The sequence below is a fragment of the Dendropsophus ebraccatus genome, chromosome 12 (assembly GCF_027789765.1).
Source record: "Dendropsophus ebraccatus isolate aDenEbr1 chromosome 12, aDenEbr1.pat, whole genome shotgun sequence".
NCBI classification, from domain to species: Eukaryota; Metazoa; Chordata; class Amphibia; order Anura; family Hylidae; genus Dendropsophus; species Dendropsophus ebraccatus.
In genome coordinates, this window is record NC_091465.1 from 69,942,227 (window position 1) to 70,086,405 (window position 144,179).

The 144,179-nt window shown below is 43.1% G+C and overlaps 4 protein-coding genes, 1 long non-coding RNA gene and 7 other non-coding genes across 13 annotated transcripts; 3 read left to right on the forward strand and 9 right to left on the reverse strand.

The window, feature by feature from the left end:
- Positions 1–442: 442 nt before the first annotated feature.
- On the reverse strand, positions 443–18,303 carry NUCB1 (nucleobindin 1). The gene is made up of 13 exons (XM_069947529.1): positions 18,190–18,303; positions 14,971–15,088; positions 13,129–13,236; positions 12,431–12,563; positions 11,950–12,053; positions 10,472–10,657; positions 9,588–9,678; positions 9,374–9,432; positions 7,910–8,002; positions 7,294–7,383; positions 3,890–4,060; positions 2,585–2,684; positions 443–2,193 (listed from the first exon to the last, which is right to left on the reverse strand). The coding sequence occupies exons 2-13, from the start codon at positions 15,076–15,078 to the stop codon at positions 2,051–2,053; spliced, it is 1,386 nt and encodes a 461-aa protein (XP_069803630.1). The 5' UTR covers positions 15,079–15,088; positions 18,190–18,303; the 3' UTR covers positions 443–2,050.
- A 1,857-nt stretch (positions 18,304–20,160) lies between these two features.
- On the forward strand, positions 20,161–42,101 carry LOC138769309 (tubby protein-like). 2 transcript variants are annotated; one of them, XM_069947703.1, is made up of 14 exons: positions 24,281–24,330; positions 28,913–28,964; positions 30,880–31,033; positions 31,151–31,270; positions 31,357–31,467; positions 33,319–33,432; positions 35,772–35,933; positions 36,435–36,562; positions 36,654–36,830; positions 37,462–37,574; positions 38,311–38,425; positions 39,400–39,498; positions 40,500–40,671; positions 41,494–42,101. In XM_069947703.1, exons 2-14 carry the CDS (start codon positions 28,959–28,961, stop codon positions 41,625–41,627), a joined length of 1,605 nt encoding a protein of 534 aa, XP_069803804.1. In that variant the 5' UTR covers positions 24,281–24,330; positions 28,913–28,958; the 3' UTR covers positions 41,628–42,101. The 2 variants fall into 2 exon arrangements, with proteins under 2 accessions (XP_069803805.1, XP_069803804.1); XM_069947704.1 differs by lacking the exons at positions 24,281–24,330; positions 28,913–28,964 and adding an exon at positions 20,161–20,465.
- A 2,335-nt stretch (positions 42,102–44,436) lies between these two features.
- Positions 44,437–48,621, forward strand: LOC138769247 (trans-1,2-dihydrobenzene-1,2-diol dehydrogenase-like). The gene is made up of 7 exons (XM_069947589.1): positions 44,437–44,613; positions 45,084–45,195; positions 46,070–46,233; positions 46,538–46,790; positions 46,860–46,984; positions 48,288–48,438; positions 48,512–48,621. The coding sequence occupies exons 1-7, from the start codon at positions 44,524–44,526 to the stop codon at positions 48,619–48,621; spliced, it is 1,005 nt and encodes a 334-aa protein (XP_069803690.1). The 5' UTR covers positions 44,437–44,523.
- Positions 48,622–51,412: 2,791 nt separating this feature from the next.
- Positions 51,413–58,280, forward strand: LOC138769310 (trans-1,2-dihydrobenzene-1,2-diol dehydrogenase-like). Its single transcript, XM_069947705.1, has 7 exons — positions 51,413–51,548; positions 53,471–53,582; positions 54,419–54,582; positions 54,992–55,244; positions 56,627–56,751; positions 57,616–57,766; positions 58,177–58,280. The coding sequence occupies exons 1-7, from the start codon at positions 51,459–51,461 to the stop codon at positions 58,278–58,280; spliced, it is 999 nt and encodes a 332-aa protein (XP_069803806.1). The 5' UTR covers positions 51,413–51,458.
- Positions 58,281–63,836: 5,556 nt separating this feature from the next.
- On the reverse strand, positions 63,837–69,716 carry LOC138769061 (uncharacterized). The gene is made up of 9 exons (XR_011359206.1): positions 69,623–69,716; positions 67,966–68,011; positions 67,715–67,774; positions 66,063–66,098; positions 65,820–65,877; positions 64,863–64,904; positions 64,585–64,659; positions 64,147–64,190; positions 63,837–63,968 (listed from the first exon to the last, which is right to left on the reverse strand). It is a non-coding gene; the product is annotated as an uncharacterized lncRNA (long non-coding RNA).
- Positions 64,033–64,107, reverse strand: LOC138770197 (small nucleolar RNA SNORD34). Its single transcript, XR_011359434.1, has one exon. It is a non-coding gene; the product is annotated as a small nucleolar RNA SNORD34 (small nucleolar RNA).
- Positions 64,719–64,810, reverse strand: LOC138770201 (small nucleolar RNA SNORD35). Its single transcript, XR_011359438.1, has one exon. It is a non-coding gene; the product is annotated as a small nucleolar RNA SNORD35 (small nucleolar RNA).
- LOC138770205 (small nucleolar RNA SNORD50) lies at positions 65,396–65,463 on the reverse strand. Its single transcript, XR_011359442.1, has one exon. It is a non-coding gene; the product is annotated as a small nucleolar RNA SNORD50 (small nucleolar RNA).
- Positions 65,939–66,025, reverse strand: LOC138770198 (small nucleolar RNA SNORD35). The gene has a single exon (XR_011359435.1). It is a non-coding gene; the product is annotated as a small nucleolar RNA SNORD35 (small nucleolar RNA).
- On the reverse strand, positions 66,796–66,867 carry LOC138770206 (small nucleolar RNA SNORD50). Its single transcript, XR_011359443.1, has one exon. It is a non-coding gene; the product is annotated as a small nucleolar RNA SNORD50 (small nucleolar RNA).
- LOC138770200 (small nucleolar RNA SNORD35) lies at positions 67,835–67,921 on the reverse strand. Its single transcript, XR_011359437.1, has one exon. It is a non-coding gene; the product is annotated as a small nucleolar RNA SNORD35 (small nucleolar RNA).
- Positions 68,240–68,309, reverse strand: LOC138770207 (small nucleolar RNA SNORD50). The gene has a single exon (XR_011359444.1). It is a non-coding gene; the product is annotated as a small nucleolar RNA SNORD50 (small nucleolar RNA).
- Positions 69,717–144,179: the final 74,463 nt, after the last annotated feature.

Sequence of the window (144,179 nt, forward strand, 5' to 3'; positions counted from 1 at the left end):
ACACCACACAGCGCACTGTATTCTCTACCTGTAACACCACACAGAGCACTGTATTCTCTACCTGTAACACCACACAGTATTATCTACCTGTAACACCACACAGCACACTGTATTCTCTACCTGTAACACCACACAGAGCACTGTATTCTCTACCTGTAACGCTGATATTGTTTTTTCTTCCCTTCCTGGATTTCTATCAGCTACCAGTGTGGCAGAACCGTACAGATCTGTTAATACATTATATAGACACATCTATATAACTTTTAATAGAAAACAAATTTTCCTTATGTAGAGTTCCCCTTTAAACATAACTTTTTTTTAAAATAAAAGTGATTGTTGACAGTAATGAGAGTAAGTCACTTACCAAGTATGGCCTCCTGCCACCTCTTAAGCTCAGCCACCACACAAAGTAATGTATGTAACATCATAAAACAGACCAGACTTTTCCAACATGATTTTTATTGAGTGAAAAAAAAAATCCTTAAAATTATTGGAGATAAAAGCTGAATTACATATATTATAAGCTCCACCCTCCCAGCGCTTGTAAGTTACTGCTGGCCCCGCACCTAGAGGGAAGATCCGGTAATCTCTATTCATTTGTCTCTATGGTGTTCAATGGGGCAGATTCATCAACATGGTGGGCAACACATACATCAAATTAGGGGAGATTTAGATGTCAGAATCAATGCCAGTGCCAATGGTTGTAACCAAGAAGCAGAGAATGGGTGTGGATTACCCACTTGATACAGGTTGTCTGAAATTAGAAGTGGTGTGATTTTCTTTTCCACCCCAGAACAGCGCCACTCTTGTAAGGGGTTGTGTCTGGTATTGCAGCTTAGCCTCATGTACATTAAAGCTGGCCGTATGGTTTAGATAACAGTCGTCTGAATGTTTGTTCAGCCAACAGCTCTCTCTGACATTCCCTTTATACACATGTATGCTTAACTTGGCCAACGTAGGTGTTCAAATTTAACATGCTGAGTGCAGTCTGTCAGAAGCCCCCATACACATACACCCACCCACCGAGGCTATGTGCATGTCTGGCTTCTGTAAGACCGCTATTGCTAGAACCTTTACACTAGACCTGTGTAGAACCAATCCCCAGCCAGATCAGGGATCTCTGCTTAAAAAAAAAAAAAAAAAAAAAAAAGATATACTGGTTCTGGCTATGTCTGTAGAAAAAAGGCAACCCAAGGATGGGGCTGAAGGCTTCTTCTTGGCAATGTGTTTCAGGCTGAACCAGCCTCTTCCCTATGGAATAAATTGATTTTATATTGCAGTCTGAGGAAGGGCCCAGTGCAGGTCTGAAACACGTTGTAACAGAGAAGGCTATAGCTATTTACACTACTGAGATATCTGCAGCAACGTACTACAGAAAGCAGGAGGGATTCTGGACCTCACTATATCAGAGGGCAAGCACATGGATATGGCTTCCCTGGTCACTATACTACATACTCCACTGCAAGCATTAGCTATTACCATAGGGTCAAATCTAAAAACGCTCCATTGGCTTTAGTACACTGAGGGTCATGGGGGAGGATGGGGCAATTATTGTGTATTGACTCCACAATGTCTGGTGGTTCTGGCACTTTCATGACACAGGATAATAAATGAAGTCGCACAATGACATGACTAGCTAAGGATTCCTACATCTCCGCTAGAGGAAATGTGTATACATTATATACTTCTGACTAGCAGAGGACACAATGTGACTACAAAACCGATCCAATATATATAGACATATATGGATGGCACTCTCTGCCATGATGAAAACAGAAAAGGTGCTTCTCCCGGGTAAGACCTACTTAAACTTCCCACAGTCTCTTTATTTTAGCATCATTTTTTTTGTTTGTTTCTTTTTAAGTTTGTTTTTTGAAAACAAGAAGCCCGATTCCCAATGTGAGAGATTTACCCAGCGGTCGATTGCACATCCCTTGACTTTGAAAATTCAGGAGAACAGGGAGATACAGAGCGGAGACGCCAAGATGGAGGTGACCAATCCTTGTTTCCCTGCCGCGTTCTCCTCCCTTGGGTCTCTAACTCTCTGCTGTTAGACGTGCTGAGCCGGATGCTCCTGGGGAGGTGCGGAATCTTTCTTTTCTTGATGGGCTGCGTCTCCTGGAGGTGCTGCATGAACTTCTCCTGGGGGTCCTGGATGAACATCTGATGCCTGGTGGGCTTCCTCATGTTTCCCTGTTGGACAGATTGCACATTGATGACACCAGACACGCAGACTATCTATTACAGGTCAGGCTGAGGCTGTACAAGTCTATATGTATGGGGAACCTAGGATTCCTATCATGCCTGGACAGCCAAAGCTTTAGCCTTGGCTGTCCAGGCACCATGGGAATCCTAGGGTGCAGGTTCCCTATCCCTGGTCTATAGTATCTGTAATGGAGTGTTTCCCTGCACGGCATGATGTATCAATCATTACAGGGCTTCCCCATCCGCAGCCTCCATAATATACAGGATGTGGAAATAAGACTAAACAGGCAGATCACGAAGGAACTGCTGATCACTATCACTATCATAAATCACAATTTATGGTGGCTTCTATGTCATGTAGCTATATAAAAGGTCCTACCTTGTTCTGGTGCATGAGCCTGAAACTTCAGTTCGCCGTTGGGACCTGCAGCATGAACTTCAGCCTGTTGGGATTTCTTTTGCTCCATCTGATATACAGCCTAGAAAGTAAAAGAATGTTTCATGGAAGTCTTAAAGGGGTTATCCAGCGATAGAAAAACATGGCTACTTTCTTCCATAGACAGCACCACTCTTGTCTCCAGTTTGGGTGGGATTTTGCTACTCAGTTCCATTGAAGTGAATGGAGCTTAATTGCAAACTGCACCTGACCTGGAGACAAGAGTGGGGCTGTCTCTGAAAGAAAGTGTCCATGTTTATGTAGCGCTGGATAACCCCTTTAACAATACAAAATGTACACCACCATGTACATTGTTAGATGCAATATAATAAAAGGCGGATTCTGCTTGTACAGTAACGCTGGGAAGCTGGACTTTATTACACTCACCCCCTTCAACATTTATAATTTACTATTCACGTAAATAGACTATATGAATTCATATTTTCCCAGTTCAAAATGTGTTCTACACACTTTCTATGACATTGACATAATAAACTAGTAAAGCGCCTCTGTACACAGCAACCAGGGATGTGGATTAGGCACTTGCACAGGTCATATAAGAGGATTACACAGCTTTCTGCCCAATGTTCCTTTTTAATCTAATGACTCTGCATTTAAAGAAGATCTAGCATAGTGCCTTGGCATTGTGCAGGTCATAAATTAGAGCTGTCCCGCAGAGCTCAGCTACATCCATCTGCTTCCCCTAGAAGGAAATACAGAAGGTTATCTGCCAATTTACTGCAGATCTGACATATGCCACTATGAGGCATACTGGGTATACAATGACCATCTCCCTATGTTTAAAAAGAACATAGGTATATGGTAAGGGTGTCTTTGGTGGTCTCTGTATAAAACAGCAGTCAAATTGCTATTCTATACAGCCAAATATACAGGCCCAAAAAAACCTCAGCAGAATGGGCGTCATTGGATACATGAACTTTTCCATCACACATGCAAACTGTACAAGGCAAACACGGTGTGAATGCATCCTAAGGGTATCAAGTTAAAGTCCACAGTGCACCAACCATGACCCCCTTATCATCCAGTTCATCTGTGCTGCATGTAAGTGAGCGCTCCTGGGTCACCTACGCAACCAAGATGCAGCAGTGCCTTCATTTCTGAGTCAATGCAGGTAGAATTCACCACCAAAATGCTACAGGAGACCAGAGATGAATCCATGTATGTCATCTTGATAGACATCTGTCTGGTGATGGATGCCCTATACCACTGGTCCACCATGGTGCTTACCTGATGATATTCCTTCTTCTGAGCATCAAGCTCTATCTGCCTCTGCTGAAGGTCTTCATGCTCTTTCCGTAGCTCCTCCGCTCGCTGATTTAAGGCGGCTTCCTGGGCAGACAGTTCCTGCTCAAATTTGCGCAGTTCCTCTTCTGTGTAAATCTGGGATTCATCCACAGTCTGAAAGACAAAGAGCACGGTCAATCCATCCTGGGTATTGTAAGGACTCTCTAATCTGAATATGTGTGAGAAAACCCCATATAGGATAACATGAATATTATAGACCAGGATTTCTGCAATTAGTGTATATGGGTAACTACTCCCTTCTGTAACCCCCGCTCTAGTCACATGGACACATTTTTAGCACTTAAAAAAGACTTTTAAAATCATATTTAAAGGTTTGAGCAGTCCAAAATTTTGTTCAATTTATTTCCTGGGGTTTAGCTGCTTATTTCTCCAATGTATGGTACTGGAGTCATACCCCTGTGCGATCACTAGCTGGAAGCACGGCCAGTACAGCAGGGTAAAGGACTCCTCTAGTCACACCTGAGAAAGGAAGGGATTTCTACACTCTCATCAATAGTGAAACGCATGAATATGAAATGCACTTCTCAGTTCTGCTTTTTTTCAATAATTTTTTCATCTCAGTTCCTCTTTCTATACTAGAGACTAGTCAATGAGAACAGTCACCACTTCCCATGTGTTCTGGATCATTCTTATTCTTCTGTAATAGTGTATGATCCTGGATGTGGCCAAGCTCAAGGCCCTATTCCACGGAACGATTATCGTTCGTATTCGGCCGATATCGGCCGCTATGGACGATAATCGTCCGGTGGAATAGAGTGCAACGATCAGCCGACATCTTTCATGTCGGCTGATCGTTGCAGTCGCTTGTTTTTCAACATGTTGAAAAACAAGCGACTGATATAGCAGCGATCTGCTGCCGTCGCTCCGTTGAATAGGAGCATCGGCAGCAGACGCTGCTATATCCTATGGGCTGCCCGGACGATCAACGATCCCCCGGGCAGCCCCCCCGCCGCCCCCTCCCGCACTCACCCGCTTGCTGCAGCCGCGCAGAATAGCGGCGGCAGCGAGCGGGGAACGAGGAGCAAACGAGCGCTGAGAGCGCTCGTTTGCTCCTCTAAACAACCTGTGGAATAGGGGCATTAGGGCCCTATTCCACCGGACGATTACCGTTCAGATTATCGTTAAATCGTTCCAATCTAAACGATAATCGTTCGGTTGAAATGCAGTTAACGATTAACGACCGAACGAGAAATCGTTGATCGCTTTATAAGACCTGGATCTATTTTTATCGCTGCTCGTTTGCAAAACGTTCGCATTGAATAAGACATCGTTCGGTCGTTCGCAATAGATACGAACGCAATAGCGAATAAATAGCGAAGAAAAAACTATCGCAATTACGATCATAAGTAACGATTATCGTTCCATGGAAATGAGTGAACGTTTTCAGGTCTTTCGCAATAGCGGTCGTTTTAGATTGTTAATCATTAACGATTTTGCAAATGATATTCGTCTGGTGGAATAGGGCCCTAAGTCTGAAGTCCCTTTATATAACAATATCAAAGAGGTAATATTTTCTCCTTGCCTCCTTGAGTAATCTGTAGAAAAAGGAGGCGCCTGCTCCAATGACGTGCCAAGCTGCAGCCCTTCAGCTGTGGCAAAACTACAATTCCCATAATGCTTCGACAGCCAAAGCTACCTTAAAGGAGAAGTCCGGCAAATATTTTTATTTAAGTATTGTATTACCCCCCCCAAAAGTTATACAAATCACCAATATACACTTATTACGGGAAATGCTTATAAAGTGCTTTTTTTCACTGCACTTACTACTGCATCAAGGCTTCACTTCCTGGATAACATGGTGATGTCACTTCCTGGATAACATGGTGATGTCACTTCCTGGATAACATGGTGATGTCACTTCCTGGATAAAATGGTGAGGTCACGACCCGACTCCCAGAGCTGTGCGGGCTGTGGCTGCTGGAGAGGATGATGGCAGGGGGGTGCTCAGTGTCCCTCCAGTGCCCTGTGTCCCTCAATTTCCCCCGGCCATCATCCTCTCCAGCAGCCACAGCCCCCACAGCCCTGGGACATCACCGTGTTATCCAGGAAGTGACATTACCATGTTATCCAGGAAGTGAAGCCTTGATGCTGTAGTAAGTGCAGGGATAAAAGCAATTTATAAGCATTTCATGTAATAAGTTTATATTGGTGATTTTTATAACTTTTGGGGGGCAATACAATACTTTAATAAAAATTTTTGCCAAACTTCACCTTTAAAGTGAACCTAACCACCTCAGCTGGCAGCACTGCTAACTATACCTGTGTGCCGTCCCCCTTTTGTTCCCCCACGTTAAACTCTCTTCTTTTCCCCCTGTTCTCTCATTCTTTTTTGTTAGCTCCGGTCCTGGTTGTTTTTTTTCTTGTCTCGCATTCTGTTTTTAATTTTAAACTTAATTATTGATAACCTTGCTGTTACCCATTTCATGTGATGTAACGTCGGTTGTACTTTGCCGCACCTCTGTTGGAGCATGTTGTATTTTTCTTTTATATAAAAAATGTAAAGTTCAGAATTAAAAAAAAAAAAAGAATATCTCTGTGTTACCTGTGTCCGGGCCCTAAATATTAAAACTGTGTCTGGGTCATGAATAGCGTCAAGAGGTGAGGTGGGATCCCAGCACCGTTACACCTCACTGTGCTGTATGCCTACCCCTGTCCCATCCTAACCTGCTAATAGCGCCTAACAAAGAACCTTAAGGCCCTATTCCACCAACAGATCTGACGACAGATTATCTGCCAAAGATTTGAAGCCAAACCCAGAAACAGACTATAATCAGAAAACAGGTCATAAAGGAAAGACTGGATTTCTCCTCTTTTCAAATCCACTCCTGGGTTTGGCTTCAAATGTTTGGCAGATAATCTGTCGTCAGATCTGTTGGTGGAATAGGGCCTTTACAGGGAGGCACCTGGGGTCTTTAGTATGGATGCATAGGGGTGGCCTTGGAATTCATTAGAGGTGCAGGTGGGCAGCTAGGGGTAAAGTACCGACACTGAGCAGCCTCATTAGCATATCAATATATCAGTTATTTTACAGTTACCCTACTCTATACCCTACTCTATACTCTAACCTGCTGATATATTCCCTTTAAGCACTAATGGCGTATTCCAGGTACAGGCATTAAAAACCTGTAACCACTTGGGGTGTTATTGGACTCATCACCACTATCTTCTGCATGCTATGTCTGGTCTTGCAACTCAGGACTATTTCTGTAATCCACAGGGGTCCTGGTGGTGAGACCCTCAAAAGGACACTTTGTTTGGTTATCCTATGGATTCACCCTCAATGTTAAGATGACAGAACATTAACAATAAAGCATTAGACTCCTCACCTCCCATCCACCGGCCTCATTATACTCCTTCCTCTCTGTAGACCTCAAGAATTCTTCCAGCGTCACCAGGCGATCATGATTGGTGTCCACCTAAAAATGAAGAGCTCGGTCTTACAATTGTAGTTTGTTGGAATAATTCTCTTAGAATCTAGATTAGATACAGATCGCTTCACTTGGCTGACATCATATGAAAGCAAGACTTATCCTGGACATGAAGCGGTATTAAAATAAGACACTCTGTCCCATTACACAACGCATAAGATGAGACGCTCACATTTTTTTAAAGAGATTTCTAATTATTACTGTAAATGATTAAATGAATCATTCTACAACGTCCTAATATATTTATATACTATGTTTCAATTTCTTAAGATATGCGTTTACTGCCAGTGAATGCCATTGCTGTACATCAGCTGAGAAGAGGATACACTTATATGTAGCCTAGGCAATGTTCAGTGAGTTAAATGTACACAGCAGCACAAGTCACTCTGCTATGTTTCAGCCTGGAATCTCGGCAGCTCAGCTCACAGAGCATTGTCTAAGCTGAGGGACGGGCAGGACAATATACTCATGTCTCTTCCCTATTCCTTTATTGGCATATACAAAGCCTCCGTACATTTTTCATGACATGTTCCCTCATACGCAGCCTCTCTTCCTCCATCTCCATCATGTCATCTTCTTCATTCTTTGGGTCATAGACTTTCTCCAGCTAAAACCAAAAAGAACAATAAATTATTCATATATAATGGTAAAACATATAGAACAGAAACCCATGAGGATGCTTCCAAGGATCATGGTCTGGTTCAGTACTGGTAGATAGTTATCAGCTTTAGCATTAACACCCCTAAGAGCTGACAATGCCTCCTGTTATAGGGTAAGACAGTATGTGGACAGTCAGTTCTTGAAATGTAATATGTTGAAAGCAGGAAAAATTGACAAGTGCAGGGATCTTGGGGATATTTTTATGGCTTGCAACTAGATCAGAACATGTGGGGTGTTTCCAAGGAAGGAACTGTGACAAGGTTATAGATCATTTTCTTGCCTTCGTCCTCAGCGATACTGTAGTTATAGCTTCTGCTGTATTACTATGTAAATTAGGCTGTTTGGTGCACTTATCTGCCCCATACCACTCATGAATATTCATGTGGTGCGCTGCAGTGATGAGTGGATGGAGTGACGTCGCTCTACAGCGCCGTCTGAATATCCATGAGGATCCAGCGGACAGGGCAGACAAGGTTAAAAAAAAAAATCATATGCCCTATGAAAACATAACAGCAGCTTAGAGTCTTCTAACCTGCTACCAGTTAACCTTAAGGCTATGTTCACACAACGTATATTTTCGTAAAATTTGGCCGTTGTACAACGGCCGTGATTATTACGAAAATATACGTTATCTTTCCTTTTATGGGATCCTGGCCGGAGCGTATACACATAGTATACGCTCCAGCCGGGATCTCTTGCGGCGCCATTTTTCTGCGGCCGCTATTCAGTAAATAGCGGCTGTAGAAAACCCTGTCAGTGTACACCTCTATAGTGTCCTATAGAGAGTTATGATGCCGGCGCGCACGGATGCGCTCGCATCAGAACCCTGTGGCCAAAAAGATCATCCGGCCGGTACTGCAGGGCCGGCTTGGATGATCTTTTCAGAGACCGGCTGGGTCACGGAACGGCTGGTCTCTTACTGTGTGTGACCATAGCCTAAAAGTGTAAGTGCTGTATTTAATATCTTAAAATAGGATCTCTTACTGACTTGGTGACAGACCCCTTTAGGAGATCTTTAGAGGTCTTGGAGGTTTATCTGTTTTGGCATAAGGGACAGGGCAAGTGCTTAGAATATTACGGTTGAACATTGTATACTGGTAGCAGTCTACTAGAATTGCATTGTGAATGTATTATATGAGATTAGAAATAAGGGTCTGCCTTTTCTCTCTCAGAAATAATGCCCATCTGTGTCCATGGGCTGTGACTGGTATTGCAAGTAATGCCATGTGCCTTGAATCTGTATATGTAGATTGGCCTGTATACAATTCAGAATAATATTTATGGATTGATTTCAGTAAGAATATTTCAGTCAGTTTACCTCCTTAGTAAACAGCGCTTCCAGCTCTTGCTCATCCAGTACTCCATCTCCATTGGTATCTGAAAGACAGATTATAAGACTAAGGAATCTGACACACTCTTAAGGAATCTGCCATGTATATAGTTGGTACACTACACACCATGGGCTAGAAGTAGTTGCATAAGCATATACACCCTGCTTCATACATGAATAACCAGTGAGAAGACATATTTACCATGTAATTTGAAGAATGTTTTTGGGTTGAAGTCGTTGGGGTCAAGTCCGTCTGTCTCCTCCCAGACTTCTTTTAGTTGATCTTTACTTCCCTAGTGAAGAAACAGAACCAGATTATATAGGGAATCTGACTACTTATCATTTTACTATGATACTGTTTATAAAGACTAAACAAAGAACAGCCAAGCCCATGGATTTCGGCAGGACTAGCTGACTATGTTAGGTGTATGGGATTGTACCTGAAAGCAGATGTTTATGGAAAGAAGAATTTGCATCCTTAGGGTCCATTTCCACAGAAAGATTATCTGACAGATTATTTGCCAAAGATTTGAAGCCAAAGCCAGAAATAGACTATAAACAGAGATCGGGTCATAAAGGAAAGCCTGAGATTTCTCCTCTTTTCAAATCCATTCCTGGCTTTGGCTTCAAATCGTTGGCAGATAATCTTTTTGTGTAAATGGACCCTTAGGCAGATAACCTATGGCCAGAGGAGTCAGGAGGAATAGCTGTAGACTGAATGCCATCTAGTGTGTTTTAGCTTCAGACTATGAGGAGCTCTGAATAATTACATAAAACATACAGATCCTCTATTTGTGTCAGAGAGAGACAAGAAATCCTGTATCTGGGTCACCCCCTTTCAGTAACATCACCGCCACATAATCCGTTTTAGAGAACAAAGGTGCCTCCAGGGGATGACTAGTATTATAGCTGACACCTAGTAAAGCAAATGGGACTGAGCAGTGATACAGTGCAAGTCACATTTTCGGAGAGGGGAGGCTGCATTTATTTACTAAACCCCTTAATAAATATCCTCGTCCGACTTCTTCCATAAACCAGATACACAGGTCAGATGGTAATGATAACCTACACACAGAGGGCACTTACTGGGACGTTAACTTTCGGGTGCTCCCTGTGCTTTTTCTTCATCTCTTCATAGTGTGCTTCCTCCATTCTCCGTTTATCCTCATCCAGAGACTTGAGATATTCCCGTCTTTCGTGTTCCTTCAGCATCTCGTAACGCTTGAACTCTTCATGGCGAGCAGCATCGTAATTCTCCAGATCCTTGGTGGCCTAAGCAAAACAGGAAAGGTTTGCATCATAATCTCTCTATGGTGTTACAGGATTTAGTGCTCTCCTGTAATGAGGTTACTGCAATCCTTCTGCCATTGGTCCTCAGACTGCTCCTGTTACAAGATGCACAGGCGTTTCTCCAACTTTTACAATACTGCTTTTAGATTTGCCACTGTGTGCCATTCCTTTAAAAGGGTTACTAAGATATTTAAAAAGGATATGTAGCTGGGGTCCAGTAAAGAACCAATACTCACCTGCCCTTATCCCCTGCAGCTCTCACACTGACGCACCTGGTGCCCAATCCTCTCAGCTACTTCCTGCCCCACTGAGCCAATCACTGACTGAGGTGGGACACCACTGTGGCCACCATCAACAAAGAAGCTGAGAAAAGTCTGCAGCTGCAGGGTGATCGGGACAGGTAAGTATAGACACCAGCCTCTTGTAAAGTCTTAGCAGTCTTATCTTTCACATGTCTTTATCTAATATATGAAGTTAGTTGAAATAAAAGTGAAACCATTAAGAAAAAGCAGCTATGTTTTTCCAGTCCTGGTTAACCATTTTAAATTAGTCGGTGCCCCAGGACGGCTCTGTCTGCAGCAGCTCTGGGCTTAGCATTAGATTACCTGAGAACCATTCACTTGATAGTGCTCCTTGGCAAGGTGTAAGAAGAAATACAGCTCAAATGTGCCTAGACTTTTCATGGAGAGCACGGAAGGTAAAGGTGTTATCCAGTGCAACAGAGCAACACCTGTTCAGGTTTTGTGAAGCATTGCAGTTAAGCTCTATTCACTGCGATGAACTAGACATAACCCATTGGCATGTGTAACTTAAGGTACTGTTACATAGGCCAATGAAGACCCGATCAATATTGTAAACAAGTGCCGATCTGCTAGATCGGCGCTCATTTACTGGGCCTATTACACGTTTAGCAAACAGTTGACCAAACAGTTAATACATTACCTGTCCACGCTACCAGTCTTCTCCTGCACTCTGCATGCTACCCGGTGCGGCCTGTCTGAGCTGCTGTTACATATAGCAATGTGCGGTCGATGATTTTAGGCTTGGATTTACAGAAATGATCAGCCAATGATAGTTTCATCAGCTGATCGTTGTCTCTATTACAAAGAGCGATAATCAGCTGAATTGGGCCCTTAGTTTCTAGAAGAAACCATCAATGTTGTTCCATTCCTATACAGCCCCTTTAAGACACTGCCCCCATTTAGTGAGACAAATGTTCACAGCTTACCGGACATGGACCAATACGTCTTCTTCAAACCAAACATCTTACTTACAGCATGAATGAGGAGCTCTAAATCCCGGGCCTCAAATGTTTGTTGGTTCTGAGGGTCCAAATGCTCAAACTGTTTCAGCAAAGCAAGGTGATCAATCTGTACATCTAAGAAAAGATAAATTATGTTAAATGCTAAAAAGTACAAAAAATAAATATTACATTGACTTCCCAATGCATCTACAAAAAAATATCTAGAGCTCCTATGTAGAACTGTGTTTTTTCCATGGTAACAGACTACAATCAAACAGTGTAGTCTGCTCCTATAGTCAGGTTCCCTTTATTTTCCACAGTTGGTTAAGACATAAGATAGGTTAGCAAAACATGGGGGCAGAAAGAGGAGACCATAACTGAAGGATCAGACTACTTAGTGTTCCTTTTTAAGTCTACAAACCTTTATACTTTTTCTATATAGGAGCTGCAGACAGAAATTTTTAATCAGGACAGGTCATAAATTTTTCTCATTCACAGTTCGCTTTACTCACTTTCCTCCATGGTCGCGTCCATCTTGGCCTTGATCAGCATTCGCAGCCTGGACACCTCCTGCCTCTTCAGCTCATCTAGCTTTGTCCTTACATGGTGGCTCACAAAATCGAGCTCCTTGCTGAGCTTACCACTCTAAAGACAGGAAAAAGCACAATGATTAACGCTATATACATAGGTATACAGCCAATTCCTTGGATATTTGGATGTCTGGTTCTTTTGACCAGGAGAGATTGGCCATTCCAACATCTTTCAGCTAAAGATGGCTATATAATTCAGATGCTTATATGGTTGATAGTCATCTATTTGGACACTCATCCGAGCATTGTGAATAGGGAGAGGGAGTAAGCAGCTGCCAGACGCCTCTCTGGTGGCAGCTTATCTGTTCCAGAAGAGTTGGGATCCCCGCATACACATTAGATGCCAGCCTAACATCTGTATAAGATAACATGCACACAGTTTGCTTACCTACAGCACACAAGCAAATATTTCTGGCACCAATTATCTTTACTACACTGATAGGGTTCTATAACAGACTGGGCAAAAGTCCCTTATCTCTAGAAAACGATTATGTTTCTATGTAAAAAGAGATGTACTTTGCTCTTCCATGTATTTAAAAACCAACATAGAGAAAAGCAAACACAGATAAGCTGTAGGCACACACACCTGACAGGTCCATCACTCAGTTATATCGAATTACCTTGATGTCTTCTGCGTTGGCGGCCTGAAGCTTCTCGCGGAAATGGTTGTCCGTTTCCAACACGTCAATCACCTCTCGCAGGTAGCGATCGTAGTACAGGCCAGTGTCCTATAATAGGAATTTAACAGGAGATGATCAAGGACCGGAAGCTGTAAATATTACTTTAATGCAAACGCCAGGAGAAACAGACTGCAAGTTAAAGGGAACCTATCTGCAGGTTAGACAAATCTACCCTTCTGATATGTCCCTATAGCGTACGGGGTGCTGGGGAAGTTTTTTACCTTCATCTTCGGTGCAGTTTCCATGCAATTTGTAGTTAAATCCCTAGGATAATAAGGTGGTTTGGTGCATTGGGGGCGGGACTACTGCCCCCAGTGCAGAGATCCATCCGCTCTTCTGATATTTATTAGAAGGGGCGGGGGTGGGGCCGTGCACCAAACCTCCTTATTAGCCTAGGGATTTAACTACAAACTGCACAGAAACAGCGCTGGGGATAAAGGTAAGAAACTTACCTTCATCCTCAGTGCACAATAGGGAGATACCAGCAAGTGAAATTCCTATAACCTGCTAATAGTTTCCCTTTAAATATATGAAATCACTAATTAGCACTGACACATTAGGCAGAACATAGAGGATGCTAAGAGTTTGTGAGCAGAATGTTCATTAGATAAGAACAGACGGCTCACAAGTTCTTTCCAGCTGGAAGCAGACACCGAATTCAGTGTTTGAGAGATGCAGATATAGGTACAGGGCCCGTCATATAAGACAAAAGTTTCACGGAGTGGGAAATTAAAACAAAGTTGAAGGGAGGATCTAAGTCCATTTCCTTTTAAAGGGAAAGTCCAGGCACTGACTTATTTTTTTTTTCCAAAACAGCAGGGGAGGAGGTGGCTGAACATGACAACATGCACTTACCTTCCTGGCTCCATCGCACCACTGTCTTCCACCCGTCCCGACCTGGGACATGACGTGTCAGGCCATTCAGCGACCGTAGTGGGGTCCCACCTCGGCCACTGATGTGTCAGTCCCGCTTAGCATATCAGTGGCCGAGGTGGGACCCCACTACGGTCTCTGACTGGCCTGACACGTCACGTCCCAGGTCGGGGACGGGTGGAAGACAGCGGTGCGCTGGAGCCAGGGAGGTAAGTGCATGTTGTTATGTTCAGCCACCTCCTCCCGGGCTGTTTTGAAATAAAATGTCCGTGCCCGGACTTCTCCTTAATAAACCACAAAGAATTTCACAATTCTCCTATTCGGTGGTGTTACCCTTCAGTATCCTCTACAAGCACTTCTGCAATATAGTGGGTGACTAGTAAGGTCTTTTACAGCAGCACAAAGACAAAGCATATAGTTTAGGTCTAGTAGAAGTTTACACTGTCTAGATAGGTTTAGTAAATCTGAAATGGTAGTGACCACATGAAGCGTATATATATGCCCACCACCTCATTCTTATAGAGGACCCAAGTCCCAGTTCTTGGGATCAATAGAGGTCCTGTTGGTCACACATTTACCTATGGTGAATAGGCAATAAATGTTGTTTGTGGATACAAACCCACACACCGTATACGCAGCGTATTTACTGCTGCGATACGCAGCAGATACGCAGCAGATTAGATCTAAATAACTGAACACAGCATCAAATCTGCACCATCAAATCTGCTGCAGATCTGCTGCGTATCTGCTGTGTGTGTTTGTACCCTGTGTCTAAGCCCTTGGGATCACCCTGTTCAGACACTAGAATAAACTGGTTAGACCACAGCACAGAACAAATGGATTTTATGCCTATTTTCAGGACCATGAAGAAACCTGGACCTAATGCATGAGGCGTGCCGTAACACTCACCGCCGGTTCTGCCGGAGGCTCGGCTTCTTTCTGCGGAGGGGCCCTGTCTATTGGTACAGCCAGGCTAAGCCCCAGGACGGAGCATAGCAGAAGAAACCGGATCTTCATTATCACCACCCTGCAAGACAATAAGAGAAAATCCTTTACAGCTTACCCGACATTTACAAAGATTTTTATAAACCTGTGTACAATAACCCTTCAGAGTGGTGACAAAGGGTTATTGGGTTCTCATTGCTGTTAGTGAGCCCCTCCATGGTCCACAGCTATTTCTTCTTCTCTCCATGTCGGGGTGGGGCACCACCAGAACTTGACTACATAGGTACACAGCCCAGGCTTTCTTGCCTTCACAAAGCATCTGCTAAGCCCGCCCCAACTTCCTGTGTTCTGTCTTCATCTAGGTGTTACTAGAGACTGTTCGTGCGCACACCTAGAACAGAATTTATCCGGCGGTACCGTTGACTGTTTACACTTCCGGATGAATTCCGCCCTCAGCATGTGGCCAGACAGACATGTCCTGGCGGCAGGATTTTAAGTGTATCAGTGCCAGCAAGAAATTATAGTTACCATGCATCACTATAAAGACACATGATGGGTATCATTGTACTTAAATTACAGGACATCACCATGTACATTTCAACAGCAGAACTCCAGATGGAATTCAAGGGAAGACGTCTCAAAAATTTAGATTTTGCTCCCTTTTCCAGCCATGTCTGGATTGGGCACCACAAGTAACTATTCCATTTTAAATTTATGCCATCCCTCACTGGGATACACGTAATGCAGACCTGGGGGGACAGAGCATGCCACAATGAGAACACAGGTTTATATGTATCTGTACAGGAACATCTAGATCAATGGTCTTTAATCAGTGGATTTCCAGCTGTTATGGAACTGCATGCATGTTAAGGGTTGTAGTTTTGCAGCAGCTCTAAAGTTGCAGCTGGGAGACCACTGATCTAGAGGATTTCCAGAAAGCAGAGAAGGCACACAGTCTGCTCTTTGGCCATGTAGTATCTGGCACTGGACGTGTTCTGTCGATCCTGAGCCGGCACCCTAGGGCTCTATGTGACTATCCGCAGCATTATAAGACATTCCAGTACTTGAAGAGATCATTCCAGACGATTGTTCTTTATGGATCCTGACTGTGTGTGCGCTGTGTGTAGGACCTCAGTGGTTGTGTAATGCTCTATGGGGTAGACAAGTCCTGCCACGTTTCTGTCCTATAATTTGGTTTCAGTGTGTTCTGGAGATAGACTGTGTGAGTCATAAGGCAAATACAGATTATAGCAATGGAAATGCTGCTTACCTCATCTGTTCCAGCGTTTTATTATAAAATAGTCTAATAGCAGGAGAAGTCAGCAAATAACAAATAACTATTGGGGTGTGTTCACACGCAGCATTTTATGGAAATTAACAATGCCGTTTGTTCAGCAAGGTTCTACATTCAGAACAATTCTCCATCCTGCTGGAGCCACTTCTGGCTTTGGCTAAAGTGAATATATCACAGGACCTAACCCTTTAAGTGATTTGCATGATGCCTTTTTGTTTATAAGGTCCCCCAAAAATATGAAGATCACAGTCTTTCCTGCTGCTGGGTCTGCTAGCAGTCAGCTGTAATCTGCTGGGGGATCTTCTGTAATCTGGCAGCACCTCTTACCCTGCAGCGCCCCCTGCAGGTGAAAGGAAACATTAGATGGTGGTTATGTAATTCCTGTATCATGTAAAGTATAGGAGGTCTAGTCCTGTAGACAGAGAGGAGGCGCTCATTGATGATGTTTCGCATAATTGATTGAGCTTGGGCGGGGTTTTGCTGCTCAGTTCCATTGAAGTGAATGGAGCTTAAATGCAAACCGCACCTGAACTGGAGACAAGAGTCGTGTTGTCTCTGAAAGAAAGTGGCCATGTTTTTGTAGCACTGGATAACCCCTTTAAGTGGTAGCTTAGATCCATGTGACTAACCTAATTATTACAAATTTGATTCGCCACCGCCTTTCTTCAGGCAGAACTGACCTGGAGGGGGCGATGTCATGGTATGATCTTTGCCTCTAATCATATAGTCCTGGAAATGCTCTTTAGAGGCAGAAGTAACCCTGCTGTGCACTATAATACAGGTTATAAAAGTCCCAGAGAAGAGAGGTGGTCGGGGTGGGACCCCACCAAGTTATTATTAACGGGAACTTGTCACCATAAAAAAGGAAAGCAGAGCAATGTGCAGGCAGCATGTTATAGGCGGGCGGGCAGGCAGGCGGGTGGCGGTATTCCCTGTCTTAACGCCTATCCTTTATCCAGAGAAGAAGTGGCAGATCATAGGGGTCCGCCAGCTGGGATGCCACTGACCCCCAACACTATCGTGTCCACCGACAGCAAGAAGAGGTGTTAAAATAGTATACAAAGTATAGAAGAAAGCGTCTTCAAGACGTGACCAAATAAACAGCACCCTCTGAGGTTCCATTTACATAGAAAGATTATCTGACAGATTATCTGCCAAAGATTTGAAGCCAAAGCCAGGAATGGATTTGAAAAGAGGAGAAATCTCAGTCTTTCCTTTATGACCTGATCTCTGTTTATAGTCTGTTTCTGGCTTTGGCTTCAAATCTTTGGCAGATAATCTGTCAGATAACCTTTCTGTGTAAATGGACCCTTGGCCTGTGTTTCCCCAATTCATGGATTAAAACTCCACCTGTGAGAGCATGATGGGGGTTGTAGTTGGGAGAATACTGCTATAAGCCAAGGAGAAGGCCAATAAGGCAATGCACCATGTACCAGGATGTGGGCCGCAGTCAGTCAGGATCTCATCCGTCACATCACTACGTGTAACACATAGTCGGCCATTCTTCATGTTTCTCCTCATGGACAGACGCCAGGGAGACAATGCGTCTAGTAAGTGATGGCGTGTAACTTATACTGGTCTATTGTCTATCTATGGGCTCAGCTGGCAGACATTGCATTAGTCAGTGCCCAACTATAATAGGGATTGCCCTCCATGACGTCATTCTTTGTGAGATGACATCACACTGCCCATCTTACCAGCACACTAGGTCACCCATGATCACCCATGGATATCATGATGCCCCCTGTCACCATCCCCTCCCCCTCCACATCACATCCCATTCAAACACTGACAAGTGACATGTTATGTGACACCTCCCCAGCACAGAGGAGACCACTAGTCCCTCCATCTTCCTACCATCATAGACAATACCCTCACAGGAGTCATACCTCTCACGGACCGTGCTGCTCGCTGTCCTAGCAGGTGAAACGCAGTCCCCGCCTGTGATGAGATCTGTATAGGTTCCACGACACCCTTCCGGCTAGTGACGTACCAACCAGCCCACCAAAAACATGGCGCGCCGTCGCAGCTCTATGACACTGTCGCATACAGGACACCAGCCCACCAGAAACATGGCGCGGTATCGCAGCTCCATGATATTGTCGGCTATGGGACAGTAATTCCACCAAAGACATGGCGCGGTGTCGCGCATCTATGACGTCTCAGCCCCCAACGTGAGCGTTACCATAGGAACCACTCACTGTAGGACGGGAAATCGGATAGGACAAATGTATTATATAAGCGTTCTATTCCCATTTTACGATTTATGTTATGATAGCCTTAGTTATTTGCTTTTAAAATGAATACAAATGTTCCAATAAACAAAGTCTGCCATATTGTCTTTTCTTAGTAGTGTTATTTAATGATACCCTGCCTAAGAATTGGTGGTACAATTGTATTGAAAGTTGCTGTTATAAGGTGGCTTTGCTTCCACTTAAAGGGGCTATTCCAGGGCTAAAAGGTGTCACCTTATCCACAGAATATGGGACCACTAGCTATTTGGTGGGGGTCCACCACCAATATCCCCACTGATCATGAGAACCGGGATCAATTGCACATACTTGGCCTCCATTCGGCCCACTTTTAATGGTAGTTTAGCTCATAGGTCGCATAGACAGTGAATGTAGTGCGGCCGGGCATGTGCGCTGCCCCTCTATTCACTCAGAGGAAAATTGAGCTTTGTTTTCAGAATGGGGGGGCTCAGGCCCCCACTAATAAGCTACCTGATCTGGCAATGGGCCATGCTGAGCAGGACAGTTGCTGAAGCAACCATATGATGCCCATTGTTTATTGTGCAATGAGGTATCTGAATTAAATGATACTCACAAGTTGTCTCAGCGTCAACCTCCTAGTATTCAGCAGTGTCTCTCCACACCAATTGTCAGATCTAGCAGCAAAGCTTAAAGTGGACCTTTCTTAAAACCATGTGAAAATCAACAAAGGTCTGTGCTGGGCAGTACAGCTGCTGAGAGAACCATACAACACCCAGCAAGTTTAATGCACTAGTCCATTTTTAGTTGGGTGTCATGTGGTTACCTAAGCAACCATACCTCTAAGTACGACCTGAAGAACGGACACACGATCCACACCTGATCTGTTGACGCTTCCTGAGAATCTACAAGCAGTAGGTTTTTTGTCCACTAAAATCCTGAAAAATAGACATCAGATGGAAACCTGACAGACCCCACTGAAGTCAATGGAATCTCTTGGGTATCAGTTAGTGTCTGTTCTTGAATGGACTATCCGGCTCAGTTCTGTGGCGCTAATGGGAATCCTGAATGTCAGGTGTGTCAGGCTGCTGGTGTTCTGACTAATGGGACCAGTGCAATCTCGAGAATGGGGACTCAAGTGTTTTCTTTTAAATGAGCAGTGTGTCACGCTCTAAATTCAATGTCCATAACCAAGTACTTTACTCAACTATCTCTGGCAGCTCCATAGACAATGAATGTAGCAGCGAGGAGGATGAGCAACTCAATACTCTGTACACAACAAACACTCAGGTCCTTGTCCTTGAGATTGTGGGGGTTCCTGAGGTCAGTATGAATGGGCCCATTTCCTAAGTCAGCTCCAGACATCCTTAACGCCACCATGTAGATCTACAGTATGTCCAAGAATAGGGACCATACTAAATTAAATCCAGATGTATAGTGATTATTCACTAGTGATTACAACAGCGCCCAGATCCTTGTAAGGTTTATTGGAGGTGTGCTATCATGGTGTTTTCCCTCAATCCAGTTGTAATATTTGTACAGTATTTCCCAAGGTAGGGCTAAGATAAGCTGGAGAAATTTTACGCCGATAGCTGTAAAGCCATATTCTTTCCCTGTCTTTTACAATCCAGGTTTTTGCCATGTCATAGAAGTCTGTTGTGTGACCAGGCTAATAAGCCAAGCTAACAAAGCTGATTATGAGAATCCCAATTTACCGATGTCCATGCGTATAGGGAGATTATACATGCACCGTGTCCCTCCCTCTATGCCAGTCTTTAGGAAGACTAATTCAAGCATTGCGTTCTTCAAGCTGCTGCCTCTGTCCTGCTGCCAGGATACATATATACACCCTGACCCGAGTGGTCTCATGTATATCTCATCTCAGACTATCAGTGGTTATTGTTTGCAGATGTCTTAGAATACTGGAGGTCCTAATTCATCGTGGGGATGGAAATGTAAGTAATATTTTATCTTTCCATTAACACTAATTATTATTGCATGATGTCTTAAGATCGGTGCTTCTTATTCCCCTCCTAAAGGAATCCCACTAAGTCAGGCCTTGAGCATGGTCCATAGTGAAAGCACAAGGTAACTGATGATGAGTTTAGTCACACATTGTAGTCATGTCTTCTTCCTTTTATGATTTTCTTAAACTTTTTGCTGCAAGAACAAAGTGGTTTGACTGTGATTTTGGAAAATTGCAGCACAAAATGCAACATACCCACAATGTTTGGGTAGAGCTACATAGTAATCATGGCTGCAACACATGCCACATGCCCGAAGATACTGTATCCCAGCACCACAACCACATTCACTGTCAAGCAGATGTGTTGCCATGTAGCCCAAAAATAAACCCACCTAATCAGTGCAGTATCAAGAAATCTTTAAGGCATGAGCTGTTGGGGCTGAAAAACAGAGATTTAGATGAAGAAAGAGATCACATCCTTCCAAAATCCTTCATACCATATATATATATATATATATATATATATATATATATATATATATATATATATATATATGCCAGTATATATACCAAAGGAATCATATGCATACATTCATCTTTTCATTAAATGTGCCAGTTATGATTTTCATATATCTTCCACCCTGCCTATTTTACTCAGTGTGAACCAGCCCTGAAGGGTGGAAACCTCAATGTCTTCAACAGGACATGCTGGTGGTTTCCATAACTTATATGATGAAAATCTTGATTTTTCTTTCCTTCTGGAAATATTATCCAAAAATCCTGAACAGCCAACATATCTTTTATTGAAAAATAATGGCTCATAAAGATTATAAGTGATGTATGTCTATAGCCCCCCTAGATTACTGATATGAACACTTCCCCAGCAATTACTATGATGAACTGTAAAATGTTTATAATTACAAAATTACTGATACAACCATATACTTTTTTTTTCATATACCGGAGGTTGCCAACAAACCACACTTCCTTGACTTAAGGCCCTTTTACATGGAGCAATTATTGTTTAAAAATTCGCTATAATGATCAAAAATTAGTGGTTATCTGTCCTTGTAATAACACCCAACGATCAAACGACAAACGAAAAATCTTTCATTTTTGTCCTTTAACATGTTGAAAAATTATTGTTGGCAGTTCGCCGATCGTTAGTATACCTGTTTGTATAATAAGTCATTAGCCGATAAAACATGTTGTGTAGGCTGTCCTAAGGAAAGTTTAGCGACCATATAACGACGTAAGAACGATTGTTCATAACAGTAATCAGTGATCACTAGCGATCGATTGTTATAGCGAATCTTTAAACAATAATCGCTACGCATAATAGGGGCTTTAGGGTTTGGGCAAAGGGTTAAAGATATCCCCCGGGGATAGGACGGAAACTGAGATATTCCTGCGGGAAGCCTGGTGCGCCGCTGAGATGAGTCCGACGCTCATAGAGAATGAATGGTGAGTCCCACGCTCAATTCATTCTCTATGAGCGTCGGACTCATCTCAGCAGCGGCGCGATCAAGTAAGTATGAGGGGCTCTAGCGGGGGGGTGACAGGTCCTCTTTAAGCCCCTACACAAAACAATTATCGGCAGTATTCGGCCCATATGGGCCATTACTGCCGATAATCGTCTTGTGTAATAGAAGGCAACGATCAGCCGAACAATGTAGGCTAATATAGCAACGATATGCTGCCGTCCCTCCGTTGAATAGGAGCGGCGGCAGCCCACGCCCCCCTCTGTACTCATCCACTCGCTGCACGCGTAATAGCAGCGGCAGCGAGCAGGGAACGAGGAGCAAACGAGCGCTGACAGCACTCGTTTGCTCCTCTCAGTCACCCCGTGTAATAGGGTCTTTAGGACAGCGATCTATATGTTTGTCCTGGATAAAGATTAGTCATTATATGTTTTCATGGGAATCTCAGATAAGTGTAGTATTGTTCAGAATGTCAGTTCCTGAGCGTTTCATTGATATCCCATAATTTCTTGCCTGCAACCCACTTGTAAACAGGCCTGCCACCCTACATCACATGCAGCAGGTACCTCTGGCGCTACATGTGGTCACTGCTACGCTCTGCTCACTTCCTCCTCTATATATACCCACCTATTTTTTCCTCCCTACATAATCTATATGATCTATTTTAAAATCTTTCTGTTCTTGCTGTTCATGCAAACATCTACAATAATACATGGGATCCTGTGCAATCTCTTTTAGGTATTTATTCCTGTACATGATATCTGAAGTTAGGGTAGGTTCACACTGAGGAATCCGTGCGGAGAAATTCCAGCGGATTTCAACGCTCATCCCCCTCATGGCCGCGCGCATCTCCGCCCGTCCTATAGACTTAATTCTTTGAGCAGGCAGATTCCGCCGTCCGCCGAAAGAATTGACATGTCCACACATTCCTCAATGTGAACCCACCCTTAGGAAGTAGACTGCTGTCTTCCAGCAATATGATGCATCTTTTACAAGAAGCTCCACTAAGTCCACAGGGGCTGAGCTGTCCTCAGCTAATAGATAAGCAGCTTTGGTGTCCATCCTAATCCGGGCGTCTGAGCAGGTGCTGCAGCAATACATATTGACATGGCTGTGTTCAGGTGAAATGAATGGCGATATCTGTAGCAATGAGTGGATGATGGATCATCTGCTGCAATAAATTATCTATTCCCAGAGGAAATTACTGTGTGACTATTACTCATTATCTGAATAAACAGGAAAGCGTTCACACAGCAAACACATGGCCAAAAGGATATGCAAATTATTAGGGTTAATAGATGTTTCTGCTCTACTGAGATATTACTAGTAGAATTACCTGGCTTTGCATGGGTATATGTAGTCTTAGTCTGCTGGGATGGGGGGTTACAGAAGCTCGCTGATGGCTGTGACACATCTGGTCAGCCTGGAGATGGGATTGGGTTTCAGCTTTGCAGTTGGGGTCTTCAGTCCATGAGGCATGACTGATCTGAAAGGGTTACAGTTTTTTAAGAATGCTCAATATAATGTACATTCTGTTCCCGGTGACTAAAGAGAAATGTCCGGGTTGTTATGCGCAGAAATGTGACATCTCACCAGGGGTGTCCCAAAGAGATTTTAGCTAAAGGGGTTGCCCAGGCAGCAAGGTTTTTATGCAATTCCTAAGAGAATGGTAATTTTTTAAGGATTAGTATTTTTAGCCATCATTAGTGCAAATGATACAGAGAAAAACTATAATAGCAAGATTTGCACCTTTTTCTGTGTTTTGGACCCATTCCTGGGTTTGGCTGAAAATACTGACCTAATGGGGAGCAAATACCGTACTAAATAAAATACTATGTTTGAACCATCCTTAAAGGGATATTACAAGAATTTAGTCAGATAACCTATACCTAGTTTCTGGTTGGGGTCATTCAATACATGGGACCTCCCATCTTATCAGCAAAATGAAAGGACAGTGGCATGCACTGGAACATGAAGGCCTCTTTATTGTTGTGTATGACATAGAGCGATGCCCATACTGATACTGTTCTTGTGTGGCTGTTTTATACTATGGCTCTTCCCGCTCACTCTGCCAAGTACCAGATATAGCCACACATGTATGTCACTGTGTCAGGTCCTTCCTTAATAGCGGCATAGGTCTATGGCCTAGCCTTGCTGTCTCTATGTTTTACACTGTTCAATGTAATGTGTAAAACCGATTGTGACACCCCTCACCTTCTGTGGGCCCATATGGGGCCTAAAGACATGCTTTCTGTAGCTCCTCTCTGCTTTGGCTAATACTTGCTAACCCTTTAGCTATACCTATTACCATAACATATATGTTCTTTTTTAATATAGGTCACAAAATAATTCAGGCGACGATCCATCAAGAAGGTAATGTGTCTTATTCCTCACATAATCCTTCCTGTCTGTACATTTACCTTACAGCTTTTATATATATATATATATATATATATATATATATATATATATATATATAGTAAAATGAAGAAGGTAGACGGCACTCCAATAAAGTAAATAAGTGCAGGTTTATTCACCCGTATACGTACAGCGACGTTTCGACTCACCAGTTGAGTCTTTCTCAAGCAAGTACAAAGTGTCATACATGTGATATTTATACAAAAGGTAACACCCAGAGGGGTATGTCTCTCAATCAATGATGTCATACATAAACAATGGAAAATTATATACATAAATACACTCATCTAGTGCAGTCACGTGAAAAATATATGCATAACTATACATTATGTTACATAACGATCCTAGTGAGAAATCCATTGTGCATAAAAATCCCTTCAAAGTCCTCAGATATATAAAAATAACAATTGTCCATCATAGTAATGGTTAATCCGGAGGTCGGACTAAACTCACCACCCTCCTGTGCCGCCAATCCTATTCAGCCGTGGCCATGCTTCATTCAGCGTGTAAACAAGCGAAGTGCGCAGAACAGGATGTACGCAATGTTACGGCTCCACGTGACCATTTGCGATCCCGTGACATACTGCGCGCATGCGCTATAACATCATCCCCTGCCGGAGCGCCATCTTGGAGTAGGGAAAAACTCTCCGGTGCCCGAACTGGGTGAAGGTGAATAATGCAAAAGACTAGAGGGAATGAGAGATAAAGCAGGACGTGCCTCCCAGTTTCTGAGATTGTCACACGTAGCGTACACAGCAGCATAGACGTAGTCCCACTCTTATTTGGTGAACTTTCACTCTTCATGAGCATCGGACTCCGTCCTTGTCATCTTAGCTGCCAGACGCCTAATATGACCATTCTCTGGGGCACATCTGTCTCTCTTCCCGTCAGATTAGCATCGATTGCTTCACCAAAAGATTGCATAACGGTTGTATCAGGATAGAATATTGAGTAGGATTAAGCGGAATTAGACAGGGTTCAACGGGTTAGGTGAGTATCAGTCCTTGCTCCATCTAAAATAATAGAGAAAAAAGGGACAAATTAGATATTGGTGAAGTGTGATAAATTTATATACAATAAAACTTAGTACTCTTTTCTAACAGCAGCAACAAGTAGGTAGCACAGTGGTAATGCTCATAAGAAGGCTTTCAGTGAAAAATCCACATTAAGCCCTAATGGCTGTAAGGCATTAAGGCGAGTGATCCATTGTGCTTCTCTTTGTTTTAACATTTTCTGTCTGTTACCACCTCGGCGTGGTACTGGTATATGATCAATAACCATAAATCTCAATTGTTGGACAGTGTGCCCCGCCTCTACAAAATGTCTGGAGACAGGGAGATCTAATCTACCAGTACGAATGGAGGACTTGTGGTTATTAAGCCGTATACGGCACTCATTAGTGGTCTCGCCAACATAAATATAAGGACAGGGACACTGCAAGACATAAATTACATGGTCAGTCTTGCAAGTCGCATAATACCTCAGTTTATATCTGCGATCAGTAGTTGGATGGCAAAATACATCACCCTTTATCATTAGACCACAACTCTCGCAACCTAGACATGGGTAACTGCCTGGTTTAAGTGATGAGGGAAGATCAAGCTTCTTTTTTTGACACTCTGCACGTACTAGTTTATCTCTGATACTAGTTGACCTCCTATATGAAAAGAGAGGTAAAGTGTTTAATACAGGAACATTGTTATGGAAGTCAGCTACAATATTCCAATGGCGACGGATTATCTGAGCTATATGTTGGCTCTGCTCATTAAAAGTTGTAATGAATGGAATTCTTTCAAGTGTTTTTTTCTTTACTACCATGGGGGAATCCCATTGTGATCGAACCTCAGTGATGCTTTTAAAGACAAGTTTCTTGGGGTATCCCCGTTGCACAAAACGGTGTCCCATTTCTTGCAATCTGTGATCAAGTTTGGACACATCGTCTACAATTCTGTGGACCCTCAATAATTGACTACGGGGGAGTGACTCAACCATCCTCCTGGGATGCATACTATTGAACCTTAACAAATTGTTTCGGTCAGTTGGCTTAAGGTAAATGTCAGTCCGGAGCACATCTCCCTCTGCATAGACCCATGTATCCAAAAATTGGACACCTACAGTCGAGCTGACCATTGTGAATTTGATATCTGAATCAATGGAATTAATGTAGTTAAAAAATTCCCCCAGCTCCTCCTGAGAACCCGTCCAGATCAAGAAGATATCGTCTATGTATCTCCACCACCCGAGCAAATTGCTCCGGTGGTGGGACACATAGACATAAGACTCCTCAAGCTCGGCCATAACAATGTTGGCATAGGTCGGAGCCATATTTGACCCCATGGCCGTTCCCTTGATTTGAACATAAAACCTGTCATGAAATGAAAAATAGTTACAAGTGAGCAGAATTTCCAACAGGCTCAGAACGAACTCCTTGCCCTCATTCGTGTATGTAGATCCTTCTAGCACCTTTCTAACACAATGCAGGCCCCTTTCATGATTAATACACGTGTACAAACTTGTAACATCAAATGAAGCAAGGATGTAGTGTGATGGTAGAGTGATGTTCTTGATTTTTTCAATATTCTATCCTGATACAACCGTTATGCAATCTTTTGGTGAAGCAATCGATGCTAATCTGACGGGAAGAGAGACAGATGTGCCCCAGAGAATGGTCATATTAGGCGTCTGGCAGCTAAGATAACAAGGACGGAGTCCGATGCTCATGAAGAGTGAAAGTTCACCAAATAAGAGTGGGACTACGTCTATGCTGCTGTGTACGCTACGTGTGACAATCTCAGAAACTGGGAGGCACGTCCTGCTTTATCTCTCATTCCCTCTAGTCTTTTGCATTATTCACCTTCACCCAGTTCGGGCACCGGAGAGTTTTTCCCTACTCCAAGATGGCGCTCCGGCAGGGGATGATGTTATAGCGCATGCGCGCAGTATGTCACGGGATCGCAAATGGTCACGTGGAGCCGTAACATTGCGTACATCCTGTTCTGCGCACTTCGCTTGTTTACACGCTGAATGAAGCATGGCCACGGCTGAATAGGATTGGCGGCACAGGAGGGTGGTGAGTTTAGTCCGACCTCCGGATTAACCATTACTATGATGGACAATTGTTATTTTTATATATCTGAGGACTTTGAAGGGATTTTTTATGCACAATGGATTTCTCACTAGGATCGTTATGTAACATAATGTATAGTTATGCATATATTTTTCACGTGACTGCACTAGATGAGTGTATTTATGTATATAATTTTCCATTGTTTATGTATGACATCATTGATTGAGAGACATACCCCTCTGGGTGTTACCTTTTGTATAAATATCACATGTATGACACTTTGTACTTGCTTGAGAAAGACTCAACTGGTGAGTCGAAACGTCGCTGTACGTATACGGGTGAATAAACCTGCACTTATTTACTTTATTGGAGTGCCGTCTACCTTCTTCATTTTACTGCATTATCTGTGGAGTCGGGGGTCGACTGCCAAGGACGTGCACCCATCGGCTGGAAGCCATTTGACTTTAAGTCTCCACAGTGCCGTTCAACCCAATCATTTTTCTATATATATATATATATATATATATATATATATATATATATATATATACACATAATATAGTTCTATAAGGATCAAAGCCCAGCTTTAAGCACATGGCTGTATTTTAAACCTCTGTTCTACGGACCCATTATAAAGTGTGCATGGGCTGTTATGGATCTATGCTCTACCTTAGGCTTCAGGTTTCATGCAGAAGTCTTTTAAGGGTTTTTTTTCCTCATAGATTACATATGAATCATGTGTCATTGCATACTGGAGGCATTCTACTTTACATGGTCCTTATATAAAGCAATATGCATAAAACCTAAGGGTAGAGCCACCAAAAAAATCCAGGATATGAAATAAGGCTAGGTTCACACTGCGTTTTTAGCATCCGTTTAACGGATCAGTTTTTTGCAAAAAACGGATTGCAAAAAACGGATGCATTTGTGTGCATCTGTTTTTGATCCGTTTTTTCATTGACTTCCATTATAAAAAAAAAAACGGATCAAAACGGATGCGTTTTTTTTGGCGCACAATAAAGTACTGTTGACACTACTTTTTTGACCGCTAAAAAAACCGGATCAGTTAAACGGATGCTGAAAACGCAGTGTGAACCTACTCTTACATGGCTGTTTTTCTCCAAATATTATATTATATATATTGTATTATAACTCTGCTCTATTCATTTCAATGGAACAGAGCAGCAATGACACAAATAAACTAAGGAGAAGAGTGGTAATATTTCTCGAAAAAAGAAGTTGTCTTCCTAATCTTGGATAACCCTTTAATGGTGCGTTCACACCTACAGGATCTGCAGCTGATTTTCTGCATCAGATTTCATTTAAATAACTGAACACAGCATCAAATCAGCTGCAGATCTGCTGCAGATCCTGTAGGTGTGAACGCACCCTTAATGTCCCTTACAAATATGGAGACGGGTGGGGGTAGGCCATGTTATATTTATTCTGAACAATATCTTCTCTCTGCAGTAGATTACAAGACGATGGACATGACGTACGTCAACAAAAGCTGGAGATGCAGGTAATATATAAGTCATATACACTCACCGGCCACTTTATTAGGTACACCTGTCCAACTGCACGTTACCACTTAATTTCTAATCAGCCAATCACATGGCGGCAACTCAGTGCATTTAGGCATGTAGACATGGTCAAGACAATCTCCTGCAGTTCAAACCGAGCATCAGTATGGGGAAGAAAGGTGATTTGAGGGCCTTTGAACGTGGCATGGTTGTTGGTGACAGAAGGGCTGGTCTGAGTATTTCAGAAACTGCTGATCTACTGGGATTTTCACGCACAACCATCTCTAGGGTTTACAGAGAATGGTCCGAAAAAGAAAAAACATCCAGTGAGCGGCAGTTCTGTGGGCGGAAATGCCTTGTTGATGCCAGAGGTCAGAGGAGAATGGGCAGACTGGTTCGAGCTGAGAGAAAGGCAACAGTGACTCAAATAGCCAACCGTTACAACCAAGGTAGGCAGAAGAGCATCTCTGAACGCACAGTACCTCGAACTTTGAGGCAGATGAGCTACAGCAGCAGAAGACCACCCGTTACTAGTATGGTGTACCTAATAAAGTGGCCGGTGAGTGTATGTGTATCTGGAGCAGCATAGGATTGAGCTCTGGGACCTGCAGAATCTGGGCAAACCAAAGGATACTATGGTCTTAGGCTGAGCCATTGAACCATGGTTAGGGTAGTTACTTATATTATTACCACTTCCTACTGTCCACATCTGCAGCACGTAATGTAAGAAGTCACATGTGGTCAGCAGCTTGGTGTTGGATAGGTTGTCTGCACACATATCCCTCCTGCTGTCATGGGAAAAAGGGGTGATTCATTTCATTGTGGTTTTCGTAGTTAGGTTGAGAATAGACACATCTGTCAGGTTCAACAAAGGGAAGGGAGAAGATGGATGTCGGAAATGTGTATAGTCAGGGATACAAACAAAGGGATAATTATTGGTTTCGGGCCAAGGGTGGCGATATTCCTGAAACTTCATGGTTTGTGTACTGTTCACATGCTGCTGTGGTGAAAGCGTATGGTGAATGGACAAATGGCACCAATGAAAAATGGCAAAATGGAAACTACAGATGTGCTATAGATGGGAGGGGTAAATTTTGGCTATGAAGGTATGTGATGGTGGACCGAGATTCTACAGCGTAGCAGGCAGCCTATTGTGTATCGCGCATAAAAAGCTTAAAATTTTATGTCAGTGTCAGAACTGCAATGGAGTGGCAGAGTTATGGTCTGAGAAATGTTTTCATGACTGTCTGAGCCCACTCATTTATGTGGAGGCGCTTGGAACTGATGGGTATAAATCCATTCTTGCTGGTCATGTACACCCATAAATGCTGATTGTTTTCCCTGGGGTGGATGGGATATACCAGCAAGACAATGCAACATGTCAAACAGCTAGAAATGTCTGGCAATGGTTGGAAGACCAAGGCCAAGACATCCAAGTCTGTCCAAGTACTAATTCCCCACACTTGAACTGAATTGATCATCTGTATGAACACCTCAATCTTTGGGTTTGCTCTATGGAACCACAGCAGTTGTGGGATGTCAGCATGGCTCCTGATATCTGATGCCTATCAGGACCTTACTAAGCCCGTCTAGCTGCTGTCCATGCTGCACACAGCGGATAGTCTGGATATTAGCCAGTGTCATAATATTGTGACTCCACTATGTATATTGATATGTGTATTCATTAGATAGGTAATTCAGATTGTAATGTAGAAGTGCCTTAGAAAGTCATCCATGTACATGTACGGTATGACTTACTTGAATACACTATGTAAATTAGCTTTTCTCCGACAAGACCTAAGTTATATACCCTGACACTCTTCATAGACATTTTATTCCATAGATATCTTAATATCAGATTGACATATTTTCACAGTCATAAAATTAAGTTGACATTGAGTTTTTTTTTGCAAGAGAAATATTCATGAGAAGAAACAGAGGAGGAAGCGACTGGATCCTCTAATGCTTCAAGCCAATCCAGATATGAAGGTAAAGCCACGGAGGTCCCCAAAGCCTGAGGAACAAGTACTGTTGGTGGAGTCATGCACTGTGTCCAGCATATATTCAGGTATGGGAGGTGAAATACAATATAATAGATAATGGCAGGACTGAGGTCATAGGACCTTCCTTCTTCCTCTGAAGTCCTAATGTAAGATTTTTTTTTTCTTATCACAAAAACTCCCAGGGATTACCAACCCCACCATGTCAGGAGATATGAATGCAAGTCCTTGTCACAGTCCTAAGGTCCTGTCAAGAAATATGAAGGCTGATTCCAAGACAGAGAAGAAGGAGATGGAGTACCATGGTATACTATGCAACTAACACTATATTGGTTTTGATAAATCTCACTTTTATTCCAGTACTTTCAGTACCGTCTTGTTCTTCCAATAGAGATATCTGATGAAGATTTGGAGGAGACGATACTTGAAGATACCCGACCCCTAACTAGTAAGAAAGAACAGGTCCAAACCAAACCAAAGCAGAAAACGAAGACAAAGGCAGGTTTGTAGAACTAGTGACTCTATAATCCTACGATGTAGCAGGTTATGTGTTTAGCTTTCTTTATATGTATTCCACTTTGCTATACAGCATTTGTTTCTAATGTTGAAAGACAATAGTTGGCCGTTTGGTGTGTTTCCATGGAAGTGCTGACCTGTCCATGTTAGAAATAGTTCCAATACTGTTTCTAGTAGTTAAAGAGAGTCTTTGTAGTACAAAATTATTATAAAGAAGTAGACGATTGTGTGCTGGGTCCCCACTTCTTTCTTGAGACCCTACAGTAGATATATGGGCTGCCTCCATGGTATGTACACAATTTGAAACATCTAGAGATGAGTACAGCTCAAGCATGCTCCAGTTGGATCGCTCAGCATTCGTTTACCGGTGTTTGACGAAGTTGGATGCAGCCTTAGGGAGTCTTAGAAAACATGGATACAGCCTATGGCTGGGTTCACACTATGTATATTTCAGTCAGTATTGTGGTCCTCATATTGCAACCAAAACCAGGAGTGGATTAAAAACACAGAAAGGCTCTGTCCACACAATGTTGAAATTGAGTGGATGGCCGCCATATAACGGTAAATAACTGCCATTATTTTAACAGCCGTTGTTTTAAAATAACAGCAAATATTTGCCATTAAATGGCGGCCATCCACTCAATTTCAACATTGTGTGAACAGATCCTTTCTGTGTTTTTAATCCACTCCTGGTTTTGGTTGCAATATGAGGACCACAATACTGACTGAAATATATGTAGTGTGAACCCAGCCTATGGCTGTATCAACTTCTTCAGCCACCGATAATCAAATGCTGAATGCTTAAGTTCACTCATCTCTATCTGAGTAATACAAAAAAAACTGCTTGACATTGAAAACAATACAGAATTTAGGTAGACATTACATGTAGCGATGCATGCCCAGCACCCAATGATTTTAGGTCTGGGTGTAAAGAAACAATCATCGGCTGATTGTTATCTCTACTACTGTACACAGAGTAAATTGGCCGGATTTGGACGATTATTGCTCTGAGTAATAGGGCCCTTAGACTAAGGGTGGTATTACACGGACCGAGCAGGGCCCGATAATACCTGTAAACGAGCAGCTATCTGCTAGATCGTTGCTCGTTTACTGGGCCTATTACACGGCCCGATAATCGTTTGACAAGAGCTGCAAGGACATCATTACCGATGTCCTTGCAGCCCTTGCTAAACTGGCATAGATTACCCATCCACGTTCCAGGGCTGCTCCTGCCGTCCGCTTCTCCCGGGGTCCCGTGCGCGCTCTAGCTTCACAACGGCCTGTCAGCTGGTAGGCCGCTCAGCCAATCACAGGCCGCGGCGGACCCGGCCTGTGATTGGCTGAGTGGCCTACCAGCTGACAGGCCTCTGTTAAGCTATAGTGCGCGCGGGACCCCGGGAGAAGCGGACGGCAGGAGCAGCCCTGGAACGTGGATGGGTAATGTATATCGTTAGTCGCCGGCCACGCACCGCTATTACACGCAGTGGTGCGCGGTCGGCGCCCGACAAAGATAGGGTCTAACCTATATCAACGATCAGCCGATGATCCTTGTCATCGGCAGATCGTTGCATTTATTACACGGAGTGATAATCGGCCGAATCAGGCCAATTCGGCCGATTATCGTTCCGTGTAATAGTACCCTAAGTTTGTAAAATGAGCCAATAATCTTTAAAATTTTATAATGTTAAAATGTGTATAGCTTGGCCTATTCTGCACCAAGAATTGCTAGATCCTTGGACAATGTATGAAAACAACTACAATTATTACTGACATCTTTTTATTTTTGAAACTATGTCTATGTATTATAAAGATGATGTTTTTTTTTTAATTCCTCCAGGGAAGCATGAAGTGAAAGAAAGCAAGAAAATATCTCCCAAGACGTCAAAGACTCGTAAAGCTTCAGCTTCCCTCACTCATGAATGTGAAAAGGAGAACACGCCGCAGTATAAAGGTTGTAACCTTACATATCAGTTTAGACTCTTGGGGTCCTATTGCACAGAGCGATAATCTGCCAAATCAGGGAATTCAGCAGATTATCGCTCTGTATAATATGGACAATGATCAGCCAATGAAAGATCGTCGGTTGAACGTTGTCGTTTATTCTAGCCAAAAATCATTGGCCGCCGGGTGTAAAGCTACATTTAACAGCAATGCGCAGCTGTCGACTGATGACAGTCCCAACTCCCTGGTGTCCTTGTCGCTTCTGTCTTCTGCCCGCAGCCGCCACTGGTACTTCTGAACCAGAAGTGAACTTACAGGCTGCTCTGCCAATCACTGTCAGCGGCTCTGTCCTGTCTCGGCCAGTGGCTGGCAGAGCAGTGTGTCACTGCAGAGACTGGCTTTAGAAGTTCCTTTGGTGCCTGTGGGTAGAGGGCAGAAGTGAGAAGGACACCAGAGAGTGTGGAGAGGTATGTATAAGGTTTATTATTTTATACTAGGGCAAAGGCTGCATGATCATCACTTATCATATATAAGATTGGCGCTTGTTTACATTAGTGAATTCTCCCTAAGGGCTCATGCACACTGAGCAAAAGACGAGGAATTTCTGCTTGAAGATTTCTGCTTGAAATTCCTCTTCTAGGGCCAGTTCACACTGAGCAAGATTGTCAGAATTCCGCCGTGCTCAGTGTGCTGCTGTAAGTGAATGGAGAGCGTGCGCGCTCGTCCGCTCCCTCTCCACTCAAAGAATGAACATGTTAGTTCTATGAGCGGAGAGCGGCGGCAGCGGACAGGCGCGCGCTCTCCCATTACTCAAAGCAGGACACAGAGCGTGGCGGGATTCCGCGGCGGAGAGCTCCGCTGCGGAATTGCTCCATGTTTCCTCAGTGTGAACTGGCCCGAAGGGTATGTGCACACTGCGGAAAAGGCGAGGAATTCAGCTTGAAATTCCTCCCGTAAAATACAGAGCAAAGTCCCATTGTGTTCAATGGGTTTTCTGCTCTGTTGTTCACACTGCAGAATTTCCGAGCAGAATTTTCTGCTGTAGATCTGCTAGAGGAATACTATAGTAGTCAATGGGGGCTTAAATTCTGCTTGAATTCTTCCTGAAAACTTTCAGCTACAATTCCTCGAGAATTGCTCAGTGTGCACATACCCTTTGAGTGGAATTCGGGTGGGTTCACACTACGGAATTCTAGCGGATAATCTCCGCGGAATTCCGTCGTCTGTCTGCCTGCACGGCCACGCGCTTTTCTGCCAGCCCATAGAATGGTGTCTATGGAGCCGATGGAAAGGCACGCGGCCATGCACGTGGACAGACAGCGGAATTCCGCGGATATTATCCGTGAGAATTCCTCAGTATGAACCCACCCTTCGGCTATGTGCACACTGAGGAAAAGGCGAGGAATTAGGTGAGGAATTGAAGAGGAATTTCAGCTTGAAATTCCTCCCGTAAAATATGTACAGAGCAAAGTCCCATTGTGTTCAATGGGTTTTCTACTCTGTTGTTCACACTGCAGAATTTCCGAGCAGAATTTTCTGCTGTAGATCTGCTAGAGGAATCCTATAGAAGTCAATGGGGGGCTTAAATTGTGCTTGAATTCTTCCTGAAAACTTTCTGCTTCAATTCCTCGAGAATTGCTCAGTGTGCACATACCCTTCGTGTGCATGAGCCCTCCGGGTATGTGCACACTGAGGAAAAAGTGAGGAATTAGGTGAGGAATTGAAGAGGAATCCAAGGGCTCATGCACACTGAGCAAAAGGTGAGGAATGTCTCCTTGAAGATTTCTGCTTGAAATTCCTCCCATAAAATATGTACAGAGCAATGTCCTATTGTGTTCAATGGGATTTCTGCTGTGTTGTTCACACTGCAGAATTTCCAAGCAGAATTTTCTGCCGCTGATCTGATTTCTGCCCAAAAAATTGACATGTCAATTTCTGCTAGAGGAATCCTATAGAAGTCAAAGAGGGCTTATATTCTAGTTGCATTCTGCTTGAATTCTGCTTGCATTCCCCTTGTACTCTGCTTGTATTCTGCCAGATATGAAAAGACGAGGAATTTTAAGCAAAAAACTTTCTGCTTCAATTTACTCGAGAATTGCAGTGTGCACATACCCAAAGCTAAGCATACACATTACTTATTTTTGGCCAACAATCTTTAGCCAGAATTTGCTCTGGGGAAAGAGAGAATAAGCCTCTTGGATTTCAAAAGAGGAATGGCAGATGCATACCCCCCTCCCTGAAATAAACATCCATGTTTGTCTAAGTCATGCACCTATATAATCTATAAGGCCAGGATGAGAAAAAGATATTGTAATGTTGTGACACCTTCCCATTGGAATTCTTGTGCAGATGTTGATATACAACCCCATGATGCCATTCAAGAAATTACGTCAGATAAGATGGTTGCCTTTAAGAATTCAAGTGATGAAGAGAATTCAATGAGTGTTGGGGATAGAACGGTTCCTCCTGCTCCTGTCAAACAACGTCATAAAAAGAAGCAGCAGAAACCAGGTATATGTTTGTATGTACATATATTACTTTGACTCTATTATGATAAATTAACTAGATAAAATGTCTCTAGATAGATTTGGAAATGTCCATGGTGGAGTCAATTTAGAAAGACATGAGAATTGTCATTGTGGAATCAATTTAGGTACACATAGGAATGTCTATGGTGAAATCAATTTAAATAGATATGGTAATACCCATGGTGGAGTCAATTTAGGTAGACATGAAAATATCAATGATGAAGTCCATTTCGATAGACATGGGAATGTCCATGTTGGAGTAAAGTTTTGGTCACTCTTGCATTTTGTTGAACATTTGGCTACCCTTTTATACTAGTTCCCTGTACGATGATCACCTTCTTTGCTTATAGAAAAGAGGTAGCCTCTCCCTTAAGGTCCAACTTCATGCGTAAAATGAGACCTCAACAATATAAGGACTTCCATCAAATTGTCCTTTAAATCCAGCCTCATACTATTTTCTCTATCTTCTTAATAATGTTCTTAGTGAAATCTAGAAGAAGACAGGATTCCAATGATGGAGATACCAATGGAACAGAAGAAAATGAATTTGATGAAGATTCAGACATCCTTAGCAGTGTTGTATATACAAGACCAATGTCTTCTTCGAGTAAGGTAAGTTTTAAAGTTAGATCCATCCACTGCACAAAAAATCATAGTATGGTGGCCTACCCTGAAGCTGAGTTCCTTCTTCTTGCTATACTAGGAAGAAGACTCCCAGATTGCTGCTCCCCTCGAAATCGATGACCTGAAAGACTTTGCTTTACGACCAGCTTCCAATAATATGACTTTCCAATGCCGCATTACTAGGGACAAGAAAGGAGTAGACAGAGGTCTCTACCCGACCTACTACCTTCATCTAGAGAGAGATGATGGGAAAAGAGTAAGTTATAAAATTACTAGGGTCTTTACACATTCTTCTTATTTGTATGAGTACCTAATCAAAGTTTCATTAAATAAAATGTTTTTATTCATTCATGTTGGTTATATGGCATTACCATAGTTCACAGTGTTCTACAGTAGCACTTTAATTTGTATGTTTTGGGACTGGAAACTGTAGCACCTGAAAGTATCATATGCATAGTGGTGGAGAACATACAAACACCATGCACATGGTGTCCTGAATTTCTTATGCAGTAGCTAAAGATATAGGACCATATTTTAGATACAACTATATATAAATTCATGAACTGTGTATATAGGTCACAGAGGCACTCGTATACAATAGGGTGTTTGCTGTTCATAGTCATAGTCTATATGAAGGTTGAGTTGTGTCCAGTGAGGGAAAGCTGATTGGCCATACTGGTACCATTTGCAGGTGAGGAAGGGAACAATCATAAGAAGTAAGCACATTTCATTACATAGACTGCCAGGATCAGAACTGGGTTGCAGCCCCAATATGGTTGCTAGTTTGGGTGTATAGAAAACTACTGGCCAGTCCTCACTTGGAATAAAGTGATTTTTAGTCAGGCCTCAGACTATAGTGACATGCCCCTGCCATCTGCTTTTAACAGCTTTTTCTCATGGCTGGAAGAAAGCGAAAGAAAAGCAAAACGTCAAACTATCTCATCTCAGTGGATCCAACAGATCTCTCACGAGGAGGCGAAAGTGTCATTGGGAAAGTCAGGTAAGGGAGTAAGCATAGAACATCAGCAGAGCATTCCCGGTGCAGCGCATGGCTCACGGGAATGTCGGAGGATCCTCTGGTGGGCTCCTGAGTCGTGTGCAAGGCCGCCTTGAGCAGCTGCCCAGACTGCACCATGTTATAATCAGCTTCTGAATACAAGATAAAGAACTGTGTACCTACAGCAGCAGCACATGAAGAGAGGAATTACTCTAAGCTCTAAACTGCTGCTGAGATAAGTGGGAAGCCTTGATTTTTCTTTAAGGGACAGTGAGGACCCATAGTCTTTCTCTATTCCCATCTCCTGCCCTGACCCTACTTCCTTTGTTCCCTATTGCTTTGTCTTTGACTAGAGAAGAAATTCTCCTAACAACAGGCACTGGAAGCAAATGACAGGGAAGAGAGACACCGAGGGGGAGATTTATCAAACATGGTGTAAAGTGAAACTGGCCCAGTTGCCCCTAGCAACCAATCAGATTCCACCTTTCATTTTCCGAAGAGTCTGTGAGGAATGAAAGGTGGAATCTGATTGGTTGCTAGGGGCAACTGGGACACTTTCACTTTACACCATGTTTGGTAAATCTTTAGACCTTTTTTTTTGTAAGGGGGGGGGGCAAGGAGTAATTTTTCTAATTTAGTGATATACATATGTGTTAGAAATTACATAGGCTATTACATAGCGGTAAGTTTTTTGCCTGTATTGCAGATGAATCCAGATCCAACATTCTGATTTTCATAGGTCAAACATGCTTGGAACCAAATTTACAGTATTTGACGGTGGGGTAAACCCTGACAAGCAGCCCTTCGTGCAGGAAAGGGAATCCCTCCGGCAGGAGTTGGTGTCTGTATCTTATGTAAGTGCCCATAATTTACAGATAATTTACACATTATTTGCACTAATTAACCGACATCAGATACAAATAAAATGGCCTAATGTCCAAATGCTAAGGTGAACAGGGGTTGTCCCATAAGCATTTAATGCATCATATATAGTAATGTTTTGATAACCAATACTTAGCGATATTGGCCGTGGATTATACATATGGCAATATGGCTATATTGTATCGATATTAGCTATATTAGTCAGCAATGCCTTACATCCAACATGCTTAGGCACTTCTATAAAGGGGTTATTCATTGAAAATCTTTTTATTTCAAATCAACTGGTGTCAGTAAGTTATATAGATTAGTAATTTACTTCTATTTAAAAATCTTCAGTCTTCTAGTACTTATAAGCTGCTGTATGTTCTGCAGGAAGTGCTTTATTCTTTCCAGTCTGACACAGCGCTCTCTGCTGCCACCTCTGTCCATGTCAGGAACTGTCCAGAGCAGGAGAGGGTTTCTATGAGAATTTACTACTGCTCTGGGCAGTTCCTGGTAGAGACAGAGGTGGCAGCAGAGAGCGCTGTGCCATACTGGAGAGAATACACCACTTCCTGCAGGATATACAGCAGCTGATAAGTACTGGAAGACTAAAGATTTTTAAATAGAAGTAATTAACAAACCAATATAACTTTCTGAAACCAGTTGATTTGAAAGAAAAAAGATTTCGCTGTATAACCCCTTTAATGCATGCGGTTTATAGATCGTTCTCTTAATATCTGCTCTATTAACCTGTTTATAACATAATTGTCAGCATTTGTTAAATCAACCTCAAAATGCCCTTTACACCGTGCCCATTACAGATTGTGGCTTCATATCAAAGGTTGAGTATTAGTGTGGAGAAAACACTTTAAAATGTGCTGATCACATATCAGGCTGGTGAAATATTACACATGGACACCATTGATGTCTGGCGTTTACTGATTCCTCTTTATCTTTCAAATAGGAAACCAATGTTTTAGGGTTCAGAGGACCCCGGAAAATGTCTGTCATTATCCCTGGGATGAACCAGGACGGGGAGAGAGTATGCATGAGACCGCGCAATGTGAGTTGGACAAGAGGACACTAACTAGATCAGTGAAGGATATGACTTGGGTTGAGAAAGTGTAAGGTCGGGTTTAATAAACTTTTGGTTTTACGATTTTGACTTTTACTACTATACGTGCCAATGGAGTATAAATCTAGAACCTTTATTCTTCCAGTACAACAACCTCTGTAACACACTTGGCCAACACAGATGCAGAAGAAATGCGTACAGTGTAGATGGATTTGGACCAGCGCATTTCAAACTTTCTTGTGCTCTAGCTCAGGCATGAGGAACCTTTGTCCCTCCAGCTGTTGTAAAACTACAATTCCCATCATGCCTGGACAGCCAAAGCTTTAACTACAATTCCCATCGTGCCTAGACAGCCAAAGCTTTAGCTTTGGCTGTCTAGGCACAATGGGAATTGTAGTTTTGCAACAGCTGGAGGGACAAAGGTTCCCCATTAGGGATGGTCCAAACCTGCCGAGGTTCGGGTTCGTATGAACCCGAACGCTCGACAGCAGATTCCCGCTGTCTGTCCACTCCATGGAGCGGTTGGATACAGCGGGAGGACAGCCTGGAAAACTGGGATACAGCCTATGGCTATGGCTGTATACCAGTTTTCCAGGCGGTCCTCCCGCTGGATCCGCCCACTGCACGGAGCGAGCAGACAGCGTGAATCATTATCGAGGGTTCGGGTTCGTACGAACCCGAACCGAACTCGTTTCAGACCATCCCTATTCCCCATCCCTGCTCTAGCCCAAAGCCACCTGTGTCCCATGTGCAAGACAGTGCCGGTATCCACTTTTCTACATTGGCGAGATATTAAGTCAGTGAGGAGAGCTGGCGTTTCTCTCATTATATGCAATAGTCATCCCTGGTCACTTGACAGGAAAGCTATAGAAAAACTTGTCACCCCCACTTCAGGTTTAACTAAAGATCTTAGATGCTTTGTTTCCTATTTAGCTACATATTAGTAGCCACGCTCTGGTATACTGTTGTGTTCTCTTTTCTATGTGAAGGAACATGAGACCCTTTTAGCTCGATTTCAAAATGGAAATATGGAGAATATTTCCGTTCTCTACAACAAAGCACCATCATGGAACGAGGAAACTCAGTCTTATGTTCTGAACTTCCATGGACGTGTCACACAGGCCTCTGTGAAGAACTTCCAGATAATAAATGCTGATGACAGTAAGTTCCTGCTTAGACAAGTGGGTAGTCTCTGTTCCCATTAGAGGTGCATTTCTGATTCCACAATGCTTGAGACAGGACCTACAAAAACACATATACAATTCAGTTATATATAGCGCAGTCATGGTCTATCATCGGAACTGTGGATTCCATCGTCTAATGCAGGGATGGAGAACCTGTGACTCTCTGTTTGTTCCAAAACTATGATTCCCGCCATGCCTGGTCCAGGCAAGATGGGAGTTATCTCCAGCTCTTTGCAATAGCTGGAGGGCCGCAGTTTCCCCTTCCCTGCATTAGAATGGAAACCAATAGACAGTCCTTTTAGCCTCTGTCTAGCCAGTAGACCACCTACTTTACAACATGAGGGTCATCCTATGAGGGAAGGAATCTGACCATAATTTGGGACATGTAGATGCGGCTCACATGGGAAGGTGGTGCCATAGAGGAAACAGCTCTGGAATAGAATCCGTTGTTGGAACAAATTGTAGCAGTCATTACATAGAGGACACTTTCCATTATGTAGATGAGAACTGAGCATTAAAGGGGTTACCCAGCGCTACAAAAACATGGCCACTTTCTTCCAGAGACAGCCCCACTCTTGTTTTCAGCTTGGGCGGGGTTTTGCTGCTTAGTTCCATTGAACTGAATGGAGCTTAATTGCAAACCGCACCTGACCTGGAGACAAGAGTCGTGTTGTCTCTGAAAGAAAGTGGCCATGTTTTTTGTAGCACTGGATAACCTGTTTAATGATGACCAGGGACAAATACTATCTGAGCAGTTGTTTTTTTTTATTATTATTATTCTTTATCTTCTCTGATGCAGCTGAGAACATTGTCATGCAGTTTGGCCGGGTTGCGGAGGATGTTTTCACCATGGATTACGGATATCCTCTGTGCGCTCTACAAGCTTTCTCCATCTGCCTGTCCAGCTTTGACAGCAAGCTTGCCTGCGAATAGAGTCCGGATAGTACAGGAAACTAAAGCTGTCACATGGGGAGCCACGTTCTCTCCTGACATGCCTGTTTTACTGAATACTTGGATTCTCTACAATGCTGCAACATGTTCTCTTATAATTTTGTGTAAAAATAAATGGGGTATTCCTATCTAGGGTAGTTATCCATAGGATAGGGCGAGATTGTGGGGGTCTCTCACAATCTCAGAAACAGGGACCCCATAATTCACAGCTCTTCTCATTCTCTATGTAGCTACCAAAGCTGAGAGCTGAATGCAGCTTTCGTCTTTCTATAGAGAATTAATGGAGTTGTGTCCCGCAGCTCCATTGGCGAGGTTTTTATGGGTCTGTGGATACTCTGGCAGGCCATAACTATGCCAGATGGGAATACCCCTTTAAATTGACAACACATCAAAAGGGGTTGCCCTTACACTCTATAGTCTGTCCTAAGAGCAGCGTGAAACGGCAGACACACTCCCAATTGAAAAGAAAATGGTAACGGCCACTTCTTTAGAGGGGTACTCCAGTGAAAAAAAAATTCTTTCAAATCAATTGGTGCCAGAAAGTGAGATTTGTAATTTACTTCTACTAAAAAATCTCAAGTCTTCCAGTACTTATCAGTTGCTGTATGTCATAGACATAGATATGTAGAACATACAGCAGCTGATAAGTACTGGAAGACTTAAGATTGTTTAATAGAAGTAAATTGCAAATCTCTGGCACCAGTTATTTTGGAAGAAATTTTTTTTTCCGCTATAGAATCCCTTTAAGTTTTTCTACATTCCCAGGAGGAATAACACATGAATGGCAAAATGCAAAGACTTCTTCTTGTTGTGACTGCATTGTGACGTCTTTGCTGTGTAATAAGGACACTATGGAGCTACCACAATGGTGGTCAGTATTTGCCTGCCACAGTCACACTCTTCAGTATCTACAGGAGGCAGCAGGGGGCGCTGGTGACTCCCAGGTTTGTGAGTTCGTAAAAAATTCAATTGTCTTTTTAACCAGAGCCCAGAGTGTTATAATGTGTATGGACAATACTTTGACAACAAGAATGTGAACTTTGTAAATAAATGATTGACGTTCATCCTATTTTAGTACTTGTGTTTTATGTCTAAATGGATATATGGGCAAAGTGGGAATAAATTAGAACATCTTTGGGGTATAAGATCACAGTGTAATATTAAAATGTTAGGCTGTGTTCACATTACGCGTGTGCCAGCTAAGGTGCTTATACAACGACAAGCCTTCAAAATGGAATGGTAATGAAAAAGGGCACAGACAGGCATAGGACCCATTGACTTTAATGGTCAGTGACTACATATGGGTTATTTCCCAAACACATACATTCAGGACATAACCATGTACATAACAGTGTAGTCACTGGGGCCCATCACTACAGGGATCTTACCAAGTCTATGATGGATCTCACACTCAGGACCCGCTGTATGGGAGGCCGCAGGCTGCACTCTCGTCTATGAGAGGATTTTTTTTTTTTTTGCAGAAAAAGTTGATTTGAAAAAAGGAGTACAATAAAGATAACCCCAGCCCGGAGTACCCCTTTAACTATGTGTTTCTCTGTTCACTGTTCCAACCAATCACAGGTGCAGGTACCACACACACACTTCCCACCTAGTTCACTTCTTTCCTCTCATCTCTTCACACTGTCTCCACCAATGAGAGGTTAGACCCGGTCACCCCTATAAAAGCGTAGTTAGTTCCTGGTGGGAGGTCTTAGCTAGATAGTTGTTAGTGGATAGTGAAACACAACTAGAGATTCCTACTATAAGGGAGACTTTGCTTAAGATGCACTGTTTAACCCATAGGTGGGGTAACCGTCCTCTAGGGAAAAGCTTGTCTACGCCAGGTATCCTTTCTCCAAGATTCTTAGTGCAGTCTTCAACAACTTAGTGTAGGCCCCCTGCTGGCAGCACTCAGTGTAGGCCCCCTGCTGGCAGCACTCAGTGTAGGCTCCCTGCTGGCAGCACTCAGTGTAGGCCCCCTGCTGGCCACACTCAGTGTAGGCCCCCTGCTGGCAGCACTCAGTGTAGGCCCCCTGCTGGCAGCCTTCTGTGTAGGCCACCTGCTGGCAGCACTCAGTGTAGGCCGCCTGCTGGCAGCACTCAGTGTAGGCCCCTCCTGGCAGCACTCAGTGTAGGCCCCCTGCTGGCAGCACTCAGTGTAGGCCCCCTGCTGGCCGCACTCAGTGTAGGCCCCCTGCTGGCAGCACTCAGTGTAGGCCCCCTGCTGGCAGCACTCAGTGTAGGCCCCCTGCTGGCAGCACTCAGTGTAGGCCCCCTGCTGGCAGCACTCAGTGTAGGCTCCCTGCTGGCAGCACTCAGTGTAGGCTCCCTGCTGGCAGCACTCAGTGTAGGCTCCCTGCTGGCAGCACTCAGTGTAGGCCCCCTGCTGGCAACACTCAGTGTAGGCCCCCTGCTGGCAGCACTCAGTGTAGGCTCCCTGCTGGCAGCACTCAGTGTAGGCCCCCTGCTGGCCGCACTCAGTGTAGGCCCCCTGCTGGCAGCACTCAGTGTAGGCCCCCTGCTGGCCGCACTCAGTGTAGGCCCGCTGCTGGCAGCTTTCAGTGTAGGCCCCCTGCTGGCAGCACTCAGTGTAGGCCCCCTGCTGGCAGCCCTCAGTGTAGGCCCCCTGCTGGAAGCACTCAGTGTAGGCCCCCTGCTGGAAGCACTCAGTGTAGGCCCCCTGCTGGCAGCTTTCAGTGTAGGCCCCCTGCTGGCAGCACTCAGTGTAGGTTGTGAGGGGTCTTGTATTAAGTTGTCAGAAAAGTACAAACTGTGACAAACCAGCCCCTCCCCTCTTACAATATAAACCCTGGTTATCCAGGTGAATAGATCAGACAATCCTTGCAGGATCTGAAGAGCTGAGGTTTCTTCTGCTACAATGGCCACAAAATGGGGCATCTGTGCTGCGGGGAAGATAAGCAATGATTTCATGGTGGCTCTGCAGACCCTGCCCGCTCAGGACCACCAGGTGAGTTCTGCTGACATACTGGATACTTTCTAGAGAAGTTATGACTTTACTTGTTTAGTACATAGAATGTTCTGGTATCACATATCATATGATTCCCAGTGCTAATGTAACTAATGTACTCATATACACTTTCATATACATCCACCCGCTACTTACTAACTTCTAATAGGGATCAACTGTGTAATGTGTTATTGTGGTTAAAGGGGTTCTACAATTGCACATATTGATGGTCTGTCCCCAGGATTGGCCACCAACATCATACCCTCAGTATTTTAATCTGACAGCCTCTGTATATATGGTGGACATCATAAAGGGAGTCCCCCACTTGGAGAGTTGCTCTTCATGCAGCAGGGTATAGTGACTCCTATACAGGAGACTGTTCTATGTATTTTGCTTTTTTTTGCATTTGGTGTTGATTTCTGTCTACAGACTAATGAGACTAAAACTTCTAGTTTCTCTGTTCCCGTCAGGCAGTGGCTGTTGCAGCTAAAGATCTGAAACGGGGTAAAGAATTTGCCCGAACTCATAATATCCCCAAGGTGTACGGCTCATATGAGGAACTTGCCAAAGACCCAAATATTGGTAAGGAATTACACCACCATAGAAGTAATCGAATACACAGATAGTGGACACTACTAGGGGGCAGAACGGTGTGCAACATAAAACAATGAATATAAAAAAGTTATGTGCAGGAAAGCAACCCTCTTGATCCAAACAGTCCTTTTTACTTACCGTAAAGAACATACAAAAAGCACAGTGTTTTGGTGCTCTCTCACGTGGCTTCCTCAGGTTACATGGTTGTGCTCTGTACTAGTCATTGAATATGGGCACTGATTGTGGTTTTACAGATGCCCAAGCAAATGTTTGGAAAATTGTATTGTGCTGAAAGCCATACTTAACGTATCTGGTTTCAGACATGGTTTCTAGCAATAAGTTACAGGGTAGACACTAGTTTTCACTAGTTTCCCTATGAGTTGATCTTTAGCAGCAAAACTCAACAGTGTGGTGTCTCTAGTGGGATCACTAAGGCCCTTCAAGATCTAGATAGTCCTGTTCCAGAGAAGAGTAGGGCCATCTTGCCATTTTCTTTGCTTTGGACAGGGTTTTAGTGTCACACAAGAGCAACATGGATGCGTTTTTTTGCATCCTTATTATTATCCCTATTATTAGGTCCTGGACTGGCCATGGATATACCTGAGAGCTGTCAGTTTGGGTCACCAGACCCTCAGCCAGGCTGGGACTTGTAGCTGTAATATTGGCAGAAAATGTATTACCTTTATGTGAAACCGACCTTTGGTTTTGGGGCTCCCCAATGCACAGGTACATTGGAAAATGCTATTTTTTTTGCTGGAGTTTTCCATTAAATTTAAACAGTTTAGAGCCACTCTAGAGCCTAAATGCGATCATACACAGAACACAAGAGTTGCATAGTCCCTATAACTGTTATATGTTGCAGATATCGTCTATGTTGGTGTATTGCACACAGTACATCGAGAAGTAGTGTTGATGTTTCTGCAGAACAAGAAAAATGTCATGTGTGAAAAACCACTGGCCATGAACTCAGCTGAGGTTAAAGAGATGACTGCGTCTGCAAGGGAACACAATCTCTTTTTCATGGAGGTACAGTCCTTTCATGTTTTGTCACTTCTAACAGGAGGTGCTAGCTTATCTCGCTTAAGTACCAAAGGATCGGGCATGTTAAAAACTGCCTAGTCTTTCTGTGTCTTGACATTTTCCATTGAAAAGTCAGGGCCCTATATGGATCAGTTGAAATCAGCAGGTTAATCTAATGTGTTTGGTGAGCCTAAGAAATCGGGTTGTATCATGCCAAAGTAAAATGTTAAACTGGACAGGTCTACTTTGATGTGAGAGAAATACAGTCTCCTGCGCTTACTAACTCTGAGGATTTCTCATTGAACTACAGGCCATGTGGAGTCGCTTCTTTCCTGTATATGATCAGATCCGCACTCTTCTATCCCAGAAGGCCATAGGAGATATCAAAGTGGTGCGGGCAGAATTTGGTTCCAACCAATATCATGTTCCTCGGGCAGTGGGGAAAGAGTTGGGTGGTGGAGCTCTGCTGGACATTGGTTGTTACTGTCTCCAGTTTGCATTAATGGTATTTAATGGTGAAAAGCCAGAATCGGTAACGGCTAAAGGTTTTCTATACGAGACTGGTACGTTTGGACAGATCAAGAATTGATCAAAAAAATGCCATAAATCACTCATTACTCCTTATTTTCTAGGGGTTGATGAGACCGTGACCATTATACTTCAATACCCTGGTAAAAGGCAAGCCATCCTCACCTGCACTATGATGGTGGGGATGCCAAACCAGGCTGCTATTTGTGGTTCTACTGGTATGATTCAGGTAATGGCAATTGAGTTATGTACTATAATTATTGATAGAAGGCCTATGTCAGACTTCAAAAAATTTTAAGCCAATGTGCCATGGGGTACATCACTGCTATTTTTTACCTTAATAGGTTGGCACCAGTGCAGGGATGCCGGTGCTGCCATCCTTTCTTGAATTGCCACCCTGTTCCTGTGCTAAGTACTGGTCTTTTACGAAGCACTGGCTTGCCCTGAAACACATGGGGCAGGCCAACTGCCCCCAGTGTGGCGGTATCCCCTCCCTTCTGTGACACAGCTCCTTTGATTCTAATGGAGCTGTGTCACAGAGGGGAGGGGGTTTTATCACACTGGGGGCTGTCCTGAAAATACTCTTTTTGTACTTTAAAGGCCATAAATATATGATAGGTGAGGCCCATTTTCTAAGAACCCTACTATAAGGCTATGTTCACACTACGTGAAGAGACCGGCCGTTCCGTGACCCGGCCGGGTCATGGAACGGTCGGTCTCTGCACGGATCATCCCGGCCGTTGATGCCGATGGCAGCTTTTACGTATGGTGAACATAGCCTTGTAGTGAACAAGGAGCTGTCAGAGTCCCAACCACTTTTATGTAGAATGGTTAAACAAACATTGGCAACTGACAGGAAGAGAGAGTCAAAAAGTTCAGATGCCGATGTATCATACATTTTTTATATTCTGCTATCCGGTTGCATAGCTATAAGGATCGCAGGGGGGGCAGCTGCGACTGGGCCTATAAGTCACCTCTTTAAGTTGATTGCTTATGCCTGACCTGCTAAAATTCAGCTTCAGTCCTATGCAGTATATGGAGGTCTGTGCAGAAGGACTGAGGGGGCAGAGGGATTATACAGATTAGCGGTCAGAGGAAAAAAGCCATAAAAAGAGAGATTGCACTGGCAGGAGCAGTTTTAAAAAAGGGAACACACCACTAGAATCTTCTGGGTGGTGTAAAAAAAATACACTAAGTGAATTGGTACATTAGCTTTAACAATAAATCAATTATAGCTATGGCCAGGGTAAGATTAGCATTACAGCTCCAGGCCCGCACCGGTACATAAGGCTACAAAGGGTTCGTACTTCGATCCCTGCTTATTTTGCTTGAGCCTGACTGGTTACATTTCCTCTATGGCTTCTGTTTATAGCAGGACCCATATTGTTACGCCAAATCCATTGAATGAAGGGTCTAAAATGATGATTCGTTGGATCTCTGCAGTTTTCAGCAAGAACGCTGAATGCTTTGTGATTATTATCGTCAAAAATTAAGTAAACCCTATTTGTGCCACTGTCATTGTGTCCCCTCAGGTTCCCTCATGCATGTGGTGTCCAACTTCAGTCATCTTGAATGGGAAAGAAACCAAATATCCATTGCCCCAGTCATCAAAAGCCATGCATTTCACGAACAGCACCGGACTAAGCTATGAAGCTGAACATGTACGCCAGTGTTTGCTTAAAGGTAACAATGTTCATGTGTCCTTATATTCTATCAATCTTGGACTCTGCTTTAATGGCGTCTCCTGGTGTTACAGGATTAAAGGAGAGTCCATTAATGACCTGGGCTGATAGTGAACTATTGGCCACCATTATGGAGGAGGTTCGAAAACAGCTTGGTGTTACATTTCCTCAGGACAAAGCCTAAACCTTCCACGTTTAAAAGCTGCAAATGATACAAAAAAAAATGTAACTGAAAATAAAATGGTGGAATTATTATAAAGTATACTGAGTTTTTATTCTTTACATATTCACTATTATTCATGGTATTCCTGGTTATGGTGTGAACATTAGATGACTTGGAACCATCTTATTAAGGATCAATGGATATTGTTACCCAGTATTCAATTTGGAAGACATAGATTTCCATAGATTCAAAGACATTAAAAAAATGTCAAACCCCGATAAATATAATTATTTTGGTGTAATATAATACACCAAAAGTAATGAAAACCACCACAAATAAAAATGATTGCTTCTTTTTTCAACACAGTGCTCCTCATTGCCATCTTTAACAGCAAAGAGCACCATGTCAGATTGGAAAGAATACACCACTTCCTGCAGGACATACAACAGCTGATAAGTACTCAAATAATTTTTAGGAGTAATTTATAAGTCTGTATAAAGGTGGGCCAATGGGATCCAGAAAGTGAGTGCTGATCTTGTGATCTCATCTGCAGTGCTTTCATAAGACTGTGTTCCCACACTGCAGTTTCATTGCGGTAGTGCATCATTTCTGTGAAGATGCTGCAGTCCCGCCACAGTACTGCAATAAATCTACAATGCGTGTAACCATAGCCTTAGGCACCATTAATTGTGCAGCTAATGTAATGCATCATTGTCGGCAGCACATCACCTGTTTACATAGGGCTGTGTGTGGCCAACATGGATGTATTAAATGGGATGCACAAAAGATCCAATCAGAAACAAGAACAAGCGCTTTCTCCTTCAAAGGCCGATCAACATGTGACCCTGATCAACCCCTTTAAAAAGACAGTGTATCCCCCCCCCCTTATACATTCTAGACTCTCATTTATTAATGTAATAATAATAGCTCAAAAAAGTAATGGATTCTACATGATAAAACTGCAATCAGGGTGTCCTTTTTATCTGGCATTTTTTAGGCAAAAAAACCCCCACTAATGTGGTTCATGGCTGGTTTAGGTGTTTTTGTGTGCTGAACTTTTTTTTCCCTCTGCCTTCACGTGACCTAGCTGCTGGACCGCAAAAGGTGACGCCATACACTTAGCAGGGGCGTTTTTGGGACAACCAGCGCAAACCTATTGAAGTCTATGGGAGAAAAATGTCACCATTTTAAGGATTTTAAGGCAGAGTGAAGCTTTGGAAAGTTTTATAACTTTTCATTAGGGTAACATAGAAGAGATTGAATGGATTAAAGTGACTTTGTACTGGCACCTTGCTACCCTGACCATCCAGCACTGTGTTGTAGAAGTACTCATGCCGTTCCAGGTTCATGGGTCGACCTGTCTCCTGGTGCCGGTATTTAGAAGAAAAATGACTTTTACCAATGCAGCAAGGCGGGCAGTCAAAATGGCGTGGCCTAAAACATCAGTGCCCTAGGCATGAGGCACCTCTCTCCGGCTTCCATCTAGCCCAGGGGCATTCTAAAAGTGAAGGGAGGCGCCGCAGGCCTAGGACACGAATGCTCTAGGCCTGTGCTTCTCAATTCCAGTCCTCAGGCCTCACCAACAGGTCATGTTTTCAGGATATCCGATACAAAGATCACCTGTGAGAATACCTGATGCACTGAGTATAAATATATCACCTGTGCAATACTAAGGAAATCCTCAAAACATGGCCTGTTAGTGAGGCCTGAGGACTGGAATTGAGAAGCACTGCTCTAGGCCACACCAGTTTGACTGCCCACCCGCCGCCTACAATTCGGTTCCAGCCGTTCGGTACAGAGTCGCTTTAAAAACAATTCTAGTAAACCCTCAACTGAGAGGCCTGTTGACAGATTAACGAACCTGCCGAAAGTTAGGGCATGTTCACACTGAGCAAATACGGCAGAATCCCGCCGTGCTCAGTGTCCTGCTGTAAGTGAATTAGAGGGCGCTTGCTCCTCCACTCCAAGAAGTGAAGTTACTTCTTTAAACGGAGAGCGGCGGCTGCGGAGGAGTGCGCGCTCTCCCATTGAGATGCTATGACACACTGAGGCAGGTGTAATTCAGTGGCGGAGAGTTTCGCAGCGGAATTATGCCTATTTTATTCAGTGTGAACATACCCTAAGGGTTTGTGTGAACCCAAACTTTCACCAGGTTTCATCTGTACTTTTGATGAGCAAGAACTCATTGACGGCAACTGAAATAGACAGATATAGAAAGAAATTATACAAGTTATTGAAAATAGTGAGAAACTCCTACACGGGTTTCAGAACTTTTTATCACACAATGTTTCAGCTTTAGCCTATGTTCCCAAACTATTTTTGCTCAGTATTTTTCAACTAAAAACTGGAGTGGATTGAAAACACAGAAAGGCTATGTATACACACTGTTGAAATTGAGTGGATGTCCGTTATGTCCGGAAAAGAATTACAGTTATTTTAAAGCAATGGTCGTTATTTGCCATTAAATGACGGCCATCCACTCAATTTCAGCAGTGTGTGAACATAGCCTATCTGTGTTTTTAATCCACTCCTGGTTTTGGTGGAAAAATTCTGACCAAAATACTGAGCAAAAATACTGTGTGGGAACATAGCCTTATGATGGAAGGACACGTTTTCGGGTACAATGCAGAAACAAAGAGCATAATGGAAAGAGTAATGGAAAAAAGCAGCCCTCCAGTAGTGATTCTGTACACAAGCGGCTCAGCAGCACTGCACACGTGCCAGTAGGAGTAGGATTTTGGCTGGATTTCAGCAGTGATCAGCAGATCATGTGACATTCCCCCCTCTGACCCCCCCTATAAACTGCACACACAGGCTTTTTCCTTCCTCTGACGGAACTCGGATTTAGTCAGTCAACCATGGCCACAAGATGGGGTATCTGCTCTGCTGGCAAGATAAGCAATGATTTTGTGGTCGCTTTGCAGACCCTGCCAGCTCAGGATCACCAGGTGGGTGCAGATCTGCAGCTCCATGCTGAGCACTCCATGCACTGAGCACAATGTAGTGAGCACTCACCTGAGTGTCAACAAAAACCAACATAGATAAGAACTACAAGATATAACATGCCAGCATTGGTGTAACTACTCCCACCCAAATCCATAGATCACACCCTGCATAATATTGTGTAATAAATAATATAATAGTGCACGCTCTGTATATAAGATCGCGTGTTTCAGTACATATATGAAGCAGCTGCAATAGATGTATAATACTATTAGCCTTCCGTATAGTACAAAGCCGTATTATATGTCTAGTATAAAGTCGTATAACTGCAAAAATAATGCCTACTACATACTCTACCTCCACATGCCTCCAATTTTAGTCAGATAAAAACCAAACTTTAATGCTTACAAAAATAGAACTTTAAAAAGTACCTGCCACTTTAAATCTTTTTTAACATGTGGTAAAAAATGTAACGTTCCCATAGACTTGCACTGGGAGTCCATGTTGGTCACATGTCAAAGTGCTGGAAGAGAACACACTAGCGCACACTTCTGGCTGGTTCTAGTGAAAACCCAGACCCTGACCCATCCAAACTTTTGACCTGCCTCTAAAACAGGTTAAAACTCTTAAAGTGACAGGACCCATTTAAGAGTGGCAGGACTCCTATGCCTCAGTGAAAAGCCTGTAACACAGCTTCATTTGCCAGGTGACATATAATACTGGTGTTAGGCATCAGAGTGCAGAGTGCAGGGTTGATGCATCAAAGGAGCCAGCAATCAGTGCTGAGCAACGGCCATTGGGAGCCATAACAATGGCAGCTGCTGGGGATTGAGGCAGGTGAGTATGTTGTGTTTTTAATTTTTATATTACCTAAAAAAAAAATTCTACACAATTCCTTTAAGGTTTGTTTGTAAATCCTCTTAGGGTACGTTTACACTGAGCAAAAGTGGCGGAATTCCGTGCGGAGCACCCGCCTGCCTCTCTTTGAGTGAAGAGCAGCGGAGGCCTGCGTGGCACCACATTGACACACTGGGACAGGTGGGATTCTGGGAGGAGAACACGGCAGGGGCTCTGCGTGTAGTTCCGCCTGTTTGAGGCTAGGTTCACACTACGTATATTTCAGTCAGTATTGTGGTCCTCATATTGCAACCAAAACCAGGAGTGGATTAAAAACACAGAAAAGATCTGTTCACACAATGTTGCAATTGAGTGGATGGCCGCCATTTAATGGCAAATATTTGCTGTTATTTTAAAACAACGGCCGTTATATGGCGGCCATCCACTCAATTTCAACATTGTGTGAACAGATCCTTTCTGTGTTTTTAATCCACTCCTGGTTTTGGTTGAAATATGAGGACCACAATACTGACTGAAATATACGTAGTGTGAACCCAGCCTTAGGCTGCGTTCACACTACGTATATTTCAGTTAGTATTGCAACCAAAACCAGGAGTGGATTAAAAACACAGAAAGGATCTGTTCACACAATGTTGAAATTGAGTGGATGGCCGCCATATAACGGTAAATAACTGCCATTATTTTAATATAACAGCCGTTGTTCTAAAATAACAGCAAATATTTGCCATTAAATGGCAGCCATCCACTCAATTTCAACATTGTGTGAACAGATCCTTTCTGTGTTTTTAATCCACTCCTAGTTTTGGTTGCAATACTGACTGAAATATACGTAGTGTGAACGCAGCCTTACTGAGTATGAAGGGGCTCTTACATTGGTTTCATCTCGTCTCAATGGTGTCATAGGTGGACATCTCTATTAGTGACCCTGCAGACCGGCTAAAAAAGAGTGAATCTTGCTCTGGCTGACGCGGCCTGTCCATGTGTTACATGGATGGTCATTCATTTGTATGGTTGGTTTGTAGCATTTTTACATCTATATTGTTGATAATTTTGTTACAAACTTTTCCAGGCGGTTGCGGTGGCTGCCAGAGATCTGAGCCGTGCCAAGGAATTTGCTCAGAACCATAGTATTCCTAAAGCTTATGGAACCTATGAAGAACTCGCCCAAGATCCAGACATTGGTAAGTGAGGAAATTTGCGGAATCAGTTTAATTAATAGAAATGATTTGGATTAGAAAGAATCTATGTTCTTTGGGGGAGATTTATCAAACTGGTGTAAAGTGAAACTGGCTCAGTTGCCCCTAGCAACCAATCAGATTCCACTTTTCCAAAGAATCTGTGAGGAAAGAAAAGTGGAATCTGGTTGCTAGGGGCAACTGAGCCACTCCAATGGTTTCCACTGCGGCCCTCTTAGAACTTCTTGCCCAGTCCAGGGATTGCCATCTCCGGCCAAACAAAACATCATAGAAAAAAAAGAGGACAACAGCAGAGTTAACATCTGGCAGAGGCAGTGGAGGGGAAGAGGTGAGTATGCTATGCACAGGGAGGCATATATAAATATATAATATAATAGTGATATTTTTGTCCAGAAAACCAGTTTAGGGTGCGTTCACACCTACAGGATCTGCAGCAGATTTGATGCTGTGTTCAGTTATTTAAATGAAATCTGCTGCAGATCCTGTAGGTGTGAACGCACCATTAACAGGATATATTGGGATTTCTGCCCAATATATCCAATATATATGATCAGCTTATAAGGTGACAACCAATATGGTTGTACTTACTGTTATAACTCTTGCTAACTTATGCCGTGGTCTGGTATTGCAGTTAATGAAAGTGATATACCTTATACAATTTGTGGCCAGGTGTGACAATAGTAGGCAGACATTTTTCTTTATAACCCTTTATACTTCCTCATAGATCTACTTGCACTTGATAGACCTCAGAGCATAATTCACATGTTAAAATGATCAAATTGAACCACATGCTCTCACCCGTTTTTGGTTTGCACATTTAGATATTGTCTATGTTGGAGCCATCCATCCCGCACATAGGGATTTGGTACTACTGTTTTTTAACCATGGAAAAAATGTCTTATGTGAAAAACCTATGACCATGAATGTTAAAGAAGTTAAGGAGCTCATCTCAGCTGCCCGGAAACACAACACCTTCCTGATGGAGGTAAGTTCACCTCTCACCATGGGTCATTTTCTACTCTGGACGCAATTCAGCCTTAAAGGAGAACTCTGGCGAAAATTTTTATTAAAGTATATATTGGTAATTTGTATAACTTTTGGGGGGCAGTACAATACTTTTTAATTTTTTTTTGCCAGACTTCTCCTTTAATTTTGATGTACTGTATAGTAAGTGGATTTAAAGGGGCCTCTTTCACATGTAGTATTTTAGATGAAACTAGAAATGAGTAAAAAAAACACAGAAAAAGAAGCAAATCTTTCCACTGAAGATAGATTTAAAAATCTTTCTTTCATTAGTATGACAGAGACACATAGCGACTGTCACCCAGCAGCCCACAAGATCCATGTCGTTTTTCAATAAAATCTGACATTTATCCTCTCTCTTTGGTGAATAGGCTTTCTGGAGCCGCTTTTTCCCAGTCTATGAAGAAATCCGTTCTCTGCTGGATCGAAAAGTTATTGGGGAAGTCAAGCTTGTAAGGGCAGAATTTTGTGCAAGTCTTCTTGGAGTCCCCCGGGCAGTAGAAAAGGAGCTTGGCGGAGGGGCACTTCTGGACGTTGGTTGTTATTGCGTCCAGTTTGCCTCAATGGTATTTAATGGAGAAAAACCAGAGTCTGTGACTGCAAAAGGATTTCTGCACGACACTGGTACGGTTTTTGTCCCAATGTCATATGTTAGAATAAGGCTCTGTTCACACCGCAGTTAAACCTTCTGTCAAGGGATTATGTCAGCAGGGTTTCTATGTCACTTTTTGTGTATAGACCTACATTTTGTTGTCTATACTGTAAGCATCCAAGTAAAAAAGTATAGATTTTTTTTTTTTCTTTTGGGGGGGATACATCTGCATAGAAAAGCAAGGTCAACACTGCTTTTTATACAGTAGGAAAAAAATTGAGCAGAAGGGCACCCTTTTGATCTTCATCTGAAATCCTTTCTTTGTCTGGACATGTGATCTCATGCTGACCCCCTGAAAATGACATGTGTTTCTGTGAACTCAATAAGGGTCAACATCTCAGCCAACAGAACTTCCTTTAGGACGAAGCTGCATGAACTGTCCCACAGAAGCCCTTCGGGAAGATAGTACTGGTTATAGAGGCCAATGTGATGGTGTGCCAATGCATCATGGGATTGATAGCAGATTTGAAAGGCAGAGAATGCAGTTTGATTGCTTAAAGTCAAGATGGTGGCTGATCAGAGGTCACATGATGCTACTACAGTGATCAAATGAATGCAGCAGAGCTAGAATGAAACAGATGACACTGCAGGAATAGTTACTGTGGTGCAGTATAGAGGCAAAAAAATTATACATATTTAATTTAAAAGTGCTTCTTTAAAGGGAACCTGTCACCCCCCCCCCCCTTAGAGCCCCCTATACTCACCTAATCCCGCCGGGTCCCGCTTCTGGACATGGTCGGGTCACGGAGATCTCAGCCGCTGCAGCCCGGCGCGCGCGCTGAGAGATGAGTCCAACGCTCATAGAGAATGACGGATCGCTGGACTCTCCTGTCATTCTCTACGAGTGTTGGACTCATCTGAGGAGCGCGCGCCGCGCTTCAGGCGCCGATATCTCCGTGACCCGACCATCTCCAGAAGCGGGACCCGGCGGGATTAGGTGAGTATAGGGGGCTCTAACGGGGGTCAGGAGCCTGTCACCCCGTCACCGGGGGTGACAGGTCCTCTTTAACACACATAATTTTTTTTTTCTGGTTTCACAGCATATTTTAGGCAAAAATTAAATCTGCCATTGCAAAGTACAAATAGTGGCGCAAAAAATAAAGGCTCATCTGGGTCTCTAGGTGGAAAAATGCAAGTGCTATGGCCTTATATACACAAGGAGGAAAAAAAATGAAAACTGTCTGTGTCCCCCTAAGAGGGTGTTTGGCAAATATTTTGGATTGTACTTTTCAGAATCTTCTTGACTCTTATATAAAATATATTTTTGCGTGGAGAATGCTGCTACAAGGCATTTCTATATAAATGAAGACATATTCAGATGGAGCTTAATATTTTTTTTCCGTAAAATGTTTAGGTGTTGATGAGACGGTGACTATTATTCTGCAGTACTCTGGGAAACGTCAGGCCATTATCACCTGTTCTTTGGCGACTGAAATGCCAAATCAAGCTGTTATCTCTGGTACCAAGGGAATGATTCAGGTAACCACCACCACAGTAGAAAAGAACAAGAGTAAATGTAAATGATCATTCTTGCATTGACTGTTTACTTTATAACATTAGGGCTTTGGAGCTTCTGCTCTTGTGAGTTATATTGGTAGTTACCATTCGTTATTATTACAGAATGTCTTTTTTAGTTTAGAAAGCAAATTTTAAAAATACTAAGTGAATCCTAATGCAATGGAGGGGAGCCTTAAAGGGGTAGTCTGTTCCAATATTACTTTTCATATGTTCTCCAAGGTGAGAGTAACAATTCCTTCCATACTTATTAGCTATTCAGTCTCCTTCGCCTAGTTCTGAGCAGCTGCTTTCTGCTGAAGACATAAAAAATTTGTGTTTAAGCTTTTCTCTCCCTCTTGCCTCCTCCTCGCTAATTTCTGAGACAGCTGACGTTAACAAGTTCCTATCTGTAACTTTGTAATGCAAGAGGGATAATCAGTGAGTTCAGCAACTTGACCTCAGATTAACCCTCCCAGCATTACAAAGAACCTAAAAAGTTGAAGATACAGCCAGCCAGGGACTTGTTTACATTAGCGGTCTCAGATGTGAGGGGGAAGAGGGGGAGACAGAGAAAAAAGCTCACACAGCTTTTGTGTCTTCAGCAGAAAGCAGAAGCTCAGAACTGGGGGAAGGAGACGGAATAGATAACAAACAAGTATGGGATTAACTATTAGTCTCACCATGTGCAGCAACATATCAAAAGTTATGTCTGAGAGGAATACCCCTTTAATGAGACCTGCCATATAAAATGGCTCTCGTTCTGGAGGACTGCATGTCCATTGTTATGAAGAGGAACTCTAATTCTTCATTTGTGATTTTTATTTTATTTTTTTTCCATCTTGGCAGATTCCTTCCTATATGTGGTCTCCAACGTCCTTAATAGTTAATGGGAAGGAAACAAAATACTCTCTTCCTCCAACTACAAAACACTTGTACTTCCATAACAGCACAGGACTGAGCTATGAAGCAGAACATGTGCGGCAGTGTCTGCTGAAAGGTAACGGGAATTGCCTAGAAGCCATTTATATGTTGGTGTGAATATGGTTCTATAAAGAGCCTTCTGATGCCTGAGCTGTGTAAAGGGTCAGACCATGTACATGGGCCATCAGTGCAGAAGTAATAAAGTTGAGGGAAACGTACTAGCACAACACATTTCAAATTTATCTTCAAATACAAACACATGGTATACTTGAAGACAGTATAAATATCACATACTTCACGTATTCAACATTCAAGCCTACGTTCCAGTTGTAAGGTACTGGGGAAGGAAAGGAGGATTACAGGACTAAAGACAGACATTGGGGAGATTTCACTAGAACAGAGACCGAAATGCAAAAGTCGTATTGGAGGGAAACCACAAATGAATTATTTGCTTCTTAAAATCTATGTATAATTTTTTCGTTTCAGGGTTGAAGGAAAGCCCAGTGATGAGTTTAGTGGAGAGTGAACTCTTGGCCACCATCCTTGAAGAGGTCCATGTACTACTTGGCATCTGTATTAATGCGGAATGAATGACTGCACCAGTCCTAGCGGCATCAATAAAAGTTTATTTCAGAAGACAAATACTGTGGGGACTTTACTGAGTATGAAACAGTTGAGTTTATCAAATCACTTCTTCTAAAAATGTGACTTTACAAATCCCAAAAGGATACAACCACTGCCCTGCAAGTAGTTATTCTTAGAGTCATTTACATATATATAAGTGCAATTTAACCCAGTGCACAGCCAGGGAAACTATAGCTTGACGCCTAGTTAAAGTGTCACTGTCTTTTTCTTCTTTTCAGAAATCAATAGTACAAGATTTTAAGAAACTTTATAATTGGGTTAATTAGGCAAATATGCCCGGTGATGTAGCTGTAAATTAACTCTTTTTTGATGCCTCATCTCCCTCCATGGCTCCTCATAAAGACAGGGGAAAGCTTCAAACTGCTTTGTCATGATAAAAATGCATTTTTTGGCTAAGGCTATGTTCACATCAGCGTTTGACCATCCGACACCATTCCGTCTACCTTTTCCGTTTTGGAGTAAGCAAAACGGAAACTGGAGGATACGTTAAAATCCCCATAGATTCCCATGATATTTCAGGGTGCTCCGTTTGCATGCAATCCGTTCAAGATCTGTTTTTTTTTGAACGGAGGAAAAAAATAGTGTTTTGCAGTATTTTTCTTTCCGTTTAAAATAACGGATCACGAACGGAAACTATACTTCCGTTTTTTTTTTACATTGTAGTCAATGAGGACGGATTTAAAACGGAAGGTATTTCCGCTCACATTCGTTTTTGCACTGAGCATGCGCAGAAGCAGCAAGAAACCAAAGAAGAAAAATAAACGGATAAAAAACGGATGCTGACTGATGCAAATGGATGTACAAAAGTTTGTTTTTTTTAAGTCAAAATACAAACGGACCATTAAAAAAAGATGAACATTTTGCAATCAGTCTGCTCATCAGTTTATGCTCATCCGTTTAATTAAAATGGACGGATCCATTAGAAAAAAAGAAAAACACTAGTGTGGCCGATCCCTAATAAACCCAATTAGTTTCTTAATTGCCTGGACTATTGATTTCTGCAAAAAATTTTTTAAAAAACGACAGTGATACTTTAAGTATATACTTAAAGGGAACCATTCACCTATATAACGCCTGTTAGGCTATGGAAATGTGCTGTAGCAGCACCCTTAGCACTTAGGTGGTATTGCACGGGACGATTTTCGTTTGAAAAATCGTTCGTGTCTGGATTTGAATGATAATCTTTCCGTGTAATAGGCAACAATTAAATGACTGAGAAATCGTTGATCGTTTGATGGAATCTGGACCGAGCGTCACTGTTGATCACAAATCATTCGAACATGGTTTGGTGTAATAACACGTCAGTCCCTGGTCTATCAGCCAGGAAAACACAAGCGCACAAACGACCCGAAGTAACAATCGTCTTGTGTAATAGGGCAAACAATTAAGTTCATTCGTCATAGTGGTTGTTTGAGATCGTTAATCGCTAAAAAATCAACCTGTGTAATACCACCCTTAGTGTAATAAGGCCTTTACATTCTGTTCAGCCATTCACCTGATATTCAGGACAACGTGCCACACCACTCCCCACCCTCCTGCTGCTAGCTATATACAGCATGGATAGATTTTACCAGCACTGAGTGCCAGACTTCAGAAGGCAGCCAACTGATAAGCCATTTGCTTTATTACTGTAAATTTGCTCTAGAACTGCAATACATCATTGTTCAGCTTCTGTCACTAGTTTAGGTTACCTCTAAATAGGGCAGCATAAACCTACTCAGTCACGGCCAAAAGTTGAGAATGATACAAATATTATTTTTTACAAAGTCTACTGCTTCAGTTATTAAAATAGCAATTTGCATATACTCCAGAATGTTATAAAGAGTGATCAGCTTAACAGCAATTACTTGCAAAGTCAATATTTGCCTAGAAAATAAACTTTATTCCCCAAAACAGATTTCAACATCATTGCAGCCCTGCCTTAAAAGGACCAGCTAACATTTTTTCAGTGATTGCTCCATTAACACGGGTGTGGGTGTTGATGAAGACAGGGCTGGAGATCAATCTGTCATGATAAAGTAACAACAATGCCTTTTCCAGCATGATGGAGCACCTTGCCATAAAGCAAAGGTGATAACTAAATGGCTCAGGGAACAAAACATAGAGATTTTGGGTCCATGGCCTGGAAACTCCCCAGATCTTAATCTCATTGAGAACTTGTGGTCAATCATCAAGAGACAGGTGGACAAAAGTACACTCTTTGGACCAGCCCCAGTGTATTTTCAGATATATCGAAACAGATCTTGCGGGAACCACATTGGCACGAGGGTGACATGGCCCTATTTCATCACATTGATATAGATTTCTCTTGTTTCCTCTGACAAAGTCACAGGTATCTGCGCCTGTCTGCAGGTTTAAGCAGCCCTATCTAAGGGTGTGTTTACACAAATGACAGATTTTTGAAGCCAGAGCCAGGAAAGGATTTGAGAAATCTGTCTTTCCTTTATCAGCCATTCCTTGTTTATAGTCTGTTCCTAGCTTTGGCTTCAAAAATGCCAGAAAAATCTGTCTAAGCACACCATAAAGGTTGGCATGAACTTGTAATAGAAGCTGAACAGAATGATGGATCACTTACACTGATCTGTGCAGCTCATTTAATGCAGCATAAACCTAGTGACAGATTCCCAATTAAAGGGGTTATCCAGCACTACAACCATGGTGACTTTCTTCCAGAGACAGCACCACTGTCCAGTTAGGGTACAGCTCAGTTCCATTGAAGTTAACAAAGCTTATTTGCAAACCACACCTGAACTGGAGACAAAAGCGGTGCGGTCTCTGGAAGAGAGTGGCCATGTTTTTGTAGCACTGGATAACCCATTTAACCCCAAGCCTATTTGGGCCTTAATGACCAGGCTCATTTTTCAAAATCTGACCTGTCTCACTTTATGCGCTTATAGTGATGCTTTAACGTATGCTAGCGATTCTGTTTTTTCTTAACATATGGTACTTTATGTTAGTGGCAAAATTTGGTCACTTTTTTTTTGTGAAAAACATCAAAATATCAATTAGCATTTTGACCCCACAGGGGCTTGAGGAAAGTATTCACAATTAGGCTGTAAAAAATGGAAAATAGAAATTTTCCAATATATTCACTTACATTAAATTCTCATTTTCACAAGCAACATGAGAGAAAATGCACCCCAAAATCTGTAACGCAGGTTCTCCTGAGTAGAATGGTACCCCATACGTGGGCATAACTGTATGGGCACACAGTGGGGCTCAGAAGGAAGGGAACACCAATTAGCATTGTCAGAAGATTTTTCTGAAGAGGTTTCTGAGCGCCAGGTGCGTTTGCAGTGTCCCTGTAGTGTCAGAATACAACCCCCCCCCCCCCCCCCCCCCCAAAGTCAATTTTGGAAAGTACACCCTTCAAAGAATTCATCTTGGGGTGTGGTGACCATTTTGACCCCACAGGTATTAGAGGAAAATATTCAAAATTAAACCGTAAGAATGAAAAAATTAGAATTTTTCCAATATTATGTTTGTTTAGTTTGAAATTTCTCAATTTCACTAGGAACAGGGGAGAAGACTCAGCCCAAAATTTGTAACGCAGGTTCTTCTGAGTACAACAGTACCCCATATGTGGGCATAAACCACTGTGTGGGCACACAAGGGAAGGAGTCATTTTGCTGGAACAAAACCGCAGCTAGTATCAATTATTAGAATAGCAAAATTGCTAAAAAAAATAAAATAACTTAGATTACAGGTAATCTGGGGATATTAACTGGCTATCTGGGGTGTGATGGGCAGTCTTTGGCAATCTGGGGGTGTTTACTGGCTATCTGGGGTGGTAATGGACAATAGAGGGGGTTATGGGCAGTCTGTGGCAATCTGATGTGGTTATGGGTTATCTGAGATGGTTACAGGTAAACTGGTGTGGTTATGAGTAATCTGGAGTGGTTACGGGTAGCTACAGGTAATCTGGGGCATCTGATTTTTTTTATCCCATTACCAATGATTTACAGTGATGGGGGGGGGGGGGGGGGGGGGAGTGTCAGCAGCATTTGGAACAAGCGATCACCATGATCATTGCCCCATGCTCTGTCACCTCTGGTGGTGGGGAGAATGGGACTTTGATAGTGTTTAGGAATCCAACCCTGTGAACAGAGTGTTCACAGTAATGCAGCTATCTTCCTAACAAACGTTGCCACATTGCAAGATCCATAGTGTTCTCTTTTGCACGACAGCTGTTTTTGGGCTCAATTTTTGGCAGGAAGATCTGTAGTTTCTATTAATACCAAGTCATATATATGACTGATCTCTTTTGATGTATTTTCTAAAGCGGATTGATAATACAGCAATTGTTTTTAAAAAAATTTGTCATGCGATTTATTTAGTTTTATAGATTGGGTTGTTACGGACACCAAACATGCATAGTTTGTTTTTGATTTTTTATGTAACAGTTTATAGGGAATATAAGGCATTTTTATTATTGGGGGATGTTTTGGTGCACTTTTACACTAGCATACATTAGTGTAATACTGTAAAGTGATCTTTGATTACCAATACAATACATTGCACTACTATGGTAGTGCATTGTATTATGCATCATGCTAACAGGCAATCTGCATAGCCATGCCTGTCAGCATATCTGTGGTAATCCTTGGGCCCATTAGACCCCTGGGATTACCATGGAGGCCATCAAGGGATTGGACAGCGCCACAGGACCTCCAATCACACAAGTACCCGTGGCAGCCACCGGAACCCATTACATGCCACTCATATGATGGCATTTAATGGGTTAAACTACCCAGAGCAGGGGGGGGATCCTCTTCTCCAGGTAGTTTCAGGTAAAGATCAGCTGTCATTGACAGCTGATCCCTGCTCTGCCGGTACAAGGGGCGGCAGAGCTTTCCAATATGTACACCATTAAAGGCATACATATCAGAATAAAGCCCATTAGTGACTGCCGTGAAAATACTCATTGGCAGTGACAAGTTAATGTAATATTTGTATTGCCACGCAGCAATACCAGATGGGTGTACTTTATTGTATTGGGGCTATGGGAATTATGTATACATTTTATTTTAAGTGTCTTTACACTTTGTGTTTTAGTCCCACCATGGGGACTTTATTACCTGATTACAGGCATATTGCATTGCTCATCAGCACTGCAATATGCCTATAATTGGCAAAGCTGATCAGACTCAGCCTATGCCTGATCAGCCACCGTAGCTATGACAGGCTGCTCTGGGAAGCCTCCTGACGTCACAGCTCCCGTCAGGACTGTGCGATCTTACCGCACAGCCCCGATGGAGGAGGAAGGTAGGATTCTCCCTTCCTGTAGCACTATAGGTGCTGCGATCACACAGATCGCAGCACCTTTAGGGTTAACTGCAGAGATTCAGGCTCACCCCTGTCATCCCTGGGATGTGCTGGCATGTCCTTATGCGGGAAAGGGTTAATGGTAATGTCTAGATGTCCCCCCACATTAAGAGACCAACAGGCCTCAAAGGCCTGCACATCTCTCACTTGCTTGTGTTTTAGAGAAGAGTCACAACTGAAGTTTCAGAATGATTTTATTTTATTCAGAACAGGACTGCATACACAAATCCAAATGCATTATTCACACAACAGGGTACTGGTGTATACATCAGGTTACATGGCTGGGCAGTGTACTTCAATCCAAATCCCTGCAAAAGACAGATAACAGTTCAGACCATAGCACTGGTAGGATGACTCTAGAAGAGCAACCTGATCTGTCTCAGTATAAAACAATGTTCTCACAGGAAATCAAACAATGTAGGTAAAAAGGAAACATCACTGACAGACCATACACAAAGCAGTGTGGGAGTCAAGGTAGAAACTTACCAGATGGACTATGGAGCTCTCCATAAGCACTTGTCTAGGATGCCCTGGAATAGAGAAAACATTAGTGACTGAGATTAGGAAACTTAGAAGCACAGAACTCTACTATGGACCTGCAAAGTAGAGGTTAATACCCAGATTTAGCTAGGATATGTAGATTCTAGAAGACATTCAGGACACCAGTCTAGGTATACCCAGGGTAGTGCTGCACACTTAAATATGAGGCTGTAAAACCCAGCTCAAAAATGACCATAACAATGTAGATATAGAGCAGTCACTTCATTACAGTAAGGCCTACCTAGTTGTTGTGCACCAGACATGGCATTTAGTAACTTCCCAATGGAACAGCTTGTAGAGCGCTCATGTCATTTAAGGGGGGAGGGGAGAAGATAAACATGGCCCTAAGTTGTGGTACAGCCCAGGGTCATTATACTAACATACCTGATAAGGGACCACCAGCCTCCTATTCACCCAAAAGCACCATGTCTGCCTCTGATGGGCTTCATTCTTCAAGACCTGAAAGGCAAGTCAAGAGTCAGTAACCAAACTAAGTTTTTCTAATACCCTACTGTATAGAATAGGCATCAGCTAAGCCAATTGGCACTATCGTCAGAGCCTCTTCACCAGTGAGACTTGGAAGACCATCGTGAGTAAGACATCATTTGCACTGAGAAGTTCTCTACCCCACCCATTCATCTCTAAATGGAAGTGGCCATTACCTTTTAACAGTCCCTCCATGTTTTCCAGCTTCCTTGACGAGCCTAGGAGATTTAAACAGTAATTAGAAGTTAAAATTTAATGCAGAAAACTCAGTCTCACACTATAGAAGTGGTCCTAACTAAAGATTGGCAAACCTCAAGCACTTAGGCATGTCAAAACCTGAGCATGCAGCACCAATTACCCTAGGGTTGCAGCCACTGGAGTCCTATAAAACCATGGATACAGCCTATGGGCTAATACACGTTGTCCCACTCCCTAGGGTCGCTTGCAACTTCAGCCACCAGTAATCAAATACTGCACGCTCTGGTTCAGATGGATCCAAATGTGTTCAAGATTGGCTCATCTCTAGCACTAACAAAAGGAACACGTTACATCCCTGGAGGTATCTAACCGACCAGAGGTAATATGGGATGATTCTTGCAGAAACTCCACAAGTTGTGTCATTAAATTAAGTGGAGCAGAACTGCAAAGGGACTGGTCTGCAACTACCTATTACTAAGGTCATGCTTTCCTGTGGAATAGCTTTAAGGTGAACTCAGCAGTCAGATCCATAAAGTTGTGTCATCACAATTCAGGTTCGGGATAGACTCATCATTGGTTCACCCATCTGTTACAATGTGTTTAATTCTTGTATGGGATACAGCAGAATCATTTCCATACATTATATATACACCTGGATTCATATCTTCATGTGAAGAATCCCTACAAGTAGTTGGGTTGACCCTCTAATAATTCATCTGCTATGCCAGAGGTAAGGAACCTGGGCCCTCCAGCTATTGCAAAACTACAACTATCACACCTGGACAGCCAAAGCTTTGGCTGTCCAGGCATGATAGGAGTTGTAGTTTTGCAACAGCTTGAGAGCCAAGGTTCCCTACCCCTGTACTATGTCCTCAGGCCAAGTGCTACATTCTAGATCCCTCTGAGGTAAAGTTGTGAATCAAATGCCTTCATACCTGTGAGCAATCCAGGTCGATGACATAGAATTCATCTTTTCCGTCGTCTCCTCACAACCTACAACATTAAAGTTATGGTTACAAGTGGGATTTCACATCCATAGGGGTGTTTAGAGTCATGCACAGCATCAGTAAAGCCATAAGGCATTGTCGTCAGAACCTCCATGAGGCTTGGAAGACCATCGTGAGAAAGAACATCACTTGCGTTTAAAGACTAGCAGCCTTCAGCGCAGAAAATCTTACCTCAGATGCTTCCATGTCCTACACCCATGGTTTCACCTAAAAAAGAAAAAAAATATGAATGCCAAAACTAAAGACCAAAAGATCACATGCTTCTGCCTCCATCTTGCAAACAGTATGAGGAATAGGACTCTAGAGATCTGAAATAAGATGTTTAGGGGCAGGAAAAGTGTTAAAGGAAACCAATCAGCCCAATTGGGCTGATATGGTTCTCTGGAGCAATGTATAAAGCTCCTGCAGCAGCCATGGCACATACCAGCCGCAGGAGCTTTATATCAGGGAAAAATTATTCCCTAGCTTGTGACAGGCAGGCGGGGGAAGTAGTCATCTGGGCAGCTCCCCACCAGTGTCTAGTCACAGCACTGCCTGTCAGCATGCTCAGCAGGATGACTGAAAGGCAGAGGTCTGTTACTGGCCTCTCTGCCTGTCATTCATCCCGCTGAGCGTGCTGACAGGAGCTTTACACATTGCTCCAGGGAACCATATCAGCCCAATTGGGCTGATTTGTTCCCTTTAACATCATTGTAATAGCTGGGAGAAGTGTCTCAGTAGAAGTCTCTGTACAGAGACCCCAATAAAACTATACTGTCATGTTAAAGATGACAGCACACATAGGGATATGCTAAAGGAACTCTTATAGGGGTTGGAGTGCTTCCTCAGTGTAAAATTGTAATTCTTACATTGAATGAACCAGGTAGAGCAGTACAAGCCTTGGCCAGAGTCCTCAGTACTGTCACACTCAGCAGTCAGATCCATAGTAAAGTGTGTCATCAGACAGGTCAGGTTCGGGATAGACTCATCATAGTTAATGCAGTACTGACTTGCTTGCACACAAAGCATCTAGTGTAGAATCAGTGAAGGGACTTCATGTAATACATTTTAGTTATCATGGAAGACACGGCACTTCCTGTTTTCTGACTCAAAACAGGAAACAGAAGACAGGAAGTCCTATGTATCCCAGGCCATCTGAGCGCTCACAGAGAGAAGGCAGTCATGTGATTGACGGACACATTGAGCCGTGACTCTGTACTGGCTGGGATCCTTGTGTTTAGTTTGTTTTTTCCAATCAGCACAAGTCAGATAATCTTCCTTCTGGAGACTGGACCTTAATTTCTGGCAAGTTCCGTTTTACAGCATATTATAATGAATGTAAGTTGCAAACTTGCTTCATTACTAGAGATGAGCGAACCGGGTTTGGGACCATCCGAACAATCGGCATTTGATTAACGGGGGCTGCTGAAGTTGGATAAAGCTCTAAGGTTGTCTGGAAAATATATATACAGCCAATGACTATATCCATGTTTTACACATGTTGGATAAAGCCCTTAAGGCTATGTGTAAAACATGGATATAGTCATTGGCTGTATATATATTTTCCAGACAACCTTAGAGCTTTATCCAACTTCAGCAGCCCCCACTAATCAAATGCCGATAGTTCGGGTTTGGAGCGACTCGAGGTTCACTCATCTCTATTCATTACACATCTGTAGATTTAGATTTTAAAAGTTATTATGACAGTGACACTTTAAGGTGGACAGTTCTAGCACTGGCACCACATGACCCATCACATTGCAGGATTATACATACTGCAGCATACAGACTATGGGAGTTTTGCAAATGCTGCTTCAACTGATTGCAATAGTGTCCCTTCATACCTGTGACTGATCCAGCTCCGAGGACATCTCATCTGGGTTCTCAGGTCTCCCTGTGACAACCTATATAACAAAGCTATGGTTACAACTGGGATTTCATGTCCATAGGGGTGTTCAGCATCATGCACAGCATCAGTAAAGCCATAAGGCATTGTCGTCAGAACCTCCATGAGGCTTGGAAGACCATCGTGAGAATAAGCATCACTTGCATGGTAACAGACTAGCAATTCCATCTCCATTGCTGATTATCTTACCTCAGACACCATTGTGATGTTGTAGGGGATACACCCATAGTTCTTCCTATAAAAAGGAAATAAAGCTGAACTCAAGGACAACAGGCTTATGCCACCATTACATACAAAAGTCAAGACAAAGTAAGCCATACTGAGCTGCTAACATGCCCCCAGTGCTACCGACCTTACACTAGTCCACTACCACTAGAGGTGCACTGCAGCCTATGAAGGGCGGCACATGGCAGGAGCTTCATGTATTAGGCATGGAGACCCTTACCCAGACTGAACCACCATGAACTCAGCAGTCAGATCCGTAGTAGAGTATCATCAGACAGGTCAGGTTCGGGATAGACTCATCCTAGTCCAGGCAAGTTCAGTATATAGTGACTGGCATCCAGTTTACAGGAGTATTCGGTGGTCTGATGCTTAAAAGTGTAGTCACCACTCATTCAGGATATTTCCACAGCATTAAACTATAAGTTTACTAACTCCCATAGAATAGAGAGACCTCTCCACCCACTGCCATAAACACATGATGAGGTAATTCTTTAGACTGTACCACCAGGCCCAGACAGAAGCACTGGAGATGGGCCAACCCACCCTTAGTGGGAGGAAACCCTAGCCCCTCTATGATAGGGTTCGATCGATTCTAATGGAGTCACATCATGAAGGGGCTGGGGTTTCTTCCCACTAAGGGTGAGTCAGCCCGCCTCCAGTGCTTCAGCCTGGGCCTAGTGGTACAGTCACTTTGGCCTGCTAGAAGCATAAAACCATGAAGGAACAGTTACTACTATAACTACTAACAAGGTATCCAGACATCTCCCACTATTCAGCATTTGTGCATGGACACTTCTGTATCTTCTGTGCACCCCTAGCATATAACAGTAAGCAGCAAGAGATAATAGCTCATGTCACCATGCTGCACTCACAGAAAATCCCTGCAACCAGACCTGCCCCCTACTTGGAATACCCCACCCTGAGGATATTGGTCTGTAATTAAAGGGGTACTCTGGCAACACTATTACAAACCAAGTGGTGTCATAAAGTACCAGAGATTTGTAAGTTACTTGTATTAAAAAAAAATCTGCAGTCTTCCAGTTCTTATCAGCTACTGTATGCCCTGCAAGAGGTGGTTTATTCTTTCCAGTATGACAGTTCTGCCACCTCTGTCCATGTGAGGAACTGTCCAGAGCAGGAGAGGTTTTCTATGGGAATTTGCTACAGCTCCTAACACAGACAGAGGTGGAAGCAGAGAGCACTGTCAGGCTGAAAAGAATACACCACTCACTGCAGGGCATACAGCAGCTGATAAGTACTGGAATACTGAAGATTTTTGATTGAAGTAAAGCAGCAACAGATGATTTACACGGAGTGTTCTTTTACCAATCCCTTTAACAGTACAGAAATCTACTAGTGATGTAAGCTGCCCCCTGCCGGCAGAGCCAGGGATAGCTCTCCGCTAACCACTCGGGCTCATGTCTAGGTGCACTGACCCCCATGTACTACAGCTGCTCGGCCTTCTCACTGCCTCCCTGCTGAACAGCCACAAAATACTAAGCAGCAAACTGTATAAGCGTGAGAAACCAAGACCTCGCGTAACTAACACAGCTCTGCTACTCCACCTTAGCACACAGAGAGGAAACTATCGTACAGAGACAGGAGCCCGCACCCCGCTCACCTTCCTGAAAGCACGCCGCCAGGAAAGAGACCCTCCTCCAGCTATGGGGCCGTATAAAAGCGTCCACGGGGCGGAAGTGACCTCAACATCCTGGCAGGGGGCGGGTCTTCCTCGCGTTATAGCGGTAGGGGTGAAGCTCGGACCAGCGGGGCCATTATTGGAAGTTGTGGGCGGTGCCTCGGCAGTGACGTCACGCAGGGCGCGAGAGTAGTGGAAGCGTACGGTGCAGCATACTAAACATTCCCATACAACTTGGAAAACGTGAATAGGTTCCGGGTCAGAATAAACCCCCTCATAGCGCCTCAGGGGGTTGTTGGAATATGTGGGGGTAAATTGGAGGGGTACAGGAGAGGGCGCACTCATCTACAGTATATAGCCCATGGTATACAGGCTCAGTGCATGTTTACTGCTCAGCAGCTGGGAAAAGCTGGGTGGTAGACTACAAGTGCTGTAACCAGCTTTAGGGTGCCTTCACACCTACTGGATCCACAGCGGATCTCACTTCTGCGGATTCGAAGCGAGAACCGCTGCAGATCCGGTATCAATTCACCCCTATGATAGCACATATTCGCAGCGGGATTAACATCCCGCTGTGAATATGTGCTTTAACTCCCTGGTGCCCGCAGCCCCACCGTCGCATCCCCGGCTCATCCCCCCATCCCGGCCACATCAGCCCACCGCCACTTGCATCCCGCCGCCGAGAGCATACAGTACCTGCTCGGCGGCGCGGCTGCAGTGAGGCTACCGGGAGCCTCACCGGGAGCCTCACTGCAGCCGCGCCGCCGAGCAGGTAATGTATGCTCTCGGCGGCGGGCCGGAGATGGGCTGATGGGGGGATGCGACGGCGGGGCTGCAGGCACCAGGGAGTTAAAGCACATATTCACAGCGGGATGTTAATCCCGCTGCGAATATGTGCTATCATAGGGGTGAATTGATACCGGATCCGCAGCGGTTCTCGCTTCGAATCCGCAGAAGTGAGATCCGCTGTGGATCCGGTAGGTGTGAAGGCACCCTTATAAGAAACAGATATAACTAACATAAAACCTGAATGGAAGTCTTAAAGGGGCAAACCCAAGTTTGCATAATGACTGTATTTACAAAAATGTTAAGCTTGACAAGCCCTACATGTAGAAGTATGTTAGGGTGCCCTCACACACACTGGATCCGCAGCGGAATCTTTCAGTTCTTTTCTATGAGAATACAAACTCCTCACTGTGAGTGTGTAAGTTAACTGGGTGGAAGGTTCCTGGTCCCTGGTCATATCTGACCCTCTCTTTACCTTTGTTAGACTGCATATGGTGAACTTTTTCCTATGTTTTTTCACTTGATTTCATTATCATCTTTGTTGTATTGTGTTATATTGGTCTTTTGTTGGGTAGGGTTAGGCTGCGTTCACACTGCGTTTTTGCAATCTGTTTTTTACCCGTTTTTTTGCAAAAAAACGGATGCATTAGTGTGCATCCGTTTTTTCCATTGACTTTCATTGTAAAAAAAACGGATCAAAACGGATCCGTTTTTTTTAACGGACACAAAAGTAGTGTCAGCTACGGATCAAAACGGATAGACACAAATGCAACCGTTTTTTCAACCGTTTTTTAAACAAAAGTGATTGCAAAAATGGAGTGTAAACCCAGCCTTACTCATCTATTTCTATTGCATATGCAGTCCTGGTCAGTTTGGTTCAGTAGTCCTGGCTGGAATACCAGCAGGATTATGGCTGACATTTGAAATGATTTTAATGTAGAGTAGTATTTGGGGTTTTGTCTCCCTGAGTGTACTGCCCCTCTACCTTTTTACTTGTGCGTGATCTTTTTGTATTTATATTTGATAATGCCAGTATTGTGCATATGCTTTTTTCTCTAGAGGATTTTGTACTTTTTCTAGCACTCTATTTGTATATATAGTTTCATGGATACACTCCACTTTCTAAAGCTTGAGAAAGTGGAGTGTATCCATGAAACGTTGCAGATATCGGCGTCGGTTCCTTCAACGCCGTTCACCTTCATGGAGATGACAGCGCTCTCATCGAGCTGTGAAACAGGACTTTGTTCTCTCTCATCTTTTCTTAGACCGGCCATTCCGTGACCCGGTCGGTCTCATACTACGTGTGACCATAGCCTAATTGTGTTTATAGTAGCTGTTGCTCCCCCTCCTTTCAGGCAGACTAAGGCCGTTTTCACGTTTGGTGTTTCACGGACGACCCACCTGTGGACCCACACGGCAGCATCTATAAAATGATGCTGAGAGTGGGAAAATGTATGAATATGTGCAGCATTGTCATTACAGTGTTGCAGAGATTCAAACAGTTTCCCTGCTCCCAGCATCATATTGTAGATGCCGCTGTGGGGGGCGGGGGACATTCCACGCCTGGGTCGTCCGTGAAACACCAAATGTGTGAAAAGGGCCTTAGATGTACGTTTTATTAGTACTATTTTGGGGTAGTATTTATGGGACATACTAAAAAGTATAAAGAAAAGAGAGAACATTATAACTAGTGGGAAAAGATGAGTGTTATAGCTTTCATACACCTGGACTGAACAGGATAGATCTGTAGTCTATAGTGGAATTAAAACATATTCCAAGGAAAGAGATACCCATTAGGTTATGTTCACACAACGTCAAAAATAGATTTTGATATTTATAAAATATCCGTTACTGGCGCGATTTAACTGACTGCCATGGCAATGCATTAAAGTCAATGGAAAGACGGATGTCCAATGCGCACACTGTGCTGAATAACAGACTTTTTTACCGCTGACGTCAAAATAATGAACATGATCATTATTTTTGCAGACAGAGGACGTTTTTTATTAGTTGTTCATACACAGTTATTCTTTTGTCACCGTTCTTTCTCCGTTTTTACTGTTAAATTCAATGGACTTTTCAAGCCGCATCCAAAGGCCAATTAGTAACCCAACTAGTATAATGTACTGACAGCCGTCATTGTACTAAGGGGAGGCCAGACAGCTAAATGACGTCTGTTATTTTAGACTCAAAATGATGGACATCATTTTAAACGGAGCTGGAAAAACATGTGAACATAGCCTTATTGTGTCTGGTCTTGATAGATCTGGAATGAATAGAAGTAAAAGGGAACTCCGGGCTAGGCGATTTTTTTATGTGGCCGTATAGGGGGTGGGTGAAAAGAAAATAATGGGTATCTCTTTCCTTGCAATATGTTAATTCCACTATACACTACAGATATATCCTGTTCTTTCCAGGTGTTTCTAGCACAGGTAAAGTATTATACATCTGTGTCTATGGAATATTCCCTCATTCCTCTATACACTACAGATACATACTGTTCATTCCAGGTCTATCAGGCCTTGTATTAAGCCTTGTTCACACATCCCGCAGAGTTGTCCGTAATTGTGTGTCCGCAATCATTATTGCCCATAGATTTCTGTTGTGCTAGTCACACAGTCTGTTTTTTCAAGAATCCTCAATCCATTATGTGAAATAATAGGATCATGATTGTGGTACGGATTAGACAATAGAAGTCTATGGGATCCGTGTTTTTCATGGAAGTTACAGACTGCAAAACTAAGCAAACAAATTACTTTTTTTTTTTTACCGGTTCAACATTTTTGCCGATGCGGTTGCGCTACAGATGCAATTACAGATCTGTTTCCATGGAATATAAGATCACTCTACCATAGACTACATAGACTACTACATATATCCTGTTCATGCCAGGTCTATCAGGCCCAGGAAAAGTATTACTGTACTCAGTGACTGGCTCATCCAACACCTATAGGCAGCAGGCTAGGTTTTTGGGCGTTTTCTCACAGGAATATTGATGATTTCCCCCCGTATAGACTTCTTTGGAAGGATAAAGACCTCAGAGAAAAACATCATGTCTATATACATATTCACAGTTTTTCTAGCATATTTTCTAGCAGTTTTTCTAGCATAATATTTATTAATTAGCTATAATAATTATCTATATTATATCTATATTAATTATCGATAATAATGATCTATTTAAAAAAAACTCAAGTCTTCCAGCACTTATCAGCTGTTGTATGTCCTGCAGGAAGTGGAATATTCTCTCCAGTCTGGCACAGTGCTCTCTGCTGCCACCTCTGTCCATGGCAGGAACTGTCCAAAGCTGCAGCAAATCCCAATAGAAAAAATCTCCTGCTAAAGAATATACCACTTCCTGCAGGACATACAGCAACTGATAAGTACTGAAAGACTTGAGTTTTTAATTTTTTTTTTATAGAAGTAAATTACAAATCTCTGGCCCTTTCTGGTACCAGTTGATTAGATGATCTGTTTAGGTGAAAACCCCCTTCAACCCCTTAAGGACAGAGCCTGAAATGGCCTTAAGGACAGAGACAAATTTTATGAATTTGACCAGTGTCACTTTATTCATTAATAACTTCGGGATGCTTTTACCTATCCGGCTGATTCTGAGATTGTTTTCTCGTGACATATTGTACTTTACATTTCTGGTAAATTGGAGTCGATAGATATAATAAATCTTTATGAAAAAAACCAAAATAATGTGAAAAATTGTGAAAAAATGCATTTTTCCAACTTTGAACCTTTTTTGCTTATACAGAAAATGGTTATGCCACATAAATTATATATTAAATAGCATTAGCAACATGTCTACTTTATGGTGGCGGCATTTTTTAAACTATATTTCATTTTTTTAGACAATAGAAAGCGTAAAACATTAGCAGCAATTTTCCAAATTTTCAGTAAAATTTCAAAATCAGATATTTTTAGGGACCTGTTCAGGTTTAAAGTGTATTTGAGGGGACCGTATGTTAGAAAGCCCCACAAAGCACCCCATTTCAGAAACTGCACCCCCTAAACTCTGCAAAAGCATATCGTGAAAGTGTTTTAACCCTTTAGGGGAGTCACAGAAATAAAAGCTAAGTGTGTAAGAAATTTGAAAATTTTAATTTTCTGTGCAGAGATTTTATTGTAATCCAATATTTTTCATAATTATAAACCTATTACCAGAGAAATGCACCCCAATAGTTATTGCCCCGTTTCTGCAGTTTATAGAAATACCCCATATGTGGCCGTATTGCGCTATTTGACGCAACCACAAGCCTCAGATATAAAGGAGCGCCCAGTGAATTTCAATGGCTCCGTTATATTTGGTCATTTCTGACTGTACCACTTCAGGTTGGCAGAGGCTCTGGGGGGCCAAAACATAAAAAACACCCCTAAAGGGACACCATTTAGAAAACTACACCCCTCAAGGAATGTAACAAGGGGTGAGGTGAGCATTTGGACCCCACAGGTTCTTCACAGATTTTCAGAACAATATGGCGTGAAAAAAGAAAAATTTATTTTTTACACTAAAACGTTGTTCTAGCCTTCAATTTTTATTATTTTCACAAAGGGATAAAAGGAAAAAAAACCCACAAAACGTGTAGCGCAGTTTCTCCCGAGTACATAAATACCCAACATGTGGACATTAAGTGCCAAGCGGGCGCAGGACGGGCCTCCAAAAGGAAGGAGCGCCAATTGGCTTTTGGAAGCTGGATTTTACTGGAATGGATTTCAAGGGCCACGTCGCATTTACAGAGCCCTCGTGCTGCCAAAACACTGGAAACCCCTCACAAGTGACCCCATTCTGGAAACTACACCCCTCAAGGAATCTAACAAGGGGGGCAGTGAGCATATGGACCCCACTGGTAATGGGCACAAATGTGGAATAATGTGACGTGAAAGTGAAAATTTTCATTTTTTCACTTTTATGGCACAAATGTGGCCGTCATCAAGGGGTCCATATCCTCACTGCACCCCTTGTTAGATTCCCTGAGGGGTGTAGTTTCCAGAATGGGGTCACTTGTAGGGGATTTCCAGTGTTTTGGCAGCACGAGGGCTCTGTAAATGCGACATGGCGTTCATCATCCATTCTGGCCAAATCCAACCACCAAAATCCAAATGGCGCTCCTTCCCTTCAGAGGCTTGCCCTGCGCCCACATGGCGCTTTATGTCCACATGTAGGGTAGTTACGGACTCGGGGGAAATTGCTCTACACATTTTGTGTGTTTTTTTCTCTTTTAACCCCTTGTCAAAATGAAAAATTTAAGGCTAAACCAACATTATAATGTAAAAAATGTAATATTTCATTTTCACGCCACATTGTTCCACATTTGTGCCCGTCACCAGTGGGGTCCATATGCTCACTACACCCCTTGTTACATTCCCTGAGGGGTGTAGTTTCCATAATGGGGTAACTAATGGGTTCAACTGTCTTGGCAACACAGGGGCCTTTTGAATGCAACATGGCCCTCGAAATCCATTCCATCCAAATCCAGCCTTCAAAAACCAAATGGCGCTCCTTCCCTTTGGAGGCTTACCCTGCACCCGCATGGCGCTTTATGTCCACATGTGGGGTATTTCCGTACTCAGGGGAAATTTCTCTACACATTTTGTGGTTTTTTTTTATCTTTTAGCCCCTTGTGAAAATGAAAAAAATCAAGACAAGATCAATGATTTAGAGTAAAAATTAAAAAAAAAATTACACTAAATGTTGGTCTAGCCTTGATTTTTTCCATTTCCACATAGGGTTAAAAAGGAAAATAAATGCAAAACGTGTAGGGTAATTTCCCCTGAGTACGAAAATACCCCACATGTGGGCATAATGTGCCATATGGGCACAGGGCAAGCCACCAATGGGACAGAGCGCCATTTAGAGGCTGGAATGGAGAATGGAGGCCATGTCTCAATTACAAAGCTCCTGTGCTGCTAGGACAGTAGAAACCCCCCATAAATGACCCCATTCCGGAAACTACACCCCATAAGGAATCCAACAATGGGTACAGTGAGCATATGGACCCCACTGGTGACAGGCACATATGTAGAACATGTGCCGTGAAAATAAAAAATACAATTTTTTTCATTTTCACGGCACAAATGTGCTCGTCACCAGGGGGCCATATCCCGGCTGCCCCCCTTGTTAGATTCCTTATGGGGTGTAGTTTCCAGAATGGGGTCACTTGTGGGGGGTTTCTACTGTCCTGGACGCACAGAGGCTTTGTAATTGCATCATGGCATCCTCTAATGGGAATGGCGGCCATATCTATTTAGCTGGGAAAAAGGGACAATTCTAATTTATTTGGGGGTATTAGGCCAATTATTAGTTTATAAGGTTGAAAATGACAGGTGTCCATCAAATTCAACCTGTGTTGATCCAGAGGAAGGCAAAAAACCCTCGTGAGGCAGACGACAGTAGCCTCATCACAGGGGAAAAATTCCTTCCTGACTCCATAATGGCGATCAGAATAATCCCTGGATCAACGTGACCCCTGAAATAGGAATAAGGGACAGAATTTAGATAATGTAGAACTCCAATGAGGCCGGGGGGATCAGGACAGGTGGCACACTGGAAAATGGTGTCCTTCCTGATCCCACTGTTACGCCACACTCTGCACTTCTTCTGGGGGCTCCTGTTTTCAGTGTGGGGGACGTCACTTGGAAAATGTTGTCCCTGTACGATACGGGGTCCCTCATATCCAGAAGCGCTGGGGCCGCTCCATGGCTGCTAAATATTAGGGCTCTATTACTGCTTCTGATATGTTCGGACTCTAAGAGTACGTGCACACTGCGGAATCGCGACAGATAACCCTTCACGCACTCCGCAGCTGGCACCCACCGGCGGACTGATGCGGGCGCGTGTCTCCCCCCGTGTCATAGACTCCATTCTATGCACGGGCGGATTCCGCTCTCCGTCCAACGTGTTCATTCTTTGGATGGACGATGGAATCCGCCCGTGCATAGAATGGAGTCTATGACACAGGTGGAGACATGCGCGCCCGCATCAGTCCGCCGGTGGGTGCCAGCTGCGGAATGCACAAAGGGTTATCCTTCGCCATTCCGCAGTGTGCACGTACCCTAAATCTGTAAGTGTACCCTGTGGTACTCTCACAGAGTTTGTAGAATTTCACGCCATACCGTGATCTCTTATTGGGACGGTACTGGCGGAAAAGACGTGTCTGGGGGCAGCGTACGCTACGCTACCCCCAGACACATCACTGGATGATGAGGATGAGGATGAATGGAGGAAAAAAGGATCCCTCCATTCATCCTCACTGGCTGTTTCGGTGTCGGAGGCAATAATAGCGTATGCGTCTGATACAGAAAACACGCCAGGGGGCCACTTTTATATGGAGATTGGTATATGGGGTATGTAGTGGTGTAGAGTCAAACTTTATTCAATGTTGTGTAGTGTGGTGTAATGTAGTGTTTTTTATGTGTTTTTTTTACAGTAAGTATAAAAAAAAAACCTACGCCAAAAATGGTGTTGCCGATAAATGCCGCACTTATGTGCGGCACTTATCAGCAGACAGTGGCAGTAGGATTTAGAAAAAAAAACACCCTATGCCAAAAAGGGGGAGTTGCTGATTAGCAGCGCACTTTCGTGCGATGCTGATCAACACTCAGCGGCGATAGAGTGCGGAAAATAGAAAAAAAAAAAAAAAAAACTTTTACTACATTCTGAACATCCCTATAGCTGCTGATAAGTGTATTACACTTATCAGCCGCTAGAGGGCAGCAGAGCGCAAAATCCGAAAAAAGACGACGCTGGAGCCGAAAAAAAGCCGAATGGGACGTCACGGAGGAAGCTGAAGACCCGACGAGAAGACGAGGACGCCGCGAAGACGAGGACTGCACCGACCGCCTTTTTTTCTGGGTCATCGGGTCACCGATGACCCGGAAAGGTGCCGATCGCCGCTATTGGCTGATCTGAATTGATCAGCCAATAGCAGTTGTTAACCACCCCCCGTGCCGAGAAGCTAAGATGGCCTGCTATGATTTATAGCAGGCCATCTTCCCCGATCGCTGTGTGTGAACACACAGCGATCGGGGAAACCGTGGGTGTACATTTACGCCCTGTTGCGTTAAAGCCTAGGCAACGGGGGCGTAAGTGTACGCCCGATGTCGTTAAGGGGTTAATGGGACAAAACACTGTAAATTAAAGAGTCTATAGTAATTTACACAAAAATGAGAAAATGCCAGAAAAACTGCATTTCTTGGGCCCAAAAAATACAAAATGTGTGTCTGAGGGAAACCGAATACTACGTTATAGTACTGACATCCTCATATAGGAAGGAGAGGCTTTATGCAGCTAAGTAAAAAAAGTGGTCTTGCCACCAGAAAGTGACTGTAACCCAACAATGAATACAAATCCATCCAGGGTGGGCTTCTGATTGCATCCACACATAGGTCACAAGCAGGGTGACACACAAGTATTTAGCCATATGTAGGGTCATGGCCAAAGTTACTATTGTATGTAGCAGCCAATAGCTGGACATTGGTAAAATAAAGTGTAAACCTGTTTTAATGCCTTTTGCCACCAGGTGGCGCCAGCGCACTACTAAGAATTGTTATGAAAATACTTTTTTTCTTTTTCCTTTTTGGTTTGTTAACCCCTTAGTGACCGCCGATACGGCTTTCTACGGCGGTCACTAATGGTCCTTATTCTGCTGCCATCAGCTTTTTACGGCGATGGCAGAGAATAAGGCTGCGGGGCCGGGACGGCCCCCACCCCATCCCCCCGGCTACCGGAGGTAGCTGAGGGGTTGGGGCAGTGTGTGGGGTCCGTCCCGCCCCCCCCTTACCGACGATCGCCGCTATTAACGTTATAGCGGCGGCCGTCGGTAAAGGGGATTACCGGTGCCGCCGCCGCCTTTCATCTCCCCCCGCCGTGAATCTACGGCGGGGGGAGATGAAATAAGTGTATATCAGACCCCAGATCAGACCCCCCTAGTGCCCCGATAACTAACCCCCCTCCCCCGGCGGCCATCATTTCCAAGATGGCCGCCGCCATCGCTAACGTCGGTTCACAGCGATTAAAAAGTTAAAATGAATGAAAACCCCATGCTCTCCGCCACCGGAGGTAGCGGAGAGCATGGGGCAGTCATCGGGGACCCCCCTGTGGGGTCCCGGTACAAGCGATCAGCGGTATATACTATATACCGCTGATCGCTTGTACCATGTGCTCCCGGCACTTTTTATCCCCTGTCACCATGAATGATTGGTGACAGGGGATAAAAAGTGATGTCCCCCCACCCCCCAAGTCGCCCCCCACCCCCCCTGTCACCCCCATCCCCCAGTCACCCCCCCCTTCCCCATATACGTTACCTGCTCCTGGAGCTCCTTCCTCCTCGACGTCCTGGCTGGTTATGAAGTGCGCATGCGCTTCACAACCAGCCAACTCTGAAAATTTAAAGTGACAGAGACCAATTTGGTCTCTGTCACTGAACTATGATTACTGTGATAGAAAATATCACAGTAATCATAGTAATACAGTGAAAATGAATGTATAAAGTACAAAAAGTGACAAACATACAAAAAAATAAAACACACACTTTTTATTATAGTAATAATTGCAGTTTACTCCCAAATTACCCCTAACCCCTCCCCAGATTACCCGTAACCACCGCACGTTGCCCGTAACCACCGCACGTTGCCCGTAACCACCGCACGTTGCCCGTAACCACCGCACGTTGTCCGTAACCACCGCACGTTGCCCGTAACCACCGCACGTTGCCCGTAACCACCGCAAATTGCCAGTGACCCCCTCCAGATTGCCCGTAACCACCCCAAATTACATGTACCCACCCCAGATTACCTATAAGCACTTCAGTTTATCAGTAACAATCCCAGATTGTCTGTAACCCTTCCAGGTTGCACATAACCCCCCCAGGTTCCCCGTAATCATGCCAGATTACATGTAACCCCCCCAGATTGCACGTAACCACAGCGCGTTGCCTCTGACCACGCCACGATGCCTCTGACCACGCCACGATGCCTCTGACCACCGCACGTCGCCTCTGACCACCGCACGTTGCCTCTGACCACCACACGTCGCCTCTGACCACCGCACGTCGCCTCTGACCACCGCACGTCGCCTCTGACCACCACACGTCGCCTCTGACCACCACACATCGCCTCTGACCACCCCAAATTGCCAATGACCCCCTCCAGATTGCGGTGCCCATGTCAGATTACAGGTACCCACCCCAGATTGCCTATAAGAACTTCAGTTTATCCATAACCACCCCACATTGCCCGTAACCACCCCACGTTGCCCGTAACCACCCCAGATTGTCAGTAAGCACTGCAGGTTGCCCGTAACCAGCCCACGTTGCCTGTAACCACCCCAGATTGTCTGTAAGCATTGCAGGTTGCACGTAACCACCCCACGTTGCCCGTATCCACCCCAGATTGTCTGTAAGCACTGCAGGTTGCCCGTAACCACCCCACGTTTCCCGTAACCATCCCAGATTGTCTGTAAGCACAGCAGGTTGCCCGTAACCAGCCCACGTTGCCCGTTACCAGCCCACGTTGCCTGTAACCAGCCCACGTTGCCTGTAACCAGCCCACGTTGCCTGTAACCAGCCCACGTTGCCGTAACCACAGCAGGTTGCCCGTGACCACCCCATGTTGTCCGTAACCACCTCAGGTTGCCCATAACCACCCCTGGTTGCCCGTAACCACCCCACATTACCTGTAATCTCATTTTTTTTATTTTATTTTAGTAACTGCGCTATTCTAATAACCATTACTAGCTGCGGTTTTGCTCCTGTAAATTGGCGCTCCTTCCCTTCTGAGCCCTGCTGTGTGCCCATACAGTGGTTTATGCCCACATATGAGGTACTGTTTTACTCAGGAGAACCTGCGTTACAGATTTTGGGGTGAATTTTCTCTCCTGTTCCTCGTCAAATTGAGAAATTTCAAACTAAACCAACATATTATTGGAAAAATTCGAGTTTTTCATTTTTACTGGCCAATTTTGAATACTTTCCTCTAATACCTGTGGGGTAAAAATGGTCACCACACACCAAGATGAATTCTTTGAGGGGTGCTCTTTATAAAATGTGGTGACTTTTGGGGGGAATCTATTCTGCTGACACTACAGGGGCTCAGCAAACGCACCTGGCGCTCAGAAACTTCTTCAGAAAAATCTGCACTGAAAATGCTAATTGGCGCTCCTTCCCTTCTGAGCCCGGCTGTGTGCCCATGCAGTGGTTTATGCCCACATATGGGGTACCGTTCTACTCAGGAGAACCTGCTTTACATATATTGGGGTGACATTTCTCTCCTGTTCCTCGTGAAATTGAGAAATTTCAAACTAAAGGAACATATTATTGGAAAAATTCGAGTTTTTCATTTTTACTGTCTACTTTTGAATACTTTCCTCAAATACCTGTGGGGTCAAAATGCTCACCACACCCCAAAATAAATTCTATGAGGGGTGCACTTTCCAAAATGGAGTGACTTATTGGGAGATTTTACTCTGCGGACACTACAGGGGCTCTGCAAACGCACATGGCACTCGGAAACTTCTTCAGCAAAATCTGCATTGAAAAAGCTAATTGGCGCTCCTTCCCTTTTGAGCCCTCCTGTGTGCCCATACAGTGGTTTACGCCCACATATGGGGTACCATTGTACTCAGGAGAACCTGCGTTACAAATTTTGTGCTACTTTTTTCCTCTTGTTCCTCGTGAAATTGAGAAATTTCAAACTAAAAGAACATAATATTGGAAAAATTTGAGTTTTTCATTTTTACTGTCTACTTTTGAATACTTTCCTCTAATACCTGTGGGGTCAAAATGGTCACCACACACCAAGATGAATACTTTGAGGGGTGCACTTTCCAAAATGGAGTGACTTATGGCGAGATTTTACTCCGCTGGCACTACAGGGGCACTGCAAACGCACCTGGCGCTCGGAAACTTCTGCAGCAAAATCTGCATTGAAAAAGCTAATTGGCGCTCCTTCCCTTCTGAGCCCTCCTGTGTGCCCATGCAGTGGTTTATGCCCACATATGGGGTACCATTGTACTCAGGAGAACCTGCGTTACAAATTTTGTGGTACTTTTTTCCTCTTGTTCTTCGTGAAATTGAGAAATTTCAAACTAAACGAACATATTATTGGAAGAATTCGAGTTTTTCATTTTTACTGTCTTCTTTTGAATACTTTCCTGTAATACCTGTGGGGTCAAAATGGTCACCACACACCAAGATGAATTCTTTGAGGGGTGTACTTTCCAAAATGGGGTGACTTATGGGGGGTTTTCTCTCTGCTGACACTACAGGGGCACTACAAACGCACCTGGCGCTCAGAAACTTCTTCAGCAAAATCTGCATTGGAAAAGCTAATTGGCGCTCCCTTCCTTCTGAGCCCTGCTGTGTGCCCATACAGTGGTTTACACCCACATATGGGGTACCGTTGTACTCAAGAGAACCTGCATTACAAATTTTGGGGTGCTTTTTGCCTCATATTCCTTTTGAAAATGAGAAACTTTAATCTAAACGTATATATTATTGGAAAATTTAAATTTTCAATTTTTTTACTGCCTAATTGTGAATACTTTCCTCCAGCCCCTGTAGGGTTAAAATGCTCATTATACCCCTAGATTAATTCTTTAAGGTGTGTAGTTTCCAAAATGGGGTCACTTATGGGGGTTTTCAGGATACCAGACTTCTAAATCCATTTAAAAAAAGAACTGGTCCCTAAAAAAATCAGTTTCACGAAAATGTGATAATTTGCTGATAAATTTCTAAGCCCCATAACACCCTAAAAAAGTAAAATATGTTTACCAAATTATGCCAGAATAAAGAAGACATATTGGTAATGTGACTTAGTAACTAATTTATGTGCTACGACTTTCTTTTTTTAGAAGCAGAGAATTTCAAAGTTCATAAAATGCAAATTTTTTTAATTTTTCATGATATTTTGATGTTTTTCACAAAAAACACACAAAGTAGTGACCAAATTTTGCCACTAACATAAAGTGCCATATGTCACGAAAAAACAATCTCAGAATCGCTAGCATACGTTAAAGCATCACTGAGCTATAAGAGCCTAAAGTGAGACAGGTCAGATTTTGAAAAATTAGCCTGGTCATTAAGGCCCAAACTAGCTGCAGCACGAAGGGGTTAAAGGATACCTGTGCCGGGGTGACAGGCTCCCGACCCCCGTTAGAGCGCCCTATACTTACCTAATCGCGCCGGGTCCCGCTTCCTGATGCGGTCGGGTCACGGAGATTTCAGCTCCCGAAGCCCGGCGCGCGCACAGGAGAGTCCGATGCCCATAGAGAATGACGGAGCATCGGACTCCCCATTCATTCTCTATGAGCGTCGGACTCTGCTGTGTGCGCGCGCCGGGCTTCGGGAGCTGAAATCTCTGTGACCCGACCGCATCAGGAAGCGGGACCCGGCGCGATTAGGTGAGTATAGGGGGATCTAGCAGGGGGTCAGGAGCCTGTCACCCCGGCACGGGGGGTGACAGGTCCTCTTTAAAGTGACATAAAGTGATCTTCATTAACCCAACCATTATTCTGCAGTTCTTGTAAGTACAATCTTTAGTAGAGTAAGTGCCTCTCTGGTCTGGGCTGTTTGTGAAGAAATTGGCTTAGTGCGCCCCGATTACACACTTTTTTCCAGTTTCTAGATTTGCCCTTCAGTTGCCGAGATATTTCCAAAATTTGCCTCCATCTGGCTATGTTCACACAACGGTTTTTCACCTCCGTTTAAAATAACGTCCGTCATTTGGAGTCTAAAATAACGGACGTCATTTAGCAGCCTGGCCTCCCCTTAGTGCAATGACTGGTGTTTGTACGTTATACTAGTTTGGTTACTAATTGGCCTTTGGGTGCAGCAATTGAAAAGTCCATTGAGTTTAAAGGGGTAGTGCTCGGCCAATCGCGGCTGAGCAGCTGATGATGCGGCAGAGGGCGGCCGGCACTCGGGAAGATCGGAGGTGTTCGGGCCAGCTGGCCGAAGATGACGTTTGGCACAAGATGGCGGCCGCGTGTCGACACGGATCAGGTATGTATAATACACTACACTTCCGGGTACATGGGTGGGGGTGGTGGGACACGGGGAAGGGGGCCGTTCACAGACATAACATACATTACAAAGTTGTATAACTTTGTAATGTGTGTTATTCTGTGAATAATTGTTTACCGCCGCACTACCCCTTTAATAGTAAAAACGGAGAAAGAACGGTGACAAAAGGAAAACTGTGTGTGAACAACTAATAAAAAATGTCCGCTGTTTGCAAAAGACGTCCGAAAATAATGATCATGTTCATTATTTTTACATCTGCCACAAAACGTCCATTATGCAATGCATTGTGTGCATTGGACCTCCATCTTCACATTGACTTTAATTCATTGCCATTGCAGTCAGTTAAATCGCGGCAAAAACTGGCGTTTTTTTAAATACTAAAAAAGTCTGCCTTTTCTCAATTTTTGACATTGTGTGAACATAGCCTAACACAGACAGAACATGGTCTCAATCAGCCACAGAAAAACCAAAATACTTTTTATTCCCTATAAGATCATATTTCCAGAGCTTTTTTTTCTTAAATCTGTGCCTTTGTTATTTTTTTGTGACTGGGTGTTACCATTCCATATGTCAATAAAAATTGCCCCTACACAGTCTGATACTGTTCATACTGACTGGGTGCTGATAACATTTAGAGGCAAATGACCATCTGAAAAGCTGAACGCTCACGGGGAGTTCAAATATAATATCACACTATAGGTTAGGACAGCTGGCAAGTGGTCTTCAAGCTCCATAAAATAAATTTGTATATTTTTTCAGCATTTCCTTTCATACTGTCTTTTTGCCTCTAGGTGGTGCATTTTTATTTTTATTTTTAAAGATTTTCTATAGAAACAACCTGCCAGCACAGCCAACTAGCATCAAAGTACACCCTCAAAATGTGGCGTCAAGGCTAGGGCCCTATTCCACGGGACGATTATCGTTCGCATAATCGTTAACGATAAACGATCCAAACGACCGCTATTGCGAAAGACCTGAAATCGTTCACCCAGGGGCGTAACTAGAAATGGCTGGGCCCCATAGCAAACTTTTGATTGGGGCCCCCCCCTCCTCGACCAACCACTATGCCATCAACACACCCAGCTCTACACAGGTTCTATACACCATATAAATTACACTGCAGTTATATTAAGTGACTCACAGGGGACGCCTTCTCTCATTAGAGTTGTTTCCTTTTCATTTTCTTCTCCATCTGTCCTGGGCCATTATAAGAACTCCGAGCCACGAATCCACAGAATCTGCCAGACAGACAAATTAGGCTCTGTGTAGACAGCTTATAGATTGCCCCTTGTTCAGTCCTCCATATAGATGGCCCCATGTGCATCTACTATAGTAGAGATCCCGCTCTGTGTAATCCATTTATAGTAGATGACACCCTCTGTGCATCACCTATATCAGAGGTAGGGAATCTCTGCTCTCCAGCTTCTGCAAAACTACAACTCCCATCATGTATGGACAGTCAAAAATAAAGCTGTAGTTTTGCAATAGCTGGAGAGCCAAGGTTCCCTATCCCTGCCCTACAGTATATGGTCCCCTCTGTGTAGTCCTCTTAGATGACCCCTCTGTGTCAACCCCCCCAGTGTAGTTCCCCTTATAGATGCCCCCTAGTCCCCTTCATAAATGGCCCCTCTGTGTAGTTCCCCTTTTAGATGGCCCACATTCCCCATAAAGGTAGCCCCCAGTGTTGTCCATCCCCGTCCCGCATATAGGTAGCCCCCAGTGTTGTCCATCCCGGTCCCGCATATAGGTAGCCCCCAGTGTTGTCCATCCCCGTCCCGCATATAGGTAGCCCCCAGTGTTGTCCATCCCCCATAAAGGTAGCCCCCAGTGTTGTGCATTCCCATCCCCCATATAGCCCCCAGTATTGTGCATCCCCCCATATAGCCCCAAGTATTGTGCATCCCCCCATATAGCCCCCAGTATTGTGCATCCCCCATATAGCCCCCAGTATTGTGCATCCCCCATATAGCCCCCAGTGTTGTCCATCCTTAGCCCCCAGTATTGTGCATCCCCATCCCCACATAGCCCCCAGTATTGTGCATCCCCTTCCCCACATAGCCCCCAGTATTGTGCATCCCCTTCCCCACATAGCCCCCAGTATTGTGCATCCCCTTCCCCACATAGCCCCCATTATTGTGCATCCCCTTCCCCACGAATCCCCCAGTATTGTGCATCCCCCTCCCCACATAGCCCCCAGTATTGTGCATCCCCTTCCCCACATAGCCCCCAGTATTGTGCATCCCCATCCCCACATAGCCCCCAGTATTGTGCATCCCCTTCCCCACATAGCCCCCAGTATTGTGCATCCCCTTCCCCACATAGCCCCCAGTATTGTGCATCCCCTTCCCCACATAGCCCCCAGTATTGTGCATCCCCTTCCCCACATAGCCCCCAGTATTGTGCATCCCCTTCCCCACATAGCCCCCAGTATTGTGCATCCCCTTCCCCACATAGCCCCCAGTATTGTGCATCCCCTTCCCCACATAGCCCCCAGTATTGTGCATCCCCTTCCCCACATAGCCCCCAGTATTGTGCATCCCCTTCCCCACATAGCCCCCAGTATTGTGCATCCCCTTCCTCACATAGCCCCCAGTATTGTGCACCCCCAGCCCCCATATAGCCCCCAGTATTGTGCATCCCCTTCCTCACATAGCCCCCAGTATTGTGCACCCCTAGTCCACACATAGCCCCCAGTATTGTGCATCCCCTTCCCCACATAGCCCCCAGTATTGTGCATCCCCTTCCCCACATAGCCCCCAGTATTGTGCATCCCCTTCCCCACATAGCCCCCAGTATTGTGCATCCCCTTCCCCACATAGCCCCCAGTATTGTGCATCCCCTTCCCCACATAGCCCCCAGTATTGTGCATCCCCTTCCCCACATAGCCCCCAGTATTGTGCATCCCCTTCCCCACATAGCCCCCAGTATTGTGCATCCCCTTCCCCACATAGCCCCCAGTATTGTGCATCCCTTTCCCCACATAGCCCCCAGTATTGTGCATCCCCTTCCTCACATAGCCCCCAGTATTGTGCATCCCCTTCCCCACATAGCCCCCAGTATTGTGCATCCCCTTCCCCACATAGCCCCCAGTATTGTGCATCCCCTTCCCCACATAGCCCCCAGTATTGTGCATCCCCATCCCCACATAGCCCCCAGTATTGTGCATCCCCTTCCCCACATAGCCCCCAGTATTGTGCATCCCCTTCCCCACATAGCCCCCAGTATTGTGCATCCCCTTCCCCACATAGCCCCCAGTATTGTGCATCCCCTTCCCCACATAGCCCCCAGTATTGTGCATCCCCTTCCCCACATAGCCCCCAGTATTGTGCATCCCCTTCCGCACATAGCCCCCAGTATTGTGCATCCCCTTCCCCACATAGCCCCCAGTATTGTGCATCCCCTTCCCCACATAGCCCCCAGTATTGTGCATCCCCTTCCTCACATAGCCCCCAGTATTGTGCACCCCCAGCCCCCATATAGCCCCCAGTATTGTGCATCCCCTTCCTCACATAGCCCCCAGTATTGTGCACCCCTAGTCCACACATAGCCCCCAGTATTGTGCATCCCCTTCCCCACATAGCCCCCAGTATTGTGCATCCCCTTCCCCACATAGCCCCCAGTATTGTGCATCCCCTTCCCCACATAGCCCCCAGTATTGTGCATCCCCTTCCCCACATAGCCCCCAGTATTGTGCATCCCCTTCCCCACATAGCCCCCAGTATTGTGCATCCCCTTCCCCACATAGCCCCCAGTATTGTGCATCCCCTTCCCCACATAGCCCCCAGTATTGTGCATCCCTTTCCCCACATAGCCCCCAGTATTGTGCATCCCCTTCCTCACATAGCCCCCAGTATTGTGCATCCCCTTCCCCACATAGCCCCCAGTATTGTGCATCCCCTTCCCCACATAGCCCCCAGTATTGTGCATCCCCTTCCCCACATAGCCCCCAGTATTGTGCATCCCCTTCCCCACATAGCCCCCAGTATTGTGCATAGCCCCCAGTATTGTGCATCCCCTTCCCCACATAGCCCCCAGTATTGTGCATCCCCTTCCCCACATAGCCCCCAGTATTGTGCATCCCCTTCCCCACATAGCCCCCAGTATTGTGCATCCCCTTTCCCACATAGCCCCCAGTATTGTGCATCCCCTTCCCCACATAGCCCCCAGTATTGTGCATCCCCTTTCCCACATAGCCCCCAGTATTGTGCATCCCCTTCCCCACATAGCCCCCAGTATTGTGCATCCCCTTCCCCACATAGCCCCCAGTATTGTGCATCCCCGTCCCCACATAGCCCCCAGTATTGTGCATCCCCTTCCCCACATAGCCCCCAGTATTGTGCATCCCCTTCCCCACATAGCCCCCAGTATTGTGCATCCCCTTCCCCACATAGCCCCCAGTATTGTGCATCCCCTTCCCCACATAGCCCCCAGTATTGTGCATCCCCTTCCCCACATAGCCCCCAGTATTGTGCATCCCCTTCCCCACATAGCCCCCAGTATTGTGCATCCCCTTCCCCACATAGCCCCCAGTATTGTGCATCCCCTTCCCCACATAGCCCCCAGTATTGTGCATCCCCTTCCCCACATAGCCCCCAGTATTGTGCATCCCCTTCCCCACATAGCCCCCAGTATTGTGCATCCCCTTCCCCACATAGCCCCCAGTATTGTGCATCCCCTTCCCCACATAGCCCCCAGTATTGTGCATCCCCTTCCCCACATAGCCCCCAGTATTGTGCATCCCCTTCCTCACATAGCCCCCAGTATTGTGCACCCCCAGCCCCCATATAGCCCCCAGTATTGTGCATCCCCTTCCTCACATAGCCCCCAGTATTGTGCACCCCTAGTCCACACATAGCCCCCAGTATTGTGCATCCCCTTCCCCACATAGCCCCCAGTATTGTGCATCCCCTTCCCCACATAGCCCCCAGTATTGTGCATCCCCTTCCCCACATAGCCCCCAGTATTGTGCATCCCCTTCCCCACATAGCCCCCAGTATTGTGCATCCCCTTCCCCACATAGCCCCCAGTATTGTGCATCCCCTTCCCCACATAGCCCCCAGTATTGTGCATCCCCTTCCCCACATAGCCCCCAGTATTGTGCATCCCCTTCCCCACATAGCCCCCAGTATTGTGCATCCCCTTCCTCACATAGCCCCCAGTATTGTGCATCCCCTTCCCCACATAGCCCCCAGTATTGTGCATCCCCTTCCCCACATAGCCCCCAGTATTGTGCATCCCCTTCCCCACATAGCCCCCAGTTTGGTGCATCCCCTTCCCCACATAGCCCCCAGTATTGTGCATCCCCTTCCCCACATAGCCCCCAGTATTGTGCATAGCCCCCAGTATTGTGCATCCCCTTCCCCACATAGCCCCCAGTATTGTGCATCCCCTTCCCCACATAGCCCCCAGTATTGTGCATCCCCTTCCCCACATAGCCCCCAGTATTGTGCATCCCCTTCCCCACATAGCCCCCAGTATTGTGCATCCCCTTTCCCACATAGCCCCCAGTATTGTGCATCCCCTTCCCCACATAGCCCCCAGTATTGTGCATCCCCTTCCCCACATAGCCCCCAGTATTGTGCATCCCCTTCCCCACATAGCCCCCAGTATTGTGCATCCCCTTCCCCACATAGCCCCCAGTATTGTGCATCCCCTTCCCCACATAGCCCCCAGTATTGTGCATCCCCTTCCCCACATAGCCCCCAGTATTGTGCATCCCCTTCCCCACATAGCCCCTAGTATTGTGCATCCCCTTCCCCACATAGCCCGCAGTGTTGCTCCTCTGATTAAAAAAACAAACAAACACATAACTCACCTAACCCCACGCTCCCCCGTCGGTCGCCGGTCTCCTCTTCTCTCTGCCTCCGCCCGATGAGCAGCCCTCTGGTGAAGTCCTGGCAGCGTCATCGCTGAGCACTCAGTGTGCGCCACGGCGGCTGGGACTTCCGGTTTGTGTTCTTAGTACCGGAAGTCCCAGCCGCGGCGGCGCACACTGAGTGCTCAGCGATGACGCTGCCAGGACTTCACCAAAGAGCTGCTCATTGGGTGGGACACTCTTGTGATCGCAAGCGGAATGCTTGCTTGCGGTCACAAGAATAATTGACAGGGCGGGAAGCCTATGGCTTCTCGCGCTGTCAGTCAGAACACTGAACACCCGGGAGGCCCGCTCGGCCGCCGGGTGTTGCAAGCGGTCATCTTCGGGGGGCCGAGGCCACGGGCCCCCTGATGTTAGGGGCCCCGTAGCAGCCGCTACGGCTGCTACGGCGGTAGTTCCGCCCCTGCGTTCACCCATTTACATGGAACGATAATCATTACTTATGATCGTATTTGCTGTCGTCTTGTCGTCGCTATTGCGTTCGTCACTAGTTCGTGACCTAATGACATCTTATTCAATGCGAACTATTTGCGAACGAGCAACGATAAAAATAGGTCCAGGTGTTGTTAAACGATCAACTAATTTCTCGTTCGATCGTTAATCGTTAACTGCTGTTTAAACGAACGATTATCGTTTAGATTCGAACGATTTAACGATAATCTGAACGATAATCGTCCCGTGGAATAGGGCCCTAAGTTTAACACACAGTATAGCTGGTTACTATCTGTTATTACTATTATTACATATACTTATAGATTATTACTCTCTGTGATAAATATAGGGGGCAAATCATTTAATCCAACATCTAATAATGTTCTAACAAAGATCTGTCTGATAAACCGGGATTGTCGTCCGGACGTGACATCAGCATAAAATATTCCATGTGACAATTGTATTTCGTACAAACATTTTCTTTGGTCTTTAAAATATTTCCTGTACAATTAAACTCATCTGTGAGGATGGGGATTGTGGAAGAACAGGTGGGGGCTACAAACCTCCCCGACAACTTTTCTGCTTCAGGCAATCTGGTTGACATGACACTTTAAGATGTAGGACTGGAACAGCACTTTAACATATTTTTGTAGCATTTTCATTGTCCTTTAGCATTAGGTGTTGTAGACATTATAAGTGACAAAAAAGCGTATGAAGAAGGCCTTGATGTCACTTAAAGGGGTATGTTTTTTTTCTTCAAATCAACCGCTGTCAGAAATTAATACATTTTGTATTTTGTAATTTATGTCTTTAAAAAAAAAACTCCAGTCTTCCATTACTTATCAGCTGCTGCATGTACATAGATAGATATAGGAGATAGATAGATAGATAGATAGATAGATAGATAGATAGATAGATAAATAGGAGATAGATAGATAGATAGATAGATAGATAGATAGATAGATAGATAAATAGGAGATAGATAGATAGATAGATAATAGATAGATAGATAGGAGATAGATAGGAGATAGATAGATAGATAGATAGATAGATAGATAGATAGATAGATAGATAGATAGATAGGAGATAGATAGATAGGAGATAGATAGATAGATAGAGAGATATAAGAGATAGATAGATAGATAGATAGATAAATAGGAGATAGATAGATAATAGATAGATAAATAGATAGGAGATAGATAGATAGATCACGCCCCAACGTGATTGAATGTACATCATAGGAGTGACCACAACGGGAGTAAGAGAGATTTACGCCACCTACTTGTTTTCCCATTATCCGAAACGTCGAACCAGATCAGCAGGACTATTACCCACAACTTGGAAGGAGGATTGGTTCCGGTTCACATAGGACGCGCGGTTCCCGTGCGTCTGTTGGGCTCCGGTTTCCTACCCGCTGACCGCTCATCCAGTCCTGGAAGGGGATCGACGGAGCCTCCGACCAGTGGGCAGTCCGATACAGCTGACAAACATCTCTGGCCTTGACAGTAGGATCTATGAATGAGCCAAGCAATTTCTCTGTGTTTATTGGCCTATTTACAATTCACCAATTTATTGTATGATGTAGCAGATACAATTTCCCCGTACTGGAACTATTCAGTTTAACATCCATTTCATTGTGGCGTCTCCCTAAATATCCCGTTTATGTGGTACACCCCGATATACCCCGATATATTTTTATGTATATATTACAATATTGTCTATATTGTTTATGTATATATTACGCAGTTTCAAGTGATTTTTAAACACTATATATGTATGCACTCGTATTTGTATTTCATTAGACACTAATAGACTTACCTGAATGTGTCTAACCACTACCCCGGACCGATTGGCCCCTTACTTTGATTGACATCTGAATTCACCTATCACGTTTTGCTCTATCACTATGTGTGGATATTTAAATGATCACCTGAGTTCATTACCCTGCACTTGAAAATGGCGGATACCTCGCCGAAACGTCGTGCTATGCTGTGCTGCACCTGTTGAATGTTTTGCTCATTTTGAATAAATCATCACGTTTTTCAAGCTATTGGTGTGCCGCTGATCATCACTACTTTATGGATTCAAGGTTCGTGGTCTGAACCAAGTCAGCCGTAACCCGCTTCGCTGGGACTTGTAGTGCCACTCACTTCCACTATTTATTTAGATAGATAGGAGATAGATAGATAGGAGATAGATAGATAGATAAATAGATAGATAGATATTCAAAGTAGATTCAATGGCACTCCAAATCTTGAATCTACTTTGAATATATAAGTAAGTCCGTGGTTAAGACTACAAGAGGCACCCGTTTACATTACCGTCAGTGCTGCTGAAATTACTTGCATAGATAGATAGATAGATAGATAGGAGATAGATAGATAGATAGATAGATAGATAGATAATAGATAGATAGATAGATAGATAGATAGATAGATATGAGATAGATAGATAGGAGATAGATAGATAGGAGATAGATAGATAGATAGATAGATAGGAGATAGATAGATAGATAGATAGATAGATAGATAGATAGATAGATAGATAGATAGGAGATAGATAGATAGATAGATAGATAGATAGATAGATAGATAGGAGATAGATAGATAGATACATAGATAGGAGATAGATAGATAGGAGATAGATAAATAGATTTTTTTACCCCTTTAAACTTACTTGAACCTCCAAAGTAACTTTCCAGAATATCTCTCCTTATAGGTTTTTACGTCATATACTGAAGAACAAGTCTTAAATTTGATCTATTAATAGTTTGAGTTATGTCTTATATAGAGGTTTCTCCATAGAGGTTACATACTGACATGCTGGTACTATGTACTGTGTGTTGTAAGGACTCACTATCCCTACCCTTAGGCCATAGTCCGGCAGTCATTAAATAACCTTATAGAAGAGTAAGTTATGTATTAGACCTCCTCACATGGAAAAAAGCTGCTCACAGGTCAGTTTTGTTTCCAAAGGCAATATACCATGGAATCCCGCATTACGTGTTTCTCTTGTACACTATGCTCCATCTCTGCGAGCGCAACATTTCACCTAAATATCACAGATCCCCACTGGTGACCACCCCTGACCTACACTATATTGTCTATTAGTTGCCATATATATATACATATATATTGGCTCTTCCAAACAGCAATTTTATTGTTTTTTGTAGAATTTTTTAAATTAAATTTTGTTTTTAATTTAATAAATGTAGCATGTTTTTTTTTTTTTTTTTTACTGATGTTGTTCCTTTAGGTTTCTCTATAGGATGTCAAAAATGTCCCTGAAAGAACATGTGAAGTATATGCACTACAAGCATATAGTGGGTCAATCAAATTTCCATTATCTTACTGTATAATGTCATATGCTGCGCTCTTCTGACCTTCAATAGAAATGTTAAAGTAATTTATATAGTTGCATAACAAAGCCTTAGTTACATAAGTTCCTGTGAAAGGCAGCTCTGGATGGCAACCCTTACTATTGTCACCTTGCTGGAGGTACACTTTCTCTAGTGCTGTTTCTCCATGTCCATGAATCGCTAATTATTAGATAAATAGGATAGATAGATAGATATGAGATAGATAAATAAATTCATTGGAAACCCCCCACAAGTGACCCCAACAAAATCAGGAATCTGTGGCTTGTATGTGGTGTGCCCCCGGATGATGTTGTAGCGGTGGGACGGCCGGTCACTTGCTAGATGGAAGTGTGACGCCAAAACTGTTGTGGATGGCCGAGTTTGGGTTTGTCACGTGACACCAGTGCCTGGTGGGCACACAGGTGTGATGGCACGCCTGTTTTTAGGTAGTAAGGCCGGTTGTACCCTTCTCCTCTGTGGTCAGTGTCCTGTCGGGTTGCTGCAGGGTCCCTTGGGATTTTGTCACAGATGGCCAGAGTGGTATAGTAACTCTCCCGAATAGTGGTAGGACCCGCCACCCACAGAAAGGGCAAATGTCCCAAGGTTGCGGTGCAAGTGCTGTGCAGGTGGTAGCAAATAATCACAGACTAGGGTAATAACCTTGACTTGATTTACTACTTGTGAATGGGCAGCAGGTAATACAATGAATCTTGAGATACACTTGATACAGTTCCAATAAATGCACAAACGTAGTTGTACTGAGGTAGCGTAGTAGAGAGGAGGGTGCTGTGAGAGTCTCAACCCAAGTAGTAATGTGCTCTGCCGGGATGTTGAAGTGTAGAGAAGAATACTTGTAGTAGAAGAAGAAACAACCTGTGCCTGTGTTTTGACCTTTCCTATAGTCTTCACACCACCTGATGCCCACTAGCTTTGGCAGAACTGTACCAATGGGTGACACAGGCCCCAGACCTTGTTACCTGGGATGAGCGGAATGGTTAGGATTTCCTAAGTACATCTGCATTGTGAAATGGAGTTCATAGACTTTATGTAACTTTGCTCCACCCGGACCAGTTCCTATCTCTTTGGCTCTGTTCTGGATACTGTCCTGCACTGTAGTTACTCCTTGTCCTCAGCGTGGGTTGAGGTTATCTGTAGGCTAGTCCTCTCTTGAAGGGCTTAACAGTGTGTGTGGTGTGTGTGGTGCTTCAAGAGAAAGGTTTGTCAGAGGGCTCTGCGTCCTACCCGTGCGGGGCACTGACTAATGCTGCGTTTATGCGAAACGATTATCGTTTGAATTTGCATGATAACGATTGCATTTGAGCAATAATTGTTCCGTGTAAACATAGCGAACAATCAAGCGACGAGTGAGAAATCATTCATTTTGATCTTTGAACATGTTCTCACGTCTGATCACCTGATTGTATCACGTATTTATACCTTCATTTGTAGTGTGTTCACTTAAGCTTGAAAAAAGACTGCGGTTTGCAGTCAGAAACGTCGCTGTACTTTTGCATGGAGTGTTAATAAATATTCACTTTTTTGGATGTCCGGAGCGCTGCTGCATTTATGAGTTTATAATAATAACATAGCAATAACAGCGGTAACATAGTAATAACATAGTAGTAACATAGCAGTAACATAGCAAAAACATAGTAATAACATAGCAATAACAGTAATAACATAGCAGTAACATAGTAGTACCATAGTAGTAACATAGTAATAACAGTAATAACATAGCAGCAACATAGTAATAAAATAGCAGCAACATAGCAATAACATAGTAATAACAGCAGTAACATAGCAGTAACATAGCAATAACATAGTAATAACATAGCAATAACAGCAGTAACATAGCAATAACATAGCAGTAACATAGCAGTAACATAGCAATAACAGCAGTAACATAGCAATAACATAGCAGTAACATAGTAATAACAGCAGTAACATAGCAGTAAACATTGTCGATTTACCTTTAATGATGCAGAATTGTTAGTTTTTGCTCTGGGCTGTATGTATTGCTGCTTGACAAGTTCTGTTTCTGTCTTGTATCAGGCCGGTACACATGTCATGGTATACTTATACTTATACCTTCTGTCTTATACCTATATATACCTTATCTGCTTCCCACAGGAAAAAAACATTAAGAAGTTACCTAATGTTTTAGGGCATTTGATTACTGCACCGGGTTCAGTTTAGGCTTAGAAGGATTTCTAGGTTTGGTTAGTAGGATTTTTTGGGGTTTTCACACGGTTTAGTTTTTGCATGCAGTAGTTTTCTTCTTAGCGATTGCATAGCGTAAAGGGGTACTCCGGAGACTTAATTTTTCTTTTCTAATACATTGCTTTAATAAAGTTATTTAACTTTGTAACATAACTTTATTAAAATAAATGTATACATTTTTACAAACATGCACTTCGGTTGGCTGCTGGCAGGAGTACAGGGCGACACAGGCCCCTCTGCTGTGACTAATGTTTGTGTTGGGAACTGCAGGGCTGTCTAAGCCCTGCCTTCCCAATCCCCTGGTCTGCAATCCCCAAGCCCTAAACAATCAGCCCTGATATCTTCTTACCTAAGCCCAGATACTACAAAAGGAGAATGTTCCAGCTATGCACCTAAGAAAATACATTAAGGCTATGTTCACACTACGTATATGTACGGCCGTAGTGTGAGCCGCGAATATTCGCCCGTAGTTTTGAGGTTCATGCGTTCGCTGGAAAGTATACGATATACGGCTGCACAGTGCACACTACGTATGAGCCTACGGCCCGATCGTAAACGGACCCGTAAAATATGAACAAGACCATTGTTTGCGGCCGGAACTGTGCAAATTCACGGCCGTGGATTGACAGGCGGTCCGTACGGAGTACCTAAAAAATAGCCGGCAATAATGCCGAATGCCGATGCCTCTAATAGTTAATATATTAAATTAATAAAACACATTTTCTTTGTAATAAAGTCCCTTTCGTTGTTCAATAATTTAATTCTAACGAATCCATCATTTTGCAATTAAATATACTGTTAAAATAAATATATATATAAATAAATGTATATTTATATATATATTTATTTTTTGACAGTATATTGAATTGCACAATGATGGATTCGTTAGAATTAAATTATTGAACAACGAAACTGATTTTATTACAACGAAAATGTGTTTTATTAATTAAATATTAATTAGTACAGGAAGCTCCAGTAAGCCGTTAATTCATATTCCGGGCAATAGAGCTTTCTGTACTAATCATCACTTTACTGTAATTAAAACATCAAATGTTTCTTCTAATTATGTTATCACAATAGCATTATTAGAAGAAACATTTTGAATTATATGTGCGCTCAGCTGATTGGCTGATCGGCTGAGCGCACATATAATTAGCGGGTCCGCAGCATAGTGACTTCATTGTTCCGGGGGACGGCGAAGAGACAGGATGGAAGATAGAAGAACAAGACATCGGAGAGGGAGTATAAAGCTCTCCCCACCCCCTCCCCAGCACTGCACCCATCCCAGTAAGGAAGGGGGGTCACTTAACCCCTTCCTTGCTGGGCTGGGTGCAGTCTGACATCAGTCTGGCCCCCAAGGGGTTAAGGGGGATGCAATGCATCCTCCCTTAACCCCTTCGCGGCCAGACTGTAAGCAGCTATCTGTAAAGATGCTGCATACTGTAAGGTGCACAACACCGCTCACAATGATGGGGGTTGTGCTCCTGTTTGTGTGTTTTTTGTGTGTTTCTCCCTTTTTGTTTTTCAGATATCGGTATCCTGTGGATTACGTCGGATTCCGTGGACTGCGTCGATGACCAGCGGTTGTTTAGTGTTTTTTTTTAATAAAATGGTCAATGAGGGGTGTGGGGGTGTTTTTATTTGAATAAAAAATTTTTTTTCACTTGTGTCTTGTCTTTATTTCTTTACTTTATAGACTTAGTAGTGGAAGCCGTCTAATAGACGGAATCCATACTAAGTCGGGGCCTAGTGTTAGCCGGTATAAAATGGCTAACACTAACCCCCTATTATTACCCCAGTACCCAATGCCACCAGGGGTACTGGGAAGAGCCGGGTGCCAGTGGTCCCAGAGCGTCAAAATTGGCGCTCCTGGACCGGGCGGCAGCAGGCTGGTAAGGTTTAGGCTGGGGAGGGCCTAAACCAATGGCTCTTCTCACCCTGGTGTTACCAGGCTGCTGTCGTTTGGTTTTTAACCCGGCTGGTTATAAAAATAGGGGGGACCCTATGTGGTTTTTTTAAAATTATTTATTTATTAAAAAAAAAAAAAATGCATAGGGTCCCCCCTATTTTTATAACCAGCCGGGTTAAAAACCAAGCGACAGCAGCCTGGTAACACCAGGGTGGGAAGAGCCATAGTAATAACATAGTAATAACATAGTAATAACATCGTAACATAGTAATAACATAGCAGTAACATAGTAATAACATAGCAATAACATAGTAATAACATAGTAGTAACATAGCAATAACATAGCAGTAACATAGCAGTAACATAGCAATAACATAGTAACAGTAATAACATAGCAGTAACATAGTAATAACATAGCAATAACATAGTAATAACATAGTAGTAACATAGCAATAACATAGCAGTAACATAGTAATAACATAGTAGTAACATAGTAATAACATAGTAGTAACATAGCAATAACATAGCAGTAACATAGCAGTAACATAGTAATAACATAGTAACATAGTAATAACATAGCAGTAACATAGTAATAACATAGTAACATAGTAATAACATAGCAGTAACATAGTAATAACATAGCAGTAACATAGTAATAACATAGTAATAACATCGTAACATAGTAATAACATAGTAACATACTAATAACATAGCAGTAACATAGTAATAAGATAGTAATAACATAGTAACATACTAATAACATAGCAGTAACATAGTAATAACATAGCAATAAGATAGTAATAACATAGCAATAACATAGCAGTAACATAGTAATAACATAGCAATAACATAGCAGTAACATAGTAATAACATAGTAATAACATAGCAGTAACATAGCAGTAACATAGTAACATAGTAATACCATAGCAGTAACATAGTAATAACATAGCAGTAACATATTAACATAGTAATAACATAGCAGTAACAGAGCAGTAACAGAGCAGCAACATAGTAATAACATAGTAATAACATAGTAATAACATAGTAACTTATTAATAACATAGCAGTAACATAGTAACATAGTAATAACATAGCAGTAACATAGTAATAACATAGCAGTAACAGAGCAGTAACATAGTAATAACATAGCAGTAACATAGCAGTAACATAGTAACATAGTAATAACATAGCAGTAACATAGCAGTAACAGAGCAGCAACATAGTAATAACATAGTAATAACATAGTAACTTATTAATAACATAGCAGTAACATAGTAATAACATAGCAGTAACATAGTAATAACATAGCAGTAACATAGTAGTAACATAGTAACATAGTAATAACATAGCAGTAACATAGCAATAACATAGCAATAACAGCAGTAACATAGCAGTAACATAGCAGTAACATAGTAGTAACATAGTAACATAGTAATAACATAGCAGTAACATAGCAGTAACATAGCAATAACAGCAGTAACATAGCAATAACATAGTAATAACATAGCAATAACATAGCAGTAACATAGCAATAACATAGCAATAACAGCAGTAACATAGCAATAACATAGTAATAACATAGCAATAACATAGCAGTAACATAGCAGTAACATAGCAATAACATAGTAATAACATAGCAATAACATAGCAATAACATAGTAATAACATAGCAATAACAGCAGTAACATAGCAGTAACATAGTAATAACATAGCAATAACATGGTAATAACATAGCAATAACATAGCAGTAACATAGCAGTAACATAGCAATAACATAGCAGTAACATAGCAATAACAGTAATAACATAGTAATAACATAGCAATAACATAGCAATAACATAGCAGTAACATAGCAATAACATAGTAATAACATAGCAATAACATAGCAATAACATAGCAGTAACATAGCAATAACATAGTAATAACAGCAATAACATAGCAGTAACATAGTAATAACATAGTAATAACAGCAATAACATAGCAATAACATAGTAATAACATAGCAATAACATAGTAATAACATAGCAATAACATAGCAGTAACATAGCAGTAACATAGCAATAACATAGCAACAACATAGTAATAACATAGCAATAACAGCAGTAACATAGCAGTAACATAGTAATAACATAGCAATAACATAGTAATAACATAGCAATAACAGCAGTAACATAGCAGTAACATAGTAATAACATAGCAATAACATAGTAATAACATAGCAATAACAGCAGTAACATAGTAATAACATAGTAGTAACATAGCAATAACATAGCAAAAACATAGTAATAACATAGCAATAACAGTAATAACATAGCAGTAACATAGCAGTAACATAGCAATAACATAGTAACATAGTAATAACATAGCAGTAACATAGTAGTAACATAGTAACGTAGTAATAACATAGTAATAACATAGCAATAACAGCAGTAACATAGCAGTAACATAGTAATAACATAGCAATAACATAGTAATAACATAGCAATAACAGCAGTAACATAGTAATAACATAGTAGTAACATAGCAATAACATAGCAAAAACATAGTAATAACATAGCAATAACAGTAATAACATAGCAGTAACATAGCAGTAACATAGCAATAACATAGTAACATAGTAATAACATAGCAGTAACATAGTAGTAACATAGTAACGTAGTAATAACATAGTAATAACATCGTAACATAGTAATAACATAGTAACATACTAATAACATAGCAGTAACATAGTAATAACATAGTAACGTAGTAATAACATAGTAATAACATCGTAACATAGTAATAACATAGTAACATACTAATAACATAGCAGTAACATAGTAATAAGATAGTAATAACATAGTAACATACTAATAACATAGCAGTAACATAGTAATAACATAGCAATAAGATAGTAATAACAGCAATAACATAGCAGTAACATAGTAATAACATAGCAATAACATAGCAGTAACATAGTTATAACATAGCAATAAGATAGTAATAACATAGCAATAACATAGCAGTAAGATAGTAATAACATAGTAATAACATAGCAATAAGATAGTAATAACATAGCAATAACATAGCAGTAACATAGTAATAACATAGCAATAACATAGCAGTAACATAGTAATAACATAATAATAACATAGCAGTAACATAGCAGTAACATAGCAGTAACATAGTAATAACATAGTAATAACATAGCAGTAACATATTAACATAGTAATAACATAGCAGTAACAGAGCAGTAACAGAGCAGCAACATAGTAATAACATAGTAACTTATTAATAACAGCAGTAACATAGTAACATAGTAATAACATAGCAGTAACATAGTAATAACATAGTAACTTATTAATAACATAGCAGTAACATAGTAATAACATAGTAATAACATAGTAATAACATAGTAACTTATTAATAACATAGCAGTAACATAGTTATAACATAGCAATAAGATAGTAATAACATAGCAATAACATAGCAGTAAGATAGTAATAACATAGTAATAACATAGCAGTAACATAGTAATAACATAGCAATAAGATAGTAATAACAGCAATAACATAGCAGTAACATAGTAATAACATAGCAATAACATAGCAGTAACATAGTTATAACATAGCAATAAGATAGTAATAACATAGCAATAACATAGCAGTAAGATAGTAATAACATAGTAATAACATAGCAATAAGATAGCAATAACATAGCAGTAACATAGTAATAACATAGTAATAACAGCAGTAACATAGCAATAACCATTGTCGATTTACCTTTGGATGATGCAGAATTGTTAGTTTTTGCTCCGGGCTGTATGTATTGCTGCTTGACAACTTCTGTTTCTGTCTTGTATCAGGCCGGTACACATGTCATGGTATACTTATACTTATACCTTCTGTCTTATACCTATATATACCTATCTGCTTCCCACAGGAAAAAAACATTGAAAAGTTACCTTATGTTTTAGGGGATTTGATTACTGCACCGGGTTCAGTTTAGGCTTAGAAGGATTTCTAGGTTTGGTTAGTAGGATTTTTTGGGGTTTTCACACGGTTTAGTTTTTGCATGCAGTAGTTTTCTTGTTAGCGATTGCATAGCTTAAAGGGGTACTCCGGAGACTTAATTTTTCTTTTCTAATACATTGCTTTAATAAAGTAATTTAATTAGTTAAAATAAATTAAATTTATACGTTTTTACAAACATATGCACTTTGGTTGGCTGTAAGCAGTACAGGGCGACACAGGACCCTCTGCTGTGACTAATGTTTGTGTTGGGAACTGCAGGGCTGTCTAAGCCCTGCCTTCCCAATCCCCTGGTCTGCAATCCCCAAGCCCTAAACAATCAGCCCTGATATCTTCTTACCTAAGCCCAGATACTACAAAAGGAGAATGTTCCAGCTATGAACCAAAGAAAATACATTAGAAGAGTATTTTGTAGTTAAAGAAAAGCTTTCATTGTTTCGACTTTTCAGAGGGTGTCCAGTACTGTATACAAAATGATGACAGCATCCGTCATTGTACACAACATAGCAACTGCTCACAACATACTATCAAAGTAGGAGATTTAAGACTAGTTTTAGAATTGTTTAGAACATACTGTAAATAATCACCATGAAATTGTGCAAAAGATTCTTAAAAACCTGAGGTGAGGTGTCCTACTATTATTCCTTTTAACAATATAAGGAAACAAAGATGAGGTTTTTGCTTTCAGTTAAGAACCAACATTTCTAAAAAAAAAAAAAACTCCCTAGATGCCGCAGACAATAGTGACCCCGGCATCTAAGGAGTTATCTACAGGTGCTGGTCCTACAGAGCAGTTGTGAGGTGCTTACTAGGGGCTTTCTAAAGCCAGATGGTTAGATCCACTACTACAGGCCACAGTACAGTGCAATACGATAGTATTGCAGTATACTGTATAAGTGATTGAAAGAACCCTTATACAACTCCCTAAGGTTAAGTTCACATTTGTTTTGGACCTCCATTTGGAGAGATCCATTTTAGGATCAGTTTATATAGTGTGACCTTAGCAGACAAAGAACACGTTGCAGTCAGTATTTTTTGTTCGTTAAAATCCTGATAAATAAACTCACACCAGATGGGGACCTAATGGACCCTATTAAAGTCAATGAGATCTTTCAAGATCCACTAGTGCAATGAACAGTCTGCCTGCTATATGGGGGAACAGCAGGGGGCATTATTACTATATGGGGGCACAGCAGGGGGCATTATTACTATATGGGGGCACAGTAGGAGACATTATTACTATCTGTAGGCACAGCAGGAGGCATTGTTGCTACAGTATATGGAGGAACAGCAGGGGGCATTATTACTATATGGGGGCACAACAGGGGGCATTATTACTATATGGAGTTACTGCAGAGGGCATTATTACTATATAGAGGCACAGCAGGGGGCATTATTACTATATGGGGCACAGCAGGATACATTATTACTATATGGGGGCACAGTAGAAGGCATTATTACTATATGTGGGGGCACAGCAGGAGGCATTGTTGCTACAGTATATGGAGGAACAGCAGGGGGCATTATTACTATATGGGGGCACAACAGGGGGCATTATTACTATATGGAGGAACAGCAGGGGGCATTATTACTATATGGGGGCACAACAGGGGGCATTATTACTAAATGTGGGGGCACAGCAGGGGGCATTATTACTATATGGGGGCACAGCAGGAGGCATTATTGCTATATGAAGGAACAGCAGGGGGCATTATTACTATATGGGGCACAGTAGGAGACATTGTTACTAACTCGAGGCACAGCAGGAGGCATTATTGCTATTTGGAGAAACAGCAGGGGGCATTATTACTATATGGAGTGACTGCAGGGGGCATTATTACTATATAGAGGCACAGCAGGGGGCATTATTACTATATGGGGCACAGCAGGATACATTATTACTATATGGGGGCACAGTAGAAGGCATTATTACTATATGTGGGGGCACAACAGGGGGCATTATTACTATATGTGGGGGCACAGCAGGAGACATTATTGCTATATGGAGAGCACAGCAGGAGATATTATTACTATATGGAGGGCATAGCATGGGGCAATTATACTATATGGGGCAAAGCAAGGGACATTATTACTATATGGGGGCACAACAGGGGGCATTATTACTATATGGGGGCACAGCAGTGGACATTATTACTATATGGGGGCACAGGAGGGGACATTATTACTATATGGGGGCACAGCAGGAGGCATTATTACTATATGGGGGTACATCAGGGGACAATATTAGTATATGAGGCACAGCAGGGACATTATTACTATATGGTGGCACAGCAGGCAACATTATTGCTATATGGGGGACACAGCAGGGACATTATTACTATATAAAGAGCACAGCAGGGGGCATTATTACTATATCGGGCACTGCAGTAGGCATTATTACTATATGGAGGCACAGCAGGAGGCATTATTACTATATGGGGGCACAGTGGGAGCATTAAATGGACTATGCTATGTTACCTTTGAGACTGATGTAACAATGTTCGTATGTTTTCAGGTCGCTCATCTTTGCTGGAACTTTGCCCAGCTCTTTAACCACTCTGCACAGTGGCTGCTGAACTTTAGAGGGAACATTGGATGTGTTCTATATTTTGCTGTGTGTATGCTTTGCTTTTGCAGTTCCACTGTAATTCAGCTGTTGCGATGTACTGTATAAGCCTGGTTGTTCCCTGTCATCACCGAGTCTAATACAAACACATGAAGAAAAAGAACAATGGACAAATTATCACATTGCAGAACTTGAAGAAGCAGTGTATATTTCTTTTAGGAGGAAGCCATGTTTTCTCCATTCTCCCTCTCCCACCTCTGATGCTAGTAGTGCGACAATAAGGAGGAGAGCAGTGTATTTAGGCTGGATACTTTCTGCATACACAACATGACCATTTTGCTGCGAGGAATCTCTTATTTACTGATAATACTAAATAGATTCAGTAAGAATACCAGCTGTAATACATACAAAAACATGGTCACTTTTCCCCCTACTGTTGTCTCCAGTTCAGGTGCGGTTTGCAATTAAGCTCTATTTACTTCAATGGAACTAAGTTTCAAAACCCCACCCAAACTGGAGACAAAAGTAGGGGGAAAGTGGCCATGTTTTTGTAGCGCTGGATAACCCCTTTAAGGGATGAAGTCTGCCAGCCACAAGTCTTGTATAATGTCTACTGTCCAAATGTACATCCACAGGTATCAAAGAAGCTGGAATGTGCTAATAACGTATCCCCCACCGTTACACCATCTCCCCCGCCCCCCCCCCATCCATTTACATATTACACACTACATTCAAGAAATATTCCAGGAAATTATATACATTCCGGGGGAAAAATGTACCCATTGTGTATTTCCTGCCTAGTCTAGGAAGATGACAAACCTGACTAACCGAGAAACTGATCAGTTTCAGGCCAAAAATACTACATTGCGCCATTTCTTGTCATAACTTCCTCATGTCTATATAGTGGATATAATATGCCAGGTGTTAGGGTGAGTGGAGGGAAAAGAAATAACGTGTAAAATGCCTCCCCTACATCCACTTAAGGAACGATTATGGGTCGTTACGGACGATAATCGTCTTGTGTAATAGAAGGCAACGATCAGTTGACTTGAATGATGTAGTTGCTGTCGTTTGTCTTTCAACATGTTGAAAGACAAATGACTGTGATAGCAGCGATCTGCTGCCGTCGCTCCGCGGAACAGGCAGACCGCCGACATCCCCTATGGGCTGCCCGGACGATCTAGTGATCACACTCGGGCAGCCCCCCCCCCCAGCTCCCTGCGACCCCCTGTACTCACCCGCTTACTGCCGCCGTGTGTAATAGGTTGGCAGCACTCGTTTGCTCCTCTATGTCGCCCCATGTTATAGGGGCTTTAGCTCGTCACATTCATCAAAACTCAGTGTTTCCCAATTTCCGAGACATAATCCTATTGCACGGTCCCTCACTTAGATCAGTTCAAGGGTTATCCTAAATTAGAAAAAGCACAGCTACTTTCTTGCAAAATAGCTCCACCCCTGTCTTCAGGCTGTGTGTGGTATTACAATTCAGCTCTATTTACTTCAATTGAATTGAGCTACAAAACTGCACCCAAACAGCCATGTTTTTCTAAGCTTGCAGAACCCCTTTAGGATCACTCATATATTTAAAGAATGTGAAATGTCAGAATAATGATTTATTTCAGGTTTCATCGTTCTTCACATTCCCAGGGGCTCAGAAGTTCACACACGTGTACTAAGTCTTTGGTGGCATTGCCTTTAAATGGTTGATTTTACTGTTTATATTATATTAGAATACTATAGTCTTGGGGTTTTTATTCTGCCCACTGAGCTGACGCTTTCTGTTGTATTATTTTACAGTCCTTTTTTTTTAGTTATAATAGAAAACACGGTACTTCTTGGGATCTGACTCTTTGAGGAAAAAAAAAAGACTAAACACAGGAAGTCCAGGTCATCTGAGTGTTCACAGAGAAGGCAGCCATTTGTACACTCTGTACTTGCTGGGACTTCCTGTGTTTTTTCAAACAGCACAAGACTAAAAAGCTTCAGGAGACTGGACCTGGATACAGATAAGTACAGTAATACCTCGGTGTTCGAACAATTCGGTATTCAACCAAAATTTCCCCTGAAGTTACCCTGAAGGTATCCGAACAAAATCAGGGGAGATATCTGTCACTTGAACTATTGTTCACTCCACACCACAGCCACCGACTCCCGCTACTTCCTGCCGCCACTGCTGACTCCCCAAGGGGGGGGAGGGGTCGTATAAAACGATAAATTCCCTTCTAAGTAACTCTACTTCTGGTCCCTGCTTTGGGGACTGACAATATAGTTACCCTTATGGCCAAGGCAAGCACTATATACAACTCCTTGTCTCTTATCTCACTACTGTGGCCCCATTCAGAATAACTCATAGTCCATTGGACTCCTGCACCAGCAGCTCTTTAGGATTTGTTTCCTCATATAAGCTTGGTCTGTCATGTGAATTCCGTGGAGACCATGCCCGAGTTCTCCCCTGATATCCATGCAATGTTACTGGGATTATTGGCATAGCCATTGGAGGAAGAGCTGGTTGCATGGTCTCCATTACGTTTGTATTGCAGTCCAAATGTACATGTGGAAACACAGCTTTACCTTCCTTTGGCTTGTGTGTGTCTCTCACAAGCGCGTCTCTCTGCCTTTCAATATTTTAAAGGGAATCTGTTGGCTGCAATTCACATTCCTGCTGACACTGCTAGATAGCTGTTAGATCAGTTAGCCACATGGTACCTTTCATATATCTTTCTGTGCTTCCAAAATGTAGAAAAATGTTGATAGTAAGAAGAGTCTAAGGGCCCTATTCCACGGGACGATTATTGTTCAGATTATTGTTAAATCAATCGAATCTAGACGATAGTCGTTCGGTTGAATAGCAGCTAACGATTAATGACCGAACGAGAAATCATTAATCGTTTAATAAGACCTGGACCTATTTTTATCGTTGCTCGTTTGCAAATCATTCGCATTGAATAAGAAGTTGTTCGGCCGTTCGCAGTAGTGACGAACGCAATACCGACGACAAGACGACCGCAAGAACGATCATAAGTAACGATTATCGTTCCATGTAAATGGGTGAACGATTTCAGGTCTTTCGCAATAGGGGTCGTTTGAATCGTTTATCGTTTGAATCGTTTATGCGAACGATAATCGTCCCGTGGAATAGGGCCCTAAGAGGTGTTCCCAAGCTCCTAATGTGCAGTAAGCTGTAACACCTCCTCCCTCCCCCTTCCATACCTGGCCCTGGTGGGATTTCCAGGTGTCAATCAAGCAGGGAGGAGGAGGGAAGAGACATTCCAGCTTGTAGCAGATCAGGAGCTTGGGAAAGCCTCTTTGACTCTTTGTATCGGAAAATTAAAGTATTTTCTTCAACCTGGAAGCACAGCTGGATATAAGAAAGGTAACATGTGTCACCTTGATCTTTTAGCATCTAACAGTGTCAGCAGTTTGGAACATGAATTACAGCTGACAGATTCCCTTTAAGCTAGCACACTTTCCTATTGACATCTCATGTGCCCCACCAGAATACGCCTTCTTATCAGATTTTTGCACAATAGGAATTACTACATTTCCAGAAGCTTACATGCTACTGGGGTTACAACAGAGTTAGGGTAGCTTCACACGTACCGGATCTGCAGCGGATTTCACGCTGCGAGTTTGCAGCGAAGTTGCAGCGAAGCTGAATGGGTCCCGTACACGCAGCCTGTATGTGACTCGTCCCCTTTAACCCCCCCGCCTCCTGCCGCGTCCCATACAGGCAGCGGCTCCGCTACGTGTGAAGCTACCCTAAATATGTGTTCACCAGTGGAGTACTCATTATTTTTGGCCTGTAGTACTTCACACTCCCACTATGTGTCTGTCAGTAATAACATACCACCATGAGCTCCTCCATGCTGGAAATACCAGCATTGTGAGAACCAGTTTCATAACCAATCTAGAATGACCAGATCTTTCCCTCATTTAACTTATCCACTACATAAGGTTAATTTGCTCTGACGTGGCAGCTGCATATTCTTGTTCTTCTGGTTATATTGGTGCTTCTCAGTAAATAACCAGTATAGCTACAGAAAAAGGATCAATGGTGAAATTATATATTTTATGATTTTTATGGCTACCTATAGGATACGCTTCTGGTGACAAATCAACCCGAACCCTCCATTACAAATGTTAAAAATCAATCATTGCCATTAAAAAATTGGCAGAAATGGGTCACGCCTTTCTGCGAGCATAGTACTGTGGGTGAAGAATCACAGTCCTTCCTGCCATAAATATCTGATACTCGTGTAAAGATTCATCATTATCTAGAATATTCCCTAAAAAGTGTGAGGAGTCTTAGTGCCGTTCACACTACGGAAAACAGACGGAAATTCCGAGTGGATCCCCTGCCCGCTGACTCCACTTGGAATCCCGCCTGCTATCTGTTTCAATGGGTTGCCTCACGCCCCTTCGCTCAACAAATTGACATGTCAATTCTTTGATCAGATAGCGGAGGCGCGCAAGGCAACCCATTGAAACAGATAGCAGGTGGGATTCCAAGTGGAGTCAGCGGGCAGGGGATCCACTCGGAATTTCCATCTGTTTTCCGTAGGGTGAACGGGCCCTTACAGGCAAAGCAATGGTCCACTGGGAAAAAAATATGCAAAGTAGAAAACCAGAAGCTTGGTCTCTGTTGCCATCTGTAGGTAGTGTCGCTTTATGTCAGTCCTTGTGCCCTTAAAAAGCCTTGAAACACAACTGATTACAAAGTTCTATCTGTAAATGTAATAAACGTTATGGTGGTGCGCAATATCAGGATGTTTCGTATTGTGCTCCTCTCACCCTGCCCTGTGTCTATGTGAATAAGACGGCCCCATAGACTTATGCTGCTGTCTTCTGACAGGGGCCGGGAGAGAACATGCTAATCGATGGGGGTTTACCCTCCATCAATACCTACTGGGGTCATCTACTTAAAGGAGAAGTCCAATGAAAATTTTTATTAAAGTATTGTATTGCCCCCCAAAAGTTACAAAACTCACCAATATACACTTAATATGGGAAATGCTTATAAAGTGCTTTTTTCCCTGCACTTACTACTGCATCAAGGTTTCACTTCCTGGATAAAATGGTGATGTCACTTCCTGGATAAAATGGTGATGTCACTTCCTGGATAACATGGTGATGTCACTTCCTGGATAAAGTGGTGATGTCACGACCCGACTCCCAGAGCTGTGTGGACTGTGGGTGCTGTGGAGGATGATGGCAGGGGGATGCTCAGTGTCCCTCCAGTGCCCTGTGCCCCTCAGTGTCCCCCTGCCATCATCCTCTCTATCAGCCACAGCCTGCACAGCTCTGGGAGTTGGGTCATGACATCACCATGTTATCCAGGAAGTGACATCACCATGTTATCCAGGAAGTGACATCACCATGTTATCCAGGAAGTGACATCACCATGTTATCCAGGAAGTGACATCACCATGTTATCCAGGAAGTGAAGCCTTGATGCAGTAGTAAGTGCAAGGAACAGAGCACTTTATAAGCATTTCCCGTAATAAGTGTATATTGGTGATTTGTATAACTTTTAGGGGACAATACAATACTTTAATAAATATTTTCACCGGACTTCTTTAATGGGGTGTGGGATTACCCACCTACCGGGGGTATCTACCTAATGGGGGATTATCTACCTACTAGTGGGGTAGATGGTGGGGCTGTAATCCATGTGAGGCTGTGCAAAAGGTGCAATTATTGTCCATCCACATATTGTACATAGATTACAACCCCCACCATGCAGTTGATGTTACAAATATCTAAATGGGCCCTGGCAGAATAAAGGTTCCCCTCCTGTGATGTACAGTAACCACCCAGAGCCTATAGATGGGAGTAGTAGTAGTAGTTTCTCACATCTGGCTATTCTCTACAGCTGTGCAGATGGGTGCGGTAATACTATACTTTGGCTCTGAGCTGGAACAGGATATGATCCTCCAATGTGACCACACGGGAAATAACACATATTGATGTGTAGTCCTAGCCAAGACTGAAACAGCTTCTGGTGTCTGCAGGGAGTTTTATTTATTACAGTCCCTCACATGTGATTAGAATGATATGTTGCTTTCTGCCATATTGTGTGATTTTCACATTTTAGCAGAATAGAGAACAATGAAGAAGCTAAGGCCGGGTTTACACTTATCCGGAGATCTGGTGGCGTTATCTACAATGCAATAGAAAAGTGCTGAAGGGAAACGCATATTTGAACTCATCCCATAGATTTCAATTGGACAGTTCAAAGTATCCGGTATGTTTATAGTGCCGCCGGATCTTGCAGCTTTCTGACGTATGACCTGCCCGGTGATCTGGTGCCGCACCCATCATTCTGTATGTACTGCTTGTGCGTATTAGACCCATATAAGCTCTGGTTGTGAATGTCACTGTAGTGTGACTGGATACGTTATTAGTGAACATACCCTAGGATCAGGGGAGTAGCTCATAGCTCATGGGCCCTGTTGATTCTTTCTTTCATGGGCCCTGTTGATACCCTCCAGATCACATGCAGAGGCAGAATAAAAACATGCAGGAGAGCCACAGGGTGGAAATCTACAACTTCAATCATGGTCAGCAGAACTTGGTGGGGGTTGTACTTCTGCAATCTGGTGAGACAAAGATTGGCAATGCTCACCTCTCCAGGCTCCTGCTGTGTTCCTGTGCTCTGGCCTCTTGTGGTCAGGTCTAGATTCTGTATAATGTGGGCGGAGCTAATCACTGCACTGCACAAGAAGTGTTGAGTACCCAAGGCTCCCTTCTCTTGTGACTTGGCTGTTCAGTTGTATCAGCGATGTGATTTCAATAGGGAGAAAGCTGCTCAACACAGTCCTCTCAAACCCTCAATCACTTACATAACGCAGTTTCTGAAGAACAGAGAAAGAACCCTAAGGGGTAGATATAAACCTTTCCCCCTAATGACCAGAGGCTTTACACATTTTGGAATTCATCAGTGTAAAGTCAATTTTAATGTCTGTTTGAACCAAATAAGCCTAAGTCTTTTGGCATCTTAACAATTACGGGCCTTAAGCACGACTGCCAGAATTTGCTGGAACATTATCCTGCTCAGCCAGTAGATCTACGTATATTACCTATTGAAACATCTCATGAGTCGTTCTGTTCATTCAATATGTGAAAAATGTATGTGCAACAAATACTCGATTTGTGTTATGTGAAGTCATCTCAAGGTCATTTTTGCAATGCAAATTGTAGAAGAAAATGGAAAATAAGTCACTATTTGGGCTAAAATGTGATATGTGGATATGTTCAGGGGGTGAAAAGTGGGGTTGAGTTTGGATTGTTATATGCACTATCCCTATGTTTCAATTATGCTGTTTATGTTATGTGGCTGCCACCTTCTTGGCAATTTATGTGCAAACTGGTTCATTATGGTATCTTTCTTTATAACGTGTAATGGGCTGCAATTACAGAATAGATAAAATACCATGTCACTGGAGAATTCAATCCTTTTGCACCATAATGATAATATGTAAGTTGCAGTGGCATCCCTGTAGACAGGTTACTGAGTGGTGCTTTGACGTGCATATATTTGTCTGGAGGGCCATGCAGAGATGGTCTTCATTAGCAGTGTAACACTGCTGGATTAGCCACCTGCCCTGTCCCTTCTGACTACGATACCCGTCTTCTTCCTGGTACTGTGCTGATACTCAGCCTGTTCCCTGGTGTGTCCGCACCTTGGAGCAGGGTCAAGGGTGAAGACCTAGAGGGCGCCAACGCTTCCTGGTGGAAACTTTGGACTAAGAGAGTAGGTGAGTGTAGAGTGGCCCAAGCTGAGTGCCCTGAGATAAAGAGCCAGTGGCTTGAAAAGGTGTACTTGAACCATTCAAGTATTGTGCCTCCATTCTGGGAAGTATGGCTGCCTGTTTCTTATCTGATGTTACTACCACATTGGAAAACAAAAGGTTTGACTGCGTGCCGATGTGTCATGCCAGCCCAGTACTCAGTGCCACGGAAGGTGGACCTAAAACCCACTTTGGGTATACTAGGTATTCACTACAAAGCACGCTAGACCCCCCCTTCAAGGTCTGACAATAAAGGAATTCTTATACTATCTCCTAAACCACCCTATCTAAGAATGTGTTACATAAAACATGTATAAAGTTGACAAACTAAGTATGATGAAGGGTGGAGGTGGAATGAGAAAAATTTCACTTTTTGTGTTATTGGCTAAAACTCTCTTGGAAATCCCTTATATAAAAACCCTGTATATTCTGAAGTAACAAGAACAGAATGCCATTGTAAGGGAAGTACTCCATGGTCCTCCATTACTTTAAAGTGGTACCAAAAAAATACCACATTATGTGGCCGACTGCTGGTGCATCCAATAACAACAGCTGATCTTGGGGATTTCAGGTGTTGGACCTCATTTAGAGAAGAGGTTCTGAAGATTTGGTAACCACTTAGACCTATATCAATATCTTGGAATAAATTCTTGGAGGAACATAGATATTTTCCTGTAGGGAGCTAAGCCCAGGACTTTAGCTGTTGCAAAACGTGTAATCCTATCATACCTGGCTTTCCAGGAATTATGGGAATTTGTATTGCAGCAGCTGGAAGGCCGCCAGTTTGACACCCGTCCAGTATTTGGAACAGGCCACGGAGAACTAAGGGAAGTCCGTCGTATGATAATCCCTTGTTTGCAAAGTGAAGCTGCCAACATACCTAAGGTTTATAGGACTGATAAAGTAATAGTTGCCATCTTGTTACATAACATAGTATTACACAATAAGGCTAGGTTCACACTCTGTATCTGTGCGGCTGTATTGCGGGCGGTAAATCATCGGCCGGATTTTTCCGGTTCATGCGTACGCTGGAAAGTATACGATATACGGCTGCACAGTGCACACTATGTATGAATCTATGGCCCGATCGTAAACGGACCCGTAAAAAATGAACAAGACCATTGTTTGCGGCTGGAAATGCGTCCGTGGATTGACAGGCGGTCCGTACGGAGTACTTCAAAAATAGCCGGCAATGATGCCGAATGCTGATGCCTCTCATGGTTAATATATTAAATTAATAAAACACATTTTCTTTGTAATAAAATCAGTTTCGTTGTTCAATAATTTAATTCTAACGAATCCATCATTGTGCAATTAAATATACTGTTAAAATAAATATATATATAAATGTATATTTATATATATTTATTTTTTGACAGTATATAGTGTGAGTACTGCTGCGAGCTACAGCTAGTGGTATCTGCCTCCACTAAAAATAGAAACAATATAAATAAATAAAGAAGATGCCGTGCCGCGCTAAGTACCAGTGTTTAAAAAATAGTTTAAAAACATAGTCATTAATATCAGTGCATAAAAGGGCCAGTGCAAGATATTAAACCGTTGGTGCGTATATGGGCTAGTTTGGATCTGTAGTCCTCCACGTTCGTGAACCTGTGTGGATTCCTACTTGATATCAAGAATGTCCTGTTACGGTCGGTGAGTATTTTGTTGTACTTTGGAGCAAGGACTAGCAAGGACGCAGTGACCAGCAACTCACCGACCGTAACAGGACATTCTTGATATCAAGTAGGAATCCACACAGGTTCACGAACGTGGAGGACTACAGATCCAAACTAGCCCATATACGCACCAACGGTGAGCAGTCTGGTTTAATATCTTGCACTAGCCCTTTTATGCACTGATATTAATGACTATGTTTTTAAACTATTTTTTAAACACTGGTACTTAGCGCGGCACGGCATCTTTTTTATTTATTTATATAACCTCTCAATTATGTAATTTTCCCTGACATATAAAGTATGGACGGCATTACCGCATTGACAGGGAAATAAGTCAAACAGAATTTCCTTGCAGATGTTCTAATAAACGTCCTGGGACATAAGTTAGCAGATCTATAGTTGCTCTGTCTAAACAATAGGACAGACAAGCACATAGCTACAGAACAGAGATAAGTAACATATGACCCTCCAGCTGTTGGGAAGTAACAACTTCCAGTATACCAGGACAGCTTGCAGCCCTAATGACATTGCATAACAGCTGTAGAGCCATGGGTTACACAACCTAATGGAGACAATACCAGTAAAGATAGGACAAGCCAAAAAGACAGAAATGGCTGCACATCGCACCCATGGCTGACACGAAAGCTTATTCAGCTACATTTAAAACAAACATCAGAAGTTAGTATATAATTTGGCCAAACCATATTGCCTCATGTACCACGTGCAGGTCTTCTGATACACATGAGTCCCTAACCAAAAAACATCACTGTGCCGGTCAGCGACCACAATCCCCGCAAAACGTGCGCAAGCAGAGAAGAGGGGCCACGGAATGGCCCTGCAACCCCATTGTCACAGGACCAGAACCTAGAGGGCCCCCCCGAACACCGCAGGCGCCACCGGCGGAACCCATGGCTGACACGAAAGCTTATTCAGCTACATTTAAAACCAACATCAGAAGTTAGTATATAATTTGGCCAAACCATATTGCCTCATGTACCACGTGCAGATAGCACACTGGGTGTAGTGTCCTACATGGGAATGCTGTCTCCTGTATAGATTCAACGAAAAGCAATAAAACCAGGACGCTCAAGACTTTGTTCTATAAATATAGTCAAGAATCCATTTCACATATAGGTAGAGCATTAATCTTACTGTAATGCAAAACCACCCATGTGCACAGGACAGTCATCCGGTCTCTGTCCTGGCATTCCTCCTAGGAGTTCGAGAGTGGACGTCTATCTGAGATGTCTGAGGGCAGGCAAATGTTCCCTTTAAAGCGACCCACAATCTGACCCCCCAAACCGCTTGTACCTTTAGATAGCTGCTTTAAATCCAAGATAGCAGGTGATGCAGTTATTGTCCTAAAAAACAACTTTTAAACTTGTAGCTCTGTGTCAAATTGTCGTGGTTTAGATTACCCATGTCCTAGGAGTATGACACCTCTCCGTCCTCTTTATCATTAGGAATACCCCTAGAACAATTTCTCCTATTCATCACCTGTGTGAACACTGCACATGAGCTGGATTGTTAAGGCACCTGTGCAGCGTTCAGACAGGTAATGAATTGAAAAAATCCTGGCTTGGGCATTCCTAATGATGAGGAGGGCAGAGAGGAGGGACGGAGAGGCAGTGCAAGCCTAGGGCACAGACACTCTAGGCCACGCCAATTTGACACAGGGCTACAAGTTTAAAAGTCGTTTTTGAGGACATTAACTGCATCATCTGCCAAATGGACCCCAGGACAGATCTTGGATTAAAAGCAGCTATCTGAAGGTACAAGCGGGGGGGGGGGGGGGGGGTCATATTGTGGGTACAGAGTCGCTTTAAAGTACTGCCATTGTTTGGGAAAACTTTTGACATGTCATAGAGACATGACAAAAGTTTTGATCGGTCCAGGTCTGTGTGTTCAGATCCGTACCGATGAGGATAACGAGAGGGGAGAGGACCACGCTACTTCACGTTCACTCCCTGCTCTGTGTAAGAAAAAAAGAGTCAGGCTCCACTTACATTAGAGTCAGGCAGACTTACATTATGAGCCCGACTCATTTTTTTCCAGAGCTGGGCTTGGCTACAAGAAGGAGGGGGATTGTACTGCAGCAATGTAGACACTAGATAGTAGATACACTGGTGTTTACACAAGGGAAAGCTGTCCTTCGCTTTATGGGTGGCCAGAGATAAGAGGGAAGCCTTGACAATGTGGATCATCTTTAACAGGCAGAAGGCTCAGTTCGTAGATACCTATCTCTTGCACATACTACAACCCCTCTCCCCCCATTTCTATGTTCTGTCCTGATCTATCTGTTACTAGAGACAGAATTCACCTAACAACATGCAATAGGCAGCAGATTACAGGGAAGAGAGACACCTAGTGGCGAAGACTTTAGAGCTGTTTTTCTGAGGTAGGCCAGTTTTTACATAATGTTTTCTCTGTCTATCAAAGATATTTATCGCATCCCAATAACACCCGGATGGATGCCTGGGACTGACAGAGAAATACATGACATGGCTATACAGAGTAATTTGTGTAATAAGGAAGTCAAATCCTTCTCCTGCACCAATTTTATTTCATGTATGCTTAGCCATACTATTACATATAAATAGTTGCTCTAAACATTGGGCTGTCTACAGACAGACACATAGCTACAGAAGGGTGATATGACCCATTGTATTTCTACAGTCTACATTTACTGTCATGAACTTTTATCTGCCATTAACCTGCCCCCTTTAAGAAAGATTTCACAATCAAGCTAAGTGTTAAGTACTGTATTATACATAGTGTTATGTCATGTAATGCTAAAAGCCTTCATCCTATTTCACACCATTGAATACATCTAATACCCTGAATACGTGGAGTCTAAAGCCTCAGCTATGTAATCAGACCTGTGGCCTAGAAAACAGGTGTGTTCCCTTATCAGCTACAGTACAGCTTACATGACCGGTGTCTGACAAATCCTGGAAGGATGGGATTGTCTGTCAGACTAGTACCTAGTCAGACTGAGTGATTACCCTTAAAGGATTTGCATAGTATGTGGCGTCCTGATCTTAGTCTGTCAAACATACATGTAAGAAACAATTAAGAAATTGTGGTAGAGAAATATATATATATATATATATATATATATATAGAATACTATATATATATATTATATATATAATATATACAGAATAATATATATATTATAATATATATATATATATATATATATATATATATATATTTATTATATGATATATATATATATATAAAAAATTATAATAAATATATATATATATATATATATATATATATATATAATAATATTTTTTTTATTTGTATAGTCCATTCTTTTTTTCCATTCAATTTTTCACCTGTAATCTACTCTGTATGGGGGCCCCCACGCTGCCTCCCAGAAAAAATAATTCTCACGGTTTTCTTGCCTTGGGGTCCCAGTGGTAGCACGGGTGGTATGTCCCCCCCTGCATATATGAAGGTTATTTAACCAAGTGCCCCGCTTGCTATCCTTGAAGAAGCCATAGGGCCTTACTTAGGGTAAATTAAAACACAGGATGACTAGGTTAGGAATCAGAATCTCTCACATTCTTGTAAACCCAACACTTACATCTGTGCCTCAGGTTGTCATTTATCTCAAAATTTTGGGACAAATGTGGACAGTTTTGGCACAGGGCAAACCGAACAGGACAGACAAGTTTTTTTTTTTTTTGTGTTTGCTTTAAACCTTGCATCCCTTCTATGAAACCATATTACTTTTATATGGAATTTCTGAATCTTTTTAATTCATCTTGTTATTGGTCAGGTATCTGTAATGGGGCCAGTTCTAACAACTATTAGGCTATGTTCACACTACGTAAGTCTCCGGACGTAGCGCGTTCCGTGAATAAGCGGCCGGAGATTCACGTAGTTTGCGTGCAATGGAAAGTATACGATCTACGGCTGCACAGTTCACACTACGTAAGAACTTACGCCAGGATCGTACGCGGCGCCGTAAAAAATTAACCAGACCATTGTTTGAGGACGAAAATGCCGTAACTTACGCCCGTAGCGTAACATGCGGTCCTGTACGTAGTGGTGATTTCTTCATTTTTGCACTTTTCTTTGCCGATCCAAAAGGTTCTGTGGGCTAGGCTAGGCGAAGATTTCCAAGTAAAAGACCGCTGTCAGATCGCTACGTAGAGCGCTCGGGAAGCGTAAGTAGACTAGGGGCCTAAGTTCGCAGACCGTACGTAGCCGGCCATAACTTACGTAAATCCCGGAGTTTAACACGTATATGTCCGGCCGCGAAAATATGCGGCCGGACATATATGTAGTGTGAACATAGCCCTAAGGTAATTACAGATGTAGGCTGCGGTATAACTATGCTCATCATCAGTCTATTCATTTGCCTTTGGATTGTTGTGGGAAAGACAGGCTTTATAAAGAGACTTTGGGGGAGATTTATCAAACATGGTGTAAAGTGAAACTGGCTCAGTTGCCCCTAGCAACCAATCAGATTCCACCTTTCATTCCTCACAGACTCTTTGGAAAATGAAAGGTGGAATCTGATTGGTTGCTAGGGGCAACTGGGCCAGTTTCACTTTACACCATGTGTGATAAATCTCCCCCTTTGTGTTGTAAGCACCCCAGTTCTCAACCATCTTGATTCCTTATTCCCATCCAAAATGGCTCCCCTAATACACTCTCACATACAGCACTGCAGCCTACATTTGCCATGAAGCCTCTGGTTTTCTAGTGACAGAAGGTGTGGAATCTCAGTAGTGCACTTGTTCCAAAGCTTATGTAAGTGCAGCAAGTGACAGATCAGGGCCGGTTTTAGACAAAATGTGGCCCTGGGCAAAGTTGAAGGTGGGGCCCCAAATGCTAAAACATTGTAGCAGCAATTTAAGGTCCCGATACTTTTTTGTCAGCGGTTGGCGCGCTGCTCGAGGTGGGGTGATCTTCTGTGACCTTAAATAAGACCCCTCTGTGCCCTATATAGTAGATAGGTCCCTCTGTGCCTCCATAGTACATATAGTCGGTATCCCTCTGTAGGTAATTCTTCTGGTAGTTACCTCCACCACCCAGTATGTAGTATCCACCAATATAGGAGGCATCTCACTGTAGGTTATACACCTGTTAGCTAGCCCCCTGATAGTTGCCCCCTCAGCAGATAGCAGCTCCCCTGATAGTTACCCCCCCCCCCCAGCACATAGCATCTCCCCTGTTCCTCCCCCCCCCAGCACATAGCATCTCCACTGATAGTTGCCCCCTCAGCAGATAGCATCTCCACTGATAGTTAAATGCCCCCCCCGCCCCCAGCACATAGCATCTCCTAGGGCTGGGGTGATGTGGGCAAAAAATAAAATCTCGTTTTTTCTTTTCTCGATTTTTTTTATTTATTTTTTGATGGGTGTAGTAGTATAGGCATAGTGGATAAGGGGTGTAGCAATAGTAGAAGCATATAAGATGAGGGGTGTAGTAGTAGATAAGGGGAGTAGCAGTTTTGGGAGTAGTAGTAGTATCAGGAGTGGAGGTAATAATAGCAATGGTAGTAGAGCAGTATTGGGGGTAGTAGTAGAGCAGTATTGGGGGTAGTAGTAGAGCAGTATTAGGGGTAGTAGTAGAGTAGTATTGGGGTAGTAGTAGTAGAGTAGTATTGGGAGTAGTAGTAGTAGAGCAGTATTGGGGGTAGTAGTAGAGCAGTATTGGGGTAGTAGTAGAGCAGTATTAGGAGTAGTATTGGGGGTAGTAGTAGGGCAGTATGGGGGTAGTAGTATAGCAGTATTGGGGGTAGTAGTAGAGCAGTATTGGGGGTAGTAGTAGAGCAGTATTAGGAGTAGTATTGGGGGTAGTAGTAGGGCAGTATGGGGGTAGTAGTAGAGCAGTATTGGGGGTAGTAGTAGAGCAGTATTAGGAGTAGTAGTAGGGCAGTATTGGGAGTAGTAGTAGAACAGTATTAGGAGTAGTATTGGGGTAGTAGTAGGGCAGTATTTGTGGTAGTAGTAGAGCAGTATTGGGAGTAGTATTGGGGGTAGTAGTAGGGCAGTATTGGGGGTAGTAGAGCAGTATTTGGAGTAGTATTGGGGGTAATAGTAGGGCACTATTGGGGGTAGTAGTAGAGCAGTATTAGGAGTAGTATTGATGGTGGTAGTAGTAGGGCACTATTGGGGGTAGTAGTAGGGCAGTATTAGGAGTAGTATTGAGGGTAGTAGTAGAGCAGTATTAGGAGTAGTATTGGGGGTAATAGTAGGGTACTATTGGGGGTAGTAGTAGAGCAATATTAGGAGTAGTATTGGGGGTAGTAGTAGGGCAGTATTAGGAGTAGTATTGGGGGTAATAGTAGGGCACTATTGGGGGTAGTAGTAGAGCAATATTAGGAGTAGTATTGGGGGTAGTAGTAGGGCACTACTGGGGGTAGTAGTAGGGCAGTATTAGGAGTAGTATTGGGGTAGTAGTAAGGCACTATTGGGGGTAGTAGTAGAGCAGTATTAGGAGTAGTATTGATGGTGGTAGTAGTAGGGCACTATTGGGGGTAGTAGTAGAGCAGTATTAGGAGTAGTATTGGGGGTAATAGTAGGGCACTATTGGGGGTAGTAGTAGAGCAGTATTAGGAGTAGTATTGATGGTGGTAGTAGTAGGGCACTATTGGGGGTAGTAGTAGAGCAATATTAGGAGTAGTATTGGGGGTAGTAGTAGGGCAGTATTAGGAGTAGTATTGGGGTAGTAGTAGGGCACTACTGGGGGTAGTAGTAGAGCAGTATTAGGAGTAGTATTGGGGGTAGTAGTAGGGCACTATTGGGGGTAGTAGTAGAGCAGTATTAGGAGTAGTATTGGGGGTAATAGTAGAGCAGTATTAGGAGTAGTATTGGGGGTAGTAGTAGAGCAGAGGAGAGATATGGGGGTACTTTATCATACAGGATACTGTGTGATTCAGCACCCACCTCCATCATGTACTGCTCAGGGCCTGGTGGCCATAGATACAGAGGGAGGAGGGCCCTGAACAGTATATGGTAGAAGGGGGGACTGCATCATACAAGATCCCCTGCCCCCTTCCTGTATACTGTTCGCTAGGCTAGTATATGGGGAGGGGGTTACTGTTTTATAAAGACACCCGAGGCTCCGCCCACCCGCGGCCGTAAGCACCGCCCCCTGGCCGCAAGTCCCGCCCCCAGTCTCCGTGACCCTCTAACCCCCCCCCCCTCTATTTCTTTACCTGGGCTTGCCGTTCCTCCTCTTCTGTAGGGCACAGGCAGCTCTGCAGGAGGGGCGCTCCGTCCTCACAGCTCAGCTCCTTCGTTCATTAGTGGAGCAGGGGAGCTGCTTGTGCTGCTCTGCTTCCTGCTCCACTAATGAAGGAAGGAGCTAGGGGGCCCCTGGGGGATGGGGGCCCTGGGCAAGTGCCTACTTTGCCCCCCCCTAACGCCGGCCCTGTGACAGATCAGTGGCATAGAACTACTTTCCCTAATACATTAATATTCCTATGAGGTGCAGCTTCATCCTGTCTCGTTGTTAGGGATTTGTCACTATTGGCTTTGACAAGCAGAGGGCAGGAAGAGCAGAATTGATTTGGTAGATGATGGGAGTCGGCTATACAGGAAAGATCATTTCTGTTACACATGCACATTGAAGATCATTTCTGTTATGCACATTAAATTAAGATGGCTGCCGCTATTTCTGATGGAGGGAAACGGCACCCATAACACAGGCCCTTAACTCTCCCAGCCTCCCCCTCACTTATCTCAGTAATGAGGGTTAATTAGAAATCCAAGACCGTTATGTGGTTGCTGGTAATGGCGATCACAGGGCCCTTAGAGATGCGTCCCCTGTGGTCAGAGCCGGCCTTTGGGGTGTGCGACCTGTGTGCTTGCACAGGGCGCCTCACCCCCGGCAAGCTGGGGGCGCTCCGGCAGAGAGATGCACTGTACATCTAACTACAAATAGAAATTAGATGTGCTGTGTTTCCCTCCTGAATCGCTCAGTTCCTTTCCTCCCCTGCGCGGAGCCGGAGCATGACGTCACCCGGACCGCACGTCCACCCAATCAGTAAGGGGATGTGCAGTCTGGGTGAAGTCATTCTACACCGGCGCTCAGGTAAGAGAACTCTCGGCAGGGATGATGGTTGTGTGGGGGGAGGGCTGGGGGTGGTAGTTGTTTGGGGGGGGGGGCCTGAGGGTGATAGTTGTGTGTGTGTGTGGGGGGGGGGGGGGCTGGGGGTGATAGTTGTGCAAGGGGGGAGGCCTGGGGGTGGTAGTTTTTTGGGGGGCTAAGGGTGATAGTTGTGTGTGGGGGTCTGGGGGTCATAGTTGTGTGTGTGTGTGGGGGGGTCTGGGGGTGATAGTTGTGGGGGGGTTGGGGGTGATAGTTGTGGGGGGGAGGGCTGGGGGTGGTAGTTGTTTGGGGAGCTGTAGTTGGGTGGGGGCTGTAGTTTGGTGGGATGGGTTGGTAGTTGTGTGAATGGCTGGGGGGTAGTTGTGTGTAGGGCGGGAGGGGGGTGTCGGGTGATGGGTGTTGTCTGGAGGCATGGGAGGCTGAAGGAGCTCTATGTTACCTTAAGGGGGGGGGGGGCAAAAAAAGGCACAGGGCGCCATTTACCCTAAGGCCGGCCCTGCCCGTGGTGTTCCACTGCTCTCTGAGGTCAACGATCCTCAGTTCCTGCACAGCCAGAGTCAGTAGCCGAAAATAAAACATTTGCTGTAGTGTAGGGTAGTAGACGCTCTGTGCCGGAGGTCCATAGACCAAAACAGCAGACCTCCAGCACAAAGCATCTACTACACTACACTACAGCAAATGTTTTATCCTCAGCTACTGCTCCTGCCCCTTCTTGGAATGCGACCCCATAGTGTGTCATTGAAAATTGCTGTGCCTGTCAGTGCTGACACACGTGTCATAGGTTTGCCATCATTGGACTGAATGGTTATCCATGAGCATATGACCTGTCTTCATGATAATGTCAGTATTACTGTGACTGTTCCGGTTCAGCTGCCCCCCTAGCATCAGGATATAGTTCCTGCAGTTTGAGTTCTGTTTGCAGGGAATACAACAAAGGAGTCTGCTCTGGTGGACACTTTCCAAAAGGTCACAGTGATATATAGAGTATGTCATTTACACATAACCTTTGCATTATTTCAGCCCATGATTGTAGTCTAAGACCACATACTACTTTGCTACAATCCCACAAATATCTAAGATATATCTACCAAGATGACCTTCTTATGATATGTAGAAGCCCCGAGGATGGGACCCCCCCCCCAAAAAAAAAACCATTTATGGCATTTATAGTAAATAGCCGTAAGCATTGTTAAGAAATCTGCTGTTTGTATAATAGAATGTGTGATTCATACAATCCACCATAAGATAACCAACACATACAACATGTATGATCTTCTCTTTCAATGTTTGGATCATCATTGTTTGTGTAATGTATATCCCCCATTGTGTTAACTTCTTGAATTGCAGTCTACATACCTCAGGGTAGATGAATTGTCAGCATTTTATGCATAGACCTCTCCATGCTCCCTGATAAAGTATACACATGTTGAATATGCTAGAGATGACAGTTTGTATCTGACATTGTTTACTTCTACATATCTGTTAGAGGAGTATTAGGAAAGTTACTTTCTTTAAAGGGAAACGGCCAGCTTCAGATTCTGCACAGTACTGAAGGGTCAAGGAGGCTGTGCTAAGCCTCAGGATGCATGCCTGCTCCCTCCCCCACCTTTCCCTTCATTGATTGATTGACATACAGAGCCTTTTTTTCCAGCAATGAACCATGCACTTCAACTAGTTAAAGCATGCATTTTGGGGGTCAACACAGCACTTTTGACCTTTAAAGGGGTACTCAGGCGCTGATAAAAAAAAACAATCAATCAATCAAACATAGTTTTTACATTTACCATTTTTCCTGAGTCTGTCTCCATTTAAATTTCCTGCTGTTTGTAGGTCCCTGAAATTCCAGTTGGTGGCTTCATTTTTTCTTTACTTCCTGGTTTGGGCTTTCCCATGATGCACTTTATCTCCTGTGATGTCTAACTGACTCTGTAAAACTGTTAGATGGCTTACATCTTGTTCAGCCAATCAGAGCTGAGCAACCTGAGTCATCTGACAAAGGGAGGCTGGCTTAACAGGGCTTAGATCCGCCTCCCTCTTGATGATGTCATTGTCACAAAATGGCTGTCACAGAGCAGCCTGGGGTCAACAGTCATTAGGTAAGAATGAGTTTACTTCACTTCCTGGTGGGGGGTTGAGAGGGGAAAAGATAGGGAAGGGGGGCAGATAGGTGATTGAAGCATATTACAATGTTATATAACTTTGTAATGTGTTTCAATTACTGGGAAAAAGTTTTTCGCTGGAGTACCCCTATAAGCCCTAAAATAGTCTAGAGCTGGCAGTTTCTCTTTAAAGCAGGGGTCTCAAACTCGCGGCCTGTGGGCCAACTGCGGCCCTCGGGACGCTAGTTTGCGGCCCCCACCTCAGTTGTAACTTAGCTGTAAGTGCGGCCCACTTACTGCCGCCCCGAATCTTTTTTTTGCCCGGCATCTTGCGAGCCAGATGCGGCTCTTTTGATGGCCGCATCTCGCTCGCAGGTCGCAGCCTGGAGTACCCCTTTAATGCAAAAGATGTGTGTGTGTGGTGGGGGGTCAGGCAGTGTGTGTGGTGGGGGTCAGGCAGTGTGTGTGTGTGTGGGGGGGGTCAGGCAGTGTGTGTGTGTGGTGGGGGTCAGGCAGTGTGTGTGGGGGGGTCAGGCAGTGTGTGTATGTGGTGGGGGTCAGGCAGTGTGTGTGTGGGGGTCAGGCAGTGTGTGTGTGGGGGGGTCAGCCAGTGTGTGTGTGTGGTGGGGGGTCAGGTAGTGTGTGTGTGGGGGTCAGGCAGTGTGTATGTGGGGGGGTCAGGCAGTGTGTGTGTGTGGTGGGGGGTCAGGCAGTGTGTGTGTGGTGGGGGTCAGGCAGTGTGTGTGTGGTGGGGGTCAGGCAGTGTGTGTGTGGGGGTCAGGCAGTGTGTGTGTGGGGGTCAGGCAGTGAGTGTGTGGGGGTCAGGCAGTGTGTGTGTGTGGTGGGGGGTCAGGCAGTGTGTGTGTGGGGGGGGTCAGGCAGTGTGTGTGTGGGGGTCAGGCAGTGTGTGTGTGGGGGTCAGGCAGTGAGTGTGTGGGGGTCAGGCAGTGTGTGTGTGTGGTGGGGGGTCAGGCAGTGTGTGTGTGGGGGGGGGTCAGGCAGTGTGTGTGTGGTGGGGGTCAGGCAGTGTGTGTGTGGGGGTCAGGCAGTGTGTGTGTGGGGGTCAGGCAGTGAGTGTGTGGGGGTCAGGCAGTGTGTGTGTGTGGTGGGGGGTCAGGCAGTGTGTGTGTGGGGGGGGTCAGGCAGTGTGTGTGTGGAGGGGGTCAAGCAGTGTGTGTGTGGTGGGGGTCAGGTAGTGTGTGTGTGGTGGGGGTCAGGTAGTGTGTGTGTGTGTGTGTGTGTGTGTTCCATTCATGTTCAGAAAGTTAAATGTTAAGGAACTGTCAATACAGACATTTGAATCTGAATAATAATAATAATAATTAAATTTCTCTAGACAGCAGCTATATGTGGTTTTAACAGATGAAAAGATGAAAACATTTGAAGACATTGGAATGTTTTTGTAAGAGCTTTTCTTGTGGAAAACCTGATGTGGCCAGCCTCACCCAGACTCTACCTCCAGCGGCCCCCGGATAAATTGAGTTTGAGACCCCTGCTTTAAAGCAACTCTATCTGTACAGGTGTATAATTTTTTTTAAACTCACTGATTCTAGTGGCGTTATTTATTCAAGGATCTGTCTTTTGGTATATGATAATTAACAGGTCTGGTGCACTGGAGGCGGGCCCAGCGATATCCCCTCCCATCGTTGTCATACCTCACATGAATAGTAATGAGGCACAACAGCGATAGGAGGGGATTTCAGGGTGCTGGGCCAACCTCCAGTGTACCAGACCTGGTAATTAGCATATACCAAGAAACTGAGATATCTGGAGAACAGGGAGGCAAATCTGTGAATGAACTACACCAAAGGAGTCAGTGCGGTGGTGCCGATCATCAAGTATAAAAAACCTATATCACCATCTGTGCTGATAAATTCCATTTAATGTTACAAATTGCTAATTTTTCTTCATATTGGCACAAGGGGCAACAGGTATATTTAAGTGTCTGAAAACTAACATGTCATAGTGAAATGTGAGAGGTTTTTATTTGTGAGGTTCTATCCACCCCCAATGATTACTGAAACAAAGGGGCAGAAGTGCTCAGCTGAGAACGCCGTCCCTTCATCTATTAATAGCTGCCTGACTGGTCCCCAGGTAATGTTAGCATTGTAAAACATTCTGCACATTGTTCTGCTTCATTCTCTAAGGTGTGCTGAACATATCCAGCCATGGCCGAAAGGGCCAAGTCCTCCTCTGTGCACTTTTGCCTCTTTCATTTCGTATAGACAGAAGCCCATTATATAAGCACTGGTATAAGAAACTTCATAATGTGCCTAATGAGAGATAAATGTCTTTTTTTGTTAATCAGGCTCCTTTCCTGCCTGATAAAAGAATATAAAAGTTCACTGAGAGATTACGTTTCATGATGCCCTTACAAATCTATGGAGAGAGGACAGGTGGAGAGGTAGAGAAAAGGTAAGACTGAAGAGAGCCAGATGCCAACAGATAAATTACAGATACAACGTCAGTTTACTGTATTATATCTAACCCTAGTGCCTGATTCACAGCTTAGACTGCTCAGTACTGCTCTATAATGTACTCACTGTCCTCCATGCTGCTGCTGCTTCTTATCATGTATCATAAAGGCACAGATTAGCAGGATCCCCTCTTCTGTGTATGTGCAGTGTATGGTAGCCATATTAGAGTATAGGCTCTACCCACTAAATCAGGTACAACTGAAAAACAAAGCTGAATCCTGCAGAGGAGAAAATTGATGTATCATGCCCAGAAATGATGCTACTGCCCATGTACCCACACGAGTTTATCTTGACAAGACAGGTATGCTTTAAGTACATTGGACGTGTCTGTAGCCTGTTAGACACTGTTACAGACATGTTAAAGTCAGTTGGACATAGGAGCCAGTCAAATATTATTAGTAGGTAGGAAAGCAAACTCCTATGAACATAGAAATTTTAAAGATACATGACCATCAAAATTTTACCAGCCCTTGTCTATTCGGTATAAGGTAAGCTATCTCTAAGCACGTCATGGTCCATAACTTTAGTTCAGGTCCAGTTATCCATGCTGTTTCTTGTCTAGGACAGCTGACGCTGGTACCTCCTGTTTAGCTGGTAGAACCATTTGTGGCTTTGATATAGCGCTGAAATAGGGGAGCAAAACATTATGCCCCCAGGATGAGACTGAGATTTTTTTTTGCTATTTTTTTTCTGTGCTGCTCCGTCCTTATTTTTGTATTAGTGAATGTACAGAGAATTGAAAGGTAAGAGACACATAACATTACAATGACTCAGGGAGAGCGACCTGCTAGACCTGTTGATCAGCTAGGGATATGCTGCTGTAAGGCATAGTGAATAAAAGAATGACTAGTGCACTTTAGTCACATATCAATAAATTAGAGGATTAAAAATAAACATAATAAAGGTACACTATATGTGACCAGAGGACATATATACCTGAATGATGCTTGTAATTTACCTGTCTAGTGATGTCAGACTATTGGCTATTGTTACTTCTTTACATGGATCTACACATCTCATAAAGTGACGGCACGTCACAATGAAGTAGAATTGTGCTTGTCTGCCATGGGAGATGTTAGTTGACTCCCTGGGGGAGGGATTTATCATGACCGGCGGTCTTAAATTAGGCTTCACTTACATTTAAAAAAAAAAACGGATCAAAATGGATCTGTTTTTTTTTTTACATTTTGTAATGTCCACAAAAACATGGTTGACCACGTTTTTCTGTACGTTTTCCAAATCGGATACAGAAATTGTGATGTGAACCGAGCCTTAGAGGGACTACCTATTATACCTTTGCCTGCATTGCACTGGTTTTACGTAAGGTGTGTCCAGTCTTAGTGTCCAGTCATCTGTGACAATAGCATAAATCTACAATCTGTAATGTAAACTGACAAGATACATTATTGATTCTATCACAGATATCAACCCTGACAGAGTATGTGAGCAATGCTTCATGCTAGAAGTGCTAAAACCTTGTGGGGATCGGCTGCTTTTACCTGTAATATAATCTTGGCAAGGTTAAACGGTATTTAGACTATGAATCAGCTCTGAGATATACATTTACTAGAAATTTCTCTCGAAAGCTTACATGACAGGCATTATTATTATTATGTGCCATCGAGCCAACCCTATCTGGTGGTGACAAGAATCTCTTTCTTCTCTTTGGATCCACCTTCCTCACAGTGACGCGTTAGAGCCACCATTTTACGCCACCCTGTCATCTGAATAAATTCTGTAGGGTATGTGAGTCATTGGAAAAGGTTTTATGTAGCATATAGATCATAATTGGTTCTACATGGTATTTCGATCACTGGAATGGATTTTACTGGGACCATATTATGGGTCATTAGAATGAGCTCTACATGATATATATGTACCTAATAATCCACATGAACCACTAATCCCTGTAAATACACAAGACTAAAAGCAGATTCCAAGGTTTTGTAAAGCTAAAGGTGATCACACACCTATAAAGACTGTTGCTTGAACAAAAAGTTGACCATCAGTTCTCTCTCCCAGATTCCCCATACACATCTATGGGAAGGGAAAGGGTAGGGCTGGGTTCACACTACATTTTTGTCATCTGTTTTTTGCAAAAAACGGATGTATTTGTTTGCATTTGATCCGTTTTTCCATTGACATCCATTATAAGGCTATGTTCACACTACGTATGAGACCGGCCGTTCCGTGACCCCGGCCGGGTCACGGAACGGCCGGTCTCTGGCCGGATCATCTCGGCCGGTACTTAAGTACCTTAAGTATCTTTCCGGCCACGTTGCTCCGGCCGGAGCCGCTCGCTTCACTGTGTGAACTGACAGGTCTTTCTGCGGCCGGAATTCACTGAATTCCGGCCGCAGAAAACTGACCTGTCAGTTTTTTCCGGCGCCGCACAGATCCCGGCCGGAGCGTATAAGATGAGTGTACGCTCCGGCCGGGATCCAATTGCACACAATCTTCGACTCCGCAAAACTACGGCCGTAGTTCTGCGGCGATAACCACGGCCGTAGTTTTACGTTGTGTGAACATAGCCTAAAAGAAAACAGATCAAAATGGATCAGTTTTTTTTAACGTACACAAAAATGTAGTCGACCTCATCGGATCCGTTTTTTTATAATGGAAGTTAATGGAAAAAACAGATCAAAATGAATGCACACAGATACATCTGTTTTTCTCTATCCGTTTTTTAATCCGGTTTTTGCAAAAAAAACGGATTAAAAAAAACGGATAGCAGAAATGTAGTGTGAACCCAGCCCTACCCCTTCCCTCACCATAGATGTATATGGGGAGCTGGGAGAGAGAACTGATGGTCAACTTATTGGTAGTGTGAACCCAGCCTAAGCTGTAAGCAGACTGCTCTGGCGTCGGCCTATTCCTCCAAGATTAAAAGGGTTCATGCTCACAGGAAGTGGCCTGGACTACGCTACCTTCTCCTGGCTGCGTAGTCCAGGCCACTTCCGGTCAGTGTGGGGAATAGGTGAGTAGTAGATGAGATGACAGGAGAGCACAGCATGTGCTCCTGTCATCTCTGCGGCCGGGTGGGGGGATCCGTTCTGGGTGGCGGTGGGTGCTCTGGCTAGTGGACCCGAGGCGCGATCCTGATCCGGAATCGTGTAATAACGTGTGAATGAGCCCTTATGCTGTTGACCAACTTTACTAGAAAGGTTATCATAGAGAACTATTACAGTGAGCAGATCAACTCACCATGATGCCTACTATTTATAGTGGTTCTCTGTTCTGGAAAGGTGAATTTCAGGTAGGGGATCCTCCTAGATCTTTAAAGGGGTATTCCCAACATCAAAAGGGGTCCCCCATCCATAGGTTGATCCATAGAGGTGCGACCACCAAGGGTTTCCACTAATCGCAAGAACATAGGTCAGCTGTCCCTCCCCCCAATGAATGTGGCAGCCTCCACGTATTCTCTATGAGGCTTCCTGACATTGTTAAGCAGTCAGACCCCCACCATTTAATTTTTTATCCCCTAACCCTTGGATGGTGGATCGCTTTTGATGTTGGGAATGGCTTTTATGCAAAAATAAGGCATCATGGCTCTAAAAAACAACATGAATTCATGCTTGTCAATGTAAGTACCACTGTCCTTAATTATAACACACTATTTTGGGGGAGATTTATCAAACATGGTGTAAAGTGAAACTGGCTCAGTTGCCCCTAGCAACCAATCAGATGTCATCTTTCATTTTCCAAAGCGTCTGTGAGGAATGAAAGGTGGAATCTGATTGGTTGTTAGGGGCAACTGAGCCAGTTTCACTTTACACCATGTTTGATAAATCTCTCCCGATATATTACAAAGCAGGTTGCGGAAATTTCAAGTAGGCTCAAATTGGTCCAAACCTGAATGTGCGACATTGGATGCAACCTCTTCTCAGTTTTGTATTATTCAGATTTTTTTTACTGTAAACTTTGGTGAAAAATTCTTAAAAATACATGAATGAGTTGCTTTGATGGAAACCACTGCTAAGAAGACTGCCTGTATTGACCGTAGCTGTGTAGCTGACAGATTTATAGGTGCACTGCAGGGCATACAGTATTGATCTTTCTGTGTGTTTGTAATATTTGTGTTCATCTTTCAAGGTCTTTCCAGAGTATTTTATTGTATTTTGTGCTAGATTCCTTTTATTGTCCTCTGCAGCATGAAATACTTTTCTTATTGTGTAAAGCAAATCAGAGGATTTGTAGAGCTGTGAAAAGACCAGTTTAACAGTGCAAGCTCTGTGTGTTCTTTACAGGTGTGGACCGACCTCCTCCCATTGAATTTTTGTATAACCTTTCAGGAGCATTTGAGCATTTTGTTTAAAGTCATTACTCTGGACTTGGATACAATGTTGAACTCAGAAATCTATCTGGGCTAGAACAAAAAAATATTATTTCAGTTGCTAGGACGTGTGTCTCAACCCCCAAATATAATGTAGTCCAGGCTGTGATGTAAAACTATTCACTTGTACCATGTTAGCAAAACAGTTGAGACCTGGGTGTTCGACACCCACCAATCACTAGAGCGAGCCAGGAGAAGTGCTGACTGCCACACTCTGCAACAAGATCAGTGACTGTTACTTCTGGATCATACTCAGAGCTGGCATTGGGATCAAAAGTGAGCATCAGCAAATGCTTATAGTTTAATAGGGCACCTTGACCTTTGCTCCTTGCGCTGTCAGTCACTTTTGTGATCATGGTAGAGTTACACTTGTGGTAACAAAAGGCCACTCTGTATCTCTATGCTCTAGCGCTCTCTGACTGTGTGATAGAGCACAAAGCAGGGAAGAAGAAAGGACCTAATACCTAACTATTATATGGGGGCACAAGGGGCCTTAAAACTATATGGGGACCTAGTAGGGCCTAACTACTCTATAGAGGCACAGAGGACCTAAATAGTATATGTTCTGGAGGTAGAAGCGAGATTCTGGAGAAGACTTCAAGGGAACGACTCTCATAAGAGTAGACGCCACCTGTGAGTCACTGGATGTAACTGCACTCTCTTGAAGCATCTGTAGTGGTACTGATAGTGGTCATGGTGTGTCAGTATTTTTTAGATATTATGTTGTGGTATCATTAGTAATAGCTACCATAAGAAACCCTAAGGTAAGCCCTGATCATACTGGTGATCGGTAGCTGTCTGAACAAATGTCTATATATCATGGGGAAAGTTAGACAGCAATACTTTACAGTTAGTCATGATTATGCCTCTAAATTATCCCACCAATCCATGTACTATGTTGTAAACCAGTGCACTCTATCCACCATCACCTTTTCCTATGTTGTAACCTATAACTGTGTAACATATCATTGTTATTAATATTGTGTGTGTTTCCTTTTTTAAACAGAGAATTCTTTCCCCCCCCCAAGTAGCTCCTTATTTTGTAATATATTGGGCAAGACCTTTCCTTTTACACCATGTTATTTGCCATGGACTTTCCCTGTCCTCATGTTACACTAACTGTAAATGTACGGTATGTATACACCTTATCTATCATCGGCATATATTTGCTCTAACACCGTCTTTAGCTATCACAAGTTTCTCTGACATCTTAAATAAAAAATCAGTGTCTTAAAAGAAACCGCACTTAAAGTGCCGGAGACCATGAGCAGACTCCCTTTGTCAACATTATCTTTATATCATCTGAAAGAAACATGACGGACCTGGTAAACAGGCTTGTTTCCACTGAGAAAGGTCATGAATCAAAACTATTATAGCTTACAGAATGGATCATCAGTGTTTAATCTAAAAAGCATTTAAGAGTAAGGAAACTCCTAAAGGCAAAAATACAACATTTCTGCAGTTATGTTTATTCTGTTGCCAGACAACAAGGCCGGACAGCTGCACGGGGGAAACCATATGGCCTCTTTTCTTAACAAGACAAATTGGGTGCTCGTGATGTGTCAAACTTCTTGAAAATTATGTTTTTCAATTTTTCACTATGTTCCCGATGTAGCTGCTTTTGTAAGACAAGATACCAAAGGGGAGATTTATCGAACATGGTGTAAAGTGAAACTGGCTCAGTTGCCCCTAGCAACCAATCAGATTCCACCTCTCATTTTCCAAAGAGTCTGTGAGGAATGAAAGGTGGAATCTGATTTCTAGTTTCTAGGGCCAGTTTCACTTTACACCATGTTTGAAAATTTCCCCCCCAATTACAATAATACGAACATATAGTGATATAATAATATAATAAATATTCCACAAATAATAATAATAATAATGCATTTATTTGTATAGCAGTAACAAGAAGGAGTGTAGACAGCACTCACCAGTTTGTTTTTAAAGCTTTATTAGGCATCAGAGTAGCAGAGGAGAATGAAGTCGGATGACCACAGTTTTGTGGGTTTGTTAAACTGCCGTCACCCGACTCCTTTCTTCCCTGGTACTTTCATTCCTAATAAAGCAGGATTGCTATGAACATGAGCTGGTGAGTGGGGTCTACACTTCTTCTTGTTACTACGATATATTCCCAGACTGAGCACCATGGAGGTTCTGACACACGGGCTGTGCAAAGTTGTCTGATGATTTAAAGGGAACTGAGAAGTGCCGTCTATTCTTTTCTTTTGAATGTTATATATTTGTATAGCGCCAACTGATTTTGCAGCACTTTACAGAGTTTGCCAATTTTGGTCCCTGTCCCTATCAGGGCTCACAATCTAAATTCGACTATCAGTATGTTTTGGGTGAGGGAGGAAACTGGAGTACCTGAAGAAAACCCATACAAGCACAGAGAACATACAACTTGGACAACCTATCCTAGGCAACAGCCCACAACAAGGCTACATTCCTTAGGCTATGTGCAGAGACCGTCAGAGAAGGAATGGTCCACAGTCTGGGTCAGGAACCGGCCAAGCATGAATAAACTCAAAATGTAAAACTAGTACAGTCTAGGTAACATGTCAAGGAAGAAAAGCCCAGAGGGCTATGTCAAGAACCAAATCAGAGTCAAATACTAAAACTACAAAACAAGTAAGGGCCTATTCCACGGAGCAATAATCGGCCGAATCGGAGCGATAATCGGCCGAATCAGCCCAATTTGGCCGATTATCGCTCCGTGGAATAGAGAGAATGATCAGCCATGGATCGTGTAATCGGCCGATAGTTCATTTAGGTTCAGACCTAAAATCATAGTTCGCCAGCAGCGCATCGCTTCGGTGGAATAGCGGTGCGCGGCGGCGACCAACGATTTTACCAGCATCATACATTACCTGTCCGGGCTGCAGGTCTTCTCCTTCTCCCGGGGTCCCACGCGCAGCAGCTTCGGAGCGGGGCTGTCTGAACTGACAGACCGCTCAGCCAATCACTGGCCAGGACCACCACAGAATCCCACCTGCTGCACCATTAAGCGACAAACGCGGGAACACCCGCAGGTCAGTTTGCTATGACTAGTATCGTTCCCCTCCAACCTTCTCCGCACTTATATATATACAAGAGATGAAGACCATAGGTAGTCTTGTTTGCATGAGTTAATTAGGAAATATACTTGGCAACCATGAAGACGTTATTGAACTGTTATTCAATAGACATTTTCCTATTCTCAGAATGTTGTGATTCACAACACGAACATTTGTTGCCTCTGGCATGTAAATGTTAAAAAAATGGTCAATGGATATTTTACATATTAACTTAGATCCCTTAATCCAGATGTGGTTTGACCACATTGTAGAGAAAGCTGAGAACTCCCTGAGAAAGTGACAGTAATATCATGACAAGCCTTTATTCCTAGAAGAGCAACATTCATCTCTGGCAGGTTGTCATTGTCCTTGACTGTGACAATTATAACATGGCTAATGGGAGAGATTCAGTTACAGGCGCTACAGTAGTGATGGGAAACCTAGAACTTTATAAGGGGGCCGTAGATGGGAGCCACATCAGGCATAGCTTTAATATGGTGGTCTATGGGTCTCCATTGGAATGAATGGACCACAAAGAGAATATACAAAATTCTGATCGTATAAAAGGATTCTCACTCGGAACAAATCTTAAACCAGAGGCTTTTATTAAAGTAATTTTCTTATGATTATAACCTTTGTTCATACACGGTTACGGTATATAGCATTTATAGAAGGGCCCATTCTCAATATACTAGTAAACTTATTGGGGAAGATTTATCAAACATGGTGTAAAGTGAAACTAGCAACCAATCAGATTCCACCTTTCATTTTCCAAAGAGTCTGTGAGGAATGAAAAGTGGAATCTGATTGGTTGCTAGGGGCAACTGAGACAGTTTCACTTTAGGCCATGTTTGATAAATCTCCCCCATTTTCTCTACATGAGTCAAATAAACAGATCTCCTCTTATATGCTACCATATGCAATAAACATTACCCATAGGTATTTAGCTTAAAGGGGTTATCCAGCGTTAGAAAAACATGGCCGCTTCCTTACAGAGACAGCACCGCTCTTGTGTCCAAGGTGGGGTTTGTAATTAAGCTCCATTCTCTTCAATAGAACTAAGTTGCTGTCTCTGGAAGAAAGCGGCTATGTTTTTCTAATGCTGGATAACCCCTTTAACTGGGCACTGTCAAACTATTGGCGTGACCTAGAGCAGGAGTGTCAAACTCTCAGCCCTTTACCTTTTGAAAAACTACATTTACCATCATGTCTGGAAGCCAAAGCTTTAGCTGTCCAGGTAAGATAGGAATTGTATTTTTGCAACAGCTGCAGGGCCACCATTTGACACCTGTGACCTAGAGACATATCAAAAGTCTTGACTGGTCTGGGCTGTTTAAATATAGCCAGGAGAAGGGCTTGGCTAAGTGCTTCACTTTCCAGCTGGCTGCCTTTTTGACAGAGGACATTTTCTGCAATGTTTAAATTTCCCGCCAGATGACACTGGAGCAGCAGACCGCTCTGGATCTCCTGATAGGCAGCCCGTCCAGCCTAGTACTCCCTGTAGTACTGACTGAATACCCAGCCACCATATGGCTGCCCCCATAATGTATTAAAAAGAAAAAAGTATGATTATACCCTCACTAGTGTTTCCTTCTCCTACATCCGGTGTGATGGCAGATGAGCATTCCATGTCCTAAGTGAAGGAAATATCAATAGGAAGTAAAGATTTGCACTTTAAGGAGAAACCAGTTACCCAGCTCTGTCAGTATTCATATTGTAGTTGTCATTTGTAGTCTGAATGTCAAACAGATACAATGGGGGACATGTATCATCCGGCGTACTGTTTAATTTCGCGTAAAGTGGCGATATGCGAATGATTTTATGCGCAAATGGCCGATTTGCGAATAAAATATTCGCATATCGGCACTTTGCGCCGGGTACGCCGGGGGGCCTGGAGGGGGTGTGGAGGGGGTGGAACGGGGGCGCGGACTCAGAGTTTTTGGCTGTGCGCACCGACGCGCACGGGATTTATGTAGAGGCAGTCCACCTCTACATAAATCTCCGTAGTGCCGGAGATGCGGGGACATTTATAAGTCCGGCGTAAAAAACGCCGGACTTAATAAATGTCCCCCAATGTGACTATATATATTTTACCAACCATCCTTTTCTAAAGTATCTAAATAAAAAAAAAAGTTTCCAGTGGCACAGTTCTGGTCTTGCGCTACATTCATAATGAGTTTTAGATATTACCAGGAAAGAGGGTGTGGCCTTGTTAGATGGGGGTGTGGTTTCATGATAAGAGGGCTTGGCTATATATGCAAACTAGAAAGTCTTCAGATACGCCGGATCAATCAGCCTGTAAAAACATTTGAAAACTGACCATCTAATGCTGGGTTTACATGGAGCGATAATTCGCTAAATCGATCATTTAACGATTTTGAAGCAACGATTTGGTTTTTATAACGATCAGCGTTTAGACGAATAAATCGTTAGAAAAATCGTAAGAAAGTTTGTAAGAAAGATCGTTAATGCGATCGTTTTTAAGATCGCTTAAGCCCATCTTTTACATAGGGTGAATCTTTGAAAGACTGTTTACACGAAACGATCTGCGAATTTTTAGCAAACGATGAAAGACGATTTGAAAACATGTTGAAAGATCAAAATAAACAATTTTTCGCTCATCGCTTGATCGTTTGCTGTGTTTACACGGACGATTATCGCTCAAATGGGATCGTTATTGTGAAAACTCGAACGATAATCGCTCTGTGTAAATGCAGCATAAGTTTGCTCTATTTAAAGGGGTTATCCAATTGAAGTCCAATTACTTACAGAACCCAAGGTTGGTTGCACTGCAGCAGTCACGGGTTGTCACCTTTCTTTCCTTGAACTTAATGAACAACCATTCAACCTTTCAGAGCCAATATCCCATAGTGATTAAAAGTATACAATATCTCTCTTTTTATGCAGAGTTAAATTGTAAAATTCTTGGCAACCTACTGTATACAAATAATACATTGTGCCGTGTATACTATTCTCTTCTGAGCTCCATCTAGTGCCTCCTCCATGAAAGGCATTAAAAAACTCCCATCTATTTCCACTAGTCCAAAAATTAAACCTTTAAAAATAAATAAATAAAATAACCCAATAGGCTATAAAATTTGGTTACATAATGTACTGGCTTGTTTGTCACTCCTCTAATGGACACGACTACTGCTTCATACCCTGCAATACATTGCAATACAATACATTTACATATATGATTACAAGGCAAAGCTCTGATGAGGTGAACAATAAAACTTTATATATGAAGAAATGGAAAATACCTTTAGAATCACTTCTTAAGATCGTTGTCACTCTCCTAAACAAGTACTATTAGCAGCCATAGGTCTACATGATTTTTTTCTACTAAGCTAGCTTGCAGGGCCTTTACATGGCACAAATAATTGAGCGACTGGGCCCCACAAACGATCCCTGTATCATTTATGTGGCCATTGAAATGCACTGCTATGGGTCGCACATCTCTTGCTTACACAGGAAGATGTGCAGCCAATAAGCAATGATTTATAGCGCAGGACAAAAGATATGATCAGTCAATGAGCGGACTTTTTCCATCTCCTCGGCTGATTGCTGACACTTTTACAGAGGCAGATTATTGGCCAAATAAATGTTTCTAGCAATGCCCTATTTAATGTCAATTCAAAATTTTTCTTCGAATGTTTGCCATCAGTGGCATACCCATCTTGTAATCAAAGAAATTAAGTTAGCAGACCACCAATATGGCCTTAAATACAATACAAAGTGAGAGTGTATAGTCTCGGCACTACAGGGAAAATGTAAACTCGTCTGATGGTTCAGCAGTATGACCGGGATTACCTGTCCCGCTGGCATTGCTCAACAGTGTACAGTATATAGTTTACTTTAGTTCAATAAACAAAGAACTGTTGGGGCACTCACCCGATGTGATAATCAGACAGTGTGGTTTAGGCTGGGTTCACACAGTGTTTTTGCAATCTGTTTTTTTTTATCCGTTTTATACAAAGATGAAAAACGGATGTAAAAACAGATGCATTTGTGTTTTAAAATGTTTTACTTTTCATTTTCATTAAAAAAAAAAAACAGATTAAAACAAAGGATCAAAACAAATGCATTTTTTTTAGCGCACACAAAAACATAGTCGACAACATTTTTGTGTATGCTAAAAAAAGGATGCGTTTTGATCCGTTTTTTAATAATGGAAGTGGATGACACAGATGCATTAGTTTTTTTATCAGTTTTTTGCATAAAGCGAATGAAAAAAAAAAGGGATTGCAAAAACGCAGTGTGAACTCAGCCTTATTAAGATAGAACCATGGTCTCAAGACGTTGATACTGGCAAGTGAACAGGCAACAATCATTTTGCACGGCCACTCTCTACATGCTTTCTCTCGGTCCAGGGCAAAGAGGGCACCGCTGTACAGCAGCGCTGTATACATTAGGAAGAGGATTAAAACGCGGGATGTGCAACGTATATGTTACTGTGGTATGATAAGACTGTTAACGTGCAAATTGCGGGTGACGTCTTATGGCTTAGAGCAGCATAAAGGAGAAATGTTCCCATGCACGAGCAATTGTATTCATAAATTATGGTGCGACTTCTAAGAAAGGAGAAGGAAGGATATGGCTAATTCACTTACCCCGCTTCTTACGTCAAACTCGAGAGTGCATTGTTTAGATTGGTGGCATGTCCTCAATAGGTAATCTGAGTTAAGCTTTTGTTAAGCCACCTGGAAATAAAGATTTATATTGGGTGAAATGTAGCGATAAAAAAAAAAAATATTCAAGTATGAGTAAGAAATGAAGTTATTTGGTTGTGCTGGAATTAAAGAAATTGGTTAGTGATTTTTTTTTTCTTTCCGAGAGCATATAGACATTATCATGGGAGCTCCCTAGCTTAAGTCCCTTCTGTATGAGCTAAAGTGAGGAGGTGCTTGCTAGAGTTGCGTATTAGGCTGTAGCCATGTTTTCCAGGACTCGCTAGGGCTGCATCCAACTTCCAACAAATTTGGATGAACCTGAGCGTGTTTGAAGTTTGCCCAACTCTAGTGCCCACAAATAGCAGTTCTCGCACTGGTGGACCCTGTGGATCTATGTGTTACATTTGTCATGTAATGAAAGACTTTCCCCAAGCATAACATAATTTTCCCAGAAGTTTAAAGGGTTCTCCACTTTGGACAATCTCTACTTGTAAGGGCCCTTTTACATGGTCCAAAAACTGGCAGGCGTGAAGCCTTACTGTCAATAATCGGCCCATGTAAAAGGGTCAGCGATCAGTCGAGAATGAGAAATTTCCCATGTAAATGGAATGTGCGAGCGACTATCATGACATTAAGAGGCCTGTCAATGGTCTGGAGGCGAGAAGATCTTCTTATAGAACCACACCTGAATGCTTGACTTATTACAGGGAGATATATATAGTAGTCAACATAATTTAGGTTGAGAAATGGTAGTAATTATTTTTTTTATTGTGCTAGATAAAAAAAAAAAAAAAAAGCCTTACAGAAAAACTTTAGTTTCCATTTTAGGGCTTAATGAAGGAGTGCTAAATATTCAAAGAAATCACCATAACTACAAATGTTGCAATACAAAATTCTGAGGTCATATTACATGGCCCGATCGTGGGCCAATCTCCTAGATCGTTTACATAGCCATTGCACATCTCCCTTTATACTGGAAAATGCACGACCGAGGGCAGATTATTTTTTGACAGGTCAAAAGTAAGCCATCAGCCCACGAGTAAGCTATTACTTGCTTGATGGCTAATTGCTAGCCTTATTACACAGGGTAATATCTACCTGATGGGCAGATAATCGCTACGTGTAATAGGGCCTTTTGAGTTTAAAGGGGTAGTGCGGCGTTTAACATTTATTCAATAAATAACACACATTACAAAGTTTTACAACTTTGCAATGTGTGTTATTTAAGTGAATGGCTCCCTTCCCCGTGTTCCCCCCACCCCCGGAAGTGTGGTGCATTATACTCACCGAATTACCGTCGACCCTGGCCGCAATCTTGGGACGATGACGTAATCTTTAGGAGGCCAGCCGGACCACTCCAGCCGTCCCTCATGCCGGCTCAGTTATGCTCAGCCAATCGCATCTGAGCAGCGGTCTGGCCAGCCTCCCGAAGATGACGTTGTTGACCCAAGATGGCGGCCGGGGTCGACAGCAATGGAGTATGTATAATTCACCACACTTAAATAACACACAATAACTGTGTTATTAAGTGAATAAATGTTAAACGCCGCACTACCCCTTTAAGAACTCTTCAATATCTGAAAATTTAATTTACCTCTGTCTCCTGCCACAGGTTGACTTTTTTATGTTTCCCTGAGGTGCGTGCTGGGCGGCTGCTTTTGGTGTGTGTGCGATCACAACAGCCTGCCTAAGGGCCCTATTACACGGGAGGATTATCGTGCAAAAAATTGTTAAATTGTTCAAAGTTGACCGATAATCGTTCTGTGTAATTGCAGGCAACGATCGAAAAATCGTTGATCGTTGATATAGATCTGAACCTAAAATTATCGGTAATCGTTCGGTAATCGTTCGCTGTAATTCTACATTCGTTCACTCAAGTTCCGCATTTTTCACTAAACGTTCAGTGTAATTGCACATTGTTCATTGTTTTTCTGGGATCAGAAGGAATAAACGATCATAGTAAAGATCCCAAAAACGATCAAAGTAACGATCGTAACTAACGATTATCGTACTGTGTAATATGGTGAACGATTTCAGGTTAATGATAAACAATCTCGTTTGCAATCGTTTATCGTTAGTCCTTAATCGTTAAAAATAGCTCAGTGTAATAGGACCCTAACACCCTGATTTCTGGGGACCTGTCCCACCTGCCCTGTGCACCTGCATAGCATTAGGGACAGGAGAGATACGGCAGTGTGTTGTGATGTCACAATTTTATCAAGGAATCGAATCCTTGATGCAATAGTAAGTGGAGGGAAAAAAAGCACAATGGAGGGGATTTATCAAACTGGTGTAAAGAAGATTTGTCTCAGTTGCCCCTAGCAACCAATCAGATTCCACTTTTCATTCCTCACAGACTCTTTGAAAAATGAAAGGTGGAATCTGATTGGTTGCTAGGGGCAACTAAGACAATTCTACTTTACACCAGTTTGATAAATCTCCCCCTCTATGTGCATTTCCCGTAATAAGTGTATATTGAGAATTTGTATGACTTTTACGTTGCAATAACATACTTGAATGTAGCTTTATGACAAAGGAGGAAAGAAGAATAGATAACAATCACTCAAGAATAGAAGAATCATAAGGAAGTACATATAGCTGCGGAAGGTGCGAACACATCAACACATACATGTCCTTTAAGCAATAACAGCAATGGAAAACCTTAAAACATTTCCCTGTTCATGGAAGTACTAGCACATTGCTGATATGTTTTTTTTGGGGGGGGGCGGAGGAAGTGTTGAAAGTTTTTGAGCTTTTGCCTACTAACACCAGTTTTCTGGTAGAACCATTAATAAATCCCCATTTGTACTTTATTTTCCACCTTACATTGACTTTTGGATTGGTGACTTAAACACTCACCAAATTCTTGGCTAACTGTGACAGGGTTGTCCTGGATTAGAAAAAACATGGCCGCTTTTTTTCAGACTTAATAATTTACCTGTGGAATTAGAAGCCCACCATGTTCCCTTCGGTAGAGCTGAGCTATACCACAATATATATTACAATATCAGACACAACTTAACGGGTTTGGCGCTGAGCCTGGAAGAAGGCAGACATGTTCTAATGATGGATAGCCCCATTAGTCTCCTGTTACACACATCAGTATTTGAGCTCAAAGAGAGGACTCATAAGCAATGGGTAATAAAGGGGGACTTTTTGCTTCCTGATGGATCCACTAATGGCTCAAAAACTTCAGTGCCAGCTTTCCAAAACACTTCCATGTGTGAGAGCCTCAAAGTGTTGTTTTTTTTTTTTTTTGAGCTAATAGAATTGATGGAAGTTGAGCCACACAATGAACAAATCGTTTTGATTCACCAAACGGCTAATTGGTGAGGGTCCCAGGGGTTGGTTCCAATCAGCGGTTGATGGTCTTTTCTGGTAGAGACCCTGGATATGTCGCCCACCGTGTTGCATCACCTGTAACAAAAACATAATGACCACATAAATAGTATAACAAAATATAGTACATAGGCATGATTATGTACCAAATTGTTTTTTAAGCAGTCTGGAAAAAGGGCCATTTAATGTGACAGCAAAATTGAGACATGATGTCTCCTTAGCTGGGGGATGGGATATAAAAAGAACCAAGCATGGCTCATTGGGGAGTCAAGAAGGTCAAAACATGGGGATGGAGGACATAGAAGCTTAAGATTAGAGGGGAAACTAATAGAAGCCATGAAAGGCTGAAATTGTACCTGTGAATACCAGTGAGTTCATAATGGGGTAACTATGGTTGTAATTGGTATAATTTTCTAGCTTTGTCTAACGCTCATTCATTATTGTTCATATTGTATTGTGTTAATTATTGTGTAATTAATATTTCTGTCTGCCTCCTTTTGTCCTGTTTTACAAATTGAATAAGGGGCCTTATTCCGACCAATTTGCTTTTTTATGTTTTTTAAGGCAGGGTTAGACGAAATGATGCTGGAGGCATGGCTTTATAGATCACCTAGTGTACTCTATTCAGCTGTGTTTTTGTGTCGGGATTTAAATTTTTCCCAAATCATAGTGATTTTGAGGGGGGGGGGGGGGGTTGGATTTGGGTACATGACTGCCTCTATGACTGACTCATTTTTAATATGATACACTGAGATGAGGTTTTTGCTTTACTGCACGTCTTGGTATTTTCGTTGGTGTTTAGTGCAGTGTATTGTATTAGTGATCAGGAGTTCTAGTAAACCTAATGAATTTTTTTTTTTTAAAGTTTTACATAAAACATAATAAAAAAAAACTTACCCTACCCCCAAATGATAAAATTACACTTTTCCCCCTAACAAAATCCTTTTTTTTTTTTTTTTTTTTTTAAATAAAACAAAAAAACTTTTGGTATCCCTACGTTCATAACATATAAAAATGTAACAATTTTTACAGCATGGTTTAAAATGGAGAAGAAACAAAAAAGCTATTAAGAAGGCATTTTTATTAAAAAAAATATGGTATCAAGAAAAACAATAAAAAAACAAGCCCCTATCTAACTCTGTAAAGAGAAAAATAAGAAAACCATAGATCTTGGAGTGTGGCAATAGTTTTTGTTGTTGTTTTTTTTTAATACAGTTTACTAAACAAAACTAATTTCAATATATGGTATAAATATAATCATAATGACCCAGAGAATATATTTATTATGCTATTTTTACTGCATGCCTAATAGCGTAAATTTTATATGCAGCAAATTAGATTTTTGTTTCATTATCCCCTCAAAAAAGTCTTAATAAAAGTTAATCAATTAGTTACATAAATCCCAAAATGACACCATTAAAGGGGTTATCCAGCGCTACAGAAACATGGCCACTTTCCCCCTACTGTTGTCTCCAGTTTGGGTGGGGTTTTGAAACTAAATGGGGCTTAATTGCAAACCACAACTGAACTGGAGACAACAGTAGGGGGAAAAGTGGCCATGTTTTTGTAACGCTAGATAACCCCTTTAAGCTATGTTGCCACATAAAATAACGGCCGTTGTTTTTTTTTTAACAATGGTAGTTTTTTTTTTTTATAAAAATGATCATGATCATTATTAATCTTCATCACTATAAAAAAAAAACTGACTTATCTTTGCCTAAATAAGACTTTGTGTGACCATAGCCTTAAAACGTAAAATGTGTCCCTCAAAAAAACAAGCTCTCGTATAGCTGTATAACTCTTTGAAGGCAACAAACTTAAAAAATTC

Bases quoted from the DNA above. Each gene is read 5' to 3' on its own strand.
- NUCB1 (XM_069947529.1), bottom strand. From the start codon at position 15,078: ATGAAGATCCGGTTTCTTCTGCTATGCTCCGTCCTGGGGCTTAGCCTG. The intron at 13,237-14,970 runs GTGAGTGTTACG...TTCCTATTATAG, and splicing joins AGCCTCCGGCAGAACCGGCG to GACACTGGCCTGTACTACGA. The intron at 12,564-13,128 runs GTAATTCGATAT...TCCTGTCTTTAG, and splicing joins CCAACGCAGAAGACATCAAG to AGTGGTAAGCTCAGCAAGGA.
- LOC138769309 (XM_069947703.1), top strand. The intron at 31,271-31,356 runs GTATACTATGCA...TTCTTCCAATAG, and splicing joins GAAGGAGATGGAGTACCATG to AGATATCTGATGAAGATTTG. The intron at 40,672-41,493 runs GTAAGTTCCTGC...TCTCTGATGCAG, and splicing joins GATAATAAATGCTGATGACA to CTGAGAACATTGTCATGCAG.
- LOC138769247 (XM_069947589.1), top strand. From the start codon at position 44,524: ATGGCCACAAAATGGGGCATCTGTGCTGCGGGGAAGATAAGCAATGAT. The intron at 44,614-45,083 runs GTGAGTTCTGCT...TGTTCCCGTCAG, and splicing joins TGCCCGCTCAGGACCACCAG to GCAGTGGCTGTTGCAGCTAA. The intron at 46,234-46,537 runs GTACAGTCCTTT...ATTGAACTACAG, and splicing joins ACAATCTCTTTTTCATGGAG to GCCATGTGGAGTCGCTTCTT.
- LOC138769310 (XM_069947705.1), top strand. From the start codon at position 51,459: ATGGCCACAAGATGGGGTATCTGCTCTGCTGGCAAGATAAGCAATGAT. The intron at 53,583-54,418 runs GTAAGTGAGGAA...TTGCACATTTAG, and splicing joins CGCCCAAGATCCAGACATTG to ATATTGTCTATGTTGGAGCC. The intron at 56,752-57,615 runs GTAACCACCACC...CCATCTTGGCAG, and splicing joins GTACCAAGGGAATGATTCAG to ATTCCTTCCTATATGTGGTC.